The sequence below is a fragment of the Pongo abelii genome, chromosome 21 (assembly GCF_028885655.2).
Source record: "Pongo abelii isolate AG06213 chromosome 21, NHGRI_mPonAbe1-v2.0_pri, whole genome shotgun sequence".
NCBI classification, from domain to species: Eukaryota; Metazoa; Chordata; class Mammalia; order Primates; family Hominidae; genus Pongo; species Pongo abelii.
In genome coordinates this window covers 63569526-63706342 of record NC_072006.2, presented here as the reverse complement: position 1 = coordinate 63706342, position 136817 = coordinate 63569526, and the positions used below count along the sequence as shown (strand labels likewise).

The following is a 136817-nucleotide window of genomic DNA, read 5'->3' as shown; positions in this document are numbered from 1 at the left end:
ATTAAAGACACTGAGATGGGAGATGATCCTGGATTATCGGGGGTGGGGGGCGGTGGGCAATGTAATTTTTAAAAGTGTTCTTATAAGAGGGAGGGGGAGGATCAGAGTCAGAGAAGCTGTGACAATGGAAACAGAAGTTGGACTGGTACAAGGCTATGAGCAGAGGAACACAGGCAATGTCTAGAAAATGGAAAAGGCAAGGGAATGAATTCTTTCCTTCCGCCTCCAGAAGGCACATAGCCCTTCCAACCTATTTTTAGACAGCTGACCTCCAGAACTATAAGATAATCAATTGGTATTGTTTTAAACCATTAAGTTCATGATGATTTGTTGCAGCAGCAATAAGAAATTAACACAACTTTAAATATAGTGATTTGTCCAGAGATAGGCCCATGAGCCAAGCCTGGCTGCTCAGGACCCAGGAGATTCAGTTCTGGGACTTTGAAAAGAGGCTCTTCTGTTTTTCTGGGGAGCTGCTGAGAAAATCAGATGGAAGCTTGCGGGTGCCAGCAGTACTCGTCATCATGAGGTGAAAAGTCTCTCCGGGAATGGTGCCAACACAGAGTAATCAGAAAGTAGAAAGTAGAAGCAGGGAATCGAGGCTAAGTCATAAGCCCTGGACCCAACATGGCTCCTTGGACCTTTCACCTACATCAGCCAAGACATCTCCATCTTTGCTGATACCAGTTCAAGTTAGGTTTCTTCCACTTGCAGCCAAAAGCATCCCGATGTGTTTTGTCTCAACTGACTGTGATAGTGGAGTAGGCTGTAAAGAACATGGATGCTGCTAATGGTAATTGTCTCCAGAACCAGCAGCAGAATGGCTATGTTGGTTCATTGGTCACGGAATGAGAAGGGCTACTGAAATAAATACTTAGTTTTTTCTAGAAAGTCTGAAATTCCGCAGTTCTAGCAGGCAAGACTTAAGTGCTCATTCAAAACCATCTCTGGTGGGAGTAGAAACTATGCAGGGAAGAGAGGAAGAGTGGCTCTTTGGACCCCGAAGCAGCACGTTATACAACCATCCAATGCAACGCTAACCTGGAGCCTCACACCCATAGACAGACCATTTCCTGATGGAAGGGCACAGAGATTCCATTTCTCAACAGCACCCAGCCCTTAGGGGAAAAGGGTAAAGGAAGTCAATTTGTTTTTGGAATCTCTTGCATTTTGGTATTTGTTTTATTTCAGCAATGCCTCTAACTCATACCTTTCCCATCCCTCCTAGGAGCCCTGACCCAGATCACGTGCATGCACACACACACACACACACACACACACACAATCTCAACTTATCTCAAACAACATGTGTGTACTTTAACTGGAGCCTTCAATGCCTCAGCCAAAGGTGGGAATTTCAAGCATCTTAGCAGATAAATGGGAGAGACGCTTTCGAATAAGTTAAGTCAACATGCCAGAAACACACCTGTGTGTTTTAATTACCTTGAAGTAGCCTTGACTTTTATCAGAGGAATTTTTCACAAGCTGTATCCCTTTAAAGTTCATATAGTGATGAGTCCCTGTGTCCACCAAATACAGCCAATCACTGGATGTGGAAAACTTTCCAGCAGCTGCCAAATACCTTGATCTGTTTGCAGAATAAAAATATTCACATAAGCACTCCTTCGTTCCCACCTCATTGCATGAAATCCTGACCAAAGCCACTTTAAGTCCCAGATCAAATGCTGCCCCTTCTAGCAACCTGATTTGCCTGTTTAAAAAAATAATACGTTGAGATCCTCCTGTAGCTGCTAAAACATTTAGACTTGCAGGAAAGCATAATGGCCTCACTCATGGGCTTTGAAGTCAAACAGACCTGGATCAAAATACTGACTTCCCTCTTGCCTAGCTGTGTGACCTTGGGCAAGTCACTGCACCTCTTTGAGACTCAGTTTCCTCATCTGTGAACTGAGGATAAGCGTTGTCGCACAGATTAAATGACAGTGAAGCATTGAATGTAGGATCTGGAGCAAAATAAATAAGCATTGAATAAATGTTACCCAGCAGTGATAGTAGTTGTAGTAATTATGGTTATGTGCAAACTTTTGCCTCTCACCAGCTTGGAAGTCCTTTGAGGATGATGTGTGAGTTATCTGTTGCCACATAACGTGCATTACAAGCATTCCTCAAACTGCAATGATGGTCAGCAAAGCATCCAGTGGCTAGGCACCTCTGTGGACTGCCTAGACCCCCTGCTGGACTCAGTCATTTGTCTGGGGATAGCTGCTGGAGGATCCAGGTTGACCTTGACTGAGACAATGAGAATTACTCACCTCTACTCCCCAAGTCTCTTTTCCTCCAGCAGGCCAGCCAGGTACGTCCTTCTCATAGCAGGAGAAGGGACTCCAGAGATGAAAGCTTAACACACAGGCCCCATGCCAGCCTCTGTTGGCTCCATGAACATCCCAATGGCCAAACCAAGTCCCATGGCCAAGCTGTTGTGACTCAGGAGGGCACACCATGGCAAAGGGTGTAGTAAGAGAGGTGTGAAGAATTGGGGCTATTTGCAATCTACCACAAGCAGGAAATGAAGTCCTACAACAGCCTAAAGTGCTGTCGTGGTCCAGAGAAATCCATTTGTAAATGCTGGCTGAGTTGAACATGAAGTTGGGCTCCAAACCTAAGTCGCCACTGTTAAACATCAAAAGCAGTGGTTAAAAATAGAGGAATTTATAGAGTGCAGGTGATTCATTGTTGTTGAGGCTTGTGGGTCCCCCCGCCCCCACAAAAAAAACCAGCTAGTTTTTTTTCCTTACATGAAACTATTTAAATTTCTGTCCCCAGTGTTAGAAAAAAAAAAGATATTGAAGGTTCTGCATTCCTAGTATGTCACCTACTTTTCCTCCTCCCTCACACCTGGGAACAGTTCAAACTTGAAAGAGAAGTAAGGAAATGAACGGTGAGTGGGCAGCAAAAACCAATGGGATGGAGGAGAAGCCACTGCAGGTGGGGGAAGGAAGAACAGAAATCTAAGCAGGCTGCCTGATTCTGGAACTTTCAAAACCTAGAATAAGGAACGGACTTCACAGAACTTCTCAAGCTAGGGGACAGACGCATTTTCTTCTGAAAGAAATTTCACAATTGTGTTTTTAATGAGCTCAAACTACTTTAGCAGGACACAGTCAAACAAAAGAGTAACACAATCAAGCCCGGAAGTCATAATTCAAGTTCAGAAATGCAGGGGGGCAGGATTTGACCTGATACCTTCTCAGAGACGTAGGGCTCCGAGAGAGCAAAATCTCCTGCCAGAACATGCTGATGGATTGGGGAGGAAATAGGAATCATTTGGCTTTAAAAAAAAAAAAAAAGAAAAAGAAAAAAACCTTAGAATTAAACTCTTAGTTACTGAGATGTCACAACTCATATCACTGTGAAAGGACATGTAAAAGGGTTCTGTGTTTGTCCCTTTATTCATTCAACTACTTATTAAGCAACTACTGGGGGTCAGACACTTTTTCTAAGTACTAAGATTACCCCTGGGAACAAGATGGTGCCTCCATGAGAAGCCTCCAAGAACTAAGACAAAACAAAGAATTAACTAATATGACATTGGGCTTGATGAAAAAGACAGTAATGGAAAGGGCAGAGAAAGACATGTAGTGTGAAGAAACTGGCACCATTCTGACTGGATTGAAGAGGAAATTTGAGCAGAGACTCAAAGAGGTGAACCCACGCAATCATGGGGTCATGGGGAATGTTCCACACAGGTGGAAGTACACGGTAGAAATGGACTTCCTGGGTTCTGGGAGGAGCAATACGGCGACTCTATGAGGGACGCTCTGCTGCACCATCAACTCTCTTTTCAGATTACAGGTTAAGGACAGCTTCTTGGGGAAAACTCTGACCTCTCAGGCTAGGCTGAGTCACCCATTGCTGATGCTCCAGAGAAGACCCAGGACTTCTCCTTAGAGCATACTTCAGCATTTCTGAAGATACCTCTTTCTCTGATCCTGTTTCTGGGCTGATCTGGAGAGTGTCACCCCTGCGACATTACTAGAAGCCGCAGGTCACATCTCCCTGTCCACCGCTGTGGCCCCACTACCTAGGCTGGGGCCTGACACGTAGTAGATGCTCCACAGAGGTGCTCCCTGCCTCTCCCGCATTCTCTTGTTTCATCCTCACAGCTCCACCGTGTGAGTGCTGCCATTATCCCCATTTTCCGAATGCAGAAACCGAGACTCAGAAGGGGAGGTGGCTTGCTAGAGCCAGGCAGGTAGGCAAGGGGTGGGGAGGATGGTTGGAATCACGATTTTAACCCAGGTCTTTTTGACTCCAAAGTCCTAACAGCATGCCTCACCCTCTGGACAAGTGTTTAAACAGGCATGAGCATGTCACCCAGTCAGAGCCAGTGACTCATCAGCAACGTTGGTTGGAGCTTCCAGGAAAGAGATGCCATCTGCCCCACTGGAGAGCCTCAGGTTGAAGGCGAAGCCATGGAAGACAGACCAGAGCCTGAAGGGGATCAGGCCCGCGGTGGCATCGTCGGAGGCACTGCATCACACCTCACCTGAACCAGACATGCATCCAGGCACCCCAATCCCTATGTTCTAAGCCCATTTCCATCTATCTTTCACTTGGAACAACAATACTTTCTAATTGATAAAACATGTTAGTGTTGGTTATTGTCATCACCACTGCGGTGGTTGTTTTTATGGAAATTAAACATAAAGTAGGTTAAAATATGGATGTACTGCATATATGTTACCAGAGCTGGTTATACGTCAAGTGTTCTAGAGAGGTTACCCTTGGTTTCCTCTTCTGCCCTAGTTCTCCAGTCTTCTCCATAGGTAGCTTAGCTACCCTGCTAGACCAGCTGTCCCCACTCCCTGCTGTGGCCATCAGGACCAAGTCAGCCCAGAAGGAATGAGATGCCTGGCGAGGCTCATAATAGGAAAATTCTAAGCCCATACCTGCCTTTTCCTCAATACCATGAATAAGTGATTAATTCATGCCAGACGCTAAAGTCAGGTATATGATGGCAGTTAAGCCCACAAAAGATGAGTGATTGTGCCGCTCCAGCCTGAGCAATAGAGTGAGAACCTGTCTCACAAAAATAAAAATACATATAATGAAAGCACAGAACACCATCATTAACATTCTAACAAGATAATACTGTGGGCTGTGGAGTTCCTGGATGGCCTTCTCTTTCTGTGTTGGGGAGGTGTTAAAAATATACTGTCATCAAAGGGAGGCTGTCCTGGGGCAATCGGGATTGGAACAGAAGGAGGCAGCAGCCTTATCATCATGCGATTTAGTATCAGTGTCATGTCCATGCACCTTATTACATTATCTCAGGCTCCACTCTTGAGTTTGCCTGCAGGGTAGCTGGTGGCAAGGGCCTGTGCATCACAACTTGGGTTCAGATGCCACTCAAAGTATTTGCTGTGAGCATATTGCTTAGTTTCCTCCTTGGAAAAATAATCACCATAATGATACTAGCTAGCTCGCTAAGATCCTGATTGGGAGGACCTTAAGGGAGATACATGTGTACGATAATATGCACATCCTAATAACTCCACAAATATAAGCCATTATTATTTTTGTTACAATGACAACAATGATAAAAATATTTGGAGACTCACCCTCCCCACCCCCCGCTCCACCTGACTGGTTGAGTGGCTGGCCCTAGTTCTGTTCCATGTTTATGCATCCAGCAAACACTTGAGTGCCTCCTTGGTATCAGGCACAATGCTGACAGGCCTTGCCCCTACCCTCTAGGAGTTTATATTTTAGCAGGGAGGCAACATTTGTCTGGCCAAAGTAAAATGACAAATGTGACAGTGGCTGGAAGGACAAGTCCAAGGTGTTAGAACAGGGCAATGCAACCTTGGTCCCTGAGGAAGTGCTCCAGTGCTGAGAGGTGAAGAAGAGAACAGGTAAGAGGGAACATCCCGTTACACAGGAGGGCAGGTCTGGGCAGCCAGTGGGAGAGCAGCTCCCAGCACCTGGCTGGCTGGTGGGGCTGCTTCTGAGGCAGGACCCAGCTTCAGGCCTGAGGATTTCCAGCCAGTGTCCCTCCACTCTGGCAAAGGCCAGGCAGGTCTCACCAGGCCCTGGGTGATCACAGTTGAGGGTGTGGCCCACGTTCCAAAGGGCTGCCTGAGTGCTGCCTGTCTGCTGCCACAGTGAAGTGGCGAAGTGCTGCCACCACCCCTCTGTTCCCATTGCCCAAAGAAGCTTCCTTCCCCCAGCAAGAGCTCCTTGCTCACTACAGAGCAACAGAAGCTGTCAGGCACTACTGGAGGTTGACTCTAAAGCAACCCTAGTTTGCAAAAAATCACTCCTTTTGCAAAGTAGAGGAATTATTTGTAAAGTGAAAAACTTTGTATCATGTCTGCTGCAAGGAGACAGAGAGACAGTCTGGAGGCAGCTCTAGCAACAGTCCGTCTCCCAGCCGAGAATTCTACTTTGGCTCTTGAAGGACGTATTAGGAGGAGCTTTCCACTGCAGTGATTCCTGAGTGTGACGCAAACACAGGCAGGATGCAGTTTACCTTCCACATGGCCAGATAGAAAACACAGGAGGTGGGTTTCTGCAAATCTGTAGATGAACCATAACCCATTATTGTGTTTAAAAGCCACAGTTTCTTGAGTCTCCACTATGTGCCAGGCACCACACTAAGCTCTTCCATATCTGATCTCCTTTTATCTTCACGTCAACCATTGGATAGGTACTCTTACAATCCCTTGTCACCATCTGGGGAACTGAGGTCTGGACAAATTAAGTACCCGGACTCGGGTCATAAAGCTACTTAAATGGGGGTGTGAGGGCCAGAATTGAGGTCTATCTGATGCTAATTCCAGGCATTTCATTGCTGTCTTGCACTCCCTCCTCTGTGGTAGCCTGTCCTTGCCCTGGCACATCCCCCTGATGACAGGGGAGACCCTCGATTTCAAGGTACATGCCATCAACACCCTCATGTCCTCAGCTTCTTGCAGTACCTAGCAGGTGTTGGCACCCAACTGAAGCTCATCGAATGAGTTTGCTGAACTGAGCAAACATCTGCAAGCACATGAACAAGGAGTGGTTGGCGTCAAGATGTCCTCTAACAGATGGGGTTTCTTTCAAATAGAAGTGAACCCAGCCCCTTCTCTAGAGGAGAAAGCAGAATCCCCTGCCTTGGGGATCTGTGTGCCTGTCACCACCTGAAGCCAACTTAACAAGGGCACCACCTTGGGAGCAGAGGCTGGGAGCATGCGGATGGGATCAAAGGACCTTGTGGCAATGCTGCCTCATGTTATGAGGCTTTCTCCGGCCACCACTCCCCTCCATTGCCTCTGGGTCTTTGTTCAGAAGCAAGGCACATCACCTGTAAGGCAGCTACAAGCCCGTGGAGCTACTGGGGCCAGCCAAAATGTCTCTGGTTTCTGTAGAGGCCTGAGGGCTCCCCAGCCTCCTGGCTAGACTGGGGATTCCCCAGGAGATGGAAGGTCAATGGGTCATGATTTTACGTGACTTCCAAGCATCACACATGCTTTGTAAATAGCTGTGCTATTTGCAGGTTTGGTCCTGTTGACTCATTCACTCATTTACCTGTGGGTCCCACACAGGGGCCTGGCAATGGCCCACCCAACCCAGAGCTACACAGACCTGGAGAGAACACAGGCCCTTGATACCATGACTTTGTGAAGCTGACAAAGATGATCTGGACCCTGAGGGAGCCTGCCTCTGGAGAGGAGGAAAGAAGGAAGAACAAGACTGAGGCCAGAACTGGGGGAGGGGCAAATAACACCTGCAGGACCTCATTGGACCCTACAGTCAAGAGTCTAGGGCAGTGGTGGGTGACAGGGGCACAGGAGAGCCAGGGACCAAGCAAGATGGGACCCTGGGTCCCTAGAAAAAAGTCCACAGCCAGAAAAGGAAAGAATAGAGCCCAGTGATGGAGCAGGGGCCCTACAAGAACCCAGGGGCCCCCAGGGTGGTGGGGGGGAGAGTGTGAGCTTTGTCCCAGTCTTGCTGATGGTTTTCAGCCCACTTCTTCTTCTGTACACAAAATTAAGGCAAGATGCGCTCGGCAAAGAAGGTCTTCCCTGCTTTCATTCCATCAGCAAATTTACTAAAGACCATCTGTGAGTCAGGTACTGTTTTTGGCACCAGGGAACAAGATCCCAGCCCTTGAGATGCTTATAGTTCTGGTTGGGGAATAGAGGTAATAAACAGGTAAATAACATGGTAGAACAAAACGACAGACTCTGAAAGTTTCCATAAAGGGATTGGACAGGGTGGGGCCACATCGAGTAACTAGGGGAGGCAGTTTACAATGGGTGGTCTGTGAAGGCCTCAAAGGTGGTTGAGGTTTGAGTAGGTCCCAAGGATGGGAGGGAGCCAGGCATTTACATCCCTGAGGGAAAGGTATTCCAGGCAAAGGAGACGGCAAGTGCGAAGCCCCAGGCAGGGCTGGAATCAAGCTTGACATTTGACAGCCCTTTCTAGGCTGACGGGGAGTGTGTTAGCATGGCTGCTATAACATACTGTCACAAAATTGCTGCATTCAAACAGAAAAGTATTCTCTCACAGTTAATATGAAATCAGGGTGTCGGCAGGGCTGCACCTGCTCTAGAGACTCCAGGGGAGAAGGCTTCCTGGCCTCTTTCAGGTTCTAGTGGTTCCAGGTTGAGGGCAGCAGAACTCCAATCTCTGCCCCCATCCTCACGTGGCCTGCTCCTCCCCATCCTTTCTCTTTCTCTTTTCTTCTAAGAACATTTTTCATTGGATTTAGGTCCCACTCCTACCCAGAATGATCTCATTGCTTAGTGTAATTACATCCACAAAGATCCTTTCTTTCAAATATGCTCACATTCACAGATTCCAGGTGGAACCTGTGGATATCTTGTGGGAGACCACACTGCAGTCCACTAGAGTCTGCTCTCTGGCTCCCAAAAATGCATGTTTGTCCCACGTGCAAAACATCCCATCCCCACCAGCTCAACCTATTACAGCATCAACTCTATGTCCAAAATCTCATCTAAATATCATCAGGTCAAAAGTGCCAAATCTCTTCATCTAAATCAGTATGGGTGAGACATTGGGTACAATCCATCCTCAGACAAAATTCCTCTTCATCTGTGCCTCTGTGAACCTAGAAAACAAGCTACCTGCTTCCAAAATACTGTGGTAGGACAGGCAAAATACAATGATAGGATAGGGTAGACATTTCCAATCCACAAGGGAGAAATTGTACTGAGTAAAGGGGTCACTTACCCCAACCAAATTAGAGATGCAGCGGGACAAATTTCAAGAAGTTGCAGGGACTTGGGAACAGCACTCTGTGGTTTTCCACTCCCTTGTCTAGGCCAGGTTCTGCCTCTTCGGTTCTTAGCTCCATCCTCCAGGCCCAGGCCCCACCCACTGTGACTCTCAGCTCTGCCCTCTGGGCCCTCTAGCTGCATACAGAGAATGGGCTGTACTGATCTAGGATAAAAGCCAGGAAACCAGGTGGGATGCTTGTGTAGGCCAATAGGAGATGGCTTAACCTGGGGTTAACAGTGATAGGGAATAAAGCATTGTGGTCAGCTGAGATTCAGAAAATATTTTGGGGGCAGAACCAACTGGATTTTGCAACAAATTGAAGTTTGGAGGCAGGAGAATAGTGATGAAAAGGAATCAAAATGCCTTCTAGGATTTTGGTGGGAAACTTGGTAAGAGGGAAAGATGTGGAAGTGCTTTAAAACGTAAGAAGTTCTGTGTGAGTGAAGGGAATTCTTCATACCCCATAGTCCTTGCAGCTAGAGAGTAGGCAGCCCCTACATGCAAGATAAGGTCATATCTCAAAAGACTTTCCTTTAGTGCTCAACTAGTTTCTATTCCAACCTTCATCTCTACTTCAAACTCAAAGTGCATTTCCCATAGAAGAGTTCTGGGGATAAAAAGAGGAAAAGAGTTATTCTTGGAGGCCTTCCCCACAACCCAGCATGCTGAGAGGGCCTTCCCCCAGCTGCTGGGCCCTCTGCCCCATCCCACCTTCATTCTTTAGACACACTTTTCTTGGCTGGACCACCCCAACACACTACCACCAGCCCAGCAAATGGACTCTGGGCATTGGTTACATAACCCACTCATTTTCACTGAGGTAGGAGATGGGACTCGACTGTGGAGGTGGGGCTTGGACACCAGACCAAATTGAGAACTAACTAAAACAGGGACAGGGTAGAAGCTGCTTTCCGTAAGACATGCCCAGCAATGTGCCATGTCAGTTTACCATTGCCTTGGCAACACCTGAAAGTTATCGCCCTTTCTGTGACAGCAACCCAATGATCTAGAAGTTGCTACCCTTTCCTAGAAATTTCTACATAATCTACCCCTTAATTTGCATATAATTAAAAGTGAGTATAACAATGACCACAGAACTCTGAGCTGTTGCTCTAAGCTCACTGCCTATGGGGGAGCCCTGCTCTGCAAGGTGTGGTCCCTCTGCCACTGCTGTGCACGGCCCCTTCAATCAAAGCTGCTGTTGAACACCACTGGCTCACCCTTAAAGTCTTTCCCGTGCTAAGCCAAGAACCCTCCAGGACTAAGCCCCAATTTTGGGGCTCTCCTGCCCTGCAGCATCACCAGGCCTAGATCTCAACACCACAGTCATTTTCAGTTTGAAATCACCCTGGCCTCTGTTGATATTGCTGCTCTCAACTGCTTGAAGACAAAAGGAATTGACAAACAAAAACCCTTTGGGAGGACCAGGCGCAGTGGCTGACACCTGTAATCCCAGCACTTTGGGAGGCTGAGGCAGGTGGATCACCTGAGGTCAGGAGTTCAAGACCAGCCTGACCCACATGGAGAAACCCCATCTCTACTAAAAATACAAAAATTAGCCATGCATGGTGGTGCATGCCTGTAATCCCAGGTACTCGGGAAGCTGAGGCAGGAGAATCGCTTGAACCCAGGAGGTGGAGGTTGTGGTGAGCCAAGATCGTGCCATTGCACTCCAGCCTGGGCAACAAGAGTGAAACTCTGCCTCAAAACAAAACAAAACAAACCCTTTGGGAAAACAGATTAACATGGAAAAGTACAAACAGTATACACCCTCCACACTTTGAGGAGTCTAGGGTGGCTTTCAGCTGCCTGCCATGCATGCAGATTTCCACATTTTAACTCTTGTTTTAATTTTTTCCAAATGTTCTTTAATGTGGAATATCTGATAATATAAGTAGTCTTTAGGGGCTTCCTACAGCTGACTCTTAATAAGATAAACTGAAATAATGCTGACCACTTCCTAGGTGCCCGGCATTGGCACACAGTATCTATAATACACAGCAGCAAGGAAGATCATAGTATCCCTTGTTTACCGATGAGGAAACTCTGGCTCAGAAGGGCTCAGTGGCTTCACTAGTCTTACAAGAGAGAGGGTGGGTCTGGAGATTTGGACTCAGCAGTTGTCAGCAAATGGATTGCATTTAAAGCTTCAGGATAAGCTTAGCCTGGAAATAAATGTGGATGGAGAGGAGATCTGAGGCTGAGACCTGAGGTGATCCAAAATTTAGATCCAGAAAGAGAAAGAAGATCCAGAAAAGGGGACTGAAAAGGAGAATCCACCTGTGATTCAACCCCTCTGGGCCACGCTCCCCCGATGAGCGTAGCAGACTCCAGTGGCTACTCCATATTCTCAACAGCTATTTATCCGTGGGCTTATCTGTTTGCTCAAAACACTTATTAAGAAGTGAGCAATGGGCCAGGCACTGCCAAGATGCTCACTGGCTAGAGAAGGAGGCTGGTAGAGCAAAATCATTAGAATACTCATAATCGTCCTACAACGTGCTCAGGATGGGCAAGCTTCAAATGGGGATCAATGCAAACCCACTTGCCAGGTCATTTATGCCAATATAGCCAGCCTGACTACATTGATCAGATTAGCCCCAGTAAATAAATAAAGCCACTAGGCAATGGCAACACACAAACTAGTGAAAACAATCTAGAAACCATTCTCAAGAAGTCTGTAATCTGGTGGAACAGTGAGATAGGCACAGAGAACATGGATAACATAAAAATATGGCAAATTCAAGGAAAGAATGCATGAATACAGTAAAAGTTCCTGATGGCATGCCCAAGAATAAACCATCAAATATATGTGAAAATGATTTTCAACAAGGATGCCAACCCATTCAATAGAGGAGAAGACAATCTTTTCAACAAATGGTCCTGGAAAAACAGGATATCCACATGCAAAAGAATAAAAGTGGACCCTTAGCTAACACCACATACAAACATTAGCTCAAAATTGACCAAAGACCTAAATGTAGGAGCTACAATTCTGAAACTCTTAGAAGACAATATATGGAGAAAGCTTTTTCCATGCTAAATCCATGACAAAGGATTTAGCAATGATTTATTGACACCAAAGGCACAGACAACAAAAGAAAAAATAGGCAAATTGGACTTCATCAAAATTAAAAACCTGTGCATCAAAGGACCCATCAACAGAGTAATAAGGCAGCCCACAGAATGGAAGAAAGTATTTGCAAATTGCTTATCTCTTAAGGGATTAACATCCAGAATATGTGAAAAAAAAACAAAATGCAACAACAAAAAAGCAAACTCAATTAAAATATGGCAAAGGATTTGAAGACTTTTCTCCAAAGAATATGTACTAATAGCCAATAAGCACAGGACAAGATGTTCAACATCACTCCTCATTAGGGAAAAACAGATCAAAACCACAATGAAATACCACTTCACACCCATTAGGATGGCTATTATAAAAGTAACAGAAAGTAACCAGTGTTGGTGAGGATATGGAGAAATCGGAACACTTGAGCACCACTGGTGAAAATGCAAATGGTACAGCTGCTGTGAAAAACAGTATGGCAGCTCCTTAGAAGACTGAAAATAGAATAATGACAGCCGGGCGTGGTGGCTCATGCCTGTAATCCCAGCACTTTGGGAGGCCAAGACGGGCAGATCACGAGGTCAGGAGTTCAAGACCAGTCTGGCCAACATAGTGAAACCCTGTATTTACTAAAAATATAAAAAAATAGCTGGGTGTGGTGGTGCATCCCTGTAATCCCAGCTACTCAGGAGGCTGGCTTCCCGCCCGGCTTCCACAATTTAAAAAATACTTTTCTTTAAAAAAAGGGTAGAGGGGAAGCTTCCTGTCTTCCCCAAGAAAAGTTACTAAGGGCAATATAGCCAAGCAAGTTGATTTTTCAGAGCACTTTAGTTCAAAGCCAGAAAGGCATCCAGGGAAATCCTGAGTCTTTGAAAAAGTCATTAAGGAAAAGCATTTCTTCCTTCTCTTTGCTCCCCTACAGAGCATAACCGTCTTCGGTGACCCTGCTCAAAATCTTTCTCCCACCAGCTCTTGAAAGGGGAAGTGCGGCCAAGCCTGTGACCCTGGATAGGGCCTCCTGACGTTCGATCTTTGCTCATTTTGCCACTTGATGCCCAAGACACAGCGAGGCACTTGGAAGGTGACCAGTAGATGCTGTGTGAGTCATGTGCTGGGATCAGCTGCAGCTTTTCTGAAGGCAGTCTTAGGGAGAATGGAGGCAGGAGTTTTACAGGTCATAAAAATTTCAAGCGAAAGAGATGCTCCAAATCTCTTAGAAAAAATTGTCAGCAGAAAAGAAAGGAAATAAAGGTCACATGATTATGAAATGGAAGGGCACAAACCCCAATGTGGCATTCATTTTGCATTTAAGTCCTGTATCAGATTGCCAGCATCCTCTCTGCGCAAATGGGAAGCCAAGGTGCCGCAGTGGGGCTATGACCCCAAGGATCAAACTACGCCATTTTGTTACAGACTAAACCCTTTCTTTCTCTGGGAGGAACACTGCAAACTTGGGTCATGTTAGTTCAATACATGCATAGAGGCTGATGTCCTGGGGGGAATGGTCTCTGCACAAAAGTAAGCGGATACTACCATTCCATTTCACACCTGCAGCAGAAGAAAAAACATCTGTGCCAACTTCTGACTGCGAGTCCTCTAGCAGGTCCTCTCCTTTCCTTTGGGGTCACCTGAATTATAATGTTTAAACTTATCTTGTCTTTGGACAGAACCAACCTCTTTTGACCAGTTCTTTTCTCTTGAGGGAATCCTAACCTTAATTAACCAATAGGTATATGTGTGAGGGTTTCCATTCCAGCTTGGGTTTTGTTTGGAAGAAATATGTTATTTAATGACTTTTTGGAAAATATTTCAAGTTAAGGGATTCTTTTGATGTTCAGATACATTAAATAGTAAACTGTTCCAGAGAGCTGTGAGCGACAGGAAACAAAATTATTTACTATTTACACAGTTTTGGGTTTAACTTAAATATTTATTGTGTAACAGCCCCTTAGATTTCCTTGAAAAATCTGTTTTGTAATGTATGTTTACATGGGTTCATCTAAGCAGGACCTCAGATCAACCACTGATTTGACCAAATCAGTTTAAAAACATGGCATATTGAGCAATTGATCTTGCTGGGGATTTTGTTGTTGTTGTTTTCCTGCATTGGCTAATTAATTTAAAATCAATCTTTGTATGTGGCACTGAGGGATAGATGATCACCTCCTCTTGTTGCCTGACATTTTCTCTTGATACAGCCCTCCTTCCCTTATCCCCAAAGTTTGTGTGTTCGGGGTAGGAAGGAGGGAGGAGAGATTGGAAACTTACCTCAAGAGATTAAAAAAATTCTGGGCAAAGCAGGGTTAATAAAATTTAAGACAAAACAGAACAAGCGCAGTCAGTTATGCGATTTTTAGATTTGTTTTTTGCCATAGGTACATTTCCCCAATGGAGTCAAGAATGCCGACACTTCTGGCAAACAGAAAAGCCTTGTGGGAAAGGTTGGGTAAGGATAGAGTTGCTTTTTACCTCTGGTGAGGTTATGTAGACTGGGTGCCTTTGTTCTGTCTCACAATAGAGGTATGAATAAGATTTCATGGTTAGCAGTAGCCTTAGACACGTGGGGAAGCAAGTTATGGGCTGCATGAGAAAATAATTACATAACCCAGAAAGGAGGCCAGAGGTTGTCTAAGTAAGCTTGGAGAAACAATAATTCCAAAATAAGCTGAGACCAATTCTGTGGCGTAATGAATTTTCGAAGCTGTGCAGATTCAACAGAGAAGATGGTTGTGTCATTAAGAAACTATGTCCAACGTCAAAAGCCAATTAAAAAACTAAGGTGATGAAGGTCTGGTCCCCTCTGGCTAATGTGGCTAGAAGCTACAACCTTGCAAGGCCATTTCTGAGATTTTCACACCTGCAAAGCAAAGGAGAAAAAGCATGCATTCTAGTAACAAACTCCAATTAATTACAGGATCTGTTATAAACAGTCAGCTGCATAACTTTGGCAGAAAGCAAATTCGTCATCTCGAGAGGATTTTGCTGTTCTAAATAAATAAGTGCGATTAGGGTGATGAGCAAACTTCTACCTACTTCAACCTCCTTCATTTTGAAGAGAGAGAAGGACAGAGACAGGGTGCAAATTTGAGCAAGATGGGAAGCATTCAAGAAGAAATTAAATAACTCCAAACAGAAAAGTGGGTGAATGGTGACTGGTGGCTTTGGATGAATGAAACCAGTTTATCTCCCAGAAGCCCCTGGAATGCACATGGCTTGGCTCCACTTCAGCATTTGAGGATGGAAAATCTCGTCTAAATCATAAGTAGCTCAGGGAGCAAAATCTTGACTTTCATTTCATCTTATTTTATGTTTTGGTGTTCTCATCCAATCCAATCTTTTTTATAGAAGATGGTCAATAAATTATTCAAAATTAGATATTGTAGATTTATGTACATCAGTGGTACTCAGCTGGGGGTGATTTGACCCCCAGGGAACACTTTCCAATGTCTGCAAACATTTTTGATGGTCACAACTAATATGGAGGGAGTGTTGCTGGCTGCTGCAATCTAAGGGGTAGAGCCCAGGGACCCTGCTCACCATCCTGCAACACACAGGACAGCCCCTATAAAGAAAGATCTGGCCCTGATGTCAATGTGCCAAGGTTGGAAAACCCTTGTCCAGTGGACTGTGCATTTTAGAGCATTCAGCGGATCAGACAACAAACCTTCCTGAGCAACCCTTTGTACACCAAGCACTATGTATAATAGAGGAGACCGTGGCTTACAAAGGACAAAACCCAACTCATAAGCTCAGACAGAACAGAGAATCCATTGGCCCTAGTAACTAATACGCATGGCAGGAACCTTTAATGAGTTAAGTATACCTGGTTCCACACATGGATTCTGTTCAGATGCACCAACATGTCTACAAATGAAAGCTCAGGTTTGCACCTTTTTATGTGTGTTATCCTTTTGAGGCCATCTGCCTTCTCCAAGCAGAACTTGTGTTTCTCATCAATGGAGGAGGAGGAAAAAAGAGTGTAGAGCCCTCTGATTTTCTATTGTCTTGTAGATTTGCTCTAGGACTGTTTAATATTCCTCTGGGGTTTGAACTTTTATATGGAAAACAGTGGCTAACATAAATGCAATTTATAAACAGCATAAATTTAAAACTTCTGGAGCTTGAGCACAGGCACTGTGCAATATGGTGCCATTTGGAGATGTTGCATACAGCCCTGCTGGGCAGCACAGTGCTGAGAGGCTCTTTGGTAAGATTTGGAGCATCTATAAGTCCTAAGAGATCAGGCCAAGCATAGTACTAAGCTAGCATCTTCCACTTTTCCTCAAAAGTAAAAAAAACAAAATTGGTTTTCCCTAGTCTCCATGGTTCACCTATAGCCCTAAATGTGCTGTAGGCTCTTTACTGATTAGAAGGGTGTGACTAAATATGTTCCAATAATTGAAAAGAGCAAAAGGCAATGTGCACACATACACATCACTGCTTCTTCCTCAGCCACAAAAACCATTTGACTTCAACCAGACATTCATTGGAGCAAAAGAACCCAATAAAACAAGTATCAGGAATTTTTTAGGTGCCTTCTTTGAAACCATAAAGTTTGCAGAATTGAAGCAAATTGCTGAGTTGTTTCCTAAGAGATTTCAATGGAAAAGCATGAGGACATGATTCATAGGAGTTCTGAGGAGGCACGCTGACCATGTTGTTGGCTTGGTTGGAGGCTTGTCCTTTAAAAAGCAACTATTTCTTGTAAAAAATGAAGGAGGTTTTTCCTCGTTCTGCACGGCCAGCCACTCAGTGGCAGCGGGAATTCCATGGCCATACGCTGGGCCTTTGGAGCCTTACAATATTCTGAGACTGTGAGCTTCTTGAGGGCTGGGGCTTTGGCTTTGCACCTGTGTGTACCCATAGGTCTTGGACATCAACTTAGGTTGAGTAGAACTTTCTGAGAAAAGCCAGTCAAATGTCACTGTCCTCATTGTCCATACAAGAAAACCAAGAATTAGCGTTTGGAGGGATCCTGCCACATTACATAGGAAGGTCTTAAAAGATCCACAGCAGATGTCTGTTTGGGCCACATTGCTCCCCTGAGAATCTCCTCCCTTCTTGTGGTTCACTTTCCCCGCCGCATGCTGAGCCATCACTCTCTGAAAGACTCTGTCCCTTTGTTTACTGGGCTTTTCATCCCCAGCCAGAAATTGCCACGGTTCTTCACTATCTGGTTTTCTACACACCCCAGCTGCCAACAGCTATAGCCCTAACTCCAAGCAGGAAGTGACCGCTGGAAAGCAGCTGAACAAAGCAAAGTGGATCAAGGTCACTGGATGGGAGATGAAGGATGCATCGACACCTCAGGCCGAAGGGTCCTTGAGGACAGGAATCAGGTCTGATTCTTCTTTGTCTGAAATCGACACATTACCTGACAAAGTCAAAATCCTCAATAACCACTTACTCAATTAACCCATTTGTCTAACCGTGGGTTTGCTATGTGCCCTAAGCACCTTACATGGGTGATGTCACTGAATTCTCAATATAGTCCTATACGATCAAGGCCAACATTACCATTGACAGCCTGGACCTCTGACAGGCTAATGAGAAGCACGCTTCCCTTCTGACATCTTCCTCCCCAAAATCAATAAGCTCAGTCTAATATGAGGAAAACATCTGGCAAAAACCCAAATTGAGGGACATTCCACAAAACACCTGACTATACCTTTTAAAACTGTCAATGTCGGCCAGGCACAGTGGCTGTCTGTAATCCCGGCACTTTGGGAGGCCAAAGCAGGTAGATCACACTTGAGGTCAGGAGTTCGAGACCAGCCTGGCCAACATGGAGAAACCCTGTCTCTACTAAAAATACAAAAATTAGCCAGGCATGGTGGCAGGTGCCTGTAATGCCAGTTACTAGGGAGGCTGAGCCAGGAGAATAGCTTGAGCCCGGGAGGCAGAAGTTGCAGTGAGCCAAGATCATACCACTGCACTCCAGCCCAAGCAACAGAGCAACACTCCACCTCAAAAAAAAAAAAAAAAAAAAAAAAACAACTGTCAATGTCGTCAAGACCAAGACAGGTCTGAGAAAATTGTCACAGATCAAAGAGGCCTAAGGAGACAACTAAATGTAAGGTGGTGTCCTGGATGGGACCCTGGACCAGAGAGGGACATTAGGAAAAAATGAGTGCAGTTTGAATCAGCCATGGAGTTCAGTTAATTGCAATGTGCCAGTGTTAGCTCTGCAGCTGTGGCAGACGCACTACAGAAATGTAAGATGACATATATACAACAAGAGAAGAACCTGTGTGAGAGGCTTACAGGAACTCCCTGTACTTTCTTTGCAACTTTTCTATAACTCTAAAGTGACTTTAAAAATGTATTTAAGTAAAAACATTTGTTAAAAAAAAGAAAAATAACCTTCTAAGGCAGCTACTATTGTTTTTCCCAATTGACAGGTAAGGAAACGGTCCAGGTGAGTTCAGAATCATTGTCTCCTAAGCTGATGATCATTCTAGTAACTTCTGGGACCCTGCTGTAAGGCTCCTGTTTACACCAGGGCCCCTGAGAATTAGATCATGAAAGATCTCCAAGGGATAGTTTCTCTGCTCAGAATCATGAGTGACCCACATCGCTGGGAGGGGAGAGAGGGAAGGAGCTTGTGAGGTCTGGCTATGAAAGTTTCACACCATAATTGAATCGTTTGAACACTCCCAGGGAGAAAACGTCTGGAGATTGATTTAGAGGGGCATTCGGGGACCTCTTTAGAACCCCTGTAAGTCTTGGATGTCTGAGTGGGATGAAAAATGGCTCCAATTCAGTGGGGCCCAGAAGGCAGGAAATCTTCGGGCATAACCTCTAACACCATAAAGACACCAAACTTTCTGTCCCTCTCAAAAGTCAAAGGCCCACAGCTGCTTCCAATCAAGGAAAGCAAACTATCCAGGGCACCACATGCTCACACATTCCCACTGCTGGCCCTTCAAGCACAGTTCCTTCGCACACCCAGTGCAGGGAAAAAACCACATCCTTTCAAGATCCCTGGCCCATCTTCCTCCCTTTCTTCTCCTCTCTTCAATAATGCTGTTGCATTTCTCATAGTGGGCGGGGGGAAGGTTCCCCAAGTCCTCAGATGCCTCTGGCATCCCACACAGGGACTTCACGAAAGGTCCCCTTTGTCCCAGTGCTCACCTCTGCCAGCTGGATTTCCCCATAACATTCAGCCTTATAAATTCGCGTGCTATCCAGATATGCAGTGGACTGCAAGGCAGACGTCTCTGTGTTTGACCTTCCCAGCATCTGTTCTCCCTGCCTCCCACAGCAACTTGGTCAACACTGCATCCCCCATGAGCTGGCTCTCATCTCTGAGGTTCTCATAAAAAAGGTCCCACCTCCCCTGTCCAGTCCCAGCTTATTCACAGTCCCAGTGAATGCTGGACTCAGGGAAAGGGAATATGAACCAAGCATATTTGACTTGGATTTGCCACTAACAAACAAGAGTCCTGAGTGCTCTGCGACCAAAGGGTAAGTCCCCTATGATGTCTCCCAGATTGCCTGAGTGGCTGCAGGTCAGTACCCATCGCACAGCTTTAGCAAAGTGCCTGCCTCTTTCATTTCCCAAAGTACCCCATATGGACCAATTACATGACCATGTTACTTAGGATACCACCTTCTTCCCAGAAAATCACCACCAGCTGTTTGATAAACATTCTTCTCACTATGTTCTTCTATACTCAACTTAAACACAGTATTGTTTCTTCCTTATTTCTACAAAAATGCAAATATCTGGGCTGGGCACAGTGGCTCACACCTGTAATCCCAACAATTTGGGAGGATGAGGTGGAAGGATCACTTGAGCCTAGGAGTTTGAGACCAGCCTGGGTAACATTGCAAGACTCCATCCCTACAAAAAAAATTTTTTTAATTAGCTGGGCATGGTGGTGCACACCTGTGGTCCCAGCCACTCAGGAGGCTGAGGTGGGAGGATCACTTGAGCCTAGGAGGTGGAGGCTGCAGTGAGCTGTGATGGTGCCACTGCACTCCAGCCTCTGGGCAATAGAGCGAGACTTTGTCCCCCCCAAAAAATGCAGACATCTTATTAATACTCGTATACACTTTTCTTTTTGGACCCAGTCACCCTTCCGTGCCATACTTATGGGTTTACTTGTTCTTTTGGACACTGCAGAGTATCCATTGAATGAACATACCATGGCTTATCTAACATTGACCTTTGGATGGACGTTTAGGTTATTCCCACTCAGTCACTGTTACAAACAGTGCTGCATCCTCCTACAAAAGTCTCCGCACACTTGTTTCTGTAGGATAAGTGTCTAGAAGTGGATGGGCATATTACCTGAAAGGGAAAATGTGCGGTACCTCCCTGGGGACAGACCTCAAGTGGCTCCAGCATCACTCACCTTGACCCAGGGTTTCCGTGGTCACTCCCCACTGGGACTTTGTAGCTTGTCCTGTGAACACAGAGCTCACATTCAGTGGGCAACTCAGCGTGTCAGGCTCTCTGATGCCTCTTTGCTTCTAGAACCTCGTGTGTGTTTAACTCTGTGAAGGATGTGCAATTATAACCCCATTTTACAGATGTGGAATTGAAGGTCTGGGAAGGTAGGTAATTTTCCCAAAATCACGTAGATGATACATGGAAAAATACAGACTCGGCTCCCTTCCTGCCTAACTCTGGAGCCTGGGCCCATCACCCCCACTGTCCCTCCTAGCAGCTGTGTGCCTTGGAGCTGGTTCCACTGTCACAGTCCCCTCCAACTCCATGAACTCTGTAAATGCCACCTCCACAAAAATTGATTAGAAATCAGAGGAATTGGCCAGGCATGGTGGCTCGCACCTGTAATCCCAAGCACTTTGGGAGGCTGACATGGGTGGATCACTTGAGGTCAGGAGCTAGAGACCAGCCTAGCCAACATGGCGAAACCCTGTCTCTACTAAACATACAAAAATTAGCTGGGCATGGTGGCAGGTGCCTGTAATCCCAGCTACTTGGGAGGCTGAAGCAGGAGAATTCTTGAACTCGGGAAGTGGAGGTTGCAGTGAGCCGAGACATGCCACTGCGCTCCAGCCTGGGAGACAGAGTAAGACTCTGTCTCGAGAAAACAAAAAAAAGAAAGAAATCAGAGGAATTGGTATGGGGTTGGGTGTGAAGTTTTTTTTTTCATCTGGTTTGAGTTATGAAATCAGGGTCATGTTGATATTTTTCATGCTGTTCTCAGATGACAGTGATTATTTTCTTTCATTCATTTATTTTCTTTTTGTATCAGCTTCAGCTATGAAATCCTCCTCAGTACAGCCTTCCTGATCTTCCTAAAATTGCACAGGATGAGAAGGATTTTCTGTTTCCTAAGCAAGTCGGCTCCATCGGGGTGGGTCAGACACTTCCACGGTCTTTGTCTTTTGGTCTATTTTGTCCACAAACTTTTGGCTCCACAGAGAAAACACATTTCTGCAACACTCCTATAAACTTTCACAAACTGGATGCCTCTGAAACCAAATAAAAACAAGTTGTGCCCTCCTGGGCTGTGAGAACCATGTTCCCAGCCAGATGACACATAATGAGAAAACATGAAAGATTTTACAGGCAAACTTGGCTTTACTCTCCCTCACTTTTGTTTCCTCTCTGTGGCTTTCTTTAAAGACTTTTCTTAATATTTCTAAGCTGCTTAGTGTCAGGAAGGATGAGCAGCCCCTCACAGGAAGGACCAGTGAACACACTTGACCTTCTTGTGGCTCACTAGTGTCATCCTGCAGCACGTCTAAGAGGAAGCGGCAGGCGCCATGCATCAGATTGAAGGCTGGGAGGAGCATTCTATATCCAGAACGTGGCCACACCACCCTTGTCTGGGAGGTACTGAAGATTCAGCAAAAACATCAAGGACATAATACAAAAAAAGGCTCACCCATTAATCTCCCTCCCCCACATCCCCCAGGTTTAAAACTTGACCTTCTGGAGTGTCCGCAAACTGAGAAATCCAGCAGACTCCCACGCATGAGGACTCCAGAGATGACCACAATGCCGTGACCGGCAGTGGAGGCAGATTGGGGGATGGACGAGACTAAGCAGGTGAAGCCTGCCTGCTGAGTAGTACACATGAGTTAGAAGTCAGGAGTTGCCAAGGTGAAACCCTAGCAACACATTGGGTTTTAACAACATACGGCTTGAAAAATATGAAGAAACAGGCAAGATACATAAAAAGACCATGTATGTACATTAAAAATACATGCCCAAAATTTATCTATGGTGATAGACGTCAGAAAGTGGTTACTTCTGGATGGGGGAGATAGTAATGGACTGATGGGGCATGAGAGACCTTTCTGGGTGCTGGATGTCTTCTGTATCCTGATCGTGTTGGTGGCTGTGAGTATAGACATATGTGAGGTCCATCAAGAGATACACTTAATATTTGTATATCTATGTGTATATGCATACAAAGCAATAATACACATTTTGCAAAAATGAAAACAAATGGATTAACGCATCTGTACGGTGGTCAGTGGGGCAGAGGGGAAAGGGACTGGAGTAGGATATTAATGGGGATAGAAGGATGGATGACTGGATGGATGGATAGATGGGTGGGTGGATAAATTGATAGATAAAACTAGTTGGTGGAGATGGATAATGTTACCATTCTTGACCCAGCATAGCTGGGTTCTAAGTTGCAGCCATCAGAACTGACTCCAGCTAGCTTAAGCATTGAAGGGATGGATCAGCAGGACATCAATGAGCTCACAGAACTGACAAAAATGTTGGTGCATCGGACTCAGAAAGCGAAAGCCGGTTCTAGGGAAGCCAAGTCGTCACAGAGACGATGAATCTGGACACCGCAGCTGGCTCTTCTGCTGCACACTCAGAACTCCACTGCCATGTCATCAGCAGGCTCCAGTGGTCACTCCTAAGATTCCAAGTCCTCACTGAGAGTATAAGATTGGCCAAGCAAAGACAGGTGGTTGAGCCATTGCCACAGGGAGGCAGAGAAGGAACAAGAGCCTCTACTGCCCCTTGGCTCTGGTAGGGACTGACACACTAAGGGGATATCCCCCAAAGAGGATGAGTGTGCCCCACTGCTCTGACAGAGCTGGGAAAGGAAGACTGGAGGTGCACGGGTCCTGGGTTAGGCTGTAAGGCCAGCCCTGGCCAGCAAAACCAAATGCACTTGTCAAATGTGAAGCTCCAAGCAACTCTGCCAGGAGAAAAACCATGGAGATGAAGAAAAGAGGGGTGTGGACTCGGAGTATGTGATGCTTTCAGGCATTTGTCACACGTAGGATGACCAATCATCCTGGTTTGCCTGGGACTCGGAAGCGGGGGATCCCAGGACACTGGACTTTCAGTGCTAAAAGTGGGGAAGTCCTAAGCAAATCAGAACAGATGGGTCACCTCACCATAGTGAATAGCTCCAACCAGTTAAGGAAAAGAATGAAGCTCACAGAAGACCCTGCTTGGATCACTCCCCAGAGCTGGGCCTGCACCTCTTGATTCTTCAAGTGAATTCTCAAAAAGTTTGACATAGTTTGGGAATGCAATTTTAAAAATTGTTGAATATTAATGACTTCTTGTCCCAGGCACTTCTGATTAAGTCTGGAGTGTTTCTCCATAATTTGGGGCGTGATGGTGAGGAAGTAAAATCTCTGTGCTGTCCTGCTGGCTCCAGCCAGAGCAAAAATTCCATTCCACACAGTTAGCAGAGTTAAATCTGTGAAGTACAGAACGGGGCCTTGTAAATTGCAAAGCACTGTGCAAATATAAGTAAGTTATCATCATCCTGGCTTGTGACGGTCTCTTGCGGTATTGATGATTTTTTATATGACAAAGAGCTATGCTTTTTTGCGCTGAATTAATAATTCACTGATGCTAATTAAACAAAGAAATCCAGCTGCCTGTGTCTTAAAAACAATCTCATTTCTTCCCATGAATTCTAAAGTGGCTTTCCCCCACTTCTCCTTTTTTATTTTGTTTCCCCTTTTTAACGGGCAAATGGGAAGAGGTAAGTTGCAAAGTCTGTGGAGTATTTTGAGCTGAAAAGAGTAAATGGTATATGGATTTTTTTTTTAAGAGTGAGAAACACTCCTGTGTCTGCTCGGCCTCCTGGTGTAGTCCCAGATGCAAGTCATTTCAATCAACTCCCAACCTTTTTGGTCACATGAGATAAAGCAGGAGAGGTCTACGCTGAAGTTATATTTTCCACATTCTCCCTTCAATGTACCTGCTTTCTTTGTTGTCTGCAAACGTGCATGATGGTTCGGCCTCACCACAAGGTGAGGAGAGCTGCCCTGATAGCCGGGGGATTCTAATGGTTTCTAAGTGATCAGACATAGTCTTCCTCTGTGAGTGGCTTCAGGCCCTGTAGATGCTTTAGAATGAACACTCAGGCAATCGAAGAAATGTTCAGATTATAAGTGGCTATTTCCAAAGCCCTGTACATGGATTTCAAAGAGCTATGCCAGTGCCTTCAGTAGGAAGTGAACTGACCGTTGGAGAATGGGGTGATATCACCTTCATCACAGAAGGACGTCCAGCTGCTCACGTTTGCCCAGAGCCTCCTGCGGCCGGCACTGTTCTGGGTTCTCTGCGTGAACCATGGTGTGGTGGTGGGGACACAGACCCTGAGGACAACCAGCTGGGTCTCAATGCCAGCTCTGCTACTCTTAATTGCATAGCCTTGGGCAAGCTCCTTAAACGTTTGTGCCTTTATTTCCTCATCTATAAAATGGGAATGAAAATAGCACTTACCCTGGAGGGTTGTGTTGAGGAGCAAGTGACTTAATACAGGGGTGCTCAAGGTGTGACCTGAGGTCCCCCAGACCCTGTCAGGGAGTTTGGCTCATGATCGTCACAATAATGCTAAGATACTGGCCTTTTATACTCAGATTCTCTTAGAAGCTCACAGCAGAGTTTTTGAGAGACTACTTGAAATGTGATTTACAACAGACATGAAAGAAGATATGCAGAACATGGAAAACAATGCCCTGTTTTTACTAAATCCTTGTTCTGAAAAATGTTTTTTATTTTAAAACATGTAATGGGTTTATTATTGTTATATTTTAATGAATTAACAAGTGGTTTCAAATGCTTTCCGTTTTAATTTATAATACAATAAATATGGGTAGCTATTTTGTAATAGAGACTGTGTAACAGGAACTCTTTGGGGTTCTCAATCACTTTTAAGGTATCAAAGAACAGTACTGCCCCCAAATCATGAATAAACACTCCAGGTTCAATCAGAAGCAGCTGAGGAAATAAGTCATTAATATTTAACAGTAGATGCAAAGCACTCAGAACAGTACTAAACAGTAGGCATTAGTATTTCATTTAATGCAATAAACCTGGGAGATGGTTCTTCCTGTCCCCATTGTATAGAAGGAAAAACTGAGGCATGGAGAAATTGCAAAGCCAGACAGATTCATAGCAGAGCCAGACTCAAGTCCAGGTCTGTCTGAGTAAAAAGCCTGCGTGTTTAGTCAGAGATAGAATTGATTCTAATTCAATCCTTTTTTTAATCCGGTGATAGAATTGATTCTAATTCAATGCTTTTTTTTTTTTTTTAATCTGGTGGCTAGTTGACTATTAGTCTGCATATATGAGGCCTTAGAAAGGCTTGTTGAATGAATCAATGAACGTGCGAGAGTTCCAGCTTAGGCAATATAATTCAGCAGACCTTATTTTGTGCCGACACTGGGACTGAAATACACTTTCTGAGACCGGGACATGTCTTTATTGACCTCTAGAACTCCGATGTCCAGCACGGGCTGGACTCACAGTAGCTACTCAATATGCAAATAAGCAAGACAAAGTGTTTTTTTTTTAATTTTGGGGGGTGGGGGGGTCTCTTCTTCGTGACAGTAAAAGTATTTCTTGTTAAAGAGAAACCTCAATAATTCTTATATCAACCCCAACACAAAAATCTTGTCTTTTGTTTGAACACTAGAGGAAAAAACTCTGGAAGCTTAACAAAGGAGGATCTTGCAACACTGTATGCTAAAGAATTCCCATTAATTAGGAGAATTCCCTTCCTAGGCTATCCCTAATCTTATCTTGACATTTAGTGAACTCCTGAAATATCATTTAAGGCCACACACAATCCACCTTTTGTCCCTCTGACTTTCAGGGTAGAAAATGGTTGAATGCATCCAGAGGTATTTCATATTCAAGGCAGATCTGAAATCCATTCAGGCCAGGGCTATTGCAAGCACTTTGCAGGAAGAAAAAGAACATGTGCTTCAAAGAGAACAGACAAGGTGGGGCCCTCACAGATTACGGCTTTACCCCCCACCCATGGCACTCACCTCCCGTTCTCTAATTGCATTTTTTACAGGGTGGTGTGGTTCTGCTCAAGTGCATACACACATGGGGTACAGCTCCTAGTCTGCACGCTTTCTCCTCTCTGGTACACCAGGTAGTCATTTGAAATTCATATGTATGTAATTGAAAGCTACATTTCCTCTCACTGCACATGAAACCACCAGGCGTGACCACAGTGCTGATTAATAATATAGCTTCCCCTACCCCCTAGCTCCTAGGTTTAGGATAGAAGTCAATTAAATTTCCACCTTTATGTTCCCTGCTGCTCCAAAGCATATTATTTTATTCAATCTGTCAGTAATTTCCAACAATCTGGTTATAAAATCAGAGCACAATCTGTAGGGGTTTTTTTCCTGCTCCATCCTCCTTATAGGCTCTTTTTCCCCCAGATGAAATAGTAATGAAATCTGCACAATGACATTCTGATTCTTCAGCATTCCTTGCATGTCCCCATGTCTAGGGGTCTCTCTTGACAGAGGACTGCTTCTTCTCCAGCTCTGTTATTATGGCAGGTGTGTCCCATGGGAGGGGACAGCAGCTTGACTTTCTTTGCCACGTGTGAAAATTGAGTTGTCACAGCCCAGGGAGTCCAAGATCACTTATAATCTCCCCTGCTGGGAAGCATTTAGCTGTAGGTCAGCTATATAGGCCAATGCAGGTACCAGGACAGCTGGGACAACAAATGCATCTTTGTTACCCACGGGCTTCATGCTGCCTTTGAGCCACTGGTGGTTTAAGATGTTAAATGCCCTTCATTTGCAACAGTTTCCTTAATTAAAGACCAATAGGCACCTTCTGTTCCCAGGCTCCAAGCCTGAAGTGTTATCTTCTGAAGACACTTTCAGGACAGGATATTTTGAGGTGCTTTTCCCTGATGTGCTCCTTCTTGGATATGGACCTTTTTCATAAGAACCAAATAAAAGACAACTCGTAGACACCAACCCAGGAATTGGGTTTTTAACTGGATGATCTCTATGGAGGAGAGCTCAGCTACTAATTGAAAAGGTTAAGCTTTTCAAACTTTATGTTAAATAAGGACTGCAACTGATGAACAAAATAAAGCAGCCCAAGCAGGTGAGGAGTTCCGAGTGAAGCCCAAGCAAGATTGCAAAGTTGTTACAGCCTGTTCTTCCTCAAGACAGAAGAGGTGTATTTTTCAAATGCTCCTCCACCATTCTCTCGGAATGAAGAGCGAATGAGAGACAACAAGGTGGGGGTAGAGAGTGGTGGGGAGAAACACCAAATATGAATCAAAAGTTTCTAAAATTGTATCAGATCCCAAGTCCTTTAAATTCTCTTCCTCAAACAGTCTGGAAATTTCTCAAAGAACTTAAAACAAAACTACCACTTGACCCAGCAATCCCATTACTGGGTGTATACCCAAAGGAATATAAATCATTCCACCATAAAGACACATGCATGCATATGTTCATCACAGCATGAATCACAGTAGCAAAGACATGGAATCAACATAGATGCCCATCAACAGTAGACTGGATAAAAAATATGTGGTACATATACACCATGGAATACTACACAGCTGTAGAAAAGAATGAAATAATGTCCTTTGTAGCAATACATATGGAGCTGGAGGCCATTACCCTAAGCAAATTAACACAGGAACAGAAAACCAAATACCACATGCTCTCACTTATAAGTGGGAGCTAAACACTGAGTCCGCATGGACACAAAAAAAAGAACAATAGACACCAGGGTTTACTTGAGAGTGGAGAGTGGAAGGAGTGTGAGAATCAAAAAACTACCTATCAAGTACTCTGCTCATTACCTGGGTGACAAAATAATCTGTACACCAAACCCCCATGACACACAATTTACTCATGTAACAAACCTGCACATGTATCCCCTGAATCTGAAGTAAAAGTTGGAAACAGAAATTTAAAAAGAAAAAAATAGAAAATAAAAAGGTAATTAAAACATTTTACTGCAAAAAACCAACACAGGTGGGGTGCAGTGGGTCCAGCCTGTAATCCCAGCACTTTGAGGCCAAGGCAAGAAGAGCTCGAGACCAGCCTGGGCAACACAGGGAGACACTTTCAGTACAAAAAAAAAATTAAATAAAAAGATAGGTGGGTGTGGTGGTACATGCCTGGGGTACCAGCTACTCAGGAGGCTGAGGTGAGAAGATAGCTTGAGCCCAGGAGATTGAGGCTGTAATGAGTTATGATTGCACCACTGCATTCTAGCCTGGGCAACAGAGGGAGACCCTCTCTATAAAATACATGTATATATATCAACACAAAAGAGATAGTAATGCAGGAAATCAGGGACAAAAAAAGCTATAAGGCATATAGAAAACAAATCACAAAATGGTAGATTTTACTGGTAATTACTTTAAATGTAAATGGATAAACACTTCAATCAAAGAGATTGACAAAGTGCATTAAAAACATGATCTATCTATATGTTGTCTACAAGAGACTCACTTTAGATCCAAAGATACAAATAGATTGAAAACCAAGGGATGTTTGTACATCCATGTTCACAGCATTACTCACAATCATGAAAATGAAGATCAACCCAATTGTCCATCAACAGATGAATGGTAAAATGCAGCATATACACACAATGGTATATTATTCAATTTTTAAAAGAAAGGAAGTTGTCACATATGCTATAACATGGATGAACCTTGAGAACATTATGCTAAGTGAAATAATCCAGTCATAAAAAGACAAATTCTATATGATGCCATTTACATGAGGGAAGTAGAGTTGTCAAATTCTTAGTGACAGAAAGTAGAATGGGGGTTTCCAGGGAAATAATTTAAACAACTCCCCAACCCCTCCTTCCTGAAAGGAGAGGGAGGTCAACCCTTCCTGAAAGGAGGGATTGGGGAGTTGTTTAAATGATTACAAAGCTTCAGTTTCACAGGATGAAAAGAGTTCTGGAGATGGATGGTTTTGCCATGATATGAATATACTTAATATCACTGAACTATATGCTTAAAAGTGGATAAAATGGTAATATATATATTATATATATGTTCATATATATTCACATATATTCATATAACATAAAATTTACCATCTTATCTATTAAAAAAAACAAGAAAAAATAAAATTCTGTTTCTAAAGTCAGAAGAGAAACTTCTTTCTCTGTAAATTCCATAGACACAACAGTTTCCAGCAGATATTTGGACTCATCTGGATGTGGTCTTGAGACTTTTTTATCTTTTCACCTACAGGAAGGCAAAAATTACAAGATGATTCAAGTAATCTACTCCTTTATCCAAGGGTTAATGGACTGCAGTTCTCAAATCTTGTGGTTGACTGGCCCTTTAAGTGTTTCATTTCACAGTTTGGATTATTCCATGGAGATGAGGTTTGAGAATTACAAAGCTCAGGAAAATGGGATGCTGAGACAAAAACCCAATGAGTCTGTGTGGAATATTGTGCAGCTCACACTGAATGAAGCTATTTTAATTTTAGTTAGCTCCCATTTTCAAGAATAATATAAACCTTGTAGGTAGGAGAGTACATTTAAATTTTAAACTAACTTCTAGCTTTGTGGTCCCAGCAGAACCTCATTCCTACATCTCCAGACACAGTACAGATTTTTTGGTCCCAGTGTTTAGGATGAAACTCCTGAGCTCTGCCTGTGCAATCCTCAGATCTTGTCTCATCTCTTCCTTCTCTCCCCTCCCCACTATCCCTGGGCCACCCCTATTGTGCTGCCAATTCCTCCAACTCAAAGCTCCCTCCACCTGGAAAACCCATTTCTCTTTCATCCTAATTCATTCCTCAGAGTTCAGCCTAAACATTCCCTGATTCTGTTGGTTCCCGGTTCCCCCAATTATCTTCTTTCATCTCACTTGGCGTGGTCTCTTTCTAGTATGTATCAAGTTGTAAATAAATAATGTATAATATTTTGTTTAATGACATCTTCTCCATCAGGTTGTGCCTGGCAGATGGCAGACACAAAATAAATACATGCTGGATGCATGGATGGAACAAAAGAAGGAAGGAAGGAAGAAAGAAGGAAGGAAGGGAGGAAGGAAGGAAGGAGAAGGGAAGGAAGGAAGATAGGAAGGAAGGAAAGAAGGAGAGAAGGAATGAAGGGAGGAAGGAAGGAAGAAAGGAAGAATGGAGGAAAGAAAGGAAGAAAATAAGGAAGAAAAGGAGGGAGGGAGAATGGAAGGAAGGAAAGAAGGAGGGAAGGAATGAAGGGAGGAAGGAAGAAAAGAAGGAAGGAAAAGAGGGAGGGAGGGAGGAAGAAAGGAAGGAGGAAAGGAAGGAAGGAAAAGACGGAGGGAGGGAGAAAGGAAGGAGGAAAGGAAGGAAGGAAGGAAGGAAGGAAAGAAGGAAGGGTCAGTCCTCAATGGAGCCTCACAGTAGTGAATGCTGTGATATGCCACCCAGAGCCCCTTTAGTGAAAGATTGTCAGCAAGCAGCCTTCAGCAATCTGTCCCTTCAGAGATTGCTTCAGTTGCAGAGAGCTGCCTCCCCCAAGGTCACAACTTTCTCAGATAGCCCCAGGCAGCACACATCCAGCGACTGATGAATGCAGGAGTCTGAAGTCCTGGTCTAGCCAACTTTAAAGGCCCATTCTAGCTGCAGAGCATCCCATGGGTTGGCCAAGGCTGCTGTTGCCTGTATCCATTTCCTCCTCCTCTACACAGATGTGGATGTCCATGGTAACTCCCTAATAAACCCCTGGCACACCGAGCTCCATTTCAGAGCCTACTTCCCAGATAACTCAACCTGAAATATTCATAATCTCTAGTAATCTAAGGCCTTCTCCTTGCAAAATGGGTGTCCCCCAAACCTTAGGATAAACTAATCGCAGAGAACTCAGGCTCCCAGGGGGAAAAACACCAAGTGATATTCCCAGCTGCACTTCTAAGTTGAGCCAAAACAGGTTTTGGAAAAACCTCAGAAAAAAAATGGCCTTTCTAGAGCCACTGTTGGAATCAGTAATGAGACATCTAGAAGTTTCTTTCACATGATTGAAAGTAATTTTAAGAGTAGAAAAAGTCACAGAAAATGTAGCCTGGTGCCTGGCAACATACTAAATATCCAATAAACGTTTGTTGCAACAATGAAAGCTTCTTTTTTCTTCTTCTCTGTTTCTCCCCTAAGAATTTAAAACTAGAAGAAGATTATAAGACTAACACATTCAGCCCCATGCAGTTATTTTCTCCAAATCACTTGTTTTTATCACAAAAGGGATAACTACTTGTGATGTATTTTTCCATTATTTTTTTTGTGCAGGAGGTTTTTAAATTAATTTATTCTCTTTCTGCATCAGGTTGTCTTATAATTGAAGATGTGAAGTGTTTGTCTTCCAAAGGCTTTCTGGTGATGTCTTTTTTGCTGTTAACATCTTCTTTGTCTATGCCTGTGATCCCTGCCAAATTGCCCACAGAACAGCAACTCAAGTGCATAAATTATGAGACCACATAGGCACCGGGCACATCTATTTGAGTCTAAATGTCTTAGGAGATAAGTTTTCTTTTTGCAAAACAAATACAATCAAACCTTGATTAACTAGAACATTTGGGGGATGAGCAGTCTAGATAATTTGATTTTCTGGGTAATTTTCTGTTAACCAAAAAGTCATCAAAATTTTCAAACCCTGATGCAGAAAATCTTGATAAAAATGTTCTTCTTTCCACTTCTAGCAAAGACGGTAGAGCATAATGGAAAATTTTGGAAGCAGAAGGTGGTAGTGTCATGGCAAAAATGTTGGAGTTTAGGGGTGAAGTCCTGGTGTCAGTCACCACTTTGCCTCTGACTCAAGCTTGGGCAAAACCCTCTGGTCCTTCATTTCCCCTAAAAGGAAGAAGGTGCAAACCAATGCTCTCAATTTTCTCAACTTGATGCCCAGCACTGATGTTCATTCTTTTTCATTCCAGTTGGCTATAGAAGTTTGTAGAGCATTTGGGTTGCATCTACTTTCACAGCAAAATCCTGTCCTTCCCTATGTAAATATTTCCTTAGTGTCTACTCAGTGTTCAAGTGTGCTTGGGGATGGTAAAGCAATAAACAGCATCTATTCCCATAGACGTGTCATCTTTTCTCCCAGCTTTCTCCTCGAGGTGGAATGGAGCAGGGCAGGGGGATGATTTTGGGGTTTAATTAAATTTTCACCAATTAATGTCCTGCTGTGTGTAGGCTCTAGAAACATGTCCTAATGCAGCTGTGAAGAAATACCGGACTGTGGGCCCTGGACTCTGCCTCTGGTCCTGCCAGGGTACGTCTTTCTCTTCACTCCAGTCTCATCATCAGCATGAGGGCTGAGCTGTTTCTGGGGCCGGCACTACACCGTCACCCTAATTCCCGAGACCAGAGCTTCTCAACCTCAGCACCACTGGCACTATAGACTGGATACATCTTTGTTATGGGAACTGCCTTGTGTTATGCACTGCAGGATGTTGAGCAGAATCCCTGCCCTCTGCATACAGATGCCTGGGAAATAAAATTGCCCCCTCTGAGAACCACTGCCTTAAAGCATGATATCTTAATCTTTCTTAAGAAAAAGAATTTGGGAATGACAACATCAGGCATCAAATATTTGATGGTTCCTCCCAAGGAAGTTAGGTCTGAAATAGTGTCGACATGGGTTTCTTTGCTATGTGGGATCGAAGATGCATTCATTTCCTTTATGCTGAGGTGCCTGGAAATTACCTTTTAGCAAAAGTAGTCTCACGTTACCATGCTCAGGTAGAGAAGACACTGACACGGATTGAAGCTACCAGGAGGATAATAAAAACCATAAGCACAAGACTAGTGGGAAGCATCTTTCAAGCTTCTGTGCTCTGTTTCAGGCTGCTGGCATGAAACAGAGGAGGAACCGCATCTTAAGGTACAGAATGATTTCTTCTTCTCTACTGAGGACAATTTTTAAACATTTTATTTGCATTGTTTTGAATTAGGGTCAAGATACACTTTCTAACATTCCCTTCACGTTCTTCACCCTTAGCACCATCTGATATTATGTAGTTTACATATGTGCCTGCGTGACTCCTGAAATGACACTTCCTCCTCCACCCCCAAATAAAAGCTCCATGGATCCTGTATGTCTCTTTCACTCCTATATCCTCATGTGCCTGCCACAGACTTAAGCACTCAACAAATATTGGCTGAACTAACTAGATGGAATAAGTAATGGGAAATAGTTGCTAAATTCTGAAGTGGATGAATAATGCCATTGTTCATCTCTGATAATGAGATGGATCTTCACAAAGAAAGGGGTTGCGGCCAGGTGTGGTGGCTCACGCCTGTAATCCCAGCACCTTGGGAGGCCGAGGTGGATGCATCACTTCAGGTCAGGAGTTCAAGACCAGCCTGGCCAAAACATTATGTGATTATTCCTTTGAGACCAAAATCCTTTGATTTGAAATGTCAATTATTTAACTGTACAGTTTGACCAAAGAAACTTATCCAAGAAACCCACAATTCTATCTGTGGTCATCAGTTCTATTGTCTTGGAGAAAAAATGGAGACAGAGCTCTGCTTAACAGAAGCTAGAATAACTAGGGAACCTAACAGGAAATATACTGTTTAGGTTAGCTTGATGTTTCCCCAAGTGCACTGGGTACACCACTGGTAATATGAAGATGATATTTAACAGGCACATGAACAATTTTTAATAGTTTTACATTTTAATGCATATTTGAAAATAACTAGAAAATTCAACAAGTTTTCATAGACATTATTGGTTAGAGAAATAATTGCTTCTTTAACAGAGATAACTTAAATAAAAGTATTAAGTAAATAACATACCCACATGTGGCATCTTGATGCATAGGGCAAAAAGCATTAAGATGGTTCTCAAATGACTGAAGTTTGGAACAAATAGATTAATTATAACAATGGCGATTACAGTTTGATGAGTTTGGAAAAAAGCTATTAAGAGCCATCAATTAGTATATCTGTTCCTTCCATATCCTCAATCCCACTTTTCCCTCCAATGAATTGTGCCCCACTGACTTCAAGTGTCTTCAAGAGGTATGTAAATAGACTAATAATATTGTGTTGGGCTGTAAGTCTACCTATTCCTGCAAGAAGTACATAAATCACCTTCATAAGAAGCTATGATTTTGGTTTAAGGACATGGTGAAACCCTGTCTCTACTGAAAATACAAAAATTAGCCTGGTGTGGTGGCGTGTACCTGTAATCTCAGCTACTCGGGAGGTTGAGGCAGAAGAATTGCTTGAACCGGGGAGGTGGAGGTTGCAGTGAGCCGAGATCACACCACTGCACTCCAGCCTGGGGCAACAGAGTGAGACTCCATCTAAAAAAAAAAAAAAAAAAGGAAGGGGTTGGGCTATATTATTTATATTTATCTTAGACTCTTTCTTTCTTCCCTGTATACTCTCGGTGAGCCATTTTCATTTGTTACTCAGCAAAAGTGCACTAATGCCTGCTATGAGCCAGGCACTCTTCCAGCAGCTAAGAAAACCAAGATAAAGACACCATGGGCTCTGCCTCCAGGGAGCTCCCTTTTGGGCCATATACATAGTCATCTCATTTCCTAACTCATTGGCCCTAGTCCACCCAGTTATTTTAACAAGGGGAGGACTTTTGAGGAAGTTTTCAATATGTTCTCTGTGTGTGTGTGTGTGTGTGCGTGTGTGTGTGTGTAAGGAGGGTTCCTTCAGGCAAATATGTCCAACTAGAGTATTCGCATTTGTGGTTTACACATCACGTAGAAAAAGCAAGGCTAGATATCTGGCCTTTCATGTATGATGGAGCCAAGAAGCCTCAATCATGCTGCGTTAATACCCCATTGCACACAATATACACACAGAAAGCAACCAGATCTCTGTGGCCACAGACAGAACTGGGCCACTCTTTCCCAGGTGCTGCAGGTACAAAACCTCTCATTCCCAATAGGAATGAGATAGCCATTCACTCATACCTTACACAGAAAAATAATTCACCTATTTCTGGGCTAAAATAACCATGGACTAATCCCAAGATGCTCAATGGTAGAGGCTGTTGAATTTGCCTCTGGCAGAAACTGAAGGAAACTGAAGGCAGACTGTGTCTGTCACCGCTGGAAGCAAAGGTCCCAGACGCCACTGAGCAATTCTTTCTGCGTACACAGCCCAAAGATCAACAAGCTGACACTAAGGAGACTTGAAAATTGCTCTCTGTGGTTCTTAGTACAGCCGAATCCATTTCCCTCACATTTAGAAGTATGGAAGCAGTTATTTCAGCAGAACTTATGTCAGTGCTTCTCGTTGGGCATGAATTCCTAACTATACATTCCTATACATTATTCTGCACTCACCAACTAATCAGCCAACACTCAAAACACCAAAACAAACAAACAAACACAAAAACATATTTATGCAACAAAACATTATGTGATTATTCCTTTGAGACCAAAATCCTTTGATTTGAAATGTCAGTTATTTAACTCTACAGTTTGACCAGAGAAACTTGCCCAATAATCCCACAATTCTATTTGTGGTCACCAGTTCTATTGTCTTGGAGAAAAAATGGAGACAAAGGTCTGCTTAATAGAAGCTAGAATAACTAGAAAACCTAACAGCAAACATACTGTTTAGGTTAGCTCGACGTTTACCCAAGTGCACTGGGTAGACCACTGGTAATATGAAGATGATATTTAACTGGCACACGAACAATTTTTAATAGTTTTACTACATTTTAATGCATATTTGAAAATATACTTAACTAGAAAATTCAACAAGTTTTCATAGACATTATTGCTTAGGGCAATAATTGCTTCTTCAACACAGAGATAATTTAAATAAAAGTATTAAGTAAAAAATATACCCACATGTGGCATCTTGATACATATGGCAAAAAGCATTAAGATGGTTCTCAAATGACTGAAGTTTGGAACAAATAGATTAATTATAATAATGGCGACTACAGTTTGATGAGTTTGGAAAAAAGCTATTAAGAGCCATCAATTAGTATATCTGTTCCTTCCATGTCCTCAATCCCACTTTTCCCTCGAATGAACTGTGCCCCACTGACTTCAAGTGTCTTCAAGAGGTATGCAAATAGACTAATAATGTTGTGTTGGGCTGTGAAAGTAAGTCTACTTATTCTTGCAAGGAGTACATAAATCACCTTCATAAGAAGCTATGATTTTGATTTAAGGATGTTTTCTCTGTTAATGAATAATGCTAAACGTGCTAAATGTCCAGAAAGCATCAAATCCAAGGGAAAAAGATTCTGGATTGTTTCGCTGTGGCTCGTGCCCTCCTGTGGCTTCAAAGTTTCACTACATTTAAGAATCTACAACCAGATTCCTAAGTTACAGACCATAAAATATGGCAGATAATGACAAACAAGCTATGCGTGAAAAGGAAGCACCACAAGGAAGTGAGATCATTTGACATGACCTAATCCCTTTGTTGAGTGGAATGGGATACCAACGTGGCCAACGAGGCATTGGGTCAATGATTAGGAATAATCAGATGTCCAATTCATAAAGGATATGATTTGCAGGGGTTTTGGTTAAAATGCTAACAAATCACTTGAGACATTTGCATTTTAAGTTTTATTTTTATCAAAACAAAATAATTTAACCATATAAAGAAAGTTCAACAAACAACCAAGAAGCCAATCATTTCCCTGATTGTGAACAACCAATTGAGTAGTAAATCCTGAACAGTTGACTGCATGTACAAGACATTCCGTAATCCTCTAGTGCTCCAAGTGGCAGAGGCTGATGTTTTTCCCTGGTTCCTATTCTTCCAATGGTGAAGTAATGTGCTCAACTGTTCCTATACTTCTTCAGACCAAATTATGTATATTCCTACATAAGTGCAAAGCATGGATGAAAAGAATCATACAGGGAAGAAATTCAGCACATAAGATTTTCTAGGTTCTGACCCTTATATTTAATGGGTTCTGAAAAATAAGGGCAATAAATTGTGCTTAAGTATTGAGAAATGTAGTGTTTCAAAAGCCAAAGTGCCTCCCTACATGAACTATGGGAATAACAACTGAAGTGAGGAAAAATACACAAGTCCAGCTTGCTGCAGTAGTAGAAATATGATCACCCATAGAGCCAGGCAGGTCATATTCTCCTCACCATATTAAATTATGTCTGGGGAGTTGAACAGCAGCACATTCCGATAATGATGACAGTTTCCATAACTATAAAGATCTGCTGCACCAGGCAAATTTTGTGCAAAATGCAAATTTCTGTGCTGGGGAAAAAAATGAATAATGTGATCATTCTAAGTAATGAATGTAAATGCAAGGAAATACTTTTTGGCATGCGACTGCAAATTGTTTACCTTTCATGCTAAGAACTGTGGTCACAGTGCACTTCTGCAAGGTTCCTCTTCCGGTCTCAGCTTTAGAAGAGTGATTTCAGGAAGAAAAAGTCTGACTTGCCCTAGGTTACCCACCATGCTATTGGCAGTGTTTTCATTAAAATTCAGAGACACCCTCCGCCATCTTTTTTTTTAATCACTTGGCAAACGAACCATAGGTTCTCCTGGTTACTGTGAGATGTGAACCAAAGGGGTTATTAGCTTTGTCTCAAATTTCAAGGGTTAAGCCTAACAGGAGAGATGAGCTGTTTTTCAATGTGTTTTACAAGAAGGAGGATTCCAGTTGTCCACAAAAAATCACATGACTTTGAGTCACTTAACGATGTAGGCTGCCAAGGAGGGAAGGATTGAAACCTCTTCCCTCCATGCATCTTTAACGACAAGATCTAGCTGGGTGTAGGTACAGGTGGAGAGAGAAACCTGGTGAGTCTTTAAAATCATGGGGAAATGTCACTTTTGAGATTGGCAAAAAAAAGTTCAGTGCCCTTTTCCTTAGTTCATGACAGCATCCCTCTAACTATTCTCTGTGGAAGAAACTGAGGCATCAGTTGGTTAAGACCCTTACCTAAAGATAGAATAAAATTAACACTGGGAAAATTAGCACTGGGGAAAGAAGGAAATCCCTGATCTTTAAACTCTGGTTTGCTTTGTTCTAAAATAAATTTGGTTTTCCTTAACCATCATGCAGTACACACTTGCAGAGTAGAAACCTGTGGTAGTTATCAATTGATAATACTGACATTTTATTCTTAGTAACCCAAACTGGGTTCTAGGCTGTTGATGTTACCCTTAAAATGTATTCTTATAATTGTATTTCACTTTAAGAAGACCCATAGGAAAATTAAGATTTATAAACTCAGAGATTGTTCATTGCTTTATAAAAAGATTGTTCATTTTAAAAAAAATCTTTACCTTAGGATGCTTTTTAAGAGCCAGATCCCTTAGGGTCATTCAAAACACATTTTTAATTTTTAAAAAATCCATTGACATACAGCTTTTTCACAAATTCATGTTGCTATAAAGTAAGGTACACTTGTAAACATTGCCAGCCACTAGGCAAAGCCCAGGGAAGCAAGGTGGTTTGGCTACCTGCTTTACGTTTGTAAGAGATACAGGGAGTTAGAGATGAAATCAATATTCTGCCATATTCGACCTAGGTTGGGATGTGACAGCTGGCAACAGTGGCTCCTAGAGGGACAGAGCTTCCACCATTATCCTGAAGTTGGTGCTGTTTGGAGCTATGACTTACTGATTTACAGCCGGTGACCCCATTGATTCCACAGTAGCCACCCAGAAAGGAGGGGTCTGGAAGACAGTTTTTTTCCCCTGACCAGTGCCTCCTAAGACAAAGGAGCCAGTTCAGCCTACAGATAGGTTTTCTCCATTCCTACTGGGGAGTTCTGGTTTTGCTTTTAATTTTCTGAACTATGAGCCACATGTATAGGCTGGATGATTGCACCCTAAAATCTGGAACTCTGGGGAAAAAATTAGATGGAGCTTCTTCAGGCTCAGGTTCTTCACAGCAATAATTGGTGGAAGGTGTTTGTGTTTCGGTTCCTCACTGTCCCCACCCAAACTTCTTGCATGCAAGGCCTCTGTGGCAATGGTTCCCCATGGGGAATATCTTCAAGCCATTGAGTCCAAGCATTTTAAGGAGAGAGCAACTTCTCTATCAACCATTCTCAGAAAAATTGGAACCTGGAGATACATTCATCTTGTCCAACTCTCTTATTCTCACTTAGGGAAACTAAGGTACAGAAAGACTCTTAACCAAGATTTCCCAGCTACAGTCAGGACTTCAATCTCCATCCAAGGCTCAGACCATTTGCCTACACTGCCTCTCTCATTACAGTGGCATGAATCATTCGAAAAGGGAGATAATCACCACATCGCTTTTGTTGGGTTTAAAAAGTACACTAAGTGAATGTCCAACATCCTTTTTACCTCCCTTCTTATGTTTTTCTTGGCTGGGCCTGAAATCCTTGGATATTTATGAGTGCATATGAAATGGTCACAAATATATGCTAAGTAACCAGGGAAGCTGGTCTGGCATTGAAGTTTTCTATGAAAAACACCAAAATTGGAAAATTCACATGAAGATACTTGAAATTTGACCATACTTAGTCACAGGCACAGACTGACTAAAGTGTATTCATATGTGTGAGATGCTCTGCATTGCTGCTGTGTCTCTGAAGTACAAGATGTCATATGAACATCATTACATCAAAGTTAAACCAAAAGAGCTCAGCTACAAATTTCAAATTGTACAAAATCATACCAAAAGCAAGTATAAAATTTTATTGAAATGCAGCAATGTAAACCTCTTTAAGTTTCTCCTCTCCCATGCAAGGAGGGGGAGAGGAAGGCAGTGGAGCTGAGGCTTTGCCCCCTGGGCTGGCTGACGTAGATCTGCTGTTTTCTTCTGCACAGGGGTGCACCGGCTTGGAATATTGGGGAATTTTATCTGTGCAGTTCTGATGTGCACAATACAGAGGCTGATTTAATTTGACAGCAAAGTAACACTAAGCCCCGAAAATAAAATTACTGAGATGTAAAACAGCGTCAAAACTCCAATTAGTTTTGTACCTTGAAGCTTCTGAAGGAAATCTAAAAGGCTCCCGTCACGATGAGCAGGCATCAGTTTAAGCTGTACACATTACTAAAATGTAACCCTCTAATTGAAATTGCTCAGAGCACAATATGACAAAAAGAATCAGAGGAAAATAAGTGAATTTTTCCCTCTCAAAAAATGACTCATTACAGAGAGACAGTTCTATTAACTTTTAACACAATGTTCCTTTGCAAGAACTAGAAAAACCAACAGTCTCAGAGATCTCCACAGCAAAAGCACCAGGCACAAGAGCATGTACTTGCATCATCTGACCATAAATAAGCATTGACCATTTGTGCAACATTTAAAAGTAATCAGCATATCACCGGATCATAGGCATTTTGAAGTGTATTTACAACTCCACTAAGGACGTGAATTACTCTGAACAAGCTTCGGTTTTTTAATGTATCTGAATTTTGTCTCCAAAATGAACAGAAGTATCTTTGTGCCCAGTTCACACCCCCGTCTCTTTGTCAAGCTACTCCAATTATCCTAAGTATTCTCTCCACCTTGGAAGCAAACCCTCAGTTTACTAATGGAGAAAACCAGTTGCCTTGACTGTGTGGGGCCCACTTGTACAGAAATGTGTTGATTGTGGCTTTCTTGGTTAGTGCCATTTGATTGCAGAGAGGCAGTGGGGGACAGGTGCAGAAGTCGAGGCTGGGAGTCAAGGCCCAGTCACTGTGCACGTTGACCATTTGCAGAGTTTGCTTCCTTGCCATGTCTGCCCTGCCTGGCACCATTTGAAGATGAGTAGAGCACTCCCAAGGGGAGCTGGGGAATGCTGCAGCTGAGTTGGGGGTCAGAAGTTGGTTGAAGTTGGCTTGTAAATAACTCAAAATGGCTTTCCTCATCTGTAGGTGTTTCACAGATAGAGTTTAGTTCTTCCGCCAGCCTAACAACATTTACTTGTGAAGCGTCAACAGTCTTTGACCAAAGACACCATGTTTCTCTGGAAGCTTCATATTTCTATAACTAATCGGTCTTCATCGTCGCTGCTGGTGTCACTGAACTCTACTCGAGTTTGCTTTCTCATTCCTTCCAGACTCCTCTTCTTGAGGGATTTAGAAGGGGCTTCAGGAATTTCTATGGGCTGCTCTGGCTTAGAAGGAACCACAGAATCTTTCTGAATGATTAATTCAGATACCTGATGTTTCCTACCGTCACTTCCTAAAGAGGGGCAGAGGACAGTCATTTCCCCACACCCATACTGGCCTCTGGAAGGACAAAACGTCTTGTGTCTCCCTTCCTTGTGGTGTGAACTAGCTGAACTTGGTCCTGAAGCTTGTATTTCAAGATGAGTTTTTTCAGTTGACCCCAGTGGAACCGAATCTGAAATTCTTTGTCCAGATGAAGGTCTCCCTGGCAAGAGGGTCTGTGCTCTGCCTTCTTCTGTGGCTTTGCTGTCTGGGGAGCTTGATGTCAGAGTCCTCCCTGCAGTCTGGCTGTGGTCTCGTGGTTCAGCACTGTGAATTTCCTGGGCTATGTGATCTGTTCTCACTGGCAGAGAAATACGAATGGCAGCCGCAGAGGTAGAAATGTCATGGCGGGGAAAAGTTCCTTTGGACCCAAAGGAAGATGGCCTTTGAGCATCTGAGAAAATGCATGGTTTGGGATCTGTTGAGACTGGATCCTGGGAGGCCAGCAGCTGAGTCTCCAGCAACCCAAGGTCAAGACCTTTGCCAGGGGGTAGAGGCGCGTCATTAACCACTGCCAGGCAGGTGTCAGATTGCAGAGATAATCCTGATGTGGCAGCAGTGCTGTGGGTAATACAGTCACCGTGCTCACCAGCAGATGGAGAAATATCCTGCAACAAAGTGCAAAGGAAAAAAATGGGGGGGGGGGGGGAGGGTTAATTGGTACAAAGAAAAATGTGGTCAGAAATGTGGTCCTCAATGAAAACAGGTCTTGAGGTCTTAATGATTCTTTACCAAGCGTGAACTTCAATATGACGCCCTCAATAAGTTTCCATTAATAACTAATTGGTGCATTAACTCGAATAAAGCTCCTGATTCATACAAAATAGGTTGCTGAGATCCTGTGCTTTTATCTGGCTTTGTGAAAAACAAAACCGCTCAATTATCTGAACAGTTCTCAGCTTCCTTTTTTAAGTCACTACCGCTCATGAAGCGGATGTACTATTTTATAGGACTGTGTATTGAAGGGTTTTGTTTTAGTTTTTTTTTGTTTTTTTTTCCAGATGAGTGTTTTTCCAAGTGTGGTCTGGATACGTATTTTAGTGGTTTTCAACACGCAGCCCCACAATCTGTCTGGGGGGGCTTCATGTTGCAGTGGCATCTGTCAGCCATCTCTCTATTCAGGTGTGCAGTAATAACATACTTGGGTTTTTTTAAAGAAACCACCAGAAATCATCCCAATGTTTGCACTACCAAAGCTGCTCACTCAATACAGAATGTTTTGAGTTATTTGTTTGCCTTAATGGGCTTTCTGTGCCGTGAATCTTCATAAGGTGATCCGAGCAAGTTCTGCCACGCTGAACATGAGCAGCAAGAACAAGCAGGGCTATAAATCTAGACCAGGAATAGGTAGAGGCAGCTCAAAATCATCAGGCCCACCTTCACAGTGCGTTTGTCCATTTCCCTGACAGTTCTTGAACTTGTACCAAGAGAGAGGGTTCCTGAGGTTTGTCTGCAGTCACCTTCCTTCTTCTCTTCCTTCCCACAACAAGGAGGTGATTCTGAGTTGGCACAAGATGGCTCCTCTTGTAGATTCAGACCTGAAAGGGGAGAGGCACATTTACATATGACCGGAATTATAAAATTAGCAAAGCGTAATTTCCTGGGAGGTTGTCCATGACTTCTTGATCGCCTCTGAGCTCCTTAACCCTCATCTCACAGGGTGTGCGCAAGAACTCAATTTATCTCCAACCAATTCACATTTGGTCAAATAAAATATATCCACTCTATGAAGGAAGGAAATGGCAAAACCAATTCTCAAAGTAGAAAAATCCCTGAATGATACATATCATAAAATATATATATATTTCATGTTGCTTCTTCTCATCAGAGTTGTATTCCTGGTCACGTCTGTTTAGGTAAATTTTAGATCAGCTTGAATTCTCTGGCATACTACCAAGCAATCAGAATAGACGTTTCACTCAATGCATGGTGGAAACCTAGAAATATAAACCATGTCTTAATTCCCACTAGAGTGCTGGGCAGCAAGGGATGAGGTTGGCTTTTGTGATGCTGTTGTTTTGTTGTGGTGGTTATTGTTGTGATTGTGGAAGGAAAGAAGGGCCCTGACAATATCCACAAAACAGCACTTCTCGTACCTGTCTTTCCCTCATCCTTCACCCGCACTGATGACCTGGCATACCAGTCAAGAGGATCACCAAATTTCAGAGAGGGCAGGTTCCATCATGACACGAGATCAAAGAAATATCTTAAAACGACTGTGTCACTAGAGAGGAAGCACTAGACCCACTTTTAAATTTGCTTTTATTTTGATGAAAGGTACACATGTGCAGTCTGAAAAGTCAAGCCTAACTGTGTATTAAGAAAAACAGCAACCCCTGCCAACCCATCCATCTTTTCCCATTCAGGAGTCTTTTGACTTTTATCTCCTTCATGTCTAATAACATTGTTATAGAACTACATCTTGTGGAAGCAGTAGCTGTGACTTCTCATGGGGAGAGAGGAGGGTTTCCCTCTTCTTTCAGCTCTCCTTGTCTTCAAACTTCATGACCCCCCACATAAGCACACATTCCACCTCTCTATCTTCTCAACAGTTCTCTAACCCCTATGGCCTGTTTTCATTTAGGTGAATATCCCATGTTTATATTATTATGTTTAGGAGAATACCTGTCAGCACTGAATCTTGTAGTATACATGATTATTTTGCCTTTCTCGCAAAAACTGCTTTCCCTGGAATTAATGATGATTTTGCTTTTTAAAAATTTTGCTGAGTTTTCTATGGACTTATTTCTAAAATCATTTTCCATCCACCTCTCCAACTGTCTGAGATTTCATTTCATTCTGTGAGAAATGTTTCCTTGAAACTTTCTGATTTGCTCCAAGTGGACCATGTTTCTCTACAGCATGGCTGTGCCCCTGGGGTCTCCCTTCATCCCTCTGTGCTGATTCTTTTCACCTCTTTCCTGGTTCCTGAACCTCTACAACTTCTTTTTTCTTGGTTTACACTCCTGCTTTCCTAACACAAAACTTCTAGTAGTTTCATGAGAAAGGGTACATGAAGTATAACTCTTTAGATGTAATTGGTAGCTTGGCTGGGTATGACATTTGAAATCAGAAATCATTTCCCTTTGGGGTTGCAGACATGGCTCTATTGTGTTCTAGTTGTTGAAAAGTCTGGAGACAATATGATTTATGACTCATGATGCCTTGGATGAAATCTTTTTGTATGTCACTCTCTGGAATCCCAAGGCTCTTCTTTATTTCTGGTGTCACCACAGCCTGAGTCTATCTTCATTCATTGTCTGGGCACTCAATCAATTCTTTCAATCTGAATCATGTCCTCAGGTTTTAGAAAAATGTGGTTCTGTTTTTCTTTATTTCCTTTTCCTTCCTCATGTACAATGCATTGTTTTGAAATATATACACATTGTAGGTTAGCCAAATTAGCTTATTATTAATAACGTATGAATTAGCCCATAGGCTTATCTTTTTTTGGCAAGAACACTTATACTCTGAGCAATTTTTAAGAATACAAAACATTGTTATTAACTATAGTTACCACATTGTACAATATAACTCTTGAACTTACCTGTTATTTCTGATTGTTTTCCCGTCTATTTTGTCTTCTCTCTCTTTCTAGAACTGCCCTTATTGGGTTATTGGATCTCCTGGTATAATCTTCTATTTTTGTTATCTTTTCGCTCTGATGTTCTATTTCTTGGTCTTTTTGTTTCACTTTTGGGGGAATTTCCTCAACTTTATATTCCAATGAGTTTCTATTTCTGCTATTATGCTTTTAATTTCTAAGAGTTCTTTCCCATGTTCTTTTTTTATAGCATCCTGTTCTTACTTCATGGCTCTAACATCCTCTCTTTTACCCCCAGCAATGTTAATAATGGGTTGTTGTTGTTGTTGTCGTTGTTGAAGTTTGCCTCCCCCTACATAGTCCCTCTTCCAAGTTCCTTTGTTTCCATTGGTTTGTTTTTATTTCTGTCTTTAGGTTAGTGGCTTTCCTGAGAAATACAGCAATCTTAGCTGCTTATGTTTAGGAAATGGGCACAAAAAAGCTGACTTGGTGTTCTTTACAAGTGCAATCTGTCAACCATGGGCCCTACTGCTAGGTTATGTGGTTGCCCTGTTTAAGTGGGAACCCTCAAGTAGTTATCTGCAGGTCTCCACGTGTACTGGTCAGCTTCTACAAGAAGAGTCCTCGGGTCTCCTGACTGGAAAATAGAAGCCAGGCTGCCGGCATTCTGGAGTCAAAATTAGAAAAGAGATTCTGGGGGCTCATATGCAGTATTCACATTTGCTCAAACCCCATTTTCAGTCTAGTCCCCTCACTCCCCTGCTGAAATAATTATGCCAAGTGTCCCCCAGCATTTTGTATGCTGTCCAGAGACTAAGCCCCTAGTCTTCTCCAAGGGTGAGGGAAGTTACCAAGCTCTGAGAAGTAGAAACGGGGTGGGAATGAAGTCTGATTGCTTCTTAGTCTTTCAATCAATCTTGTTTTCAGCCACACCTGGTACCATGAATGTCTGAGTTGTGGGGAGTCTTCCCACTGTTAAATCAGGATTCCATTCCTTGGGGTCAGCTACATCAGTTCCCGTTCAGACTCTGCACTCCAGTTTTCAAACTGGTGGCATCATTTATTCTCCAAGTCGTTTCTCCTTGTGAGCTTATACATTACAAACACCTTTAATTACTAACCTCTTGTGGGTTGTTAGAGAAAAGTCGAGGTAAATAAATGTGTTCCATCCTCCATCTTAAACCAAAAGAACAGTTCCACTTCTTATATCTCAAGGGGTAAGTTACTAGATTACCAAGTGTGCTAATCCTGAGCAAATCAACTTTGAAAATCCGTAGAGAAGTGCACAGTTTGGGAAAGATAGCAATGCTTTTTTCTTCCACACAATCTTTCCTTGACCCTCCTGTGTACTCGGGTAATCTAATGGCACAGAACCAAGCTTTTGGTACTCCATTCACCTGTTCAACAACCACATCCTGGGCCCCTTCAATGACCCAGGCACCATGCTCCACCTTGAAGAGTCCGAGAAGAACAAAACAAAGGTGGCGCTGGCCCTCAAGAGCTTCTACTGTAATGGGGAGAGAGAAGCAAAGACAAGGAAGCAGATGCCTATTGTGATGGGGTCGCAAAGGAAATAAATCGAGGACAGGGATATTACCGAGAGTGAAAATGAGAGTATTACAGGCAGTAACGATTAACAGGAGGCTATTCCAGGCACTAATGAGAAATGGAGGGGAGCATACTATAGACTCACGATAAGCAGGGGGTAGTAAAGAGAGTATCGAGGGGGCTTAATCCAAACAGTAGCTGGGGATGACTGTTTTATATAGTCAAGGAAGACTTCTCAGAAAGGCGACATCAGAAATGAGACCTTCAGAGTGAGAAAGAACAAGTCCACGAAGGATGTTCTAGACGAAAGAAGGAACAATACAGAGACCTTAAAGGGGAAAGCAGCTTGCGGGAGCAAGAGACCCATGGGGGGCCAATGTGGAAGGACAGTCGTGAATGAAGGCGCAGGGGCAAGATGACAGCGGGGAAGTCAACAGGGACTCAGATCTTGTGGGATACAAGTGACTGTGGTAAGAAGTTTAAATTTTGAAGCCAAACTCAGGAGAGAGGTGAGGAGAGGTGGGAAAAACAGTTACAAGCTTACTAGGATAATCTAGGGGCCAGATGAGATGGCTTGACTAGGGCACCAGAATTAGAAAGGGAAAAAAGGGGTGGATTCAAGATACGTTTTCATTCTCACCCATGAAAAATTACCAAAAATTAATGGTGATGATATGCATTTCCTTAGCCTCATCGTTCACCAAGCACAAGTGCTCACTCTAAGTGAATTAAGCTCTGTCCCCACAGTGACAAAACAACCATGCAATTCATTCAATTCAATGAAGAAGTAAAACCAATTAGTGTAGAGAAAATAATCAGATTGGCCAAATGTCTTCCCAACAGGTTGTTTTGGTTTTTAAGCTTAAGCAGAAAGGTCATGTGCACATTTGACCAATAACTTCTGACTCATCTATGAAAGTAAAGGAAGAAAATCCACTGATCTAATTTGTTTTTGACCCTACAGTCTACAGAGAAAAGTGAATTATCTTTAATAATTGTGAAAAATGCTCAAATAATGTCACTGAAGTGTGTTAAACTGATTTGGATTATTGAGGAAGGACACTAACTTGCTTTTAAATGAATGACCCTTTTCAAAAAGTAAGTAGTTCCCTGGCCAAATTTTAAATCACAGAATGTGATTCCATTGAGGCTTCAGCATCACACTATATGAATCACTTCCTACATCTTCAGAAATTACAGACTCCACTGTCTTAATGCAATCTTCAGAAATTCAATCGCTCTTACACAGTTATATGACTCTTATTAGAGAGACCATCTCTCATCACAGCTCTCTGTGCCGTGCTGTTCTTTCTCTGATTAAAGGCTGTGTTTTTAATAATTTCCCTCAGAAATAATTGCCAGACCACATTTAGAGGAAGAGGCCACTTAAAGTGTTACAGCAATTTTAAGTGTGGCCATCTTGAAAACGCTACAGGAAACTATAAAATACTTAGAAAGAAAATTAAATAAATGAACAACATGATGAAACTTACAACATAACTGTAGACATCTTTAATGCCAAACCTTCTTCCAGCTGCCTAATGTCTAGGCCTTATTAAAATGCTATAAATGCATTGCTCAAATATCATTAACTAAAAATGTAAGTAATTTGATATATTTCTTTTGGTTTGTCCCAATACACCAAAACTCCATGAATGTGGATTCCAAAGACTGAATTATTATTTTTAAAAAGGGCTGAAAATGAGTCTACAAAATCAACCTCCTAAGCAAGCCGCAAATATAAACAAGAATACAGGAGTAATTTCCTAGACTATTAATTGATCCATGATTAAATTGTTTAGAAGCATCCCTGGAATGAAAAGATCCACAATGTGCTAGCAATTACTTAAAGAAAGCTGGGCAGATCTCTAAAAGTAACCACTTTGTGGACAGTTATTTATTCAAATATTTTTAAGCCTGTTTTCGAGCCTATGTTATTGAGCCTAAATATTTACTGAGCACCAAGCACAACCAACAACCGTGCCAAGAACTATGCTAAACACAGGGCATTTGTTCCCTGGAAAACGAGGCAGACACACCCACATGATAATTATAGTTCAGTGGGGGAGAAATTCAGTAAGCAAATAATTATATAAAAAATTCACCAAGCAAATGTAGTAAATAGCATGAAAGAAAAAGCACGAAGGTGCTAGGTGGCCATGAAATAGGACCCCAACCCCACCTGTATCTATGGAAAATAGCAAAACTGCGCACAGTAAATTATCTGACATCGCCCCTGTCCTGGATGGCTTTCTAAGTCTGAATCATCTATTCATGTAATTATTCAACCAATTTTCCTTAAGTCTCTGTTGCATACCTGACGTTATGCTAAAGTTTCTTTGACAGTAAATTCATTTGTTTCTGCAATCCTATTACATTTTTTGTTTATGAAGCCTCTTTACGAAAAAAATGGCTAAAAATGATGGAAGAAAGAGGTTTTATTCCTCTCAGGCAGAGAGAATGGGAGACTTTGGATGTCAATGCCAATCAAAAAATAATCAGAAGTCAGTGGGCGGTGTGCAGTGAGAAGCAGCCCCGACTTCAGCTGCACAGGCAGGGAGGGTTGTGGGAGAGGACCAGAAAGATGGATTTATCAAGTACAGCCTCGGGTATTTCTGCACTATCCTAATGCAATCTTTTGAAAGTTTGCCTCTAAGTAATCATAAACAAATCTTTTATTTCAACAACCATTTTTCTTAGTAATTCTCATCTCTTTTCTATTTCTTTGATGAAAGGCAATCAAGATAACCACCCTCCCCTCGCAGAAATCCTGAATTCAGTGCAAAGCGGTGTTTAAAATTTTGCTTTAAAAATTCTGTCATGTCCAGACATCAAGAGTGTGCCCCTAAAATACAGAGTGAAAATAGGATTATGAAATTGGAGAAGGAAAAAAGACGATAAAAGAGAAAATGCCATTTGAAAGATTGAAAGCCAAAACAGAAACTGGCTGATCTGCTTTGTGTATCATTCTTTTAAAAGTTTCTTGTTGCTAAATGAAAATTGTCTATGCGGGTCTCTTCCCTGGGACATTATCGATATACCTGAAACAGCTTCTCATCTTTCCTCAAGATTTACACCCTAGAATGAAGGAGAAATTATTCTGTTTCAGCAATTTCAGAGCACTATGACTTAATAGCTTTGGGGAAAGAATGTTTCTCCATTAATTCTAAAGAGAAAATATGTCGGAAGTCCTGTCAGAGAAGGAGAGTGAAGGCACAGAGAAAGAGGGCTCTGGAAAGACCCCCAGACCCATCCCCAGCCTCTTGCTGGCTCCAAATACCTCAGAAATCCCTTCAGAGGAGGATTATGTGAGCCCAAGGAGAGAGACTGCAGAGGGAGAGGTGAGCTCGCTCAGGCCCGTGATGAACAAACAAAAGAAACCACTGAAGAAAACCAAAGTGAACAAAGCCAATGTCTACTTTGTGCCAGAGATGTATTCAACCCTCTTCATACAGTATTTAGAAATTGTATCTTTCATGTGTGTGTAATTAGGTAACGGTTTTACTTCAGAAACCATCTGTAATCGCCGTCGTCTCTCCATTTCTGTTCCTGAGATGAAAGGAACATGTTTTGATCACTTTTTCCTCTCAGATACTTTCTCCAAACTCAGTGAATGGGACTGATATGAAACATTTCAGTGACTTTAAATCTTGGTCGTGTACAGAATTCAACAGTGTTCCTTAATCAAATGAAATAATGAAAACTGCCCAGGAACAGTCTTTGAAAAGTTTATTTCAAAATTGACTGAGGAAAATGCATTTTGTGGGTTTGTTAAAAACCAGTGGTTCCGAAGCAAGGGTGATGTCTGGAGAAATTTTGGGTGGTCCTGACTTGGAGTGGAGGGGATGCTCCTGGCATGTTGTGGGTGGAGACCAGTGACCCTGCTACACATCCCACACTGCAACAAAGAATGGAGTGTCGCCAAATGTCAGCAGTGCCCAGGTTGAGAAACCCTAGTTTAAACCAAAGATCACAAACTCAAATGCTACAGGAGCCAGACAAATTGCTAATTCGGGTGCCTGCCTGGGGATGGCCAAACAGCAAGCCCAGGCCCCAGGGGCGGCTAACCCCTAACTCCAGCCAACTGAAACAATGAAGTCTGGAGGGTCCAGCTCACCAGATCTGTTTTTCAGGAGAAAAATCGAAATCTGTATTTCACATGCTTTCAAACATTCATAACTAATTAGTTTTCAAAATGACAGTAGCATTGTGCTACCCAATACATCTGTGGCCTGAATTTGCTAATGAGAGGCCGGTTGGTGGTGACCTCTTGTTATTTAAGAAACTCACATGCGCTGCCCACTCTGATAGCAAAGCTTCACCATGGCTTTGTTTGCTCTCTTGCTGAAGCAAAGTTTCTTTTTAAAAATACTGTTAAAAATATTGATGGGAGAGTAAATCTGTTTTTGAAAAGTAATTTGGTGGTATCTTATAAGGTGAAATAAATAAGTATAAAACCATTGATCCAGCAGTCGCTCTGTGGGAAATCAGGCAAGAATGTGTACTGCAGCAATAGCTGTGGTAGGAAAAACAATAGGCATCAACATAAACATCCATCAGTAAAGGAAGGGATGAATAGATAATAGTAGTACATCCAAACTAGGAGATTGTATGCCACTATTAAAACAATCTATATACATATCGGCCTAGAGTTATGTACAAAACATATTAAGAAGAAAAGAATTGCCGATTACTACATCTGGTATGAGCCTTTGTGTAAAAAACAACAACAAAAGGTGTCTGTATTTGTTTGTGAGTGGAGAAAGATGTAGAAGGATGTGTGCCAACCTACCTCTGGTGGCCTCAGGGGCAGTGTGGCTGGAAGTTGTCAGGCTTTCCTTGGATAAGTCAATGCTGCTTTCTTTTTTGCAACAAACATGATATTGCGTTATCAGTTGGAAAGAAAAATAAGAGACACATAATCATATTGGTTCTAAAATTCAGACTCAAAATAATGAGGAAAACCCCCAAAGTGTATTATACCTGAATATGCTCAGGCAAAACTAAAAGTCAAGTCAGTCCTCTTACCAGAAGATCAGAACAGGTTGCTGAAAGACAGAGATAAATCCTCACACACCAGTAACTAAAATTTAGTTTTTCAGGCACAGAAAAACTGAGAGATTCATGAAAGGAAGAGAAAAGTATATTTTTTCCACCTCTAGCCAAATCTAGAGTATTTCTGTACTATCCTATTTTTTTTGAAACTTTGCCTCTCTGAGTAATAATTTTAAATCTCTTTTTTTTTTTCCCAGAAACCACTTTTCTCTATGGTTCTCATTCGTCTTCTCTTTGATGAAAGGCAATCAGTTGAAGAACACTTCACTTACCATTTTCTCCAAAAAAACATTTTTAGTGGGGAAAGTATGCTTAAAATCTTTTGGTAAGTCAAAACTTTAATCATACCTAGACAAGAAGAGAATGCTCTAAAATAAAGAAAGGATAAATTGCGAGGAAGAAAGAAAACTAAATGAAGGGAAAAAATTGTTAATATTATTTGCATTCTTCAGTGCCAAAATTGAATCAGGAGAATCTACTTTATGGATCATTAATTTCAAACTTTCTTAACTCTAAATGAAAATTGTAGAGAGAAAAGTTCAGGCTTTGGGATATAATTTATGTGATTAAGCAATTGCCTCATCATTTCTTAAGATTTACACCCTGGGGAAGGAGATGTTATCCTGTTTCAGCAATTCTGTAAGCAATATTACTTAACTAATGGCTTTAGGAAAAGAATATCTCCCTATTAATTCTTACAGGAAAAATCATGGTACAGAGCCATTAGTTCTAGTCAGAGAAACAAGGAGGGAGTGAGTGGATGAGGGAGTCCTAAAGTTCAGGCTGCCATTTTGTTTCTCCTTGGGAAAACATTTTCAGGTGATTTGTGACAGAGAGATGGGGCACAAGAAACACCAAGGGCGCCTCTTCCCACCTCCCTCCGTCTACTCATGGCAGAGTAACACAAGTGCAAAGGGTAAAAAGAAGAAATAACTCTCATCTACTTGATTTCAGAGAATTACATCACCATCCTCACATAATACTTAGCTATTTGACCTCTTCAACGTGATTAGGTAAACCTTTTACCTCGAAAAGTACCTGTCTGAACAGTTTTCTTTGCTTTTCTATTTTTTCAATGAAAGGCAGCTGCGTTGATAACTTCAGCCTCAGAGGAATTTTCCTAAACTATGTTAGTGAGGGAAAAGATCCAGTTAAAATATTTCAATCACTTAAAACCTTAGTTATGTGCTGAATTCAAAAGAAGAGATTCCAGTAAGAGGGAAAGTAAATAAGACAAGGAGAAAGAATAGAGGTCTCCCTCATCCCCTGCCCTGCCTTGCCCTGGAGTTAAATACAGGTTTATTGCTAATAATTAAGAAGCTCTATTCTATGTACTTGTTGTAGTACACATGTAGCTGAAGATAAAAAAAAAATAGGACAGAATTACACAATGATTGGTGTTGTGGTAAATGCCACAGAGGAGATGGGTTATGAATCATCCCATCTCCACACCACCAGGGCGCTTCATCTGCTTTGAGAGTCTGAGGTGACCAGCCTGAGGAATCACTAAAATGCCACCTCACAAAACCGTCTAAGGAGGGTTGACTTGGTGATGAAGCCTCAGCCCTGGTTCCTCAGAGAGATGTGGCTGAAGGACTCATCCAAAGAGCAGAAAAATACATTTATCAAAATCTAGCAACCCATACCAGGGTATTTCTCTTTCCTAGTGCAATTTTTTGAAAGTTTGTCTCTTCTAAAGTAATCATACATTTTATTTCAGAAATTACTTTTCTTAGTGGTACTCATTTATCTTATTTCTTTGATAAAAGGTAATCAATTTAAGATTTCACATTTAGAGATTTGTTTTTCTTTTTCCACACAATATTTAGTAGAAAGTCATATTTAAAATCAATCGTTAATATTTGTGCCCAGACCACAAGTGTGTATCTAAACTTTAGACAGCAAAAGGGTATACGAGGAGAAAAAAATATAATTAGTGAAAATACCTTCTGAAATATATAATGCCAAAATTGAAATCAAGAGTATCTACTGTTTGAATGATTATTTTCAATGTTTCTCAATACTGGATGAGTTCACAAACAACAGCCCATTTCTTGAAATATAATTAAGGTATTCGAGAGAGCTCATTTTTCCTCAAGATTTGCATCCTTAAAAAGGAGAAATTGATCCATTTCAATGATAATAGCTGGGAAGAAAGATCTCCCCTTCTCTCCTTTATTAATCCTGGGGGGGGGTGGGGGGGGAATGGGCTCTTGTCAAACTAGAAACAGAAACAAGAAAGAAAATATTAGAGTTGGCGTCATCAATTTTGGTTTTCTAATCACCTTAGGAAAGAAAACATTCTAAGTCCAGCCTTTGTGAAGCAACAAATATTGAAGGAGCATTTAGGGCTTCACTCAAACCAAGACTTCAGACGAGTAAAACTTAATTCGACAAGAAAACCAGCAAAAGACGATGGGGGAATACTGTTCTGTTTTCATAACATGTTTAAATATTCTATCTCATGGAGTACTTAGGCGATTGTACTTTTCTTCTCTTTCAGTTCTCTTATTTTTTGTGGCGTAAAGGAAAGCGAAGCATTTGGAAAGTAGAAAACTTCCTATCACCCAGATATTTCTTCTAAACAATACTAGAGGAACAGTCAATTTGAATATTTCAGTAATATAAAATCCTATTCAGGTACCAAATTCAACAGCATTTCTTAAATATTGTTTAAGACAAGAGGATTGAGATAAAGAGGAAAGAAATAAACATTGCCCAAAATACTCTTTAAAAACTTTCACATACAGAAATTTACTCAAGAATCTATGCTTTCTGGCTTACTTTACAAGTGTCATTTTCTTAGAAACGTTTCTTACAAAAGTTTTCTTATATATGTTTCTTATAAATGTATAAAAGTTTCTAATAAAAGAAACTCAACTAGGTGGACTGTGAGGTCACTGAAATACTTTCAACTTGGCTTCTTTTCTCAAGATTTCCACCTCAAAAGAAAGAGTACTTCGGGAACTGCAATCCTTTGCAATGCAGCTCAAGTGGCATTTATTTTTTTTTTCAGCAAAAGCCTCTCAATGGTTTCTGTGGGTTCTGATAAAAAAAATAAATAAATAAAGGGGGCCGGTTATGAGTTCTTTTAGACCAAAGCAAGGAATAAAATATCACGAGTTAGATCTGCTCTGCTATGAAGAGGTCATGGAGACTTGAACCTCAAGGTCGCATATAACTTGGAAGCTGAGACGTGGGGTAACAAAGAGGAATGGAGGAACAATAGGAAGAGAGGGGCCAAATTCTTACAGAATTCTAAGAAGTCTCTCTTTTGTCCTCACACCAGCTGTAGAAATTATTTTATAATATAAAACTTAAATTATAGGACTTTTTTTCTTTTTTACCTCAGAAACTATCTCCTAGACGCACAGTAGCATCTCTATCTTCCTGTAAATTTCATCAGTGTGGTTAAAATGCATTAAAAATTTACAAGCTGAGTTACACACAAACCCAAAAGCTTACCTGAAAATACAGGTAGGACGACAAAAGCAACATTTAGGAAAGAGAGGGAATAAAAAAGGAAGAGTATTTCCCTAGAAATATTTTTATTATTTATTATTATTATTATTATTATTATTTTTTTTTTTTTTGAGACGGAGTCTCTCTCTGTCGACCAGGCTGGAGTGCAGTGGCGCGATCTGGGCTCACTGCAAGCTCTGCCTCCCGGGTTCACGTCATTCTCCTGCCTCAGCCTCCGGAGTAGCTGGGACTACAGGCGCCCGCCACCACGCCCAGCTAATTTTTTTGTATTTTTAGTAGAGACGGGGTTTCACTGTGTTAGCCAGGATGGTCTCCATCTCCTGACCTCGTGATCCGCCCGCCTCAGTCTCCCAAAGTGCTGGGATTACAGGCGTCAGCCACCGCGCCCGGCCCCTAGAAATAATTTTCAAACCAATCAAATCAATCAGTAAATCTGATTTCTAGATGTTTTTAAAAGAGCAGCAATTGATGTATTATTAGAACTGCCTAGAAAGTCCATTTTTGAGGTGTAGAAAAAGCCTTTACATCTTCCCTGAAGAACTCTATTCTACCACTCACGAAAGGAGTCTCTCCGGCAATTCTAAAGCAATATAGGAAAGGACGTCTATGATCCCACAGAAAATGGGAGGTAGCCTTTAACTCTTGTCCGGAGAAGAGTGTAAACAATGTCAAGCATCCAGAAAATTCCAACTGGAGAAGGGGTGGAGAATGCCGCAGGAGGGGAATCTTGTGGCAGGCACACAATTCCGCACAGAGGATAGACAGCGGCTGGGGGGCTGGGGGGGGTGGGTGGGGGTGGTGGTGAGAAGAACAGAATAAAAAATACACAAACCTTCCCCAAGGAGAGAGAAAGTAATCTTTAGAGTCTTCCACGCTTCCACTTCCCTGAATCCTCCCCTGGGGGTGGTCTTGGGCAGGGGTGGGGGCTGGAGGAACCGGTTCACCACAGCATAGGGCTGTCTACCTGGGTATTTTCTTGAGTGAGACAAAACTAGAGAAGTAAGACTGTGCTGCCCCAGAATCTTCTCTCAATAGAAGTCACAAGGTCTGCTTAAAATGCTTACAGATGCCCGGGCGTGATGGCTCACGCCTGTAATCCCAGCACTCTGGGAGGCCAAGGCAGGCAGATCGCCTGAGGTCAGGAGTTCAAGACCAGCCTGGCCAACGTGGTGAAACGCTGTCTCTACTAAAAATACAAAAACTAGCCAGGTGTGGTGGTGCATGCCTGTAATCCCAGCTACTCAGGAGGCTGAGGCAGGAGAATCGCTTGAACCCAGGAGGAAGAGGTTGCAGTGAGCCAAGGTCATGCCACTATACTCCAGCCTGGGCGACAGAGCAAGACTCCATCTCAAAAAAAAAAAAAAAAAAAAAATGCCTACAGAAAGAAAGAATAACTAAATCAAGGATGTAAAATGAAAGTCAAATAAGAAAAGATGAAAGGAGGGGGAAAATTTGAACCGTAAGCAGTTGTCATCAAAAATGTATTCGAGAAATCTTCTTGGCTTGTCTTTTAAAATATGTTATGACTAAATTCAAATCACAAAAGAATACAAAGCTTAAATGATCATGCAGTAAACTAACATAATGGTTTTGAAATCAAGTAGTTTACACTGTTTCTATGAACACTGACAGAAAAATAATGAGAAAATTGCATGAACATCCAACAAAACCTGAGGGCTGGAAGAGCTGGGAGTGGGTTTGGTTTGGTTTTCTCGCTCAGGCCATCATAAAAATTTATTAAAGAAAAAAAAAGTCAATGTGGAGAAAGGGGAAGAAAAATGGGAAGTGGGCCTGTACCCCAAAGATGCTGGGTGAGGGGAGCAAAAGAAAAATAATTGTCATATCCACATGCTTTCTATCACTTCATGGAGTCTTCAACCTCTCTATGCAAAAGCAACCTTCAAAACTTCTATTTGGGGAAATGTAGTCATCCATTTTACCTCCAATATTCCAATATTTCTCTCATAGAGAGGAAAACAAAGCTACCATTTTCCTTGCTGAATCTCTTCCGGCCCTGTGTCTGCTGTGTGTGACTATCAAGTATGCTTCATGATTATGAAACTTATCTCAGGGAAAGAAATCCATACCCAGGCTCTAATAGATACAAGGGAGAGAGGACGAGAGGAGATGAAATAGCATGAGGTGGATAATAAAATTTAAAATAGTTTTAGCGTAGAAATGTACCCTGTATATAAGATCTTGTCTCGGTGCTCATTATAGCTTCTGGGTGTATTTTCTAAGCCAGAAGGGCGCAGCTTTGATGCTGTCTCCCTCACAAATTTCAAAGAGAAAAGAAAGTTAACCCTTCTTCTTCCACGTATTAGCTTTGAAAACAAAGAAAGCAAATATGGCCTTTCCTTTGTGGCGAAGTCAAGGTTGGACAGTCTAGGCGACTGGCTGCTCCTCTCCTCTGGTCAGGGTGTTTGGCTAAAGTGCCCCAGGTCTTGAAAAGGCCAGGCCTTACCTAAGCCAAGCAGCCCCAGGTGGAGGGGTGGGCAGAGACCACATGAGAAGTAGAGAGGAAGAGAGAGAGAAATCGAGATGCACTGATTCCAGAGGAAACTGGGGGGTCAGGACACTTGGCGGATGGAAACCAGCTTCCCAGCTCTTCAGAGGTAACCAGTTTAGTGTTTGAAAAACAGAAGGCCCAGAAATCAACCCAGCTGTGAGAAGGGCCCCAGGCCGACTGAGCAGGGATGAACAGGAATGCCCAAACTGATCAGGATTAAGAAGAAAAAATCAGATTTGGGAAATTTTCAAGCAGATGAAGTCCCCCAGAAAGGAATATGCCAGAAAGGATGAGGGTCCAAGGTCTCTACCACTTTGCCTTAGGGACACGTTGGCAGATAAAATATGGATGCCTGGTTCCATATGAGTTTCAGGTGAACAACAAATCATTTTTAGCATAAATATGTCTTATGCAATGTTCAGGGCATACTTATGCTAAAAAAAATTATGTATTCTGGGAGTTCTGTATTTTTATTTGCAAAATCTGGCCATCCAACTTTAGGGAGGTGGAAGAGGAAGCAGGGCAGGGACTGGCCGAGCTTAGACAAATCAGTCTGAAGACGTCAGGCCTGGCAGTCATCACCTCCTCCCAGCTCTGGGCACTATAGCACTACAAGCTGTACATCCAAGGATGGCTGTGGGCTGTGGTTTGGGATGAGTAATTATCATCAATAAAGACATCTTCATGGGGGGAGCACCTCACAAATATCACAAGCATGGAGATGGGCCTGACAGCCCTCAAAGGAGAATAACTTCCATGAGCTCCCGCAACTCAGCAGACAAAGCTCACAGCGGCTCACGCCCATAATCCCAACACTTGGGATGCAACACCTGAGGTCAAGAGCTCGAGACCAGCCTGGCCAACATGGTGAAACCCCGTCTCTACTAAAAATAGAAAAATTAGCTGGGCGTGGTGGAGGGCACCTGTAATTCCAGCTACTTGGGAGGCTGAGGCAGGAGAATCGCTTGAACCTGGGAGGCAGAGGTTGTAGTGAGCCGAGATCACACCACTGCACTCCAGCCTGGGTGACAGAGCGAGACCCTGTCTCAAAATAAAAAGCTCACAAGCAAAAGGTAAGACAGGGACAGGTCTGTGGAGAAAACCAGCATCCCACAGCCCTGCTATCCTCTTAGGAAGTTTTTAGGACCACCATGAAAAATAACCTTCTAAAAATCTACTTTGAAAAATCATTAGTCTATCTCACCTCAAAAGTACTTCTCCGACTCTATCCATTTTCTTCCCCGAATGGTCCCCTAACTAGGAAAGGCTTTTAGGTATAGTTCATTATTATGAAGGTTCTTTCTGGGTGAGAAACCTTAGGTAGCCTCTAAGAAATGAGAGTGGGAAAAGATGAGGGGAACAGAAATGGCATGATGTAGATAATAACCTTTAAAAGGGACATTATGTGGAAATGCGTCCTGGAGTTCCGGATGAGGTGGCCACACTCCAGTAATTGCAGGTTTGGGAACATTTTCTAGATGAGAGTTTTGTTATGCTCATAACTTCACCCTCAATTTTAAAAGGAAGAAAAAAAGAGGGAAAAAAAATCTTTTTCTTCTTGTCTTAAGCTGGGATGGGGAAGAAAAAGAGCATAAACTTCGGCTTTTATTATTAAAGTTATCAGTAGCATGGACTTCAGGGAAGGGCAGGAGTTGACTTTTTTCCACCAAAAACATCTCTGTCATCCACTTGAAGGCAAAGGGCTCATAAGAAAATGGCCCTAAGCCAGGCATGGTGGGTGGTTTATGCCTGCAATCCCAGCACTTTGGGAAGGGGGATCACTTGAGCCCAAGAGTTAGAGACCAGACTGGACAACATGGTGCAACCCCACCTCTGAAAAAAAAAAAAAAAGCAAAAAACTAGCCAAGCGTGGTGATGCATGCCTATAGATTGCACCACTGCACTCCAGAGTGGGCAACACAGTGAGACTCTGTCTCAAAAAACAAAAAAACAAAAACAAAAAAGGATAAAAGAAAATGGCCCATCATGCAGAGGAGAGGAATTGGCCCTCAAGGCGAAAGCTCTTCAAACAGAAAAATCAAGCAAGCCAGGAAGACCCTTCTATATTCATTTGTCCTCTGTACCTGGGAGAGGAGAGAGATGAAATATAAGAGGACAAAAGGGCATGTTTGGCCCAAGAGACTCGTTGGCTAGGCAGGGATGGACAGACACCCTGCACTTTTTGTTCCTCACCTGGCTGCACAGAGGCAGAGAAAGATGCAGCCACATCACCAGTGTCTCCTGACTTTGGAGGGATCTCAAACAGAACAGGAAGGAAGAATGAATTTACAAGGATGTCAAACACACTTGGGAGGCCACAGTACATCAACAGAAGGCAAGGGACTGACAGAGGTCCAGGGTGAAAAATTGGTATCCTCTATCCTTCTTGTCTGTTTGAGACATTTTTAACCTCACTATGCAAAAGCAACCTTCAAAAATTCTATCTTAAAAATTATTAGTCTATTTACCTTGGAAATATTTCTCCCCTACATGTGAGGACCCAAAGCTATCTGTCTTTCAGCACTGAGCATCCGCTGGCCTTCTGCTCACTGGGAGAGAATCTGCCATGTGCTTCACTCTTTCGAAGTTTCTCTGAGGGGGAGAAAGCTATGCCCATCTGTTAATAAATACCAGGAGAGGAGATGGAAGTTGACAAAATAGTACAGGGCAAATAATAAAATATAAAATAGGTGTCAGTGCAAAAGTCTACCCTACGGTTCTTTTTTGTTTGTTTGTTTGTTTGTTTATAGGTAGCACCTCTCCTCTGATTATAGGTCCAGGGTACATTTTCTTAGTGAGGATTCTAATATAGTTCATCTCAAATATTTTCAATGAAAATAAAAGTAATTTACGTCTCCAATAAAGTTCTGGTTTGTGTAAAGACTATAATGAACTTGGTCTCACACAGCAGCTCTGATACGGGCCTAGGTTAACTCTGCTCTGGAAACACTCATTGCATCCTGTATCACAGGAAACGTAAGTGGGGTGAGTGGGGAAACTCCTGGGGGCAGGGGGCAGAGATTACAATGAAAGGAAACACATGCAGCAGCAGAGAGATGAGGCAGGTACCAGATACTTTTGGCAGAGAAAAGCAGAACCCCTGTGGGTCAAAAGTCTCCCAAGAGAAGCAGAAAATGACTGTGGCCGGGTGCTCGAGGTCAGCATCACAACAGGAAAACATCATGTTGGCAGCGGGGACCCTGGCTGTGGCACGATGAAAATGGCACTTCATCCCTGTGGTCTTCCTCCTCAACACCCACAGCCCCAGACTCATGATGAGGAAAATATCAGACCTACCCCAGTAGAGGGACATCCTACAAGGCACCTGACCAGTCCTCCAAAGTGCCATAAAAATAAGGACAGTGACTGAGAGCTGGGGCTGAGAGGAGCCTTAGGAGCCACGATGACTAAATGTCATGTGGGACCCTGAATGGCAAGAAGAGGGCATTAGGGAAAAACCAGGGGAATCTGAACAAACGGTGAATTTAGGTAACAATAATGGGTCAATAGTGAATGGGTCATTAATTGTAAAAAATGTGCCATACGAATGTAAGACGTTAATAATAGGGGAAACTAGGCGCAGAGTTTATGGGACTTCCCTGTAGTATCTTTACAACTTTTCTGTACATTTAAAACTGTTATAAAATTAAAAGTTTATTAAAAACAAAAACAAGTGCCCAATTCCTTAGGTGCTCTTCAAAAGATCATGAAAACTCCTTTCTCTTGGGGAAGGGATTTGTGTTTGCAGGGGGGATCTTTCACTTCTGTTGCTTTGAGTGTCTCAAAACTTAGCCTGTCTCTAAAACCCTTCTGGAAGTCTACACTTTCTCCCTTATTCTCTGGGACTTGGACAATACAGCTTTTCTTCTAGGATGTTACCATCAGGGTATCATTCCTTCCCTGATAGGCCGTGAAATAAACACATTATTTTTTCAGTTCTCTCATTTCAAGCCACTTTCTTTAACAGTATTTGGGGTATTGTACTGTCAGGACAAACTATCTAATGGGCAGAGCCCAATGCAAATGAAAATGGAGGGCCTTTACTCAACATTATTAAGAATTTCAAGCCCACAACAGGGGAGCATCAAACTGAGCATGGGACCTTGGTCACACACCCATCAAGATGGCCTTGGGTATTGTTCTAAACTCTAGTTTGGAAGATGTTTATTGCTTATTATGAAGCAGTTCTTAATACCAACCATGACAACCAGTCCAACAACTCTGCAAAGACAGGAAGAACCAAGGAATGAAACTCTCGTGAAAGCATGTGCAGCAAGGTGAGGCTGCTCCTTAAAGACAAGCCCCGCCTGCCAACAGCACTGCACCCCTCTACGTTCTGTGGCTACCCCAAGGTGGCCCACCATGAGCCCTGGCTGACTTCTCTTCTTAGAAAGGAACCCAAAAGCCCATAGCAGAAAAAGCTTCTCATCATCAGAAGTAGAAGAAGCAGACAGGAGGGGATGGCCCATTGGGGTTGTTTTCTCTTCTATTCCTTTCGAGTAGGTGGGAATGAGGGTGGCTGGATGCATGTGTGTGCATGCATGCGTGACCCACCCTAGGATCAACTCCTCAACAGCGGGCATGCAATTGTCAGATCAGAGTTGTCAGCTCTGATCCCCAAGAAAATTAGAGACAGCTTGAGAAAATTCTTTAGGGTTCTTGTCCTGATTCCTGTCAGGTGTTTGAGATAAAGCAGAGGAGTGATGTAGGTCTGAAAAATAAAACTTTCAAATGGCCACGTCCCCTAAAGGGGACATGATACTTCCATATTTATTGAATGCAAGGTATTTTGGATGGAGAAGAGGTTGGATGGCCACTTGTTTACTCTCCTTCCACTGAAATAATCATTTATGGAGGCTTTGGCTTTCACAGAATCTCAATTCTTTGCTGTTTCCCGATAAGACTGAGGTTTGTTTCATGTGTGTGTTTGTTGGTCTGTCATTTGCTTTGCATTTTGGCTTTACTATTGTCCAGTGGGTAAACAGACCCTATTGAGTTCCCCTTCATTCTCAGGCCACCTGTGTTCTTGCTACTCAGATTTTTTTCACCCTACTGCACCAGGAGGGACTCAAAGGCAAATGTTGGGAGAAGAACCTTGGCCAAAATGGTGCACCTTGGCCATCATTTGGGTGAGCTCACTGTGCCAGCCACTGTCCTGTGCCCAGTACTGAATGTGAAGGGAAGAGACAACAGCTCCTGTGCCTCTGGGTTGTAAAGACAATGGTGACTCTCACCTTCATGCAGAGGCAGGTAACAATGCAACCACTAAGAACTTGGACCTCAGAGCCAGTTGCCAGGTTTAAATCCTGCCTCTGCCAACACCAAGCCATGTAACCTGGGGCAAGTCTATCTGTCTGCCTCTGTCTCTCTCTCTCTCTCTCTGTATGTGTGTGTGTGTGTGTGTGAGTGTGTGTGTGTGTGTGTGCGCGCGCCTCAGGGTCCTCACCTATAAAATGAGAGGAATCCTAGAACTTCCTGCAAGGAAGGTGGAGAAAGTTAAATGAGTTGATACTACAAGCACCAAGTTTAGGATCTGAAACACAGTGCTCCAAAAATGTGGGGCTGTTATTCCTGTTAGTGCTGTCTTTATGACATCATTGTATGTTGTTATCTGAGTCACTCATTTGTGGTCCGTGGCTCATCTCCCACTAGCTGGGATATCAGCTCCAAGAGTAATCTGCCATGATCATCAGTTTTTCCAATACCTAAAACACTGTGTGGGGCACATAATAGATGCTCATGAGATACCTACTAAAATTAATGAATGAAAACTAGTCTGACTCCAAAACTTATACCATTGACTACTTTTCCACTTCAAAATCTCAAATACAATCCCTGCACAGAGATGTTTTCTCCTTTAACATGATTGTAGATCCTGTTGGAAGGTTTATCAAAGGGTTAACTAAGTGCCCAGTGTCTCGGGGGTCCCAGGGCTGAGGTGGACTCTGGGGAGAATTCACAGATGGACAGGCTTTACAGAAAATATCCTTTTCTGATTAATTCACAGCAGTTCTTTCCTCCAACCCCCATGAGCAAGATCAATAATGATTTGACTCTGCTCCACTATTCTCACTGATTATAATCATATTTTAAAACCCTGATCATTTTTTAAACTCCATTTAATGTCAATTTGCACTTATCGAGTAGTTTTTTTCTTCTTTAAAACGGTAGTTCTCTTTAAAGCTAAATATGAATTTTGAAGGTATTTCCAAGAAGAAATGGATTAAAGGTGTCCATACATTTCAGCCCTGTTTCAGCAGGGAGTGTTGCTGTAACAGAAAGTGAGAGCCAACCCAGGTTTGTGTATTCCTTGTGCCAGAGTTTCTCTTCTCTCGTTACATACAGTATTAACTTTCTGGAAGGGTGTATAGGTCTATCCATAAGCTCTCCCTCAGTGATCAGTGGGGTCCACTGGGAAGGAACAGCAAAATATATACAAATAATGGGACACTTTCATGCACTGGTGACAATCTCTCACGACTTGTTCTGTGTAAATCACAGCAAGGTGTTTTTACTTCTGTTATTACTGTAGCTCACCATATAATTTGAGAATTCTTCTGTAGGCAATAGTGGAAAAGCAGCAATAACTGACTGGAAGTGACAAGGAAGAAAACTAACCTCCCCAGGTGCAGCACCCATAGCTGCCTTGACAAAGGGGAGACTTTGTTCCTTCTTTTACAAATGGCAAGGGGCGGACGGTGGGGAGAATGTGCAGACAGGTTTCAAACAGAAGTGTTTGAAAGCGGAAGAAATTGAGAGCGATGTGCATCTCCAGGCTCATAAACATGAACATGGAACATGGGTGCTTAGGCATAAGACTCTTGACACAGTATCACTTGCTTTCTTCAGACAAACAAGCAAAAACACGTTTTTCTCTAACTAGAATTTAAAATTCTGTCATTTTTTTTTTAACTTGACTTTTTACACCGTGCTGGGGAGCACAATAATGAATAAGATTTTACTACTGCCTTGAGAGACTAATGATCGAAGCATAAGGGAAATCTTAGCCTGAAAATGGTGCCTGGAAAATGTCATTCTGGCATGAAGACTAACTGAAATTATTCTTTATAAGGAAAAAAAATGTGGACTTTCACCTTATCTAGATCTCTAGCTCATGTGGCAGAGCATGCAAGTTGCCTATTTCTGATCCTTTTCCTCAGTAATAAGAACCTACTTTCCAGCTACAGCACATTGTTGTTCTGCTAAAAACTACATTTCCCAGGTTTCCTTACAGCTAAGTATGACCGGGTAACTCATTTCTGGCTAAAGAGATATGAGAGGCAGTGATACGTGCAATATCCACCGCATGTCCTTACAGGGAAGTAGGTACTCTCTCCTTCCTCTTTTCTTCTTTCTTTCAGCTGGAATGCTGATCTAATGGCAGGAGCTGGAGCACCCATCCTTGACCACAAAAAAATAAGGGGAAAACCTATGGTGAAGAGAGTAGAGGAATAGGACAGAAGAAACCTGGCCTCCAGCACACCATGGAGCCTCCATAATAGACCCAGACTGCTCTCACCCGGTGGTTATTTGTGAGAGAAACAAACTTTATGTATCTTTTTAAATTCATTGGCATTTTCAGTCTTCATGAGAGTGCCAAAACTATATTGTACTTAATACCATGGTAATGTGAAAGGTTACAGTGTGAGCTCTAAACTTTAGCCTAGTTCCTAAACTTTGGCTATCCCCATATATCCTTGGTAAATTTGCTATGTCTGTCAACCACCAAATATTAAGCCTTCATTGTTTTGTTATATCTGCAAATTATCTGGACCAGGCATCAGCAAACTATAGGCTACAGGCCAAATCTCTTTTGTGTTCTGTTTATGTAAATAAAGTTTTATTGAAACACAGCCATGTCCATTTATCTTTAAAGAAAGTTTTTTTTGAAACACAGCCATGTCCATTTCTTTATTTCTATTTATTTATTTATTTATTTATTTATTTTTGTGAGACAGAGTCTCACTCTGTTGTTCTGTCATCCAGGCTGGAGTGTACTGGCTTGATATCAGCTCACTGCAACCTCCACCTCCTGGGTTCAAGCGATTCTCCTACCTCAGCCTGCTAAGTAGCTGGGATTACAGGCACCTGCCACCATGCCCAGCTAATTTTTGTATTTTTAGTAGAGGTGGGGTTCCATTTGTTAACATTTTTGTCTGTAGCTGTTTTCTCCCCACAATGGTATTGAATAGTTGCAACAGGACGGCATGGCTAGCAGAGACAAAAAAAAAATTAATTATCTGGTCTTTTACAGCAAAAGTTTGCCAACGTATGATTTAGACTAGTAATTACATTCAACTGTTTAATGAATTCCTTTTTTCACTTAAATAAGATTATTTTAAAAATAAATTTTATATTATTGTCTCAGATGGAAAACTAGTATTACATGCTGGGGGAGACACTGTGAGATGTCAACCTACTCTCATTCTCCCCTTTCTTTCTCACCAGTAAGACTCCAGTGATGTTTAGTGCCCCTCTAGAATACTCTTTCTCCAGGATTCCCCAAAGCCAGGGTAGTCTTGTGACCCAGTTCTAGATAATGAGCTGTACAGAGGAATTGCTGGAAGCCCTCCAGAGAGCTTTTGAAAGGCATACCCCATAGGGCTTCAGGTTCTTTCTTTCCCCCCTGCCTGAAACACAAGCATGGTGCCTCACTTTGCTGCTGTGATCATGCTACCCAAAAAATTAAATGAAGAGAGTAGGGGTGGGTGGGGCAGGAACAGAGAAAGATCCCAGATCAATGATAATATCCTGGACCAGCTATAGCAACCAGACCACCTATACCCAGATGCCTTGTTATATGGAAAAATAAATCACTTGTTTATTAAAAGTTTCTAGCAAATGTGTTCTAAATTGCTACACATGCCTAAAGTAGAAGGTATGGTTGACTGCTTGGGGAGAAAGAGCTTCCATTCTTCACCACTCCCTGTATTCATGCCCTTTGCAATGTGATTTTCAGGGTCTCCCATCAGGACCATCAGGAGGTGGGGCTGATTTTCCCATGCCTCAGATCTCAGCTGGTCTTGTGACTCTCCTTGGCCAGCAGAATGCAACAGAGGTGATGCCACGCCAGTTCCCAATCTAAGTCTCAAGAGCCTTGCACTGCTAGGTGTTTAGCCAAAAGGAGGGAAATCGTTATACCAAAGAGATAGTTGCACTCCCATGTTTACTGCCACGCTATTCACAACAGCCAAGATGTGGAATCAACCTAAGAGCCCATACCTGGATGAACAGATAAAGAAAATGTGGTATGTATACACAATGGAGTATTATTCAGCCATAAAAAGGAATACAGTTCTATCATTTGCAGCCACATGGATAGAACTGGACATCATTATGTTAAGTGAAATAAGTCAGGCACAGAAAGAAAAACATCACATGTTCTCACTCACGTGAGACTAAAGAAGTAGATCTCGCAGAGGTAGAGAGTAGAACGGTGGTTAACAGAGGCTGGGAAGGGAAGGAGAGGGGCAGGTAAAGAAAAACTGGTGAAGGTGTACAAAAATATAGTCAGAAAGAATAAAATCTAGTATTTGATGGTACAGTAATGAAATTCGAATTACATGACAATTTACTGTATATTTCAAAATAGCTAGAAGATTTATAATGTTCCCAACGCAAAGAAAAGATAAACATTTGAGGTGATGGAAATCCCAATTTCCCTGACTTGGTCATTACATATTGTATGCAGGCATCAAAATATCACATGGACTGCAAAAAATGTGCAACTAATATATATCACTTTTTAAAGAGCCCTTTGTGCTCCTGTGCTCACTTGCTTGCCCTCTCTCTCTCCTCTCTCTGTCACCATGCCCAGCCTTCATGGGAGGATGGAAGACATAAAGTTCTTTCACCCCCACTGGCTGGTCTAGGATGGCCTCACTAGGCCTAGGATGTTCCCATTGGCTGGTCTTCTACACCCACTGGCTGGTCTAGAATGGCCTCACTCACAAGCATGGAAGTTGGTTGGCAGCATGGAAGTTGGTTGGCTGCATGGAAGTTGGCTGGCTGTCAGCAGCAAACTAACTTCCATGTCTGTGAGTGAGGCCATCCTAGACCAGCCAATTTCCCATCAACCTGCCAGCATTTCCCCCAGCTGGCTCCACAGACGAATGAGCAAACCCAGCAAGATCAGCCGAGCCTGGCTCAAACCAGCACAATACCTAGCTGACTCAGAGATCCATGAGCAGTAATAAACACATGTTGTCATGAGACACTGAGTTTTAGGGTGGTTTGCTACACAACAATATCTAACTTACATAACAGGTAAACATACATTTGATAGAAAGTAGATACTGCTGTGTTACAAATATACCTATGGTACCTTTGATATACAACATGCATACGTTATATATTTATGATGATTAATATACATATTTTTATTAAAAGTTTTTCTGAATATTTATTTGCAATTATCACTATAACCTATGAGGTTGAAATGGAAAGCCCAGCATTTCCTAACATCTTAACAAGGGTCTGGAGTCAGACTTCCTAGATTCATAGCTCTTGCTTTTCCTGTAACCTCCAGTAAAGTCACTTAACTTCTCTATGCATGTTTTCTCATCTTTAAAGTGACTATCATTATGGTGCTTATATTTTTTTCAAAAAGAGAAAAAAAAATGGGCCCATAATAGTGACTGATCCATCAGAAACATAAACCCCGCTGAGGTGTTTATGATGGTGTTAGCTAAGATTATTCCTACTACTATTCTTATTACATAATATAAGACAATGGAAACCAATTATAATATGGATGAGGAATCAATATAACTGAAGTTTGAGGGTATTCAAAACAATGAAAGTTAAAACGAATGATTGTTTAAAATAATGCATGAGAAGATAGAGTTGCTCCCAAATATCCCTGTATGACTGGATCCTCCAATTACATACTAGGTCTTTTTCTACTTCTGTTTGTATTAAAATAAAGAAGGCATTTCTCCATATCCAGCCAAATGTTATTTTACTTTCCAAATGTTACATCTGAGTCAAGCAAGTGGAGCTGATCCCATTTCAACCCCTCTAATGAGATCTCAGAGCACCTATGACACTAAGGAGCAGATATGTCTCAGTGTAAGAGATTTTTCCTCCAAAATTTATCTCAGAAAATAGTTACCTTAAAAATCGGATTCATACAAAGGCTCCCATTTTACAGAGAACGCTCTCAATTACTTCATTTTGAATTACAAAATACTGTTTGGGAAGATACATTAGCCTGAAATGACGCCATTCAGTGCTGGTCTGGGTCACTTATAGACATCATCTGAGAAAATTGGTTTAGAAAAAGGTGACGGAAGGGGAACCTTTAACACAAATGTAGTCATTATTCTTGAGCATTTGGGATCCAATTATAAGCGAGCACTGGATGCTATTGTAAACAAGTCTCTTAAAGACTGATTTAAAAAGTAAAAGAGAACATGTTTATTTGCTGGAAATTGCAAATAGGCACCTACGGGAGAAATGAAAGTGACTGTCCTAATGTCAGGTGAACGGGTGCTTATGGCTGTGGATAGATTTCTATTATGGCATTGTACTTCGATTCTAAAAGGACTAAATCTCAAAGAGCTGGGATGAAAGTGAAATGCTACGCTCTGAAAACTCCATTAGATGACTCAAACAAGTGGCTCTGGTGATGACAAAGACATTATCAAAGATGCATGCTACAAGTTCAGCTAGAATTGCTTTGCAAAATGTGAGCAGAAAACATAATGTCCCCAAACTAAGATTTTATGTAATGCATGATTTAAAGGGACAGAGGCAACTAGATTAATAAACTACAGTAGAAATTTGCCTTTTTCTTCTACATCTTTATATATTTCGGGTTGGCCCCAAAATTTTCAGTCTTTGTGTTGAGAAAATAGGTGATAGCCTTATATCAGGCATGAATGAGAAAGAGCTGCATTTCATGATTTACATATAACTTGGGCTCTTGTGAAAGTGCTTTATTAAGGGGGTACTCCCAAGAAAAATGTGGAGGGAATAAGAGAAGCAGGAAGGGGTAAGAAAAAGATGGGAATGGGTGGAGGCCTGGCCTGGTGGAGAGGGGTTCTAGACAGGACACCAACAGCATCCACTACCAATATCACTTGTAGCACAAAACATGGAGAAGGCAGCTTGCTGGCCGAGCAACTCACTGAGCACCTCTACCTATTAGGAAGCAGATCAGGCTGTGATCGGCATCTGTGCCATGTGTTCAGCAGCCATGCCCCACCTCAGTTCTCCTTTAGAGAATATCCCTCCTCAATATAAGCTGGGTGACTTATGACCACTCCTTTTCATCTCTTGGAGTGAGCATATTCCACCCACCTGGCCAAGTAGAAGGTTCGGGGCCAGGCATAAGACCTACACTGATGCTGGGATTTTGAACAGAAAGTAGGTAGGATATAAGCCAGGGCCATGGGGCCACCACGTGCCCAGGGATGAAGGCAACCCAGAGGAATGTCTACTCTGATTTGAAGAGGGATCAACAGAGCCCTGGTGACATTGTTTACATCCCTGGATCCAGCTGGAACTACCTTGGGCTCTTTCATCACATGAGCAAACAAATTCCCTTTTGTGCTTAAACCTTTTTGAGCTGGGTTTTAGTCTCTTTCTACCAAGAATGGTAACACATACCAAAACATTCTCCTAACTCTTACAGACATTGCACGATTTCCCTGATGCCCCAGAGAATCAGATGGGTGAACTCCATGGAGGCCTGCTGGCCCCCACCACCCCCCTAACCGTAATAAAGGTGGACTAAAGTTTACCTCATGTCATCTAATGACAGACTTAAAATTCAGAGTTTGATTGTCTGCTCCTGTCCCCTGGAAAACCATCTAATGTGTCTGCATATGAGCCACAAATCATGACTCTGATGAAAGAAGCCAGTCTTTTCTATAAAGAGGCATTTCCAACAGACATTGATTAATCTAGTTTCTCATCCTTCTAAGCAAAATAATAGAGAAATCATCATTTTCTGCCTTATCAAACTACACAGATGACTTCTTGGTGACTCCACAAATTTATTGAGTGGTGAAACTAGAAGCAAAGAAGAAATATGCCCTGCGTCCTCAGAAGCACCAAAAGACTTGAGCTGTCAGGACCAACGCAAGTCTTGCTAAACCAGCCATGGAAAATCCAAGGCGAGACTGGGAAAGGTAAACACAAAACCTAACAAAATAAAAAAGAACAACTTCTTCTTCAAGGAGACTTCCAGAGTAAACCACGTTAAGTGGGTTTTCCTAGCTTTAATGCACAGTTACTTAAAATTGACCAAAAAATATTCCCCATTTCTTAAGTTAAAAAAAAAATACATGCATTGAACCTATAATGGAATATTACTTAAATGAATCCAGATTAATTGAAATTAAACACAACGGAACACAACAGATATAGACTAATGAAAAGACTAATAAAGAGCTTTTCCCCCACCAGTTAAAAGCATGCAGTATTCTACTCTACCGAATGAAAAAGGAAAAAAAAAATCACAAAATTTAAAAACCCTACAAATCCAGGAAGCAATTTTTAAAAATATTGTTTTCATATTAAAACATACAAAACCAATTACTTTTCAACCATTAATGTAGGGACTTTTAAAAATCAATAACATATTTAATTTGTTTGGACAAAGATGAATGAGAATACATGTCTTTGGTTCTCAGTATTCTCTCTGGGCTGCCCTTTTGGAATCACTGTAGCAAGTAATTCCTGTTGTTGTTTTCTCTATTAGATTGAACGACTATTAAACCTTCTCTGTTCAACTGTAAAGCCTCAACATTTTAAGAAACAATCGAAAGTCAGAGAAATGTGCTTGATCTTCCCCTCAAGAAACAATGTCTAACACCTAGTAGTTGCCCAGCAAACAGCTACTGAATGCGTGGATGCTTGAAGGAGTGAAGCTACCAGGGCTGGATGATGTGCAAAGAACAGTCGGATTCGTCAAGGCAGTGGGGCAATTAGAGTCTATTAGATGATCAGGGCATCAGGGTAAGCCATCAGGAGGGAACAAAAGAAGGCTGGGATGGGACGAGGCAGAAAAGGCGCCCCCCACCCAGTGCTCTCCTGCCCTAGGGTGCAGGAGAGTGTTGGCCTCCTGGAACACATGAGAAGTCAGCTTGGAAGAGGATGCTACCAAACCACGGATGAGAAGCCCATGGGCACCTCAAAGCACCCAGGTGGCGAGGTACCTGGGCTGGTGAGAAGCCGGGCGTGCAGAGCACACACTTGTTGGGAGGGGAAGCAGGTCTCCAGGAACAAGAGGAAGTCCCCCCAACCGCCACGCACCATCACATCCTGGTGCGAGGGTACTCAAAGTGGGTGCCCTCCTATATTCTCCCAGGGGGAACGGAAAAGAAGGACATGTTTCCCCGTAATCCATCCACCCCCAAAAGAGCGCTGGCCACACTGGTTTCAGTGTTTGGCTCAAGTGGCCTGGAGGTGGGGGTGGTGGATGACAGGGAGAGATGACTCCTTCCTTCCTCCCTCCTGTCCCGTGGCCTCCTGGCAGCCTTTGAAGTAAAGGTCTCAAACTAGCTGACTGTATTTGGGCCCAGATGGGGTATGTGTGCAAGTGCACATCCGTGCGTGTGTGTATGTGTTTAAATTAGCACCCTGTAAAAATTGAGAGATTTTACTTAATGTAAAATCTGGGTTCTGCCTTCCCCGTAGAGCTAGATGAATACCAGCCAGCTGGCCTTCTCACCACACAACAGCCAAGGTTATACGATTCAAAGCACTCTTTCAAATTCTAGATATATCTTGTGTAGTGTTACTATCACCCCCGTTTTACAGATGGGGAAACCGAGGCAGAGAAGAGCTGAGACACGTCCCTAGGATGACATGACTACAGGTGTTGAAACTCGACCGCGAGCCTGAGTGCTTTCCTCCGAGGCCCGTTCCAATAGCCGCTGGAGCACCGCTGCCTCTGCTGGGAGGCTGCTGCCGGCTCTCTCCTCCTGCATCTCTCTGTTAAAACGTTTGCTTATTAACATTTTCCCATGTGCTTTTAAAAAACATGGCTAGTTCTGAAAGAGAACCAGTGTGTCTGCAAGCTGGAGAGGAAGGAACCATCGCACACACTTGGCAAGCGAAGGGTCCGGGACTCCTGGTCACCGTGCAGCGATTGGGAGCCTGCATTTTGCGGCAGAATCCTGTATTCTGCTTTACATCCCTGCGGACAGAGAGCACCCAATAGAGCCTTCGGCACCCCGTTTTGTCCTTTTTCTTCTTTCACCCCCATCTCTCACCCTGGTCCTGGGAAACTGAAATAATGTCCCCCCTCCGACCTCCTCCAAGGCCCCCTTCCTGCCTCCTCCTGTTCTCAGCTGGGGCTCCTGCCTCCCCTCTTCGTGAACATTCTTATTCTTGCATTTCTGGGTGGCGTTTATGTGAGGGCAGTGAAACATTATCCACAGGCTGGGGTCGTCTGGTGCGGGGGCCGTGAGGACAGTCGCTTGCTCAACCGGGGGTCCCAGCCGATTTCCAGAAGCCAAGGAACTAGGACCAAAACCCTGCTCTCCCTTCCTTCGGCTTCAGCCTGCTCCCTTGGTTCTACCACGGAAACCCCTACGAACATAAAATAAATTTGTACCGCCGGGTCCCTGGTGTTCAGAGCAGGTGCCCCTGATTGCACGGGTCTGGGGTCTGCCCGCCTCCCTCCCAGACCGACCCCAGGCCGTGCTGCGCGGCGGAGCGAGGAGCGAGCCTGGCGTCGGTGGTGCCCGCGATGGGCGCTAGGGGGCCCCCGCGGAGCTTGGAAAGCGGCTTTGCTGTAAACCCCAGCCCACTGCGCTTTTTTCCGGGTAATAAATTCACAAGGCTTGTTTTTTAACCCCCACCAGAGGTTAAAATAGTTTCATAAAAAGTTTTGGTAAATTCATGGGTAACTTTGGAGGTTATGTGAGGTTGTTGTCAAAAAAAAAAAAAAGAGAGAGAGAAAAACAGAGCCTTTTTTCTCTGCTCCTGCAAGATTGAGGCTCGGCGCCGGCGGGGGCGGAGGGGGCCCGGGCTTTGTGTTCTTCCAGAAGCATCCACGTGGCTAGGCGGCTCTCCAGGCCCCCGGGCGCCCACCCACCGGGGTAGGGGGGTCTCGGGAGCGCCCAGCCAGGGGTCCGCACCCACCCCGCCGCCCGCCCGGGCGCCCTGCAGCCTTCTCGAGGCTTCGCTGAGCTCGACCCCCAGCCCAGCCCAGCCCAGCCCAGCCCGGGGGGCGAGTGGGGTTCGGGGCTCTGCGTTGATCGCTTCCTGCCATGCCCGTGGGAATAAAGCAAAAGTTACAGCCCCTGAGTAGGGGTTTAAAAGAACTTTATCAGATTGATAAGCCGGGAGACAGGAGGAGGCAGAAAGAAAACAGCGCAGTTAAGGGAGGGGGCGTCGCACATTAACTATGATTCAGACTCCAATGCACTGACTTCATTTTTCAATCTGCCTTTAGCTAGGGGAAAAAAAAATAAGGAAATTATGGAAAATTGAGAAATAAACATCTCTGAGAGTGCTTCGCACCCGGGGGTGCTTAATGAACACTTAATAATTTCAAACGCTAGTACTTAGAAAAATGGCTTTTGTCCGTTCCCGGCACGCCAGGTGCCTCCTAGCAAAACCGGAAAGCTGAAAATGACTGAAAATGATCGCTAATGTCTATGTGGAGGGTGGTACAAAAATCACTTTTTCATGTCCTTTGGAAGTTAAGGAAATAAGCAAGCCAAAATTTTAAGAGTTTTAGCAAGGGAAAAACCTTGGAACTGAGCTTGCATTTCTTTTCCTCAACGTATGAACTTGGGCAAGACTCCTAATTAGGACAGGGCTGGCCACACATCACCTCCTGACCCCACGGGGCCATACTGAAAATTAGATGAGGAAAAACATTTGGAGGAAACTCTCAAAATGCTACTGCAGGAAGCAATGGTTGTTTTTGGAGCAGATTCCCCATGCTCCCTGCCAGCAGCCAGCGGCGGGGTGAGGGCCAGTGTGAACCATTTACCTAGAGGACGATGGGGTCCCTACAAGAGCACAATATTGCCAGGGAGGCCTCTGGAACGAGTTGGAGCTTGGAGGATTATTCCAGTTTCATCATTTTCTCAACCTGGAGGGCGAGTCTCACCCCCGCAGGAAGAGCACCATAGGCATGCATGTAGCACAAACTCAAGGGCCCAGAATGTACTCCCGAATCCCCACGAGCTCCCTGCTGGGGGAAGTATGGACCTGTACCGTTCACTGACTCCCTCCTTTGGCTTGAAGACGTCTTGTCCAGACCTGGGGTGAAAATTCAGTGCATGCTTACCCCTGCCACCTCCCACCACCTCCCAGCCATGATAACCACACACTGTAAAGTCCTTTGTAGTTCACACAGCACTTTCACAGTCACTGTCTCATGTAACTTGAGCCTCTCCTCAATCTCAAGGGCAAATGAGTCAGGTATTCCTAGACAGGCTTCATGTGGTTCTTGGGCACCAGATTAAATGAATTATGGACTCAGAAACTCCAGCCCCATTCTACAAATGAGGACCTGAGACAATGAGAAGGAACAAATCTTGCCCAAAGAACTAGTAAAAGTCAAGACTCAAACCAATTCCTCTAAATCCAGAAAGCAAAATTATTTATCCTGTACCAGCCTTGGCCTCAAAGGAGGCTGAGAGAGAGAAAGGGAAACATTAGGCTTTCCAAGGTTAATGGAGTAACATGGTTGAGGAGACTTTGGAGTGTCTGGCATCAGAAGGAGCAGATTCTTCTTTAAAAATAACAATAAAAACAGAATTGTGTTCTCAAACTCTAGCTAGATGTTGAAACCTAACCTCTTTCTCTCTGATTAAAAGGGAGGTTAGGAAGGGGTTTAGGCAAGTGTTAAAGGTGGAATCAAAACAAGACTTTCTCCATGGCATGATCAAGAGGCTTGAGGGGGAGCTGAGAAGAGAATCACCTTCCCAGTGTCAGTGTCACTGAAGGTTTCTCTCTGTAGCCCCTAAAGTTACTTCTCCCCTAGGTTCCACTCACACCGTAGTTAGAATTAATCCTACAGGCTCATCTGCCTCCAAAACCAAAAGGGCCTGGACCCTTGTGAAGACCAGGCAGCAGGTGGGTGTCGGGGAAACAGACCCCGCAAGGTGCGCCTAGTGCCTCCGTGATTTTGTTGAGGGTGACTCTTGCCCTTTGTGTCCCATTTGTAGCCTGTTGAGTTCCATCCCTGAGATCCTCATTTTTCTTCCTGCCTCATCCGCTGATTCTATTTGGCTACTGGTTCCAGCACGTTGCATAGGAATATTCCAGAACATAACTCAGGATTCATTTGTGGCCCTCTGCTGAGAAGGGGGTCTTGCAACTCAAATATGAGAACGGTTTTCAGAAAGTCTTTCAAAAGCAGAACCGTCCCCATTTCGGCTATGGGATTGAAGGTATGAGAGTTTCTCTCCCTCCCTCTCCTCTCTCTCAACTTTTAACATAAACACATATTTATCTTTAAAATGCCCATATTTCAACCTTCTCCTTCAACGACTATATCGTCCTACCCACCCACCTCCCCACTGAACCCATCATTAGTGCACTACCTATTGTTGCCTTCCCACCTTCTGTCGGCACAGACATCAGAATTCTAATCGTGGCACTCCGTTTCTACAGGAATCTATTAGTGATTGCTAAGGGAAACACTTAGCATTTTAGATAAATAAGTACATAGTAGTTAAGTGCTCCATTCCCAGCAGTTTAGAGTATATGGCAAAAATTCTTTATGATCGAGGGTTGAAAGAAGGCATGATAAAGAGTGACAGCCTTCGGTTCTCCCACATGCCCTGCTGACATTCCTTTCTGCCGTGGGGGGCCAAATGGAGAAGCGTGCCCCACCCCCTGCTGTGCTCTTGTTTATGCTAGCACACTCTCCCCTCTCCGCTCCAGCAGGCCTTGTCAGGATCCCTCATTTGGAAGCTTAATCATATCAGCTAGCTCACCGCACTGCATTTGTAATGACTTGTTTATCAGTCTGTGCCGGCTCCCCTTGCCACACTGGGCTCTCCCTAAGGACAAGGGCCATGTCATGTTCTCGTTTGCCTCTCTTCCTGCTCCCACACATTGCCTGGCACAGAACAGGCCCCAGTAATTGCCTGGGACCCTCAGGCTACGTGACTGTCATCTGTGTCACAAAGGTGTCCTGGTCCACCAACCGGTTCCTAAGCTCCTTGAGGTGAGGGCTCAAGCCATCTTCTGTTCCTCTCCTCTCATGGGGCTTCAGAAGACACTCAGTGGCTCACAAATGCATACCTAATTGCATTAAGCCATGAGTAAGATGGTTTCCCCATGTCTGCATGGAGGAAGAGGGGACATCTGCTGTGATTACTTGCCTGACCCCCTGTTCTTTAGGGGGAACCATCTCTCATTTACTCTTTTTATGTTGTATTATTTTGAGACAGAGTCTCACTCTGTCACCCAGGCTGGAGTGCAGTAGCACGATCTTGGCTCACTGCAACCTCCGCCTCCTGGGTTCAAGCAATTTTCTTACCTCAGCCTCCCAAGTAGCTGGGATTACAGGTGCATGCCACCACACCCGGCTAATTTTTATATTTTTAGTAGAGAGGGGGTTTCACCATGTTGCCCAGGCTGGTCTTGAACTCGTGACCTCAAGTGATCTGCCCTCCTCGGCCTCCTCTTTATGGCTGTAGCAGAGATGGCCCCAACCCAACCCTCAGTACGAGGACAGGTGCAGGACCCATACCTGGCCACTGAACATCCCCAGTGACAGGGTCAAGGACAGCCACATGACCAAACCAGGCCAGTTAGATTGAGCTTGGGGACTCAGTAATAAAAAAAAAAAATGGTCACGCTAACGCAAGCATAGAACAGCTGGTCAGAATGAGAGCTGCCCAGAGATGGAGAGAGATGAACACACCCACCTACAGAGCCTCTGAACCCAGCTGAGCTTGAAGCAATTCTCTCTGTTCCGTGAGATAATGAATTGGGTTCTGTTTGTTTGTCTAAGCCAATTTGAATCAAGCCTCTTTTCCTCACACCGCAAAGAGTCCCTCCTAATACAGGCATGCAGAGTTTAAAGCTCTGCCTCTAGTAGCAACATTTCAAAATAAGATAACCAGGGAATAATAAAAGCTTGAAAACAGAAACACTGCTCTCATATTGGGAGCCCCAGCTTTGTGAGCCTTCTCATTTTATCCCGGGAGTCTGGACTGTGGCCCCAAATCCCACCCTAACCCAGGAAGGGCAGAGAAATTCATCTCTCCGGCTTCTGTTTATAATGAGGAATGACGACTCTGCTCAGCCTCTGCCTAAAGCCTCGCATATTACTATTTGCTCTCTCAGGCTCCTGGGAGGCCAGGGCTTCTCTGAGCTTTCTGGGAGGTAGCTGAGTAACACTGGGGCTAGGCAGCCTGCAGATCAACTCATCTCTTTTGCAAATTGCTAACCGGGTCTAATGAATTGGCTGGGCACAGAGGAAGGCCTTGGTGTCCTTTGCAGTGACAGAGTCCCCCCAGAGCAGGCTGATCCATCGTGCCTCTGCTGAGGAACAAATCTATTAATATTTGGTGAGAACATCAAATTGTGCCCAGTGGACATAACGTCTGGTCAAGAGAAACTTACTTCTCTGTGATCAAAAAAAAAGTCTTATCGTCCCTCCATGTTCTTTTTTCTACTAGAGAATGCCAGCCTTCCACGGACGGAATGGATAACAGACCCCTAGTGAGAAGCAAGGAGGGCTGGAAAGGCCCTCCCGTCCACAGGCATAGAAGGTAGCATCTTTTACTCATCCAAGGGGAAAAGAAGAAAAAGTTTTATAAGCTGGAGGAAAAAAGAAGTATTTAATATGCTACTGGTAGGGGTATAAACTGGGAAGCAATTTGAAAATGGCTATTAAAAATGTGCAACACAACACTCAAAGACCCAGCAATTTCTCTTCTTGGTTATTCCCTAGAGCAAACCCTGCCTGGGCTAAGGAGATATAAACAGTGTGTCCAAGGAGCATCATGCAAGTGTGAAACACTGGTGATGACCAAACTCTTCGTTAATAGGAGAATGGCTTCATCAAGAAGAGTACTCCCACCCAGAGGGACTCTGTCCCTGCTCAGGAAGTTGAGATAGATCTACATGTTTTCACAGTGTGGAACCACAAAACATTTTTGAGTAAAAAGAGCAAGTTGTGCAATGAGATGTGCAGTGTGCTGCTGCTGTGTTACACACACACACACACACACACACACACACGGAGAGAGAGATGAAGATCTGTCAGATGCACTCCAGACTCCAAACTGTCATTTTACCTGAGGATGGTATTGGGATGGGGTAGTGGTGAAACTGAACATCAGCCTTATCTATTGCATTTTAATGTGTTAAGATAAGTATCATTCATGATTACACATGTAATTAAAAACTAATAATTAACTTTTCTGCCCCTCTAGGTGGAGCATCACTTTTGCCAAGTTTTTTTTTTTTTTAAGAACAAAGGTGCCCCACCTGTCAGTGGTTTTCTAATCAGTCACCTCATACCCACTCTATTTACCCCAATTCTTGCTCCACTCTGTGTCTAGAGTGATCTTTAGAAAACCTAAATGGGATTATCTGCATAATCCTGTTGTTCTCAGGAAAAAAATTTCAGGCCCCAACTGAGGCCTGAGAAGTCCTGCCGGTGATGCCCTGTCCTGTGAGCCTCCACTGCGCCTGCACCCGTCCCCCATGCACCTGGCACACTGGCCATCTATCATGTGTGTACCACCTCCTCCTGCCACAGGCAGCATGCCCACCATGGGCTCCCAATCAGTGACCGTGGGCTCCCAATCAGTGTCCTAGAATCTTAGAAATGCAGGGTTTCCAGGAGCCAGAGGTTGCAGTAAGCCAAGATCATGCCACTGCACTCCAGCCTAGGCGACAGAGTGAAACTCCATCTCAATCAATCAATCAATAAGAAATGCAGGGATTCAGGCTGCCTCCGAAACTCTTGGCGAGTGCCTCTCACCCTAGCCCAGTGAAGCAGAGAAAGGAAGGCTTTTCCAGGAGGGTCTTTGCAGAATGTTGCCCATGGCCTCTGCAGTCAATTCTGCTGAATTGGTTCAGTGGTTTAAATCCATACAGGTCCAGGCCTTACAAAAGTTGAGGAAATTCTAGATGAGGCAATGCAAGCCGATGAGGATCCTACTGACAGAAAAAAAGGCGGTATGGCCCTCCAAGAGAGGGGCCCAGGGAAGGGTGTGGGGGTTGGTGGTTATTTTAGGTGATTGATAAGCAAAAAGTTAAATAAAACCGAATTGCACAATGATGAAGCTGTTCTCTCTTCTATTCTCTTTTAATCTTCTGATTAAGGAAAGAAGAAAGTCTCGACTAGGTGCTAATGCATCTTGAATCCAAATCTCTTTTTAGCAGAAGGGGTATTCCTAGGGCTCATGGACTTCAGCTTACAACAGATTCTGGCTAGAACTTATTTACCAAAAACATTGTAGGGTTTATATTTTTGCCACGTTCCCTTAATGGCACATAATATTAACTTTTCATTTTCAGTATCGATAAACAGCTTCTCTTGAAATAATTGGACTTAAGTTTTTTTGTAAGTGCACCTAGGGGAAAAAATAAGTAAAGAATCACATAGGTGACATGTAGATGCAACAAAAGTTCTGAAGGTGGCACCTAGATGATTTCAATTTAGGAATCAGTGCTGATCCCCAGATCAATCATCTGGGTGCCTCTGGGCAAGTCACTGGACAACTCTCTAAGCCTCAGTTTCTCCATCTGCCAAAAGAGGATAAGTCACTCATCACAAGCGTGTCCAAGGGAGTAAATGCGTATGAGCTTCCTAAATTGAAAGTGCCTCCTGAGTTTAGTTATTGAGAGAGTTTCCTAAAATCTCCATTGGAAATATAGCCCTGAACCTTGCTGTGTTTACTGTTATAAACCATGCCAGCTGCAGGAAATTGCAAAACCATAAACTCAATGTAGTTCTTATCGTTCAATAAAACATCTCTCTCAATCAATAAGACTTCAGATGTGTCATCTGGGCACAGGGCCACGCTCAGCTCCTCTTCACTGTTCCAATTTTAGTCTGTGTACCAGGAGAAGCGGCACGACTTCCAATGTGCCCAGCAAAAGCCCAAATAATTAACCTCAACCACATCAATGTTCTCCATTCAGTTCCGTAAAATGTGTTTCTAAGGAAATATATAAGAGCACTCTTTATACCACGGAATGTTTTAATGTACCCAAGCATTCGAGTAAATAGAACAGGTCTCAGTTAATGGAACTTTTAGCACAGAGGTTTTCAATAATAATAATTTTTTACAAAGCTGATATGTCATCGGCTAGAAAGAGATGTGCACATAAATATAAAAACAGGGAAAATCTATTTATGAGATTACTTTTTGCAGCCCAAGGGTCAATAACTGTCATATTAGGAGAATGCTAATAAGGCTGTATGTTGATGGGCATTAGGATCACAGAGAACAGGATGTCCCAGTTGAAATACAAACAAAATCAATGATGTTGCCTTCATCCCCCTACCTCCCCACATTCTGAATAATAATCATTTCAGATCAGTGACCTCATCAGAAATTGTGTAACCACAACAACAGAGAATCTTCGGCAGCTTTTGCTTAGGTGGTGTCACCCTTCGTATGGATGTGTAATTTTCAATTGCTTTTTCTAACGGAAAACTGACACAAGAGCATGTGAGCACATGTGCAGACACACACACACATACATGCGAAGCTTGTCTTCCTAAGTGAGACTGTAACTGGGAAAATAGTGGGAAGAGCATTTTCAAGACAAGATTTGCTGTGAATTTCTCCTTGGGCTAGAAGGGATGGTCTTTGACTGAGTGGCACCAGCTGACTCAAGATGACATGGAGTAGCTGTCCAGTGGAAAACTGCCCCCCAGCTCCTATGCTAGAGTAAGAAAGGCATTCCAAGTGAGAAATGAAACGGCAGCACAGTCCCATCACACATGCATTTAACCTACACCCTGACTGTTGAAGCTCACCCTTCCCTGACCCAAGAAGACACAACTCCACTATCTTGCTTAATCCTCACCACAACAACTCAATCCATTAAGATGTCATAGCAGTTTTAGAGGCTTAATGCTAAAACCAAATGGCAAACACCACGCAGTGAAGCAGGGACACGTGGGAATTTTTCTAACCTCTCTTCAGTGGGAGGATTTGCTGTTTATCTTCAAAGCTGCCTGCATGGATGGATGGCCTTTTTTCTTTCCTTCTTTCATCTCAGCAGTCCTCAAGCATATTGTGTATGAGAATTTCTGTTCAGAGTTGTATACACAAATCGTACCCTTATGATAGATTTGCAGGATTCTCGAAGATAATTTTGACAATAGGGATTGTGCCTTGGGGACCAGCTTTGGAAACAAACCTCACCACCCTTTACAACATGGCCCCACTGCAGTGTGGGAGGGGACGTCAGGTTAAAAGGCATGGAAAGGACATTCACAGTTCGGTTACTACTTTTACCTCCCCAGAGCTTCCATCCATAAAACGGAGGTGATATAAGATGACCCCTAAGGTTGAAAATGGTGATTCCATAGAGTTGAATTTTGCGGTTACTCCACTGCCATCCCACTGGTAACCCACTGGATTTTTCCATTATTGACACAACACACAATCAGAAACCAAGACTCCAAGTGGCATGCTCGCTCTTGTTCATGCTCAAAGAAGATTTGGGGGCTGGTCTTTGTTCGTGCTTTCACCTGAAACTAAGCTTCAGGAACCTCAAGGTAAAGAAACCTATGTTTGTTAAATTGTTCATTCAACAAACATTTATTGAGGACCTGCTACAATGCTAGGCCCCCGGATGCAAACATGGAGATGACCTAGCAGCTTGGTAAACAAGGTCTTCTTTAGTTGAGATCATTGCTACAGAGGAAAGACCACCTAAAATGAATTCATTCACAATTCATTCACAATACCACAATTTCACAGTGAATAGTATTAAGGACTTTGAGAATTTATCTGGAAAAACGATAAAACCAACAGTTGTGAAAATAAGCTAATATGCCCACAACGATAAAATAAAAATGAACCTCCATTTTGGAGGTTATAATGGCAAACTATGAGCTAATTGTTAAAAATCAACAAAACTTAGTCAAGTATTGATGAGGACACACATTTTTACATAAAATTGTAGGGTAGACCAATGGACTATTTACCTCGCATTTACTTTAATTGCTAGGTCATCAAGAAGGACTCCCACTCCCCAAAAAAATATTATAGAGCTTTATCAATCTTTCCAAAGACTTCTCTTAAGCCTCTAATATTCAAGTCACTCTCCTGGAGTTATCATCTTTGCCACTTTTCTCTTGTTCATTTGTCACCTAGTCTGATTCTGCCAATGGGTGTGAATCGGCAGGCTGCCAATGGTCTTTTCTATCAGTTTCACAAAATGCAACATCTTGAGCACAATTTGCAATTTCACTTAGCAATCAATTTCCATGATATTGTGAAAATGAATCTGAAGGGCATGGATGGATGTGATGGTAAGCAGGGAGAGAGAGAACTGAATGGGGTCTAAATTTACCAGCAGTCAGTCTATTAGGGAAAGTTCTCATGTTCCCACCTAACCAGCCAACATTATGACTGGAGTGTTCCATAAAGAACATCTGGATTATAAGGTAGATGCCTGTTTTCCCTGGCACATCAATGACTTCATATCTAAGAACTTTCTTACCAATCCCTTCAATGAGACAGCCTTAGTCTATGAGATTAAATGCACCCCTCAGCCCTGATCCTAAAGCGAATGTGTTGAGGAAGGATGTTCTTTAAAATAGCAAAACTTCTGTCCGTTCTTAGTCACACTCAGCCTGGGGTGCCTGGGAAATACAACTTAGTTGATACTTCAAAAGAAATTTCAAGTTTCCTGCACCCACTAGCTGGAAACTTGGATGGAATGGACTACTGGATTTAGGATGAGGGAAAAAAGACTCAGTTGTCCGCGGAGTCTCGCAGACTCCAATCAATGTACAATCTTACACAGTAGGTCTTTATCCTTCATAACTCCTCTGGCCTTCTGCTTACAGATGACTTCACTGCCAAGCCATCTGTTAATTCAAATGATTAGAACCATGCTTTTGGAATAGTTTAGGAGAGAGAGAAATTAAACATCTTTTTTAAAAATATTTTTTTAAAAAAATCTCTCTCCATCATCCTCCTAAGTTATTGACAGGAAGTGTCTCCAAAAAATAAAGAAGACAAAATTATCAGTTATCACATCTTATTTCAGTCCCTGGACACAAGTATTCATGACTTCTTATTTCTGAATGTTTTACTTATTCAAGCTGGCCTATAAGGATTAGGATCTAAGGTTTTTCTCTGCCTTTAAATTGAGAAATCCCACCCACCCCCACCTACACAAAGGTCATTCTCAATTTCTTTGTTGGATTCTACCAAGTTTCCCCAAGTTACAGCCCCTTGGGTCACCCAAAACAGATTACCCCATCATTGTCCTGCCATGGAAAACAGGTCATCTCTCCTCAGAAAGAAAAAAACACAGGCACACTCACAAGCAGACACACACACACACACACACACACACACACGCAAAGTCAGCTCCCTCACCGAGGACCCAGCTCTGATCTCTCCATCCAGGACGTGCCAGGTCAAAGGAGACTCGAGAAAGTTGTTTGTAAGCGGTGGACCGCCAGGCTCAGCTCTGGGTTCCTTTGAAGTGACAGTGCTTTGTCTTCAAACACCCAGTGCCCTCAGAGTGCCTGTCACTCTACTGTGAAATATCGGTATTGGCAAGTGCTGGTAATAAAACCCCTTGCCCCTTTGATTTCCAGTGGTATTTATTTTAAAGCATTCTTCCACCCTCCAACTCCATGGTGTCCATCATGATCTGTCAACCCCAGCTTGCTGGTTTGCCCTACTAGCCTTCCCGGTTCCCTCTCTGACACTTCAATAAGGAGCAGGCAGTGATTGATATTCTCTGGGCTAGGGCTTCTACCACATCCCGCAGCTCACAGCTGCCCTGCAGTGGACATCCTCCATGTCCCTCCTAATTGCTGGAGAGGAGGGCCTTTGAAAATGGGAGTCAGGGACCTAGGCCCCTGGTTCAACTTGATGCTGAAATAACAAACATGAAAGTACAGACATTTGTCACCATTCCAGGCTGTTGTTGGGGCCTTATTACCTATGTAAGGGGATGGGGTGGTGGGGGTGGTGGAGCTGTGTTCCCAGCAGGAATCTGAGCTATGGAAAGCCACTTGTTTCTTAGATCTATATTCAGGTTTTGTTTCTCAACTTTTTTTTTCTCCTTGGATTTGGTTTTATTCACCATTCATTGGTGCCCCCAGTTTGCTCTTGGGATTTAGGTGTGAAGAAAGCAATGAAATGCTGATGTTGAAACAGGATGTTTATGGAAGTGGGATTTCCCCCACATGGAGGGAGCTCAGGATCTCTGGGACTCCTCCATTAGTCCACGGGGTGAGTGTGCAGGACCCTTCCCTGAGGCTGAAGGGAAGAAGGGGTGAAAGGGCTTTTCATTCTGGGCTCTCTGCTCACACTGAGGCCCCCAGGGTCACCATGAGCACGCAGGATAAGCTGCAGATGAGGCAGGAGTGCCAACTTCCATGGAACACGTTAGGAACTGTGTCCCCTGTGGAGGGGGAGAGAGGAGCAGGTGTCCCTGCTGCAGCTGACACAGCCTCATGCTCAGGGCCAGCGTGTGAGTCGGACAAGTCAGGCCACAGCTGGATTTCAGCTCCAACAAACACAATCCACACACATGGTGGCCCCGTGGAGCCCCATCCTGCCGGCCACTGGGCTTTCTTCCTGAAGGGAAGCCAGTGGGCCCCATAGCTATCAGCATCGAGGCTACCCATGGTCACTTGGACAACTGTTCCCCTAAGTGTGGAGCATGTCCTGCTGGCAGTGGCTGGGGCAATTCTGTTTTAATTGTATTAGGTTTATAATACAACTTTCCTGCAAAAATGGTTTACAAACAATGAGAGCCCAGATGATGTACATTCTTGTGCACTGAGTGTCCATGTGTGTCCCTGCCTTTTTTGTTTACAAACACATTTTAAGGTTACTTCTGTTGGTTCACAGATAGGATAAAACCTGTAAGGATGGTTGAATAGTGGCCCTGAGGTCCTAGTCCATGGAACCTGTGGATGGATATGACCTGAGTTAGAAAAAGGGTCTCAGAAGCAGTAATCAAATTAAGGATCTTGAAATGAGATAAGCCCACGTTTAGTGAGGCTCCTAAATCCAATGACAAGTGTCCTTATAAGAGAAAGACAGAAGAAGATATGACCCACAGTGACACAGGGAGAAGTCCACATGAAGATTTAGGCAGAGGCCACAAGATGTAGATGAGGCCACAAACCAAGGAAATAGCTGGAGGCCCCAGAAGCCAAAAGAGGTCGGGAAGGATCATCCCCTCGAAAGTCCAGAGGGAGCATCAGCCTCTCTTGGCCTCCAAAACTGGGAGAGAATCCAGTTTTACTGTTCAAAGCCACCACGTTTGTGACAATTTCTTACAACAACCCTAGGAAACTGATACAGGTGACACCCAAGTGGAGACACTGTCATCAATGGCTGTCCCACATCTTCTGGGGGCCCAGCATGTGCCCAGCCCACCTACACTCTATCTGACCTCCCCATGTTCCCTCTTCTTGACCCTGAGCCTTTATCCACTCAATGCCCAGTCCAGAAAGCCTCTGTCTGTTCTCCCTACATCCAGATTTCCAAAAGAACCCCCATCTTTCCAGAAAGAGCCTCCTTTTTGTGTTCCTCCCCCAACACTAATGAGATGACCTCGTCTTCTGCTGAACAACAAGAAAACACTCATTACCCGCATGCACACTCATTACCTGCATGCACACTCATGGGCACTCAACATGTGCTAACTGTCATGCACGTGTGTTTATAATGCTGAGCATATGATGATACTTGGTCATCTGTGCTGGAGTCTGCAAGGCATTGCTGCACCTTGAATCTCACACTGACAGACCATTGACATCCTAGACAGACAGACATGAGATGTCCTGGGGAAGCAAACAGATCAGCCAATGTCGTTCCCGGTGGCATCTGAGCTAAGGGGTGGACAGTGGGTCAGTCTGTCTGTCTTTGTCCTGTATCACATTTATTGAGAGCAGGGGTCACCTTAGTTCCCCTCCCTGTCACAGTGCCGAGTCCAATGCCTGGGGAGCTAAGCAGGGAGGCTGACGGGGAGTTCCAGGAGCAGCTCCATTTGGCTGTCCTTAAGGTGCTGGGAAGAGAGCTGGTGGTAAGCTCCTTCATGGGGGCAACTGGTAGAGCTCTGGCTGATTCTGTTGGGTTCCACCAATGACCATCAGAACCTCCTAGGTAGCGGGGGCTACCAGCTCTCTGCCAGCGTCTCAGCAGGGGTTCTATCCAAGCTCTACCGCATAAAGGAAAATTCGAGAACTGGAGCTGATGAGGGCAAAAGTGAGGGAAGAGTCCATGGGAACAGGGAATGAGGAGTCAGCCAGCAAGTACCATGACCCCTGAGGCTTACTTCATACTTGGAGTTCCCATGCCTCTGGAAGTCACCCACACACACACAATTCTGTGCACAATTCCCAGGTGCCCTGAGTTGGCACTTCAGAGGGTGCTGGGCTGGACCTGGATTCCCAGCTGTGGGTTATACATTGGAAAACTCTTAAGGAGAGAGGAGGGGCATCCACAGGCACCTGGAGAGCACAGAGGTGACATCGATGGCACCTGTGGCTATCACAGGAAGGCCCAATGAGAAGGCAGAGAGTTGCATGGTCCCCTGGCCTTTACATGGGGGAGAACACCCTCTTGTCCTGGTGGTACAGACCAGCATTTAGCCCTGAGATGCCCTCCATGGGGCGTGACAGTATCAAGCACAGCCCAATGGGCAATTTTGCTGGATACAGAGGAGGGAGATGAAGGTGAGGTTGAGAACCCACCCCCTGCATCCCAGCCTCTCCCACATGGGGCTTGACCCTTGACCTTCCTTAACAAAAACAACCTTTCTTCTTCAACAACTGGCCCCAACTGTAAGATGAATTCTTGCCTGGATTTAAATTCTCTCTGGGAAACAAGACTAGTCCATGTCCTTGCCTACCCTGGAAGGCTTTGGGGGTTGGGGAGCAGAGGTGTGGGGAGAGCACTCAAGTGCCATCTGCCTGTAGCGGGCACTGGAGCTACACAAAGGTGGAGGCAGAGTTGCCCCAGCAAAGGATCCCCCAGGGCCAAAGACCTCAGGCATGAGACAGAGCCCAGGGTTAGCCCTTGAGCCAAACAGACGACAATGAACCACAGAAGGATGGTAATTCATGCACTGCTGGCCAGATGGGACCCTGCAGCCTTTCCCACAGGGTATTCATTTTCCCCAATCAACAATCAAGCAAGGCTAAGGCTGAGCTCTTTAATGCTGGGGAGAGGGGAGAAAGGGAGAGGAAACTGAGGTCCAGAGAAGTTGACCCATTTTCCCCGGTTGCCCAGTGATTGCAGCTTAAAATAGCCATTTTTCCAGGAAGCAGCCCCACTTAGTTCACCCTTTATTTATTTCCAAGCATGGTGAAGAGTATGCCTCTTACCGCTTCACATGTAAGCAATGTACCCTGCAGCCTCACATAATTACTCATCTTTCTGCTTCACATGGGCTCTCAAGCCCATCCCACTTTAGCTTTACAATGACCCTGCAGAGAGAACTGAGTGAGCTTTCTTTTTAGAGATAGTGAAAGTAGAGGCACCAAGAGCTGTGATTCATGTTCTCCTGGGTCCCGGAGGGAACCTGCACCTGGTTCAGAGCTTGGCACAGGTGGCCGGTACTCAAGTATATTGGTGACTTCTCATAATTGAATTCTCCGTCTTCTACCGCATGCCCTCCCCACTAGTTTAGGGTCACTTTGATTGTCTCATAGACGTCATGCCTCTGTTACTCTCCCCTTTGGGCCTGACCCCTGCGGCACTTGGGGCTGACTCCTGCCCATCCCGAATCCCCAGTGTCTATGCCTTGGGCGGGTGCCTTCAAGTGCCCAGTCTGGATGCACCTCCAAAGAGAGCATTACCTGCTGTTTCTGAAGAGGTCTGCCCAGGGGTCCTGCATGGCTTCAGTCCCTCGAGTGTGGGAGGGTGGCGGCTTCTTCTTCGCACCCAGGTTGGTGTGCGAAGTCTACTGGCTCTCAGCTGAACACAGCTCTGCAAGAAATTCCCTTTGTACCTGTAGAAGAGAGAAGCACGCTTGCAGTAACCAGCCTGGAGAGCACATGCCTGGAAAAATCTGGAAAGTCACTGTGGGGTGCCCAGGAGAACACGGGGCTCAACCTCTAACTAGCTGGTCAGCTCTGAGCAACTCCCGATCCCTCCATACCTCATCCCCCACCTCCCCAGGATAATGCGCCTAGCTTCAGAGGTTGTTGTAGGAACTAAATGAGGTGGTCACAAAATGCTTCCCAGGATGCTTAGTCATAGCAAGGGCTTAGTCAAGGATAGTTGCTGCAATTAGGTTTTAAGCTACGTGGTCTTAACTACTTGCTTCACAGACTGTCCAACAGATTATTCTTCAATGATGGAAATGTTCTGTAATCTGCATTGTCAAATACAGTAGCCATTAGGCCCATGTAGCTATTGTACATTTGAAATGTAGTTAGTGTGTCTGAGAAACTGAGTCTTAAATTGTATTTCACTTTAATGAATTTAAATAGCCACGTGTGGCTAGTGACCACCGTACTGGACAGCATTCTTCGTAGACCTTCCATCTGGAGGAGCCCTACCAGATCATCTGATTTATTTGTCTTCAAATAAATTTTCTTCAAATAAAATGTATTTGTCTTCAAAACAAAGTATTCACATCTCAGAGGGATGTGATGAGGGTAGAGAAAGAAAAACACTAGAGCTTCTATTTACATTTATTTTCATCTAGTCTTTCTTATTTGTGACCACCATATTGGACAGCATTCTTCATAGACCTTCCTTCTGGAGGAGCCCTACCAGATCATCTGATTTATTTGTCTTCAACACGAAGTATTCACATCTCAGAGGGAAGGCATGATGACAGTAGAGAAAGAAAAATACTAGAGCTTCTATTTACATTGATTTTCATCTAGTCTTTCTTATTTCTATTGTTTCATGTCCTTTCTTGTTTCTATTGTTTCATGTCATAGAGTAGAATATATGTATAATTTGTAAATGAACAAATACACATTTAATAGAGTGCAGGCTACAAATTATTTTACTAATATGAATGTGCAACCACAAACAGGCCATCAACCTAGTATAGCACCCCCATTCTTCAGGCAAAAGAATGAGACGAAGAGCCAGGCCTGCAGTATGCCTTAAGCTCTTTTAGAAGATCTTTGCACTGCTTCTAACTGCCTGGTCAAGCCACAAGTAATCCCTTCCCTTTACAAGCCTCAGTTTACAATATTTCTACTCCACAGTGCTCCTCAGAACCAGCTATTTTCCTTTCTCATTTATCTGAGCCACTGCCAAGATCCAGCCGCAGTCCCCTAATCACCAGGGCCGCTCACAGAATTTTAAATAAGATCTGCAGAATGCAGTATCCTCTTGGGCACTGGTTTTTCCTGGCAGCAACAACGAGAAAGTGACATTTTGTTCATCTTTTCTGGCCTCTGTGTTTGGGAGAAGCTCCCCTCAACTGGGCACGATTGCCTCCCCTGCCTGGGGCAGGAGCTGTCATTCCCCGGGCGGGGTGGGGGGGGAAGGTTAGTTTGGTGGGGGAGGCAGTGGTGGCTGGTTTGTTCTTTGAAGCAGTTGTCAAGAACAGAGGTTCCTGAAAGAGCTATCTGAGCCAGGGTGGGGAGCGACAAACCCCTGAACCAAATCCTGCAGGGCCTGGGTGGAGAGAGATTTCAAAGTGCAGAGACAAAGGGAGGAAGGAAGGGGTGGCACATGGAGAGAATTCTTCTTCAACCTGCTGCTGGGTCACCTTTGCACAAGTCAGTGGGTGGCTGCCACACACTTGCAGGTGTTAAGAATGGCACAGTTTGAACTGCAGGGAGGTTTTACTTTCAGAAAATTAGCAAGCCGGGGTCTTTCTACTCAAGCAAAATAACAAGGAGAGAGCTAGGAAAGGCCCAGCCTCTGAATTCGCACTTCATTAAGGTGGAATTTCAAACTTTTTGCCTTCGAGAAGAGCCCAAGTGGACCTTCGCAATGTCTTCAAAGGACTGTTTAGTTTAGTCATGGGCAGGGTACGTTTCTCTCTCTCCTGGTTCTCCCAAAACGTTCTGTGTGCAGCCCCTCCTGGAGAAGCAGCATCCTAGCTTAGGAAGGTTTTGCAAGCTCATCTCCATCACCAGCCATGCAAGTCCCCTCAAGGTGTGGCCAGTGCTGTTGGGGCCCCATCCAGGACACTTTTGTCAGGCTGCACCTCCGCACCCAGCTGTGAGGGTGACATGCTCGTCACCCCCTTGCCACCTTTGTCAGGTTCTCTCAGGGAGGGACAGTAGACCCAAGGAGTGGGTCTTGCAGTTGTACACAGCCCACTGCACACACATTCCTTTCTGGAGTGAAACTATGAGATCTGACATGCTATTTCCCTCACGTTCCTCTCTTGGCCCCACAGAGAAGAACAAAGCAAAGAGAAGTGCGGTGGAGGTGTGGATGGCAGAGCCTCTGTATCCTGCTAAGCAGGACCTGGGACTGCCGTCAAAGCTCTGGGGCTGTGGCCAACGTGACAAAGAGTCTCAGCCACGTGTGGTGGGGGTCACATGCAGCAGAGGCCACGTGGACTCAGGGCCACATCTGTAGGTCTTTGTCTTTACCTCACTGCAGAGATTGTGCTCTCATTACTGAGAGTGCTATCTCATTGAATAAGTAAATTGTGTGATGACTAAAGTGGATAGACACATGGCTTAGACAGATAAACATCCGCTCCATAAGGAAAAGCACTATCTACTAATAGAATTGCATTCTCAAAGCCCAGGATTTTTTTCTTCTCCACTCTCCCCTTCAATGACTAATGTATATTTTAGGGTTTTATAGAGTGCCCTTCTCCCATACAACCTGCAATCTTCTCCTCGCTCATTTCCATTCACTTGGGGCTTCACAGTTCATTGTTCCATTTGTTGGAAGCTTCCTAGGAACAAGTCTCTGAATGTTTCATGCTTCATACAGCACAGTACACAGTTATAAATTAATCAATAAAATCTAATTCCATGATCCCGCACTTGCTTTGGGCAAGGCGGGGAGGTATTTTGTGAGCACTCTGGATCTTTATGCCTCTAGTTAATGTCAGGGCAATTAGGCTTCTGAGTATGAATTTTCTGCATTTCTCCATTTCCACTCTGAAAGTGGATCCTGCATTTTCTAATCTCTCTTCTTTAACTCATGTAGTTTTGTTAATGAAAACAACCATTTTCATTACAGTGTGGTATTTGTAGTTGGCAAAAAACACAGAGATGAATGAAAGCAGAATGAAAGGCCCTGAAAAAAACTTCAAGTATAAACGGGAAGATAAAATTTAACATGTAAGTGGGCAAAAGCAGATTAATGCAGGGGTCTGCTTGATTCTTATGCAAAGTTCCAGCTAATAAATATTTTAGACTTTGTATGCCACAGACAATCTGTGCCACATATTCTTCTTCTGTTTTTATATGGATAAGCTTTTAAAAATATAAAAACCAAGCCAGGCATGGTGGTACATGCCTGTACTCCCAGCTACTCCAGAATCTGAGGCAGGAAGACTACTGAGGCCAGGAGTGTGAGGCTGTGGTGTGCTATGATCACACCTGTGAATAGCCACTGCCCTGCAGCCTGGGCAACATAGTGAGACCCTGTTGATCAAATATATATGTATGTATAAATAATGCATTGCTCATGGTTAAAATAAGTTAAAAACCATGGTCCATAGTTGTCTTTATAAACAAAAATAAAAATAAATCCTTCTATATATATGAATTCATATAAGAAGAAAACATAAGATAACATAATCTGCATATTTTTGAAAGTAGGAAATTGAGAGTAAAGAAAGATTTCTTAGATATACCAAAAAGCAATAACCATAAAGGAAAAGACAGCCCCATTTGACTATATCAAAATTTACAAATTCTTAATGAAAAAACCATCATTATCAAGGTTAAAAAATAAGAACTCCATTTCCAACAGCACAGTGGACTCAATACTCTGCCTGATTACCACCAAACTTATCCTTATACTGAAAACAATTAAAAATGCAGCATAAAATGTAAAAATTTTTTAAACTTATATTTAAATTTATGTATGTTCTGATTAAAAGATAAGAAATAGTTCAAAGGCAAAAACCAAGTGAGAGCTGCACCCTGGAGCAGTGAGATTGCTTTTGCTTTGAGGAATCTGCCAAACCAGATGAGGATGACCTTCCCATTTTCACGGTCTGGTGCAGTTGAGGGTACAGGACTCAAAGCCCATAATGTTCTTCAGTGAGAGGCAAGTGGAAGACCCAACCTCCTTTCCTGCATAAAGCTGAGACCTCTGAAAGGCATACTCTCAGTATGTGGGTGAATTAGAAATAAATACTCCCTACCCCCACCACCTGCCTGGGGAACATAACAACAAACAAACAAGCACCCCCAGGCACCCAGTGGAAGCAAAACCAATATTTATTGGAGGAATCCACCTTCAACCCACATCTCAACGTCCCAAAAATATCAACTCACAGTCAAAAATTTTAACACAAACAAGGAAATAAGTTAACATATGTGAGAGCAAATATATAAAACAGAGTCAGATGTGCCAAGACTTCATATGTTGTCATTGTCAGATGCAAAACATTAGATGTGTTTTTTTAAAAAAAAAAAAAAAAGGTTGAAAATAAGAGTCAAGTGCAAGAGACTATAAAATGATCCAGCAAATTAGAAAAATAATTAAATAAAACTTTTTGGAAATAAAATATACTTCACATCAACAATTAAACTTAAAATTTAGCAGACCAATAAAAGTAGGGGAGGTCAACTAAGAGGCACTGCAATAGGCCAGGGACTTCTGACCAAGACTTTGCAAAAATAACCAGATTTACCATCCCAAGTAAAAAACTGAATAAAGATACAAAACAATAGTGTTCAGGGCATTGGACATTAAGCAATAAAGGCAGTGATCCATGAAAGAAGAGAAACAGATGAGGTAAGCCTGATGACACCTCAACTTATGATGGAGAAATTTTCCAGGTCTGGAACCATTTGTTGAAAAGACTATACTTTTTCCACTGAATTTCCTTTGAGCCTGTATGAAAAATCAATTGACCACAGCATGGTCTATTTCTGTATTCTCTATTTTGCTCCATTGATCTATGTATCCATTTTGATGCAAATACCACACTCTTTGGAATACTTTAGCTTTATAATAAGTCTTAGAGTCAAGTGGCATAATCAAGTCAGTGTGGTATTTGCATTGAAATAGACAAACAAATGATGCTGGAACAACTAGATAAGATATCCACATACAAAAATAAGAACTTCGATCCATACATCACACCATATGTAAACACTAAGTGCAAATGAATTATAAACCTAAATATAAAACTTAAAAGTATGAAACTTTAGAGAAAAATTTAGAAGAAAAGCTTTGAAGCTCTGTTTAGGCACCCTTTTTTAAGCTATGACACTAAAAACATAACAAAAAAAGGTAAATTAAATTTCATCAAAGTGAAAGACAGTTGCTTTTTAAAAGATGCTACTAAAAGAATAGAAAGATAAGCCATAGATTGAAAGAAAATATTTACAAATCACATCTCCGATAAGGAACTTATAATCAGAGTATATTAAAAATATTCTCAAAACTCAATAAGAAAACAATCCATTTTTGATGCGCAAAAGATTTGAAGAGACACTTCGCCAAAGAAGATATACAAATGCTAAATAAGCACATAAAAAAAGACGCTGAATATCATCACTTGTTAGGGAAATGTAAATTCAAACTATAAAGAGATACCACTACATAACTATTCAAATGACTAAAACTAAAAAGAATTACCATACCAAGTGTTGGCAATAATGTAGAGAAATGGAACTCTCATACTCTGATAGTAGAGACGTAAAATAATACAACCGCTTTGGAAAACAATTTGGCGGCTTCTTTAAAAGTTAATAATACAACTACCATATGATCCAGGCTTTTCACCTCTAGGTATTTTCCCAAGATAATTCAAAGCATATGTCCATACAAAGGTTTGCATATGAATATTTATAGTCATTTTATTTGTAATAGCCCCAAACTGAAACAAACCAAATGTCTATCAACAAGTGAATATGTATACAAATTGTGACATACTCACTCAATGGCATACCAGTTAGCAATAAAAAGGAATGTGTTCTTGATAAACACAACATGGATGAACCTCAAAATAGTAATACTGAGTGAATAAAGCCAGGCAAAAAAAAGAGAGCATATATTGTATGATTCTGTTTCTATAAAATTCTAGAAAAAGCAAACTATCCTATGTGACGGAAAGCACATCAGCGGTTACCTGGGGATGGAAGGACTTCAGGACGGGCAGAAGGGAGGAATTACAAAAGGATAGGAGGAAACTTTTGGGCTTGACAGATATGCTCATGATCCTGGTTATATTGTTTCACAGGTATATACATATGTCAAAATTTATTTAATTGCATGTTTTAAATATGTGCAATTTATTAAAATTTAATTATACTTTAAAAAAGCTTTACAAAAAATAGTAGATTAAAAAACTGGTAAAATTTTAAAGACAGATTTGAACAAAGTGTCTAGATTATAGCACATAGAAACAAGGTTATTAAAAGTATTAAGAGACATGAAAGATAGAAAAGGACTAATATATATTATTTCAGTATTTCAGAAAGGAAGGAGAGGGAACAGGACAGAGGCAATATTTGAAGAATGATGGCTAGGAATTTTTTACAGAGAGACACCAATCCACAAATCAAAATAGCCCTGTGGATTCCTAATGGAACAAATAAAAAGCAACATACATCTACATACATCAAAGTAAAACTATGGAACACCAAAGGATAAAAGAAGATCTTAAAGGTAGCCAGAGATAAAAGACTTTCAAAAGACAGATGAGTAGTCTAACAGCTGGCTTCTTTACCACAAAATGGAAGCTGACAGATAGTGCAATGATAGCTTTGATGTGCTGAGAAAATAACAGTCAACCTGGAATTGTGTACCCAGCAAACTGTTTTTCGACAACACTGATGAAATAAATATATTTACAGAGTAATAAAAACTAAGAGAATTTTCTTTTCTAATAAAGGAAATTCTAAAGAATATGATTTAGGTAGAAGAAAATAATCCCAGAAAGAAGATCTGACATGCAGAAACAAATGAAAAGACAAGAGATGGGCAATTATGTGGGTACATATAAATAAATGGACTTAAAAAGACAAGTAATAGACTTGGAAACATACTTGCAGTATATATAACAGGCAAATAATACATACAAATCTAGGATATATATAGAATCCTATAAATTATATTCATCACTTAAAAAATCTGATAACAACAAATATTAGGAAGCATATGAATGAAGGGCAAACTCTCACTCATGGATGAGACACTGTACAGCAATCAGAATGAATGAATTTGATCAGTATGTCCTGACATGATTAGATCTTCAAAAACACCATGTTGACCTTCAAAATCAAGCTGAAGAATGATACTTTTATATGTACTGTAAAGACATCAAACAATATTATATATTATTGGTGATTTGCAAAGAATGAAAACACAGATTGATACAATTTGTGCCAAATACATAAAACAACATAATCATCTTTTAAATTTTTCTTTTCTACATATTGTTATATAACATTTAAGGTAATATTTTACTTAGAAGAGAACTGTATCATTCTCTGTGAGCTAAGGACTATAGAGCAATCTCTGCTACGGTATTTCATTTTCTGTAGAACATTGAAACAACTGAAATGAAAGTGGGAAAATGAATCAAGAAATAGGCTTCCTTCTTGAGGAGAGAACACAAGGGTTACATGATAGATAGAAGATAGATAGATAGATAGATAGATAGATGATAGATATGTAAGTGGATGGGTGGGTGGGTGGGTGGGCAGATGGACGGATAAATATCTACAAACATATGTGTGTGGGTGTTTGGATAAACAGTGTGGTAGGCAGAGTAATACCTCCCCTCAAAGATGTCCATGCCTAGATATCCATGCCCTTATGGTGCTGATGCTTTTTCTGAGACAGGGGAGCCAGCCATGTGAGGAACAAGAGGAGGAGTGTGCAGGTGGAGGTAGAGGGACTAGCAGGTGCAAAGGCCTTGAAGCTGGAATTAACTCAAAAGACAGTCATGAGCCAACAAAAGGATCAATGATAAACAAATCATAATCAACCAATAAATGTTTGTGGAAATAAAAAGCTCAACAGCTTCCTCCTCATTTGACCCAGCCAAGAGTTCTTGGTTAGAGCTCTAAGTCCTTGTTCAGACTTCTCCCTGTTCTGCAATGCCCCTGCCCCGTCCTGTGGCCATCCATGGGCTCTTGCTGTGATTTGTTGAGTGGAGAGGCCATCTAGTCCCACAAGGCCAGCTATTAAGGCCAAAATTTGCAAACTCCAATGCTATGGGGGCCAGGCGGATAGCATAACTGAGAAAGGCTGGCCGAGGGTAAGACATTAGGGAGAGGTGAGCTAGAGAGCACAGCAGAGAGCACAGCTCTTACTCACAAGGCGTGGCCACTGCTCATCTCCATCTGGCTGTTGCCATGTAAGGAGGCAGGCCCAGTGTCTTCAGAGCTTCCCATATTTCAAGAAAAGTTAGAAATCCAGATTTTTATGAGAAATCTTTACATCTAATTATGTGGCTGCTAAGTGCCAAAAGTTTTAGAGCACTGGCCTAACAAGGGTCTTACATGCACTGTGTTTGGCCCAAGAGCTGCTAGTGGGTTTGCAAGGTGTCCTGGAGTGATATCTCCAAGCCTCCTGGGCTCCAGTCTGGGACCCTCAGCCTGGATTAAGAAAGTTTCCTCGGCCACCTCCAGGTGTGGGCACCAAGCGCACAGCAGGTACATGGTAAATATTTTCGAATTAGTCAAGCTGAAGTCTTGGGAAAGTGGGAGCTGTTAATGAGGCAACTCATCCTCTTCCCTCTCCCCACATCTTTCCAATGATGACTGGAGGCTTCAGGCTCATCATTTGTCAGTCAGATGTAACTGAGCGCTTCCTCCTTATTGGTGAGATACTGAGGAGGACCACAACCACTAGCCGATGTCCCTTGTTTCCCAGAGCCCCGCATGCAGCTCCTCCGTCTAGATGGCATGCATTCCCCTTTCCTCCAAAAGCAGCACTCGAATTTTCCTTTGGAAGACTGTCCTTCCCACACCACCAAGTTTGGGCCAGGGCTGATGATGAGGCTTGGAGGCCCCATTACACAGGCAGGGAGGCCTTGTTTTGTTCAGACTACCTTGAGTCAGTCTTCTGTCTCAGGACCCTGAGTGATCCATGAGAAAGCAGGAATGCTGGAAAGGAAAGCCCCACTCCTCCAAGCCTGCTCTGGGGGCCACGCCAGCACCATCACCTGGCTGTGTTAGAAATGCAAAATCTCAAGCACTGCAAGAAAAATCTAGAAAATGCCAGGCCATTAGCATGCCCAGGACAGGCTGGGGTGCACCAAGACAAGCGACTAGTTGGCACACAGGCTATGGAAGGAGACTGGCTGGTTCAAATCTCGGTCCTTGGGGAGGTTATCTAAGCTCTCTCTGTCTCCATTTCCTCATGAGAAAAATGGGGCTAATAATACCATCCACATCGTGGGCAGTACCTTGTGGGATCTCATGAAACAATGCATGCCAGAAAGCGATTAGGGAAAGCCTGGCACACAGCAAGTGCCCCATAATGTTAGCTCTGGACACATGGTCCCGGCAGACCATTGATAGAGGCAGGAGGGGGAACCAAAAGAGAAGAGGTCGTCTCTAGCCACTGAGGGTCTGAGCAGCCAAGGGGAGAGTTAGGAATTTGGATCGCCCCTTGAAGAATATCCAGGCTTTGGATAAATTACTGACAGGCCAGGTGCAGTGGCTCACGCCTATAATCCCAGCACTTTGGGAGGCCAATGCGAGAGGATCACTTGAGGCCAGGAGTTTGAGACCAGCCTGAGCAACACGGCAAAACCCCGTCTCTACTAAAAATACAAAAAAAAAAAAAAAAAAAAATAGCTGGGTGTGGTGGCCCATGCCTGTAATCCCAGCTACTCAGGAGGCTGAGCAGGCAAATCGCTTGAACCCCCAAGGCAGAGGTTACAGTGAGCCGAGATCACACCACTGCACTCCAGCCTGGGCAACAGAGTGAGACTCAGTCTCAAAAAAGAAAAAAAATGAAAAAAAAAAGGACTGACAGTCTAGGGGGAGAACGTTGACAGGTTGCCGGCTGAGGTGTGGAGTATAAATGCATCAGGGATCTGGGATTAGAACGTGGATTAGAGAATGGGATGAGGGTGGGGGGCGAGCACGAGAGGAGATCACTGGGAAAATGAGGGCAGAAAGAGGGCAAAGGTTAGAGAATTTGCTTTTTAATTTGTATGCAATGGGCAGCCTGAAGGGTGTTAAGCAAAGGAGAAAGACAATCCAAGAAAGACACAAAGAAGGAGTGGCAGGAAAATCCGCAGGGCCTCCCGTTTGTTGGGGGTGGATATGTGCATACGCATACCGCAAAGAAAAGTCTAGAAGGGCACACTCCTGAATGTTCACGGTGATTATCTCTGTGTGGCGAGATTACCAGGATGTTTTATTGTCTTCTCTTTGCTCATCTGTATTGTCTAATTTTTCTGCAAAGGACATTCATTGCTTGCATAATTAAAAACACAATAAAAGCTGTAAATAATTAACAGGCTGTCTCTTCCGGACTTAAGTTGAATGGATGTGTTTTCAACCCAGTTATTTCAAAGATTTGCTGGATTCCTGGCCTTAGAAAGGTGTCATCGAAAAATACACAGGCGGTGAGTTGTAAGGGATGGGGGACTAACGGGGAAACAAATTCAGTCCTTTCATCATGAAACTCTAAACCCTAGGAAACAGGAACTCTTTCTCGGGAGCACACGGATACCTTTCAAATCCCATAGTAAATTCTTCTTGGGGTTTTGTGGAAATGACAGAGGCGGCCACTCACCCTACCTTTTAGGGTTGATCCTCAGTTTTCTCTGCTTGCTGTTCCCACGAGACATCTTTGCCCTCCGAGGCAGGCCTTTCTTCCATTCTGGCTCAGACACCTGGTGCTGGGGCATCACCCCTGGGACTGTTGGGTAGGAGAACTGAAAACACCAAGCATGTTGGCATCACATTACTCAAAGCCCTCATGATGAGGAAAACTCCAAAGGGTTCTTGCTCTGCAGATAAGATGCCTCTCTTCAGAAATCAAAACGGAAATACTGCATCACTAAATGGCCTGAGTCCCTGAGAAGTTCAACCAGGCAACGGCAGAGTGTTCCTGGACACAGCCTCCTGAAACCCTGCCTGGACTCCATCCGCAGAGGAAAGCCTATGCCATCGGTTAACTGGAGGCCAAAGAAACACGGTGACCAGCCCCTTTACTCTCCCCTAAAGCCACCTCCCCGGGAGCCCCCACACCCCTGGGGCCCTCCTGACTAACCCGCTACTCTCAAGATGAAAACAGCACTCCCCACAACTTTGGGTTCCACCTAGGGAAAGCCGAACAGCCTGCAAGACTCTGGTCTCCGGACCTTTGTCACTGTCCACAGGGTTAAATGACTGCTGAGCCTCCAGGACCATCCTCAGTGGCCATGGCCCAAGCCACCCCAGAGCAGGAGACTAAGCCCTCAGTCATCACAACCAGGTGTGTGAACCCCTTCTCAAGGCGGAGCTCTGCATTATCATTTCATCACCAAGTGAGAACACCTGTGAGCATCCACCACATTCCCCCTTTTATCTCTGCTCCCGGGAACCTCAGAGAGAGGGCTGAGTCCAATCAACAGTAATTCCTTCTCCAGAATCCCCAGTATAATGACTCTCTCAATTATTGGGAGTCTCTGGTTTATAATCTTAGAATGGTCCAGAGAGCTCACCTCTCTGATGGAGTGTTTCATTTTACTTTTTGCTTCTGTTACCAGGAAGCTCAGTTAAATTTTACATTTGGTTATGAAGACTATCTCACCTAATGTCTTAAGTACAGTAATTCTTTCCTTTGGAATGTATGTTTTCCACAATTCTGTTTTGGTGTGCATTTGGTCCTTTATTCCCTCCTGCTGTCTGTGTGGCATCCCCAGGCTCCCTCAGGAACAAGCAAGCAGTGAACAGCAGATGCTACATGGGACGGCTTCAGACTTCCTTGCCTCACGAGAGGTCTTAACAGGATAACGACACGCTCTCTCAACCCTGGGCCCTGGGGCAAAGCCCAGCTTTACCTTGGACATCTGCGCCGGCCCTCCTTCTCCAGAGCTTGTCCAGGTCCATCCTCCATTGTTCCCAGGAGGGCCACTGGGACCCTCATCTCGGAGGCTGCTACCAGGAAAGTACACCGCCAAGTACACAGACGCCGCCTTTGCCTTCTGCTCCGCGGGCAGAGGGACACTGCGGCTCAGGCAACACCACGTGAGCCGCGGCTCAGCCTTCAGTGAGGGAAAGGGGTTGTGGGTGCTGTGGAGACTGTGGGTGCTGTGGAGACTGTGGGTGCTGTGGCTGCGGGACGTCCCTGAGTGGGAAGACAGGGCCAGCTCTGGCCAGCCTGGGGGCACACCCTGAGGCCGAGTGAGGGCAGTGAGGAAGGAGCCAGGCTGGAGGGGGAAACGCGGGTCGGGGCCCACCAGGGCCCCTGAAGAAGGATCTTCTAGGGCATTCCCAGGAGGCTCCCCCAGCTCCCAGTTGGGTACCCAGGGATTCGGGACATCCCCAGAGAGCCTGGCCCTTGCCAAAGTGCTGCCCATGCAGAGGCGATAGATACGGTGGCTGTCACCCTCCATGTCCTGAACTAAGTGTGCCTCACACGTTGGAGTGGGCGGGGAGGAGGTGGCCTCCCTGGTAGTCCCTGGTGCTGAGATGGGCAACTCCCTGGCTGCTGGCCTGCTAGTGGCCATCCTGTCCCCCTTGTCCCCCCCCAGCTGTGCCCCTTTTCTCCCATCCCATGGCCTGGAACAGCTGGGGTCCTCCAAGATGCTGTCCACCTCACCTGGGGAGGGGCCTGAGGCTGGGCTGGGAGAAAGAGGGGTCCCCAGTCCTGACCCAATAAATGATGCCCGTTTTTCAGGCCACCCGCTGCTGCAGAGAGAGTCTTGGCTGTGCCTGGGTCCCCAGGGAATGGGGAGTGGTAAGGGGGTCTCTGCCTGAGGTAACCTGAGGAGGTACTTAGGGGAAAAGGCATTGTCTGCCAGGGCAGAGAGCACTCTAGGAGCCTGAGGTGGGGTGGCCAGTCGGGGGTGCTCCCCGGGGGCTAGGGCTGCAGGATGCAGTGGGGTAGCCTTGTCCCTTGGCCCCACCCTCTTCAGGGCAACAGAAGCAGCAGCCAAGGAGGCTCCAGAGGACTCTAGAGGCTCGCCCACCTGCCTGGCACTCTCCTTTGAGCCCCCTGGCACCTCCCCAGGATCAGCATCCTGCTTCTGGGATGACAAAGAGGCAGGCTGCGTGGGCCCACCTGGGGTCTCTGCGCCCACAGGCTCTGGTTGCTTCTGGCTGTGCAGGTCCTCCACTTTGAGCTTCTTCCTCTCTGAGGGGAGCTTGTCCTCCCCAGAGCCACTGCTGGGCCATCTCAGGACAGTCTGGGCCCACAGGCAGGTCTCCTGAACATCCCCCGCACCTCGGGCACCTCCTTCCAGCTTAGGGTCTGGCAAAATTGGCCTGGGGGCCTCTATGTCACCCCCTTTGAGGGGGCCAGGTGCTGGGGGCATCTGCCACCCCAGTTCCATCCTCCCATTTGGAGAGACCAGGGGGCTCCTACTGCCTGAACAGGGACTGTCTCTGCCACCCAGTGCAGGGGATGACACAGCCTCTTCCACCCTGGGTCGGTCACTGTCTCCTGTCCTGGCTACCGTCTCTCCATGCTTAGTGGGCTCAGTCACCAAGGAGGCCTCCGGGGCTGGTGGATTTCCCCAAGGCTCTGGCGTTGCCCCCGTGGATGTGTCCTCATGGACAGGGGTCCTCCTGTCTTGGGTGGGGACTGTGCCTGAGCTCCCTGCTGCCTCTTTCTGCAGAGGAAGGCCCAGTTCTGCCCCACTGCCCACTCCCACCTCCCTGGTTTTCTTGCCTCCGTGGGGACTGGCTTTCATCTTCTGGTAGATCCTTTTGAACGTCTCATCCCCGTACACCTGCCACTTCTCCTGGGAGAACATCTTCAGCCTTCTCTGGCCGCACTTCCTGCCGCCCGCTCTGCCCTTGCCGGCCATGGCCTCCCGTGCAGCAGTTCTCTTTGCATCTGTGTCCTCTGCGGGCACCAGGGCATCGCCAATGGGGGTGCCTGGCAGGTCCTCCACTGCGGCCTGTCTGACCAGGGCCCGGGGATGCCCACTGGGAACGTCAGTCGAGCTTAGTCCCGAGCGGCAGCCCAGGCGGGCTGGGCCGGGCCTGGGGCTCAGAGGCTTCTGCATCCTGGACCAGGGGTCCCAGGGCTCCCTGGGCTCCAGCCACGTCCTGGAGCCCTCGACGAAGGGCAGCGAGTTGCTCCTGGTGACGGGGACACATTCCACGGTGGTGGAGAGCTGAGTGGGGACGGAGTGGAAGAAGAGGGGCCGAGACTTGTCTGGGGGCGTCCAGGTGGAGCGCACGGGGCCCGGGGCCCTCCTACGGCCCGGCTCCAGCGCGCGGATGTCAAAGTGGAAGGAGTCCTTGTAGGTGTAGGGCGTGGGCAGGTCGATGCTGCCCTGTTTGGACAGCCCGGTCTTCCGGGGCCGTACGTTGTCCAGCTGGGCATCGTCCACCACCGCCTGGTTGTGGGAGATGAGCTGGGCGATGCGCTCCTCCAGCCGCTTCTTCTCCAGCTCCAGGCCGGCTTCTCGCGCCCGGGGCTCGGCCCCTGCGCCCCCTGGCCCCGGGCCCGGGCCGCCCTCCCCCTCGGACTCGGCGCTGTGCTCCGAAAGGCTGTGCAGGGGGCTGCAGGGCGCAGGCGGCTGCTCCGCGCTGTCGGAGCGCGACAGGTACCCCGAGTCGGTGCTCTCACACTTCCGCAGCCGGCCCTCGGGGGCCTTGGCATCCCAGGGCTTCTCGGCTGCCGTCGCCTGCTGCCGCTGCAGGGCGCACGGCTTCCCGCCGGTCGGCGACTTCTGCTCTGGCAACTTTCGCCAGGGCTGTGTGCTGGCCGCGGCGAGCCCAGGTGACGCCATGGGGGCAGAGTCCCAAGGAGCCTCTCTGTCGGCAAATGTGGACCCTGGACAGGGAGCAGCTTCGGTCCTCACATCCAGGTTCTTGGCAAGTAGGGGCACGTGGGCACCCGGAGAAAGGGGTCTCTCCGAGGCCCCTGCGTGCATCCCTTGGTTCCTGCTCTCGCCCCTGCCGTCTGGTCTGGGGGGCTCTCCGGCCTTGTCCCCTTCCTCCAGGAGGCCGCCCCCGGCCCCCTCGGACTCCGAGGACAGCCGGGAGTTGTTGAGGTGTGTCTGCGTCCGCCTGTGCTTGTAGAGATTGCTCTGGGTCTTAAAGGCGATGCCGCAGGTGGCGCACGGGAAGGGCCTCTCGCCAGTGTGGGACCGGATGTGCTTCTCTAGAACACTGGGCTTCAGGCAGTCGCGACCACAGTGCGGACACAGGTACTTGCCCGCATTCCGCACCTTGCCTGGGCTGCCCAGCGTGGGGCCCAGGCCCGGCGACAGGACAGGCAGAGTGCCCACGATGTTCACCGTCAGCGTAGGGGCCGCCGGCTTCCCCACCTGGGTGGGGCCAGGCCCTTCAGGCTGCAGCACAGGGCTGAGTATGAAGGGCACGTTGCCCCCATCTAGGCTGCCCGTTACTAGCGGGGCACGCGGCTGGAGGCCCCCGGGAGGCACCGTGTGGTACAGTGGGATGGGCAGGGCCTTCAGGAACACAGTGGGGGCCAGGCCCTGCTCTGGTGGCAGAAGGACAGGGCCCAGGGTCAAGTGAGGTGAGGCCTGGCCACCTGGGGCCCCTGGAGGGCCACGAGTGGGAGCTGGCTGGTCCCTCGCAGGAGGGGCAGGGCAGGTGGGTTCTGGAACCTCCATTCCGCATCATCTGGATGGCCCACAATGCTGGACAACCTGCAGACAACAACCAAACTTTACCATGGGCACCTCTCCTCTCTCCTCATGCAGTAAATCTTCCCTAGCCTGCACGAAGCACTTCATCACCCAACGGAAGCCTGACAATCCCCTAAGGAATGTACTTTCATCCCAAGTGAGAGGAAGGTACTCTCATCCAAAAGGGAAAGCTGAGGCTCAGACAGCAGAAGTAACTTGTCATGCAAGCTGACACGTGGCAAAGCAGGATTTGGACCCAGATCTGTTTGAATCCTGCCTCTTATTTAACATGCCATCTGCACAGGTCCATGGCAGGTTTGCCACCATCATCCCCTGGCACCAGCCCAGTGCCACATGCAGAGACACTCAGAAAATGTGCTGACTTCATGAAAAAGTCATGCAGCTTGTCAAGGTCCTCGAAGTTCACAGTGATTCCTTCACTTGCACAAATCCCTTTTCTTCTCTGGGACTGTTTCCAGATCCGCAAAATGGGCAAGGAATCAGGGCCTTCCCACTCTGAGGTTCTGAGTCTGTGCTGCAGGATGACGACAGTAAGAAAAAAAATTGACCCAAGGAAAGGCTTGCCAGATTTAGCAAACAAAAATCCAAGACTCCCAGTTAAATTTGATAAACAACGCATAGTTCTTTAGTGGGAGTATGTCCCAAATATTGCATGAGAATTACTTTCGGTATAAGTATGTCCCAGATCTCATATGTGCCATGCTTATATGGAAACACTGAGCGCTGCTTATCTGAAATTCAAATGTGGCTGGGCATCCTGTATTTGATCTGGTGACACCACCAGGAAAAGGAGCACTTCCCTCAGCCTCAAGACAAGACTTAGGTCTCTGCTCAAAGGAGGGGCTTCCAAAGCCCCTAGCTACTAGGGAGGCTGAGGCAGGAGAATTGCTTGAACCCTGGAGGTGGAGGTTGCAGTGAGCCAAGATCACACCACTGAACTCCAGCCTGGGTGACAGAGTGAAAGTCTGTCTCAAAAAATATATAAATAAAAATTTAAAAATAATAAAAAACATAGAAGTAGCAGCACATTGAGTTGGCTCATACCACTGACACTGGCTCAAGAGAGCTGATTGTTAAATTTTCGAAAATTGCACAAGCCAGTTGTGAAACACAGCCATAACTAAAAGATACATTACATAAACTTACAATCAAATAATGTTAGAAACAAATAAATGACAACTGGATAATTTAAAATTGATTACAGTCTTAAATGTAAGCACTAAAGTTATAAAACTCATAGAAGACAAAGGATTAAAACTTCATGACCTTTCTGGATTTAGCAATGGATTTTTTTCTTTTTTTTTCTTTTTTTTTTGGTTTTTTTTTTTTTGAGATGGAGTCCTGCTCTGTTGCCCAGGCTGGAGTGCAATGGCACGATCTCGGCTCACTGCAACCTCTGCCTCCTGGATTCAAGCTATTCTCCTGCCTCAGCCTCCCGAGTAGCTGGGATTACAGGTGTGCGCCACCATGCCCAGCTAATTTTTGTATTTTTAGTAGAGACCAGGTTTCACCATGTTGACCCAGCTGGTCTCGAACTCCTGACCTTGGGTGATCCACCCGCCTCGGCCTCCCAAAGTGCTGGGATTATAGGCGTGAGCCACCACACCCGGCCGCAGTGGATTTTAAAATATGACACCAAAAGTACATGCAGCAAAAGAAAAATAAATTTGACTTCAAAACCTAAAACTTTGGTTCATCAAAGGATACTTTCAAGAAAGTGAAAAAACAATCCACAGAATGGAAGAAAATATTTGCAAATCATATGCATGATATATCCAGAATATATAAAGAACTCTTACAGTGCAACAACAAAAGACAACCCAATTTATTTTTTTATTTTTTATTTTTTTGAGATGGAGTCTCACTCCGTCGCCCAGGCTGGAATGCAGTGGCATGATCTCAACTCACTGCAACCTCCGCCTCCCGTGTTCAAGAGATTCTTATGCCTCAGCCGCCTGAGTAGCTGGGACTACAGGCGTGTGCCACCATACCCAGATAATTTTTGTAACAACCCAGTTTAAAAATGAGCAGAGGACTTGAATAGATTTTTTTTTCTCCAAACGCCCAAAAAGCACATTAAAAAGATGCTTCATACCATCAGCTGTTAGGGAAATGTAAATCAAAACCACAATGAGATAGGACTTCACACCAACCATGGCTATAGTAAATAATAATAATAAACTAATAAGCAATAAAATAACAAGTGTTGGTGAGGATGTGGAGAATTTAGAACCCATAAACACGACTGGTGGGGATATAAAATGATGCAGCCACTTTAAAAACAATTGGGTAGTTCCTCACAAAGTTAAACATGTATTACCATATGATCCAGCAACTCTACGCCTAGGTATATACCCCAAAGAATTGAAAACAGATATTCAAACAAAAACTGGTACATGCATGTTCATAGTAGCTTTATTCAAAATAGCCAAAAGAGAGAATGACAGAAATGTCCATCAGCTGATGAGTGGATAGACAAACGGCAATATACAGTACCATAGAATCGTAATCAGCCATAAAAAGCAATGAAGTGCTTGCCTATGGTACAACATGGATGCACCTTGAAGACGTCATGCTACATGAAAGAAGCCAGACACAAAATATCACGTTTTATAACTGCATTTGTATGAAGAAACTGGAATAGACAAACTCATGGAAACAGAAAACAAATCATAGCGGTCGCCAGAGGAGGGGAGAATGGGGAATGAGGCTTTAACTGGGAACAACGTTTCCTTCTGGGGTGATGAAAATGTTTTGGAACCAGACAGAGGTGGTAGTTCATAAAACTATGAATGTACTAAATGCCATAGAATTGTACACGTTCAAATAGTTAAAACGGTGAATTTAAGGTTATGTGACTTTTACCTCAATTGTAAACAGGTACTGTCTCAATTTTTTTTAAAGTATCATCTTCATTGAGCAAATGTACTCAATTTTTTAAAAGTACTTTGGGCTGCTATAACAAAAATACCCTAGATTGGGTGGTTGAGATGACAAATATTTATTTCACACAGCTCTGGAGACAGGAAGTCCAAGATCAAGTTCAAGTCCAAGACAGGTTGAGTGCCTGATGAGGGTCTGCATCCTGGTTCCTAGATGGCCGTCTTCTTGCTGCACCCTCACGTCATGGAAAGGCCAGTAGAGCTCTCTGGGGTCCCCTTTATAAGGTACTCGTTCCACTCATGAGGGCTCCACGTCATGACCTGACCGCCTCCCAAAGGACCCACCTCCTAATACCGTCACATGGAGAGTGAGGATTTTACATGTAGATTTGGAGCTGGGGGGAAGAAACATCCAGTTCACACCAGCTCCTACATACTCAGAGCTCACCACCTGCTAAGGATTCTATGGCATCTTCCATTCTCAGGGATCTTGGGGCCATTTATGTGGGATGTGCTGGTGTGGTGGGAATGCTCCCTGGCAGTGTGGAACGTCACACCTCTGGCTCTTCCCAACCTCAGCATCAGTAGCATCATGTTCACAGCTCGAACTGGCCACAGTGGAAGCACTGACACCACAAAAATCAGCAAATGCTACAAGTCAGTCCTTTTTGTTTTTTTTCATCCTGAAAGCCAGTTTCAACATTTACCAGCACACCACTGAGCAGAAGGGAGGACCCAGAAGACCATTGCACCCACTCTCTTTCCCTCTCCTAAACCTCTGGTCTCATTATGAATCTCACCACACCACGCCATCTGCAAGAGCCCCTGGCTTCAAAACAATCTGAGACGTTCTAATTGTTTAAGGAAAGATGTAAAGGCAGGAATCTTTAGAGATTAACAGGTGGCTACTAGAATGGATAAGAGCTAATAGGAATGGAAGATAAAGGCTTACCTCAAGATGCTGCAACCTTTCTACTAGCTGAGAATTTCAGGAACCTCCCCAGGAGACCAGTAGGCCTGAATTCCTGTCTCTGCTTAACCATCTTGCTAGAGGGTGGCCCTGAGACTGTTTCCTCATCTCTAAGAACAGTGGCATTGGGGCAGAGCTACCAGGAGGATCAGATGAAATAAGTTATGTGAAAACACCAAGTGCTGTGCCCAGCACAGAATAAGCGCTCCATTTATTTCAGTTTTCAATTATATGCCATAATATTTTGAACTATTAACTACCGGTTCCTCCCCCACCCTGTCTTCCTCCTACCCTTGTCTCTTCCCCCATCCGTCAGCTCAGCAGTCTCCATGCATCGCCTCTAGCAAGGGATGCTGTCTCGGGGTGGGTTCCTGAGAAAAGGATTCCGTTCCAAGTATTTTATTTGGGAGGTGATCCCAGGAAACACTTGTAAGGAAATGGGAAGGCTGGGGGTGAAGGAGGCTACAAAATGTCCAGCAAGTCCCCACTGTGGGTGACTGGAGCTTAATCCCACTGGCGGACACCAGGAGATTGTGTAGAACATGCACCCCAGGCGCAAGTGAGCTGCCTGCATCGGGGCTGCCTCTGGGAGCAGCCATGTCCTGGCATTTCCAGCTGCGTGCGTGAATGCACAGGGCAGGCTCTGTGGCCACAGGGAGCCATCAGACACAGAAGCACTGCCTGCAGTTGGCTCTTAAATGCTGAGTCGGAGAATAGGTGGGCAGGGCTTCTGTCTGTTCCTGTGGCAGAAACTCAGTAAAGGCGTTTTAATTCCAAAAGCCCTAAACCCTAAGGAAACTGATGAGTATGAGCCTGTTGTCCTGATCCCTTGGTTGTAACGGTTGTGGGTGGGGAGGTCCTGGAAGGGAAGAAGGGAGAAATAAGTCCGTCCAGCTCCTGCCTCAGTGGCAATTCCTGCTCCATTCCCCAGGGCAGTCTGGAAAGAGGGGTGCCAGGACACAGGGCATCAACAGCCCAGAGTGCACGTCCAGGCAGGAGGACGAGGCACACACAGAGCTCTCGCTGCAGGACGAATTTCAGAGCACCCAGAAAGGCCCTGAAGTGACTGGGAAAATGAGGCCAAATTGAGGGGGTTGTCACCCGAGGGGTGTCTCAGTGGGGGCCTGCCTGGGGAGCTGAGGGCTGAGCATCACGTGCCCCCCAGAAACTTTAGCCCAACCTGGGGGTAGGGGGAGGAGGAAAAGGAGCCCAGAACTGACTCTCATAGGGTGGGAGGCTTGGGGCTTCAAAATAGAAATGCCAGGAAAAGAGCACTATGTTTCTGACACACCTGCCACGATGATCATTTTGTGCTCTCTGCAGCCTGTTCTGTGATCACTGCGAAATTGACGCCTTTGAGTAACAGCTGATCCCTGCTGGCAAGATGACAGCTGACTAACACCTTCCTCCAGGGAGATGACGCTTTTCTTAGGAAAACCTCAAAAGGCTGCAGATAATTTTGCTCACTCTGAATCAAGGAGATGGCAAGTCCTATTGTCCCCATTGGACTGGTGGGGAAGCTGGGGGCCAGGGCTGGGAAGGCAGCTCGCTAGAAGGCTTACCTCTTTGTATGAGTGAGGGAAGGGTGCGGGACAGTCCCTTGGTCACCTGGACTGAATGCCAAGTCCTCATCCTGTTGCCATCCCCAGGCTCCCGCACACAGGGAACTTGGCGCAGCCCTCATCTGCCGCGTGTGCAGCTCCCCACCTCCTCCCAATTCCCTCCCCCCTCAACAAACAGTCATATCTTTCAGCGCAAATGTGCAGCTTTATGGAGGAGAGGGGAACAAAGAGGTGGGAGAAACTTGAAGAGAAGAAGTGACAATTTCCCAAGCCCTCCTTTGCAAAAGCAAACCATAAATGAGCCTGGCCAAAGAGAGAACATGAAAATGCCATAAGTAGGTTTTTAGAATTTACATTTAGGGCCCCAAAAGAGAAGGCCATGGAGAAGCATATTGGACACATTAAGCAGATAGAACTTGGGTACTAAGATGGCTGGTGTAGTTACAAGTTTCCCAAACTTCCATTCATCCTGCACCACCATCACCCACTCCACCACGTATGGGGACCACTTATACTATTACTCAGTCCCCACCCTACCTTTATAGAGCCTCATGGCTGGAACACCATTGCTTTAAAAGGGATACATGCAGTGTGAATGTACTTCATGCCACTGAACTGTATGCTTCACAATGGTGAAAGTGTTATATTTTATGTATATTGTATCGCAATTTTCAGAAAGTAAAAAAAAAAAAAAAAAAAAGGGAGGAAGGGGAACTATATCATTGCCCAGTGAGTTGAAAACTGACATTCACACAAAAACCTGCACACTGATGTAAACATCAGCAATTGTATTTGTAATAGCAAAAACCTGGACATAAGCAAGATGTCCTTCAGTAAACATCAGTAACCACACATCCAGACAATGGAATATTATTCATCGATAAAAAAGAAATAAGCCAGCAAATAAGCTAGCAAGCCACAGAAAGACACAAAGGAACCTTAAATGCATGTTCCTAAGTGAAAGAAGCCAATCTGAAAAGACTTTGTATTGTGTGGTTCCAACTGTATGACCTTCTGGAAAAGGCAAAACTATGGAGACAGTGAAAAGGTCAGGGGTTGCCAGGGGTTGGGGGAGGAGGGGATGAAGAGGTGGGTGGAGTGAAAGGGATTGTTCTGATCCTGTAACACCAAACACTTGCCACTATACATTTGTCAAAACTCATGGAACATGCAATACCAAGACAGAACCCTAGTGTAGACTATGGACTTTGGTGTCTATCAATGGGTTCACCAGTTGCAACCAATGCACCACCCTCATTTGCAAGATGCTCATAGCAGGGAAAACAGTGGGGGCACAGGCTGAAAGTGGCGGATGGGAGCTCTCTGTACTTTCTCCTCATTTTTCTACAAACCTAAAACTACTCTTAAAAATTGTCTATTAACTTCGAAAATTGTTTTAAATCAAAACAGTTTTTTAAAAGAGATGTGAAAAGATATTTATCCTCACCAGCCCAGAAATGCAAGGCATAAACCATGATGTCATGTTTTGCCTATTGCAGGAACGAGGGGGCCAAAAGAAATAAATACTTGTAATAATTGGGCATAAACGCGGGGGGTGGGGATACTAAATCAATCATCACCAAAAAGAGAAGATCAATTTTCCCTACGAACCATTAACATAAATACCTATTAAATTTTTAAAAATATGTATCTGTAGGCCACCATGTATGCTCTTGCACACCTGAGTGGTATGGTCCTCTACTTTGAGAAGCACCTCCCTAACTTACAATCTTCACCTGATACACACTTGGTGTAGACCCTGTACCTGCAAGGCTGTAGCAACATGCTCCCTAGTCCACTGGCACCCAGCTAGGCTTGCCCAAAGGGAGGTGCTGGCAAGTCGGGGCAGGAGGGTAAGGTCAGGCCTGGCTCCAAGGTGGCCTTTGTCCCTCTACTCAGGGACACACTTTCGTTAGGTGGCCCTCTCTAGGTCCAAGCACGGTTCCCACGTTGGCCTCTTATGCCCGGAGTGGGTAACACTCCCCCACTGCTGCCAGCCCTCAGGTGCCCCAACTTCCCAGAACCAGGCCCACACTTTGTAAATAGCCCCGCATTTAAACCCCTCTCAGTCGCCCCCGCCACTTGAATGTGCATCTAGGCCAGCCAGGACCCAGAGTGAAATTACAACTTACCTTATGTGTGCAGCTGAATGTTCCCAGAGAGCAGGAGCAGCCCTAACTTTTGTCAGATTCTAGAAGGGTCTGGAAGGGTCTCTGAGGGTGAGAGTAGCTGGTTAGAAGCAACACCTCCCTAAAAGCAGGGGAGGCTGCCCGCTTCCTGTCAGGGCCAAAGACATGTTAGTTCCCACTACGACTTCACCCAAATTCATTCTGTTTAGTGACAAAATACGTTTTGCCTAAACAATTATGATAAAGGAGCAGGCCAGAAGAGAGTTTACAAACAAACACACAGTGTGCAGAAAGCTTAGGCAAGTTGGAGGAGAGGAGTGTCTCCTGCAATTGCCTAATTTTCATACACAAATTACGTGGTTTCCCTGTAGATGGTCAATTGGTTGCAGATGTGTGGAAGGAGAAGCTTGATGTCAGGCTGGCTTTGGCAAGAGGGAGGGCCTGCCAGCTGCGCTCAGCCATCCCCGTCCCCTGTCTTCTTGGTGGAAGAAGAAAAAAGCCTGGGTTTGAGTTCTGGTTTTGCCACTTACCCCCTCCCTGTGAGGCTCAGCAAGTTCCTTAACCTCAGGATTTGCATTTGTAAAATGTGGATAACGAGGATTAAACAGATGCTACCTACAAGCACTGATCACAGCATAATGCAAAATGGGAAAAATCTGCTGAAAATTATTCAGATAATTTTCTCTTTTTCTTTTTCCCAAGCCCATCAGTGTTACCTTGATCTGCCTGAGACATCTTCTGCCTAAGCTTTGCAGGTTCACAGCACAGGGAGCTGACCTTTATGTGACACCATGTCCAGGCCACAGGCCCAAGGTCTACACATGCCCTAAGCCATCTAATCCACACAGCAGGGAGGTGCTGCTATTATTCTAACAAGAGGAATAAGGCACTGAGTGATGGAGGGATTCACCCAAGATCAAGGAGTTGAGAAGTATATTCCTTCCAGTGAAGAAAGACAGAGAGAACAGGGAAGTGTGGGCTGGCATGCAGAATAAGATTGGCATAAAGGACCTCTTCAAGGAGAACTACAAACCACTGCTCAAGGAAATAGGAGAGGACACAAACAAATGGAAAAACATTCCATGCTCATGGAAAGGAAGAATCAATATCATTAAGATGGCCATACTGCCCAAAGTAATTTATGGATTCAATGCTATTCTCATCAAGCTACCAGTGACTTTCTTCACAGAATTAGAAAAAACTACTTTAAATTTCATGTGGAACCAAAAAAAAAAGCCTGTATAGCCAAGACAATCGTAAGCAAAAAGAACAAAGCTGGAGGCATCACGCTACCTGACTTCAAACTATACTACAAGGCTACAGTAACCAAAACAGCATGGTACTGGTACCAAAACAGATATATAGACCAAGGGAACAGAACAGAGACTTCAGAAATAACACCACACATCTACAACTATCTGACCTTCGACAAACCTGACAAAAACAAGCAATGGGGAAAGGATTCCCTATTTATTAAATGGTGCTGGGAAAACTGGCTAGCCATATGCAAAAAACAGAAACTGGACCCCTTCTTTACACATTATACAAAAATTAAGATGGATTAAAGACTTAAATGTAAAACCCAAAACCATAAAAACCCTAGAAGAAAACCTAGGCAATACCATTCAGGACACAGGCATGGGCAAAGACTTTATGACTAAAACACCAAAAGCAATTGCAACAAAAGCCAAAATTGACAAATGGGATCTAATCAAACTAAAGAGCTTCTGCACAACAACAGAAACTATCACCAGGGTGAACAGGCAACCTACTGAATGGGAGAAAATTTTTGCAAGCTACTTATCTAACAAAGGTCTAATATCCAGAATCTACAAGGAACTTAGACAAATTTATAAGAGAAAAACAACCCCATCAAAAAGTGGGCGAAGGATATGAACAGATACTTCTCAAAAGAAAACATTTATGCAGCCAAGAAACATATGAAAAAAAGATCATCATCACTGGTCATTAGAGAAATGCAAATCAAAATCACAGTGAGATACCATCTCGTGCCAGTTAGAATGGCAATTATTAAAAAGTCAGGAAACAACAGATGCTGACAAGGCTGTGGAGAAACAGGAATGTTTTTACACTGTTGGTGGGAGTGTAAATTAGTTCAACCATTGTGGAAGACAATGTGGTGATTCCTCAAGGATCTGGAACCAGAAATACCATTTGACCCAGCAATCCCATGACTCGGTATATACCCAAAGGATTATAAATCATTCTACTATAAAGATACATTCACACATATGTTTATTGCAGCACTATTTACAATAGCAAAGACTTGGAACCAACCCAAATGCCCATCAGTGATAGACTGGATAAAGAAAATGTGGCACATATACACCATGGAATAGTATGCAGCCATAAAAAAGAATGAGTTCATGTCCTTTGCAGGCACATGGATGAAGCTGGAAGCCATCATTCTCAGCAAACTATCACAGGAACAGAAAATCAAACACTGCATGTTCTCAGTCATAAGTGGGAGTTGAACAATGAGAACACATGTACACAGGGAGCGGAACATCACACACCAGAGCCTGTCAGGGGGTTGTTGGAGGGGAAGGGGAGGGAGACCATTAGGACAAATATCTAATGCATGCTGGGCTTAAAACCTAGATGACAAGTTGATAGGTGTAGCAAACCACCATGGTACATGTATACCTATGTAACAAGCCTGCACATTCTGCACATGTATCCCAGAACTTTTAAAGTAAAATAAAAAATAAAAAAGATTTCTCATAAGATGATCATCTGTGCTTGAGCCGGGGAGCTTGAGACCAGCCTGGGCAACATAGTGAGACCCCCATCTCTACAAAAAATAAATAATTAGGTGGGCATGGTGGTACACGCCTGTGGTCCCAGCTACTCAGGAGGCTGAGGTGGGAAAACCGCTTGAACTGAGGAGGTTGAGGCTACAGTGAGCCAGATCGCACCACTGCACTCCAGCCTGGGTGAGAGTGATACTCTGTCTCAAAATAAAATAAAATAAAATGATCATCTAGAAAGCCAGGTATTGTTTATGAGAGTGAAGAGTTTTTCAAAATTACCTTCGCTCTTTGTTTAATATTTCACGCTCCAAGGAGGGAGGACCTGTGCCCAGAACTCTCCTGTAGAGAAGATGCCCCTCTAACAGTGGCACAGCAAAGATATGGGCCTAGCTGCCTGATAGGTGAGGGCAGCTTTATGTAAGGGAAGCATGGTGGGTTGAATTGTATTCTCCAAAACAGCATCCGAGTCCTGTCCCTACTACCTGTGAATGGGACCTTATTTGGAAATGGGGTCTTTGCAGATATCATTAAGGATCTCAAAATGGTATCACACTGCATTTAGTGGGGGCCCTAAATCCAGTGACTGATGGTGTCCTTATAAGAAGAGGAGAGGATGCAGGGACCCAGGGAGTAGGCCATGCGAAGACCCACACGAGGACAGAGGCAGAGATGGGGCACAATCCAGCCACAAGCCAGGGAATGCCTGGAGCCACCAGGAACTGAAAGAGGCCAGGAAGGACCCCCCCCAGCCCCCCCACCCAGAGCTTTAGAGGGAGGGTGGCCCTGTGGATGCCTTGATTTCAGGCCGCTGGTCTCCTGCAATGTGAGAAAATCCATTCTGTTGCTGTGAGCCCCACAGTGTGTGGTCATTTGTTACTGCAGGCTCAGGAAACAAATCCAGGATGTGAAAGGAAGCTCTGCCCTTTGCTGGACTGTAGTGAGAAGCGGATGGGTGCGGAGGAGGAAGACAAATGGGAGGGTCAGGCTTCAACCAGAGAGGAGCAGGTACAAGTGGGGGTAACACCAGGGCTGTCTCCCAACTTCCCATTGATGGACTCTGTAAAGAGTCATCTTCACAGGCTGTCCATGTGTGACCTGGTGTGAGGCACGGTCGGGCAGTGGGGGCCCCAGGGCTGCACTGTCCTGAGCCACCGTGGTCCTCCCATGATATGAACAGAGTCTGTCGTGGAGCTCACAGGGTGCCAGGGCGGGGACAACTAGTGGGAAGAGGTGCTCTGTAATGAGGGCTCCAGGGTGGACCCCCCGCCCTTCAAGTCCTTTGTGCTGGGGGTGGAGGATGGGTAAAAGAACATGACATATGGGGACATAAGGAGACTGGGTGTTTATTTCATAGAGTGTTTCAGAGAGCGGGCTCTGAAGGACGACCCAAATCCCACCATGCATTTCCAAGTCCTGTGACTCAGATGAGCTGCACAGCCTCCCTGGGACTCAGTTTTCTTGTTTGTAAAATGGAAAAATATTGACACCTCCCCCATGGCATCATGTGATACTCAAATGAACTGTAAACATGCCTGGCCCAAAGTAAAAGCCTAATGGAATCAACAAATACATGTTTTTTCTTCCACTCCCACTGATCTTAGAGAAGATCCGATCAGCTATGGAAAAGTAAAGGAATATTTTCTTTTAGTATATCCAAGTTGTAGAGTGAGTTATTAATACATTTTTTTTAAGGCATGAGATTCTTTCTGAACCATTATACTGAATGACTGCATAATATCAATCATTGACCCAGGATGGCCCACGGCCCTGTATACTACCTGGCACATAGCAGGTGTTCAATAAATATTGGTTGAGTGAATGAATTATGGCCTTAGATAAGACTATAAAAAAATGGCCTGACTTAAATTATCACATTTGAGAAACAGGGAAGACATTTTTATGTGAAACTCCTCTGAAGAGGTTCCTCACTTATTTGAGCCGAGCCATGCTGTTCTAGTCTACGATTTCTCAGAAATTCCCAAAGGTTTATACAGCAGAGTCCCTTAACATGCAAATTTAATTCACTTGAATTCAACCTCACAGCCTGCACAAGAAAATAACAATTTCCACCACTTGGTAATGCTCCTAGCTGTCAACTCATAATGCCCAAGTGAAAGGAGGGGGCTTGAAGCCTTGGTTCCCTCAAGCAGGCTCAGCCCCACATGGCCCTCACAGCTACTGCTAAACACGATTCCAGTGTTTAGCAAGCTTCTCACCGCATCTGTTGATCAAACAAGGAAATAAGACAAAATTCAAAACCAAAAGAAAAACTGGCTGAGTTGGAGGTACTGAGAAGTACTGTGAGCAGATGGGAAAAACAGCCTCGCTTCTTCGCACCTCTGTTTCTGTGGCCTCTGCAAGGGCACTTGCCACTCCTCCCATAAGATCTGGAGACTTCTTCTCCACTCCTCAACTCCAGGCAACATTGTGTCGCATTAGGGAGGGTGTGCCTGGGTCCCAAGAAGCTTGCACGCTTCTGCTCTGCTTCTGCCATGAGAATAAGCCCAGATGAGCTCCCAGGAGGATGAGCGACCACGTGGAGCTGAGCCGAGCAATCCCAGGAGAGACCTTCCTTGTCCAGCCAGTGAGGGAAGAGTGCAATTTTAAATGAGATGGGCCAGGTGAGCATCCCTAACAAGAATGTCAGCTCCATAACACATGCTCTTTCATTTACTGGTGTACTGTATACCAACTCGTGCTAGTTTGTCGTAGACTTGCCTGGTTTTAACATGGGAACCTAGTGGTGGAATGAGCCATGCTGGTACCTGGGGTAAGAGTGTTTCCTGCAATGCAAAGGCCAATGGATGCAAACAGCCAGTGCAAAGGCCCTGAGGTGGGAATGTGCCTGGCATGTTTGCGGCATGACACACTGAATCAGAGGAACTGCACCCACAGACGCTAGCCTGCTCAACAACATTTGTTTTAATTCTTTCTGGGCAAGTATACTATTTCCCTGGGCTTCTGTTTCCTCATCTGCAAAATGGAGAGAACAATGTCTGGGTACCTAATGACCTGAAATTATGGATACTAGGGATGCCATGCTTAATTAAATGACAAGAGGCCTGTCTTGATTACTGCTGTGACTGTTACTGTCCTCCACGGCAAACGGAGAAAGCAAAGCCTAAAGCTTTATTGCTGGATGGAAGACAAGGCCAGCACAAGGATGAGAACTGCCATCCAGAACTGCTCTCCTTCCACCACTGACGGCCACTTGGAAGGTGACCTCTGCTGGCTGTCGTGTGTGCCAAGGGCAGATCTTTCTAGTATGGGCCTGGCTGTGTTGGAGGTTTATCTTGATTCCTTGTGGCTTAGAACACAAAATAAAATGCTACATAGCACCACGATTCGTGATTGCCTAGCAGGCTATCAACAGATTTGTTTATGATGTGAAATAATGAATTCAGAATATTGTATTGGTGATGGTTATTCTTTAATATAATTACAATAATTATCCAGGAAAATAGCAAACAGATGCAATGCTGAATTCAAAGAAAGGGTAGGAAGAAGCGTCCCAAATACTGACGTGATTCAGAATATTATATGAGTTAACCCTACCTCTTAAACTGCCCATGTCGGAACTACAAGGTATGGATAGGCACTCTTTATAAATGGACACAGTGTATGCACTAAAGTGAAATACACATGTGTGTTACAGCGGGTCTGGGGGGTTACTCAGAAAAGGTGTGGCAGTTAGGACCTAACACGATTCTATGGCTGCAGACTGAGAGGTGGCAAGAGATCATGTTCCTCAAATTTCTCCCTCTCTCAACAGGATGTATTTTTTTTAATTAAGGTACAATTTACATACAGTAAAATGCACCCTCTTTAGTGTACAGTTCTGTGAATTTTGACAAATATATACAGTCGTGTAACAACCAACATAATCAAAATGAAGAAGGCCATCACAACCCCAAATCATGCCTCCCCTCTCTGGTCAATCTCTTCCTCCACCTCCAGCCTCTGGCAACCACAGATCTGTTTTCTGTCCCTATAAGTTTGTCTTTTCCAGAATGTCCTATAAATGCAACCACATATTATGTGGCTTTTTTGGTCCAGCTTCTTTCATTCAGGACAATACCTTTGAGAGCCATCCAAGTTGTTGTGTGCTCCAATCATTCATTCCTTTTCCTTGCCAAGTCCTATTTCACGGTGTGGGTGTGCCACAGTGTGTTAATCCACTCCTTCTTTCTGTGGGAGGCAATAACAAGGCATTCCTAGCTCTTCCAGACAGGGAAATGTCAGTGAAGGCCTGGCAGAAAGCCAGCACTACTATCCTTCCCAGGAGGTAACAGGGCCTTCCCAACAGGTACCAACAGAGGCTGAGTGGGGAACCTCGACTTCCACTCATCTCTTCCCCAGCCAGAGCAGTAGCAAAGGAAGCCAGCTAACACAGAAGGGTCACTAAACCCAGACTCTCATAACATAATGCCCAAAATGTCCAAGTCTCAATTAAAAATCACTTGTCATACCACGAACCAAGAAGACCTCAAACTGAAAGAAAAAAGACAATGCACAGATGCCAACACTAAGACGCAAGAGGTGCTGGGATTCCCTGACAGCCGTGAAGCAGCCATCATGAAAATATTTCCATGAACACTTACAAATATGCTTGAAACAAAGGAAACATAGAAAGCCCCAGCAAAGACACAGAAGATAAAAGAAGAACCACATGGAAATAATAGAAATGAAAAATACTATAATCAAAAATTTAAAAACTCAGTGGATGCTCTCAACAGAAAAATGGACAGGACAGAAAAAAAGAATCAGTGAACTTGAAGATAGGTCAATAGAAATTACCCAATCTGAGCAACAGAGAGAAAACAGGATGAAAATTTAAAAAAAAAAAAAAATGAACAGCCTCAGGGACCTATGGCACTAACAAAAGGTCTAATATTGCTATCATCAGAGTCTGGGAAGGAGAAGAGAAAGAAGATGGGCCTAAAAAGTGCTCAAATAATGTTCAGGAGCTTCGATTTGGCAGAAGACATAAAGCTACAGGTTCGGGAAGCTGAGAGAACCACCCACCCCACCCCCACCACCAGGATAAACCCAAAGAAATCCACACCAAAGCACGTCATAGTCAAACTCCTGAACTCTAAAGATAAAAAATATTGAAAGAAGCAAGTGAGAAACAATGCCTTAGCTACAGAAAAAACAATTCTGATGAAAGCAAGTTCTCATCAGAAACTTGGAGGCAAGTAGAAAAGGGTATCATATTTTTCAAGAGCTGATGGAAAGGAAGTGTCAGCCTAAAATTTTATATCCAGTGAAAATATGTAAATATCCTCCTGGAATGAAGGGGAAATCAAGACATTCTCAAATAAATGAAAACAAATAGAATCTGTCACCAGCAGGCCCACCCTCAAAGAATGGAAGTTCTCTAAACAGAAAGGAAGTAACAAAAAGAGAAACTTGGAACATCAGGAAGGAAAAAAGAACAATGGAAAGAGTAAAAAAGTGGGTAAAAACATTTCCTTTTGAGTTTTTCTTTTTTGTTTTGGGGTTTTTTTTGTTTTTGTTTCTTGTTTTTTTTTTTTGTTTTTGAGACAGGGTCTTGCTTTGTCACCCAGGCTGGAGTGCACATACATTGATCAGTGGCGCGTACATGAATCACTGCAGCCTCAACCTCCTGGGCTCAAGCAATCCTCCCGCCTTGGCCTCCCAAAGTCCTGGGATTACAGGCGTGAGCCAACACTCCCAAGCAAGTTTTCTTAATCATGTTTGGTGGCTGAAACAAAAATTATAACACTGTTTGATATGGTTCTAAATGTATGTAAAGGAAATATTTAAGATAATTCTAAATGTGAGGGCATAAATGGAGGTGAGATTTCTACTCTTCACTCCAACAGGTAAAATAACGACACCAGCAGACTATGATAAGTTCCATATATATAAAATGTAATACCTAGAGCAACCATTATGCGGGGGTATCTGAGAGAACCAGCCTGAACCGCAGGCTGCAAAAGTGCTCCCTGTGCAGCCTACAGCCTTGGATCGGGGATAATCCATCTGCAGCCTTCCAGACAGCGAAACTAAAGCCACGTAAAGCCAGCTAGCCTCCTGTGGCCAGGAGTCCACACACAGTGGCCATTTCCTCTGCAAGCCCCACTTCCTCTATGCATGCCACAAGCTCCAAAGCCTTCTATCCTGCTGTGCCCAGGCTCCCAGATGCACGCCCACATCTCTGCTTGTGCATGGTCTGCTCTCCAGCAGCACCCCAGAGGGTTGTCAGCTGTTTGCCTAGCAACTCCACATAATCTCAAGTCTAGCTGAATCAGCCAACTTCTCTGCTTTCTGGTGGCTAAAATCACAGCTTCTCCAATGAGACCTGAATGCCTTCCAAGTGTGTTGTTCCTTGAGTACTCTCCCTCAATCTTAGGGTACCCTATAGAGTTTCCTTGCACCTAATAGTCACTCTTTCATTGTAACTAATCATTCCTACGCTAAGTTTCCCCTGCATAACCCACTGGGTGGTTTCTGTCTTCTGACTGGGCACAGAAGTCTACAGAATTGTCTCTGGGAATGGTCCCAAGAGATCCCTAATGATGGGATTTAGGGACTAGTATGGTTGTGCTTTTGGATGTGAGCACAGTGCTGAGCTCCTTGACGATGAGAAATGTGACTCTTGTAACCCGTGAGGTACAAAAGCATCACAATTAATAAAGCCATCACCTGTGGTCAATTGTGGCAAAGTGCCAATTTAGAACATGTGCCTTGGAAGCTCAAGTGGCTTCTGCCCCTGCTGTATGGCAGGAATGATGACCATAAGGGATGTGGTATGAAATGGATTTCTTTTGGTGTCCTTGAGCACTTACAGAGAGAAAATGACAAGCTCAGGTCCATTAATTCCCACCTCGAGTCATGATCTGAGGATCATACAACCTTCATGACAGCCCTAAAAGAATCTCTCATTTTTGTAGCCACAGGGCTGATGTTGCTGAAAATCAAACAAAAAATTTAATGGTGCAAGTTACTGAATTAAAATGGCAGTTGAATTCACAGTCATGCCAAGCTTCTCATGTGAAAATCTGGGCACTAATCAGGAAAAAATGGGATCCTAAAACTCGAGGTGAGGACATCTTGTTGGACCTAGAGAAACTGACAACATTGACCTCCAGGTCATTCTGAGCCTCCCGTACAAGTGGCAGCAGCTTCCCCTCCACTGTCCACAGAGGCCAGACTTCCTGAGCTGGAAAACCTTATGATGCCTTCACTTAGGGTAGATGCCTTGAAAGGGGATACTGATCCTTCTCAGAACCCACCACAACAAGCCCCTGCTCCCTCTAGACTTAACTAGATTTAACTAGAGTCAAATCTCAGCATGGCCCAAGGAGACAGGTGCTCACTATGACCCAGAAGGAAATGGCTCACACACCAGAAGAGCTGAACGCCCTGGCTAATATGTCAGCAGAAACCTAGGGAACATGTGTGTGCAAATGGATTCCGTGGGTTTATACCAAGGAGAGCAGAAAACACCACTGGCCATTGGACCAAATTCATTGACAGGAGTGCACTTACCAGAGAGTCTCAATTTAATGTATTAGTTGTGCAGCTGGATGTGGCTTTAAAAGCTTCCTAGGTTGGTTGACTGAAATCTGGTAATGATGGTGACCTGCATTTAGTGAGGCTGGAATGCTGGAGCTTCCCTGGCATGACACAGAGGAGGGGATCTAAAGACTATGGTAAATATGCCTGCTGGGCCAGGTGTATCACAGGCAACCTTCAACTCTCCCAACAGCATGCCTCAAGAAGACCCAGAAGGCCCCTCTTCAGGAGGGCACTGAGAAATGCATTAATGAGGGGAGCACCCGCATCCCCGAAAAGATCTGTGGTTGCTCTTTTTCCAGGCCAGGAAGAGCTGTAGGGGACACCACTATTGAGACAGGCTCCCTCATTTCACTGTGGTTGTGGGGGGTCCCAGAATAGCAGAGGACCAAGTGGCATCACTTCATTGCCAAAGACAAGGTGAGCGTGCCACAGAAGCAATAGGGAATGGCAGGAATCCGAATTCTTTGGCTCGCAGAGATCTTAGCAGTAACTAACTGATCACGTTGTCCCTCGGAGGGAAAGACCAGTCAGTCTACTAAGATATCACCTGGTATCATAGGAAATCATAGGAAAAGTTCTAAGTGTGGTGGCAAGTAACGTGACTCAGTCATCAAATGGAAACTCACAGCCCTTTACCCAGTTTTCAGAACTAAGGCAGTTTGCAGACCTACAGGCCCTTGATTGAAGGGAAACCCAGGTCCCCTTGAAAAGGACACTCTACTATTGCCAAAAGGACATATTGTAAATCTTTCTTTATGCCTTCTCAAATGGACCTATTGCCACATACTGGAACAACTGCAATTTGGGAGAAAAGTACATATTCAAACTTTCAGGAGTTAGTAGATATTCTAAGAGGTAAAGAACCCAGGGCAGCTGAGGTCAAGGAAGATGTGGAATGGGTGGTGGAAGAAGAAAGTCACAGATATGAACTACAACTTCATGATCAATTATATAAATGAGGACCGGAGGGGGTTTGTGTATGGTCTGTATGTGTGTTATACGAATGAGTTTTATTTTATCTTTACTAATCATTCTCTACTTCTTTCTCCTACTTCATGTTTGAAATTTTAATACATGAGTTATTGGAAGTTAACTTTACAATTTAGGCTTTAGGGAACAGAATATTCAGTGAGATCTTGACTGAATTTGAAGAGCAATTGATACAGCCTGTGCTGAGTACAATGACTGCATCTGCTCATTTCGAACAAGTGAGAACCTCTTCACTTGCTAGAAGCATGGATGTATCTTGTTAGGTGGAAATATAGAGCCATTCTGTTGTAAGAAAGTTCAAATGAATGTAAAGGGTACACATGGGGCTGCATAGGCAAAGGGATAGACTGTGCCAGATAGAAATTTATTGCCTCTCAGCTCCAAAAAATGCCATTCAATACATGCTGTATGATAAAGGATGCAAACTTTTAAAGATTTTCTCCTTTAAAGTGGGCACAGTGCTAGGTTTTTCCAACAGAGGATGTTGGAGGGTCATTGCAGGAGGAAGAGGCTTCCTGCAGTTTCCAGAAAGGGCCCAGGAGAGGGCCAGTGGTGTGGGTATGAGGACATGCCATGGAGCGCCCCCTCCCAGCCACAGGCCCCAGGACTCACTCCCTCTGCAATCTTGCAGCCTCAGCCCAGCAGTAATCTGTCTGCAGCCCCCACAACGTAAAAACCAAAGCTGTTACACAGCCTGCCTGTGGCTGGGGGGTTCACATGGATCTGCTCCTTCTGCAACCACACAGCCGGCACACTGTCTTTCTGGGTGCTCTGGAGACTTCTGTCCCACTAGTGCCAGACTCCCATAACACACCCACGTCTCTGGTTGTAGATTGCCTGCCACCTCCCACCTGTACTCCAGAAAGTTGCCCATTGTTTGCCCAGCAACTCCAGATAAGCTTCAGTCTTGCTAAGCCAGCCAACTCCTCTGCTATCCAGTGAGCAAATCACATCTCCTCCAAGGAGGTCTGACTCCTTCCACGTGTGTCCTTGCTGGGAGAAATGGAAGCTGTCTCTCTCAGCTGAGAAGCTGAATCTCAATCCTAGGGTGCCACATGGAGTTCCCTTATGTCTTATGGTCCCTCTTCATTATAGTTAATAATTCTTATCATCAGCTTCTCTCATTTAGCCTATTGTATGGCTCCTGCTTCCTGATTGGACCCAGACTGCTACATCAAGATAGACCACATTCCAGGCCATAAAATCAACCTCAACAAATTTAAAGAATTAAAATCATATAAAGCATGTTCTCTGACCACAACGGAATCAAACTATGAATCAACAACAGAAAGATAACAGGACAGCTTCATATACTTGAAAACGAAATGGCACACAGTTCTAAATAATCCATGGGTCAAAGAGGAAGCCCCCACGGTAATCAAAAAATACACTGATGTGTGAAAACAAAAATACATCTCAAAATTTGTGGCACACAGCTAAAGCAGTGCTGGGAGGGAAATTTATAGCACTAAATGTTTTACATTAGAAAAGAGGAGCATTTCCCACAATGTGATGATTTCACACTGCATGCCTGTATCAAAACATTTCATGTACCCCACAAATATATACACCTACTATGTACCCACAAAAATGTTTTAAAATAAACTGCTATTAATTGTTTAAAAAGAAAAAGAAAAAGAAGGAGGGTTTCAAATCAAGACTCTAGACTCCCACTTCACTGTAGTAAAAGGAAAGCATAATAAATCCAGAGCAAGTGGAAGAAAGGAGATAATAAAGGTAGGGGAAGAAATTGGTCAAATCGAAACAGAAAAATAATAGAGAAAATCAATGAAAGAAAGAGCTTTTTCTTAGGCAAGATTAATAAAATTCACCTTTTCTTTTGAGACAGAGTCTCACTCTATTGCCCAGGCTAGAGTGAAGTGGCATGATCTTGGCTCACTGCAACCTCCGCCTCCTGGGTTCAAGAGATTCTCCTGCCTCAGCCTCCCGAGTAGCTGGGATTACAGGTGTCTGCCATCACGCCCGGCTAATTTTTGTATTTTTAGTAGAGATAGGGTTTCACCATGTTGGTCAGGCTGGTCTCAAACTCCTGACTTCAACTGATCCTCCTGCCTCAGCTTGCAACATGCTGGGATTACAGGTGCGCACCACCACACCAGGCTAATTTTTGTATTTTTAGTAGAGACAGGATTTCACCACGTTGGCCAGGCTGGTTTCGAACTTCTGGCCTCAAGTGATCCACCCGTCTCAGCCTCCCAAAGTGCTGGGATTATAGGCATGAGCCACTGTGCCCAGCTTAAAATTCGTCTTTAGAATCTCTACAAAAACTGACAAAGGACAAATGAGAGAAAACACAAACTATCAATGTCAGGAAGGAAAAAGGGCTATCACTACAGACCCTGCAGACATTAAAAGGACCTTAAGGGAATACTGTAAATAACTCAGCTCACATTAATTTGATGACTTAGATGAAGTGGAACAATTCCTCAAAAAGCACAAACTACCATGATCCACCTAATGGGAAACAGATCATTTGAATCACGTGAGAATCACACTATAACTATTTATCAGATTGAATTTGCAATTTTGAAGCTCCCTATTAAGAAGTCTCCAGGCCCTGATGTGAAGAATTCTAACTTTAAAAGAAGAATTAACACAAATTCTACACAACTTTATCCAGAAAACAGAAAAGGAAATAACACTTCCCAGTTAATTTTAAGCACCTAGGTATTACCCTGCGACCAAACTAGACAAAGACAGCATGAAAAGACAACTACAGACGAATATCCCTCATGAACACAGAGTCAAAACCTCTCCCAAAATATCAGCAAATAGAATTCTGTGATAAGAAAAAAATTATACACCTTGAACAAGGATTCCAGGAATGCATTCAGTATAATCCACCATATTAACAGGGTAAAAAGAAAAATCACATAATTATATCAATTGATGTAGAAAACGCTTTTGACAAAATTCAACACCCATTCATAATAAAATCTCGTTGGAAAATAGAAATAGAGGGAAATCTCTTAATGTGATTAAAAGCATCTGCAAAACACCAAAGTTTATATTATACTTAACGGTGAAAAACTGAATGTTTTCTCCCTAAGATCAGGAAAAAGAAAGATGTCCACTCCCATCACTCTCATTCAGAAGATGACTGAAAGTTTTAGCCAGTACAGTAAAGCAAGAAAGAAATACAAAATACATACAGGGAAAGGAAAGACTTGCAGCAGGAAATGAAAAAATAAAACTATCCCTATTTGCAGATGAGATTATTGTCTACGTACAAATTCTCAAAGAATCTACAAAAAAAAACAAAAAACCTCCTCACACTAATAAGTGAATGCAGCAAGGATACAGGATACAAGATCAACACACAAAAGTCAATTACATTTCTATATACTAGCTATGAATGGTTGAAAACCAAAATTAAATGAAAAACGAAATATGTAGTTGTAAATCTAAAAAAACATGTACAAGACATACACTGAAAACTACAAAACACTGATGAACTAACTCAAACAAAATCTAAATAATAAAGAGGCATATTGTGTTCACGCATTGGAAGATTCAACATAGTAAAAATGTCAATTCTCCCTAAATTGATATATAGGCTTAATGCAATTCCTATCAAAATCCTAGTAAGATATTTTTGTGGGCATAGATGAGATTATTCTAAAATTTATATAGAAAGGCAAAAGAACTGGAATAACTCAAACAAGTTTGAAGAAAGATAATAAAGTGTAAAGAATCAGTCTACCTAACTTGATAACTTATTATACAGCCAAAGTAATCAAGACTGTATTGTCAGAATAGACACAGACATGAGTAGAACAGAATAATTAAAAAAAAAAAACATAAATCAATCTGCACAAATATACCCAACTGATTTTTTTTTCTTTTGAGATGGAGTCTTGCTCTGTCACCCAGGCTGGAGTGCAGTGGCACGATCTCAGCTCAGTGCAACCTCTGCCTCCTGGGTTCAAACAATTCTCTTGCCTCAGCCAACTGATTTTTGACAAAAGTTGAAAGCAATTCTGTAGAGAGAGTGTAGCTGTTTCAACAAATGATGCTGAAACAATTGACATTCATAGGCAAAAGAAAAAAGAAAAAAAAAAAAACCTTGACCTAAACCTCACATCTTACTTATATAGAAATTAACTCAAAATATTTAAAACGGTCTTAAATGTGAAATATAAAACTGTAAAAGCTTAGGGGGAAAAAAGCATAGGAGAAAATCTTTAGGATCTCTAAAGTAGGAAAGAGTTCCTGGACTTGAAACAAAAAGTATGAACCATAAAAGGAAAATATAATAAAATGGACCTCATCAAAGTTAATTTTTTTTTTTTTTTGCTCTGTGCAAACCCCTGCTTATAAGAGAATAAAAAACTAGCTACAGATCTGGAGAAAGTATTCACAAACAACATATCTGACAAGGGACTTATATTTAGAATCTATACAGAACTACAAAAATTTTAAAAATTTTGTTTGTTAAAAAAAACCAACAACAATCCAATTAGAAAGTACACAAACACATGGAGAAAGTTACCACCAAAAAAGGTATACAGACAGCAGATAAGCACATGAAAAGGTGTTCAACATCTTTAGCCACCTGGGAAATATAAATTAAAGCCACAATAAAATATCACTTCACACCTGTCAGAATGGCTAGAATAAAAAATAGTGAAACAGCAAATGCTGGGGAGGATCTGGAAACACTGCCCACGTTGCCAGGATCCATTTCGGTGTGGATGTGAAGTGGCACAGCCATTCTGGAAAAAAGGGTGGCCGTTTCTTAACAAATCAAACATGGAACTATTATTCAACCCAGCAATTGCACTCTTGGGCATTTATTTCAAACAAACGAAAACTTACATTCACACAAAAGCTTGTACATGAATGTTTCTAAAGCCTTATTTGTAATAGTCAAAAATTGGCATCAGCCCAGATGCCCTTCAACGATGAATATTTAAACCAACTGTGGTACATCCATATCACAGAACATTACTGAACAATAAAAAGGAGCACACCGTTGACACATGAAACATTTGGATGAATCTCTAGAGAATTACGCTGAATGAAAAAAGTCAGTCCCCAAAGGCTACACACCACACTGAATGATTCCGTTCATATAACATTCTTGAAATGACAAATTATAAAACTGGAGGACAGACTAGTGATTGCTTGGGGTTAAGGGGTGGGGGGGTAGAGAGAGAGGGGGAGAGCAGGAGGGAGTTGCGGTGTCCACGAGGAATCCTTGCAGTGACAGAAATGTTCCATATCTTGACTATATCACTGTCAATATTTTGATTGTGATTTGCAAGATGTTGCTATTGGAGGAAACTGGGTAAAAAACACATGGGATCTCTGTGTATTTTTTTCTTACAACTGCAGGTGAATCTGCAACGATCTCAAAACAAAGAGGCTAATTTATAAAAATAATAAATACATAAATAGAATCAAAACAGGAACAACCTTCCCAGTGTGTGAGTCAATGTTATTTACTGCAGCATCCATAGTGTATCTAGAACCAACCCTAGCCATGAGTACCACAGCCTACCCTTGGAGAAACACTGACTCTGCACAGACCATTTTCCTTTCATTTTCTTTATATCAACTCACTTTTCCTTATGTACCGTTATATATTCAAAGGAAAATTGACATCACTACCATTTACCATATCTGGAAAAGCTCCAACATTGCTATGAATACAAAGTGATCATAAAGAAACTACAAGGGGCTGGGCGCGGTAGCTCACACCTGTAATCTCAGCACTTTGGGAGTCCGAGGCAGGTAGATCACCTGAGGTCAAGAATTAGAGACCAGCCTAGCCAACATGGCGAAACCCCATCTCTACTAAAAATACAAAAAAATTAGCCAGCTGTGGTGGTGAGCACCTCTAATCCCAGCTACTCAGGAGGCTGAGGCAGAAGAATCGCTTTAACCCAGAAGGCAGAGGTTGTAGTGAGCCGATCATGCCACTGCACTCTAACCTGGGTGACAGAGCGAGACAACAGCTCCAAAAAAGAAGAAAAGAAGAAAAAAAAAAGGAACTACAAGGAAAGCAATGAAAACCTACAAAGATCTCTCACTTGGTAAGAAGCCAGTACTGAGAACAAGCTTCCTACCTATGCCCCAAAGTCGCTCTGCAGAAATCCCTGAGTGTGACCTTCCAGCACAACTCAGCCTTCCCTGCCATGCCACACCCAGACAGGCAGCATGGTGGGCAAAGTTCCCAGACCCTGGAGATAAGGCCTGTCTTTGAACCTTTGCTCTGCTACCTATAAACCCTGTAACCTGGAATAAGTCACTTAAACTCTCCATGCTGTGTTTTCCTTATCTGAAAAGTGGGGCTCATGTTCATTTGTTCAAAGGATTGGATAAAACCATAGATGTGATTTGTCCAGACATGGTAGACTCTCCCTGTGTCTGTTCCTGCCCCACTCCCCTAACCAAACAGCCTACCCTACCTCCCTCTTACAGTCTTGGTTCTCTGCGTACATGATGTTCATGGTCTCTACCAGGAGAAAAGTCTCTCTAGCTGGTAACTCCATGGCCCCTGATAGTGAGCCCATTTCCCCTAGGCAGATGCTTTTGGGTAATCGTACTCACATGGCACTCGTTCATGACCAACCCTCCCCAGCTTCCCAGCGGAAGCTCAGCTAAGGAAGCAAATCTCACAGACGCCAACATTGCCATAGAACCTAAACGTTCTCTCTGATTAATATTAGCCTATGGTCCTAAATACTTGCTCTTAGCTGGGGCAATAAAGCGAGGGTGGTTTAAAAGCATATTATTTTAAACTGGCCCTGACGTTGATTCTGTTTTTCCCAGTCAGCTAATGTTATCATTTTTCTAATTTGCATCCTGTCCCTCGTTGCATTTTGGTAGATAACATCTCTGGTTTCATTCTTACAGAAAGATTTGCTACGGGAAAGGAGAAACACGTTACCTCTCAGAGCATGGCTTCCATGGCTGATCTGAGATAGCCTCCAGCTCTTTGCTATTTTGGACACTGGGAAGTCAGATATGTGTATAAATACATGGACTATTGGCCCTTGTAAATCTCATTGAAAAATGCTACCCTTGGGTGGCTGATCAGTAGAATTGCTATAAATAGTAGCTCTATCAAATACCTTGATATTTTAATTATATTATATATAAATAAAAAACTTGGCCTAATAAAACATATATATATATGTATATATATACACACACATACTTGGGCTAATATGTTTCTAACCAATTTACACTTTCAGTTTAATTAGGTTCATCATTGGGAAAAAAAACAGTTTATAAAGCAATAAATTTTCTTATAAATGTTTTTCTGTTTAGTAGAACATGGATTGTGGACCTGGTTTCTGACAGCCATTATGAATTGTAGTAAATATTTTGACAAAAGCAACAGCGGTATTAAGCACATGAGAGAATTACTTGAACTGGGTCACACACAGTTTTACGTAGCATTTTCCCTTTAACTGCGTGCTTGAAGATAAATATATCATTAAGAACATAGAGTAAAAGAGTTTTTTTTTTAACTGACATTTTATATATGCTTATGTCATGGAGCATGTTACATACCTTTATAAACAGTGGAGTGTTTTCAGCCAATGATGCTCTGATTCAAACACAATGATCTGGTTGCCCAGAGAAGACACCCACAGGTCCAGAAAGGACCACTGGGCTGGCCCCACAGAGAAGAGATGAGCTCAAGAGCCCCTGCTCACACTCTCTGTAGGGAGCTCGCTACTCTTTGCTGAGAGGGCATTTTAGTGTTCTCTCCCAGTTCCTACTCTGCAGGCAGCATCTCAGAAAACAGAAAGATGCTCCCTGAGCCTTAAAAGATAAAATAAAATAAAAGAGGGCAGCCTCCTGTGGCTTGGCCTTTATGTCAAGTCCACGTTTAACTGAGAAAAGCACCATTTCAAGCAACCTGGAAGAGACTCAAGCAGAGATAAAACTTGGTATGGCCAAGAAATAGGAAGTAAATTATTTCCTATACATTACTTAACGTCACAGTAGCAACCCTTAGAAAACAGGAAGAGATAGAAGCAGACAGAAAAAAAAAAAAAAAGAGCCACCGCTCAGCTCTTTAGTAATTGTTACTATTGACCTAACAACCTATAAACAGAGCCTGCTGCCCAGAAATGTAGGTGTGCAAAAAAACATTGCATTAGAGATGAGGTTGTTCTGTGCAGGCAAGTAAGAATTAGAGCCTGGGTGGTTGTTTTCCTGGAGATGTGGATGGAACAAGTGCTTGCAGAACCTCCACATGTAACCCCAGAGGTTCCTGAGGGCCCAGAATGAGCATTTCCACTGCAATTGACTACGGTGGGAGGTCCCAGTGGAAGATCTCTGCGATGCTATCTTTATGTAAAATGGTGATATTTTGTTCAACATGGATTTGTTTGAATTAGTTTTTATTTTTAAGATATGGCACTGATCACTCTATTCAACATAGTACTGGAAATCCTAGCCAGAGTAATCAGGCAAGAGAAAGAAATAAAAGGCATCCAAATAGGAAAAGAGGAAGCCAAGTTATCTCTCTTCACTGATGATATGATTATATATCTAGAAAACCCTAAAGATGCCACCAAAAGACTCCTAGACCCAATGAATGACTTCGGTAGTTTAAGGATACAAAAATCAATGTACAAAAATCAGTAGCATTTCTATACACCAGTAACGTTCAAGCCGAGAGCCAAATCAAGAACACAATCCCATTTACAATAGCCACACACACACATACACACACAAAAACCTAGGAATACATCTAACCAAGGAGATGAAAGATCTCTACAAGGAGAACTACAAAATACTACTGAAAGAAAACAAACAAATGAAAAAACATTCCATGCTCATGGATTATAAGACTCAATATCATTAAAATGTCCATACTGCCCAAAGCAATTCAACACTATTCCTATCAAATTACCAATGTCATTTTTCACAGAATTAGAAAAAAACTATTCCAAAATTGATATGGAACCAAAAAGGAGCCCGAATAGCCAAAGCAATCCTAAGCAAAAATAACAAAGCCAGAGGCATCACATTATCTGACTTCAAACTATACTACAAGGCTGCAATAACCAACACAGCATGGTATTGGTATAAAAATAGAGACACAGACCAATGGAACAGAATAGAGAACCCAGAGATAAAGCTGCACACCTAAAACCAACTGATTTTCAACAAAGTCAATAAAAATAAACAGTGAAAGAAAGGACCCCCATTCAATAAATGGTGCTGGGGAAACTAGCTAACCATATGCAGAAGAATGTTGAATAGAGTGATTAGTGCCACTCTAATTCCGGAACGAAACTGGACTCTTACCTCTCAATATAAACAAAAATTAACCCAAAATGAATTAAATACTTAAATTTAAGACCTCAAACTATAAAAATCCTACAAGAAAACCAAGGAAATACTCTTCTGAATGTTAGCCTAGACAAAGAATTTAAGACTAAGTCCTCAAAAGCAAATGCAACAAAAACAAATATTGACAACTGGTACCTAATTAACCCAAAGTGTTTCTATGTAGCAAAAGAAACAATCAACAATGTAAACAGACAACCTATGGAATGGGAGAAATGATTTGCAAACTATGCAGCCAACAAAGGTCTAATATCCAGAATCTATAAGGAACTTAAACAAATCAACAACAACAAAAAAAACCCATTAAAAAGTGGGCAAAGGGCATGAAGAGACACTTCTCAAAAGAAGACATGCAAGCAGCCAACAAGCATATTTAAAAAATGCTCATCATCTCTGATTATCAGAGAAATGCAAATCAAAACCACAATGAGATACCATCTCACAGCAGTCAGTACAGCTATGACTAAAAAGTCAAAAAATAACAGATGTTGGTGAGGTTGCAGAAAAAAAAGGGAACACTTATACACTGTTGGTGGGAATGTAAATTAGTTCAACCGCTGTGGAAAACAGTTTGGATATTTCTTAAGGGACTAAAAGTAGAACTACCATTCGACCCAGCAATCTCATTACTGGGTATCTACCCAAAGGAAGATAAATCATTCTACCAAAAAGACACCTGCACTCGTATGTTTATCACAGCACTATTCACAATAGCAAAGGCATGGAATCAACCTGGGTGCCTGTCAACGGTAGACTGGATGAAGAAAAAGTGGCATATATACACCATGGAATATACAGACCCATAAAAATAATAAAATCATGTATCCATGCAGCAACATGTAATCCCATGCCTGTAATCCCAGCACTTTGGGAGGCCAAGGCGGGCGGATCACTTGAGGCCAGGAGTTTGAGACTAGCCTGGCCAACATGGCGAAACCCCATTTCTACTAAAAATACAAAAAATTAGCCGGGTGGTGCACACCTGTAGTCCTAGGTACTCAGGAGGCTGAGGCAGGAGAATCACTTGAACCCAGGAGCCAGAGGTTGCAGTAAGCTGAGATCATGCCACTGCACTCCAGCCTGGGCTACAGAGCGGGACTCCACCTCAAAAAAAAAAAAAAAAAAAAAAGTGAGAGTGACTGTAATGTATGGGGTTTCTTTGGGGGTGTTGAAAATGTTCTGGAATTAGATCACAGTGATGGTTGCACAACCTTGTGAATATACTAAAAGCCACTGAATCCGACACCTTAAAAGGGTGAATTGCATGATATGTGAGTTATATCAATTCAATATAACAAATAAATCCATCACTCCCATTCTAATTTTTCTAAGCACCATGGTACAGATAGACTCCCCAGGGCACGTAACCAATAACCAATAAACTAAGCAAGTGGCAATAGTCACCAAAGAAAAAGAAAAATAATTTCCAAAGAATTGTCAACTTGCTTTCTCAGGCCCTTTTTTCCGAAGGAAACAAACAAACAAAAAGATATCTCACTCACTTGCCAAGAGCAAGCCTCATTCGGAAAACTGCAGTCTGCATTGACTATTCTTTCAAACAAAACTACCTCATGCAGCTAGAAAAAAACAAAAGCAGCAAAACCAGGAGGAGACACGAGATATCCCGTGTGTCCGAGGGAGACTCACGAGTAGAAAGAATAACTCTCTCATCGGCCATGCCCCTCTGGTCTTGCATCACCAGACATACATGCCTGTCCAGAAGCTGTGGTCAGGAGGAGCAGGGACATCCTTCGCCTTTGCAGTTCAGTCCCTGGGCCCTTCTCCAGACCCCAAATGTGCAGTCACATGGCAGGAAGCCCCAGGGAGAGGGGCTGGAGCAGCACTCTGAGTGGAGCCACCTGGTACACTCAGGGCTAAGTGTGTGGCTGGGTCTCAGCAGGAAACTGGGGCTTGGGGAGCCGACGCAGACTCACAAGCAAGCTGGGGATGAAGGAGCACTTCCGGGGCCTCAGAGGAGTTCGATCAAGAGTGGCCATAAGACAAGCCCCCTGGGTTCCTACACGGCCCCTCGCCACATCCTTCCTCCCCCACCATCCTGATCCTCTTCTGGGGATTGAACTCATGTCATGGCCCCAAGAGTATGTGTCAAATAACTGAATGGGAATAGATGGATATTTCTTGTGTCTATTTTAACCCTCTTATATATACCAAGGAACACAATTTGTGAAGACCCAGGTCCTCCCAAGGTCAGCCATGATGGGTGGTCCTCTCTCCTCTTCCGGAGGCTCCCCAGGGCTGGGCACCCGGCAGCCTGTCTTTCGTTCCTGTGGATCCGTCCATTCTCTGGTCTGTGGAGCTCGGTGTCGTGAGTGACTGTAGGAATGTTTGTCTCTGCCTTGGCTGTGCCTGGCCTCACAATGGAACCCAGCATCCAGCACGGGGCCTGGCACAGAGCCAGCCCTCAGTCCACACCTGCTGAACGACAGAGAACTGTGACTCTCTCACTTCCCTGAACTTGCTGGAGAGACCACAAACTTACACACCAGGTGGGAGCTGATACCAAAGGCTCCAAAGCACAGTCTATATTCCAATGCAGGTGCTGTCATGCCTTGTCCTGTGGGGGAGGCAGCGGAACCCAGGGCTCCTCTCTGGGACTCAGCAATGCCCTGCCTTGGGAAGGCACGCGCTCCGCTTTCCACTGAAGCTGGTTCCCTCTTGGGGTTTGGTTCCCCTAACATCCTCTGCATGCTCTCTCCATTGTCAGAAGAGGTTGATCATCACCAGCCCCGTGCGAGGGAACAGGAAGCTGTACCTGAGGAGCCCCCTCAGGAAGGAACACTCCTCAGATGTGTGACCTTGTGCTGAGGACCACTGCTCTCATCTCCGTGCATATAGGAAAGTACCTCCCCCTGGAGTGTCATTGGATGAACACCCCATGCAATTATCTGCTTTCACATCCTCAGGGCCACCTCAGCGATGTTTTTATTTAAGGCATGATGCATCCACCCAGTTTTTGATTATCCATGGTAATGGGGGTCAAGGATCAGCTGAATAATTGAAAAGGAAACTTTTTTCTCACTGAGAGTTCCTCTCCTCTCCACCTCCTTCCTCCCTTCCGCAGCATCCGAACAGGGAGAGCGGCGCTGTTGGACCACGGAAGGGGTACTGGGTTGCTAGTCCTTATCTCAGCCCCGCCAGGACTTTGTTAGGGATTTGCTTGGTGTTAAGCAAGCCTGAGCTTCTTGGTGGGTCTGTGAAGTAAAGGGCTGTACCACATGTCATCTTTATTTATTTTCATAACACGCTTCTTCAAATTGACTTGCTCTTATCATTTAATTTGTCCCAAGCTATAATAATTGATGTGACATTTTTTGTAATATTCATTAAAATAACTCCATAATTATGGCACTTAAAAAAAGTTATATGAAAAATCACCACCCACCCTGGCTTGGATCCTAGAACAGAAAGAGACATCACTTGACAGACCGGTGACGTGCACATAAAGTCTGGAGTTTAGTTCATAGGAATGTACCCACATGCGTTTCTTAGTCATGACAAATGCCCCGTGCTAATGTAAGATGCTACGGGGTGGGGGTTCACTGGCTGAAGGGATGTGGGAATTTCTGTGCTAACTGTGCAGGTTTTCTGTACATCTAAAACGATTCCAAAATAAAAAGTTTATTAAAAAGAAAAAGTCCCTCCTAATGTCAAATAAATGAGGTAAAAGTTAAAAACCAAACAAAAGTGCCCCCAGGGGGTGCATGCCAGCCTTTGGGAAATGGGCTGACTGCAGGTCTAAATGGTCTGAT

General features: G+C 43.8%; 1 protein-coding gene across 1 annotated transcript; it reads right to left on the bottom strand.

Annotated features, from left to right (window-relative positions):
- Positions 1–37071: 37071 nt before the first annotated feature.
- On the bottom strand, positions 37072–131640 carry ZNF831 (zinc finger protein 831). The gene is made up of 6 exons (XM_024239019.2): positions 131254–131640; positions 101065–104853; positions 99818–99954; positions 88787–88938; positions 43058–43218; positions 37072–42288 (listed from the first exon to the last, which is right to left on the bottom strand). Exons 2-6 carry the CDS (start codon positions 104815–104817, stop codon positions 41443–41445), a joined length of 5049 nt encoding a protein of 1682 aa, XP_024094787.2. The 5' UTR covers positions 104818–104853; positions 131254–131640; the 3' UTR covers positions 37072–41442.
- Between the last annotated feature and the right edge of the window lie 5177 nt (positions 131641–136817).

What these genes read in the sequence shown, in the direction of transcription:
- ZNF831 (XM_024239019.2), bottom strand. Translation starts at nt 104,817, where the DNA reads ATGGAGGTTCCAGAACCCACCTGCCCTGCCCCTCCTGCGAGGGACCAG. An exon ending in GGCCGGCGCAGATGTCCAAG is followed by an intron (nt 99,955 to 101,064) that starts GTAAAGCTGGGC and finishes TGGTGTTTTCAG; the next exon opens with TTCTCCTACCCAACAGTCCC. An exon ending in TGGACAAACGCACTGTGAAG is followed by an intron (nt 42,289 to 43,057) that starts GTGGGCCTGATG and finishes ACTTTGTTGCAG; the next exon opens with GATATTTCTCCATCTGCTGG.